Source organism: Nesoenas mayeri (genome assembly GCF_963082525.1).
Source record: "Nesoenas mayeri genome assembly, chromosome: 26".
Taxonomy (NCBI): Eukaryota; Metazoa; Chordata; class Aves; order Columbiformes; family Columbidae; genus Nesoenas; species Nesoenas mayeri.
The window spans coordinates 4,237,914-4,375,555 of record NC_137552.1 but is presented as its reverse complement, the minus strand read 5'-3'; the positions used below and the strand labels follow the sequence as shown (position 1 = coordinate 4,375,555).

General features: G+C 56.3%; 9 protein-coding genes across 11 annotated transcripts in view; 5 read left to right on the top strand and 4 right to left on the bottom strand.

The window, feature by feature from the left end:
- STARD3 (StAR related lipid transfer domain containing 3) overlaps positions 1-13,775 on the bottom strand; it is a 19,517-nt gene extending 5,742 nt beyond the window's left edge. Inside the window, exons 1-10 of the mRNA XM_080359670.1 lie at positions 13,701-13,775; positions 7,600-7,882; positions 4,874-4,951; positions 4,565-4,642; positions 4,418-4,471; positions 4,197-4,314; positions 2,995-3,093; positions 2,405-2,460; positions 2,022-2,114; positions 602-664 (exon numbers count right to left, since the gene is read on the bottom strand). Of these exons, the coding sequence (XP_080215796.1) occupies positions 602-664; positions 2,022-2,114; positions 2,405-2,460; positions 2,995-3,093; positions 4,197-4,314; positions 4,418-4,471; positions 4,565-4,642; positions 4,874-4,951; positions 7,600-7,815 (855 nt within the window). The 5' untranslated portion in view covers positions 7,816-7,882; positions 13,701-13,775. The remainder of the gene's footprint in view (positions 1-601; positions 665-2,021; positions 2,115-2,404; positions 2,461-2,994; positions 3,094-4,196; positions 4,315-4,417; positions 4,472-4,564; positions 4,643-4,873; positions 4,952-7,599; positions 7,883-13,700) is intronic.
- Positions 13,776-14,428: 653 nt separating this feature from the next.
- On the bottom strand, positions 14,429-19,067 carry PPP1R1B (protein phosphatase 1 regulatory inhibitor subunit 1B; the record flags this gene model as incomplete). The annotated part of the gene is made up of 8 exons (XM_080359626.1): positions 14,429-14,517; positions 14,600-14,749; positions 15,230-15,298; positions 16,213-16,341; positions 16,513-16,588; positions 17,036-17,058; positions 17,563-17,623; positions 18,987-19,067. The coding sequence occupies 8 exons, from the start codon at positions 19,065-19,067 to the stop codon at positions 14,429-14,431; spliced, it is 678 nt and encodes a 225-aa protein (XP_080215752.1).
- Positions 19,068-31,623: 12,556 nt separating this feature from the next.
- NEUROD2 (neuronal differentiation 2) lies at positions 31,624-32,697 on the top strand (the record flags this gene model as incomplete). Its single annotated transcript, XM_080359787.1, has 1 exon — positions 31,624-32,697. The coding sequence occupies one exon, from the start codon at positions 31,624-31,626 to the stop codon at positions 32,695-32,697; it is 1,074 nt and encodes a 357-aa protein (XP_080215913.1).
- Positions 32,698-48,337: 15,640 nt separating this feature from the next.
- On the bottom strand, positions 48,338-70,379 carry CDK12 (cyclin dependent kinase 12; the record flags this gene model as incomplete). 2 transcript variants are annotated; one of them, XM_080359931.1, is made up of 14 exons in its annotated part: positions 48,338-49,931; positions 52,213-52,662; positions 54,499-54,713; positions 55,486-55,617; positions 56,164-56,280; positions 56,752-56,829; positions 58,113-58,214; positions 58,731-58,787; positions 59,400-59,589; positions 59,972-60,142; positions 60,339-60,478; positions 60,993-61,169; positions 64,328-65,212; positions 69,328-70,379. In XM_080359931.1, the coding sequence occupies 14 exons, from the start codon at positions 70,377-70,379 to the stop codon at positions 49,234-49,236; spliced, it is 4,464 nt and encodes a 1,487-aa protein (XP_080216057.1). In that variant the 3' UTR covers positions 48,338-49,233. The 2 variants fall into 2 exon arrangements, with proteins under 2 accessions (XP_080216057.1, XP_080216058.1); XM_080359932.1 differs by lacking the exon at positions 48,338-49,931 and adding an exon at positions 50,973-51,402.
- Positions 70,380-71,480: 1,101 nt separating this feature from the next.
- On the top strand, positions 71,481-85,260 carry MED1 (mediator complex subunit 1). Of its 2 annotated transcripts, XR_013923331.1 has the most exons (18): positions 71,481-71,645; positions 72,625-72,731; positions 73,424-73,502; positions 73,938-73,992; positions 74,114-74,246; positions 74,904-74,932; positions 75,302-75,373; positions 75,639-75,713; positions 76,270-76,343; positions 76,718-76,807; positions 77,490-77,601; positions 77,906-78,030; positions 78,246-78,364; positions 78,975-79,176; positions 79,366-79,461; positions 79,567-79,672; positions 80,471-84,897; positions 85,069-85,090. XR_013923331.1 is itself a non-coding variant. In XM_080359601.1 (17 exons), exons 1-17 carry the CDS (start codon positions 71,618-71,620, stop codon positions 83,715-83,717), a joined length of 4,749 nt encoding a protein of 1,582 aa, XP_080215727.1. In that variant the 5' UTR covers positions 71,481-71,617; the 3' UTR covers positions 83,718-85,260. The 2 variants fall into 2 exon arrangements, 1 of the variants encoding a protein (XP_080215727.1); XM_080359601.1 differs by having other exon boundaries at positions 80,471-85,260.
- A 627-nt stretch (positions 85,261-85,887) lies between these two features.
- FBXL20 (F-box and leucine rich repeat protein 20) lies at positions 85,888-115,880 on the top strand. The gene is made up of 15 exons (XM_080359896.1): positions 85,888-86,041; positions 97,877-97,938; positions 103,042-103,096; positions 103,380-103,454; positions 103,935-104,029; positions 104,418-104,486; positions 104,650-104,745; positions 105,868-105,994; positions 107,195-107,269; positions 108,721-108,851; positions 109,629-109,689; positions 110,157-110,201; positions 111,198-111,254; positions 111,963-112,175; positions 112,534-115,880. The coding sequence occupies exons 1-15, from the start codon at positions 86,000-86,002 to the stop codon at positions 112,639-112,641; spliced, it is 1,311 nt and encodes a 436-aa protein (XP_080216022.1). The 5' UTR covers positions 85,888-85,999; the 3' UTR covers positions 112,642-115,880.
- A 1,201-nt stretch (positions 115,881-117,081) lies between these two features.
- On the top strand, positions 117,082-119,857 carry STAC2 (SH3 and cysteine rich domain 2; the record flags this gene model as incomplete). Its single annotated transcript, XM_080359736.1, has 10 exons — positions 117,082-117,156; positions 117,419-117,605; positions 117,697-117,794; positions 118,159-118,240; positions 118,322-118,419; positions 118,498-118,567; positions 118,657-118,709; positions 119,199-119,296; positions 119,388-119,649; positions 119,762-119,857. The coding sequence occupies 10 exons, from the start codon at positions 117,082-117,084 to the stop codon at positions 119,855-119,857; spliced, it is 1,119 nt and encodes a 372-aa protein (XP_080215862.1).
- A 1,411-nt stretch (positions 119,858-121,268) lies between these two features.
- Positions 121,269-124,066, bottom strand: RPL19 (ribosomal protein L19). The gene is made up of 6 exons (XM_080359625.1): positions 124,019-124,066; positions 123,615-123,721; positions 123,106-123,228; positions 122,756-122,876; positions 122,468-122,578; positions 121,269-121,458 (listed from the first exon to the last, which is right to left on the bottom strand). The coding sequence occupies exons 1-6, from the start codon at positions 124,021-124,023 to the stop codon at positions 121,335-121,337; spliced, it is 591 nt and encodes a 196-aa protein (XP_080215751.1). The 5' UTR covers positions 124,024-124,066; the 3' UTR covers positions 121,269-121,334.
- A 2,442-nt stretch (positions 124,067-126,508) lies between these two features.
- Positions 126,509-136,259, top strand: CACNB1 (calcium voltage-gated channel auxiliary subunit beta 1; the record flags this gene model as incomplete). The annotated part of the gene is made up of 13 exons (XM_080359786.1): positions 126,509-126,595; positions 127,762-127,848; positions 129,287-129,406; positions 130,450-130,572; positions 130,667-130,803; positions 130,898-130,974; positions 131,205-131,353; positions 132,489-132,569; positions 132,660-132,718; positions 133,539-133,648; positions 134,366-134,517; positions 134,600-134,695; positions 135,969-136,259. The coding sequence occupies 13 exons, from the start codon at positions 126,509-126,511 to the stop codon at positions 136,257-136,259; spliced, it is 1,569 nt and encodes a 522-aa protein (XP_080215912.1).
- Positions 136,260-137,642: the final 1,383 nt, after the last annotated feature.

Genomic DNA, 137,642 nt, shown 5'->3' with positions numbered 1-137,642 from the left:
CCATGGGACGGGGGATCTTTGGAGGCAAACGGTTAACGCAATAAAGTGGGACCATCCAGTTTTTCTTCCTCGCGAATACAGAGCCGCTCCATCGGCAGCTCCTGCCAACGAGGCAACATATGCACTGGAACAAAGAAAAGCCACCGCAGCACCGACGCTTCATTAAAGCGTGGTTTACAGCCAAGCCGCTCCGGCGAGAGGGCAAGGCTCTTCCGAGCAGCTCTGCTCCATGCCAGGCAGCAGCAGACGCACACTCAGCCCTGGTCTTGCTGGCAATTAGTTGCAATTAGCCTCCTTGGTCAGATTAGTCCTAGACGCTGGGGTTGGAAACGAGTCTTGCAATCACCTGCTCCCATTTCCACCAGCAGAGACCAGGGCCCAGTGTTATTTGCTGGGGAGTTTGTCTGCCGGCCAAGGGGTTTTCCTGGAGAGATTCCCCGGAGCGTGCAAGTGCGGTTCATCTGTCTCAAGCACAGAGAGTGTGTTTTGCAGCCTGACCTGTCCTGCCGGGGCCAGGAGGGAGGGGGAAGGCTGAGCCGCAGCTCTGAGCGGTGCAGTCGCCTTTTGCCTGTGCCGCACAGTGATCTGGGAAGCTTCTTACCTTTAAAATAAAGGTCTTGCCGTGGAAAGGTATTTCGAAAGTGTAAACAACGTCACCAAAGTCCTGCGGGAGAAATAAGAAAGTCGTGTTTACATTAGGGAAATAAACGGTTTCCATCTGGGGGTGACGTTTGCAAAACGCTGACCCGTGTTGTTCTGAAGGACCCTCAACTGTCCCCTGTCCCCTCTGCCCCGGGACAGCAGGCGGTGACCCCGGCGCAGCAATGGCACCGAGCACATTTCAGATGCACGTGCACAAATTTCCATCAACAAAACAATACCCGGAGAGGCAGCGGTGATGAGACAGAAAAAGAAACTGCCCCGTGCCAGCCTGTAAACTCCCGTCAAGGTCAAATTCCCTTTGTAACAAGGGGCAGGAGAGAGGAGTTGCTTTGCCAATGCTGCTGTTGTTACCTCCATCCCAGAAGAGACTCCCCGAGGGGATTTGGGATGGACAGACGATAACCTTTCATCGTTAGCCCTGTGTTAAACTCTGATGAGTCTATTTAAATCCATCCCCCCCCCCACTTTGGATAAAGAAAACAATCTGCCCAGCTAGTTTGGCATCAGACAATGGATCACTTGACGGGGGAATTTGAAAGACCAGATGAGGCTGCAGTTTGCAGGGCTCTCACCCCAATCGTGTTGTGAGCCCACGAGCAGAAAGCGAGGCTGGTTTTAGGGGGCAGAGACACTGCCCCATTCTCACCACCCCACTGGAGAGAGAAAGGAACTGTAGGTACCCCCAAAAACTCTGCTGTAGCTCAAGGAACAAACCAGCACGGTGAGGAACGTGGCGGGACGTCGTTTTGCTCTGTGCATCCTCTGGGCTGCCCCCAAGCAAGAGCCATGACGTGCAAAGCCCTTTGGCAAAGCCACAGCGGAAAGATATGTCCCAAATTGACACTCCAGCACCCACAAAGTCCCTGTCCTGAGGGAGGGGGGGACACAAACAGCTTTGGGGCTGGCAGGAGGAGTCTGTTCCTGCTCCCAAAGCTGGCCAGAAAGGCCAGACTCAGCTTGGCTTGGTCTCCCAGCACCTCAAAGGCGTTTTATGAGGGGAAAAAGAGCAGAAGCTGCAGCGACAGGACAGGGCTGGGGTGTCCCCGCTGTCCCAGCACCAACAGCTCGGCATCCCAACGCCTGCCAAAGGTGAGCTGCGCACCCCGCCGTCCAGAGGGACGAGCGACGGGCTCTCTCCTGTCAAACAGGAAGGCAATTAAACGTCTAATTAAATAAGAGGGGATTTTACATTTAACTGAACTGGAATAGATTCCTAATTCAATCAGGTCGTTGTAACGCTTGTTAATTTTTCATAGCGCAAGGAGGTTTCAAAGGCCTCGTTTGTCCGCGCGGTTCTCGCCGAGCCGCTGGCGCTTTCTGCCAGCAGGTGGGGCGGGGAGGGGGAGACGGACACTTGCATTGTTTTTCTCGAACTTCCAGTTCTCCTCCTGGGCGAGGATTTGGTCCACAACCTCCATCGCATCTTTGCCTTGTCGGATATATTCCTTCTCCTAGGAGAGAGGGGAACGTTTCATTAGCTGGGGTTGCAGAAAGGCTGAAGCACGTGCGCAAGGCTCGCCGCCCCCTCCCAGGGCTGGCAGAGGGAAACAGGAGATTTCCCATCACCGCACCACAGAAATCTCTTAATTTGGGTCACAGAGGCCTCATTTTAGAGCTCGAAGTCACGCTTCCCGCCCTGGCTTGTATCCACACACCAGCTGCGTCCACCAGCGAGTCTCCCGCCTGAACGTCAGGGTTTCCAGCAGGCAAAGGGCTCTGAGATGCACAACGTTCAGTTTACCTGAGCTGTCAGCGCCTTCCTCCCCGCGCCTTCCTCATCCGACTCATTGTCCGAGCCTGGGGGGAAGCAGACAATTAACACCCGGCTGACAAACACCACTTGTACGTAGAATAGAACTATGGAATGGATTGGGTGGGAAAGGACCTTCAAAGCTCATCCAGTCCAACCCCCTGTCGTGAGCAGGGACGTAGAATCACAGAATCGTTTTGGTTGGAAAAGCCCCTCAAGATCATGGAGTCCAAGCATAACCCACCCCGACACTGCCCCATGTCCTGAGAACCTCATGTCCGTCTGTCCAACCCTCCAGGGCTGGTGACTCCAGCACTGTCCTGGGCAGCCTGTTCCAATGCCCCACAGCCCTTTGGGGAAGAAATTGTTCCTAAATCCACCCTCAACCTCCCCTGGCGCAACTTGAGGCCGTTTCCTCTGCTCCTGGCGCTTGTTCCTGAGGAGCAGAGCCCGACCCCCCTGGCTCCAAGCTCCTCTCAGGCAGTTGCAGAACTCGCAAGGAGGCGATTAGGGAGCTGAGCAGCCCCATGAGAAGCGCCGGGAGGGGAACACACGTGGGAAGCAAGGGGAGGACATCCTACCTGCGAAGGATTCCGGCGGGGAGTAGAACTGCCCCTCGGAAAGGGCTCCGGGGTAGAGCAGGGGCCCGCGAGAGGCCGCAGCCTGGGCCGCCAGGTACCCTGCGAACCAAAGCACCGGCTTTGCCACACGCAACATGCAGCCCTTCGACCCCGCGGGGTCCCAGGGCCCCCACCCAACCGCCCTCCCGGCCGCTTTCCCCCAGATACAGCTGTTTTCTTCCCACCGGTACCAGCCAGCCCACAAGCTTTTCAGCTCCTGTTGCCTCATCTTTTGTTTGAGACGTTTTATCTGCATGGAGATCAATGGGTTCTTTTGCCTGTCAAATCCAAAGGCGATTAAGCATCTAATTAAATAAGAGCTTCCCCTGGAAGCAATTTGGAACCTGAGCCTAATCCAATAGAGGCATTAAACACTTGATCATTTTTTATCTTAAAGCCTCCTTGCAAGACTTAAACATCCTCTGGTGTTTTCCAGTCAGTCAGAGCATTTCTGATTGAGCCTCGCTTGACAAATACTTCATTTACGTGCCATTTCCCAGTCTTATTTCACCAGTTAAGCCTGCGAGAACAACAAACCCCTTTAGGAAGGGGTGGCTGTGCCAGCCCGGGCTGAGCACCCGCTCCCTAGAAGGACCCTTGGAAGTTACAGGTGCCCGGCACTGCGGGGTAATTTGTAATAAAACATTAGGTCAGGCTCAATCTCCACTTAGTCTTGAACTCAGAGACCAAGGGTTGTACGATTTCACAGGCTGTAACTCACACTGCGCCCCTCTAACGTGTCTGGGAGCGCAGCGATCCCTCTTGGAAAGGTCTCCAGCCCTATCCGAAGACAGATATCCCGAGACAGAGAGTCCAACAGGCCGCCTGGCACCTGTCCCACTGTTTCAAAACATTTTCTCCGCTGCAGAGGTGAGTTTTGTTTCCAACACGTTTGGCTTTGGGATCCAGACATTGGGGAATTTGGCACTTTTGTTTTTTCTCTCCGCTCAATTAAAAGATGCTTTTTATAATCTGGTATTTTCTTCCCCTAAAGGGACTTATATACCATCGCAGCATTGAGTCAGGCACTTCACACTGCAGCCAGCCTGGAGATCACTTCTCCATAAATGTCATCTCTGTCAAGGTGCTGCCAAAGCAGCAGAAACCCCAGGCCCGGAGGTTTTATTCTGCCAACTCCTCCCAGAGAGGAGCAAAATACTTACAGCGTTCCTCTTCTGCTTCCTGAGTGAGGACTTTAAAATCCAGGAACCAAGTCTCCAGCCAAGCGATGACAAAGGAGACGATAGGGAGTAAATAACCGAAAGCCCCTTTGGTCAGAAGCTGAGTGGAAAAAAGAAGAAACAACAGGGAATTTACACAAGTGGGACAAGAGCAGCGTCAAGTAGTCGCAAAGTGATTCCCCTGCGAGCTTGAGGAAACCAACCTCGGAGAGGATGACCTTCACGATCAGGAAGGCACTGGATACCAATGTAGTGACCTGAAAAAGTAAATTTACAGACCTCAGATCCCCACGAACTCCAGGCGGAGAGAGAAAACTAAACACAGGAAAGCAAAGAAATGACCTTCTTACCGCGATGACCCACCAGTGGCGCAACCTGACGACGGCATAGGCCAGCAGCAGCACAAAAAACCGAAAGAAAGCCAAGACCTTGAAAAACAACAGCAACAAACAGGCATTGACGCTCGTCACTGCCCTTGTCCCTCTGCCAGGTGCTGGGAGCACATAGACACAGGCAACCGAGGACTTTGTCACCTAAACCAACGGGCTCAAGGCTGCGAACTGCCTGATTTTGCTGAGAGGTGAAGCTGCGGGGAGACCCCAGCACCCTCCCCTGGGCTCAAAGGTGTTTCCTCACCTGCAGCACGCTGAGATACTCACAAATATGTCAAAGAAAGAGGTCCGAAAGCGGTACTCGATGATTTCATTCCTCAGGTTCTTCTGAATGCCGTCCTTGGTCTGCAAGGAGACAGGAGAGCAGAAAGCGCTTGAGTGCAACGGGAAGAAACTAATGGGAGGAGGAACATGGTTGAGCGGGGGCTACCGGGGGGGTCAGGTTGTGCATCAGGCACATAAACACCCGCTGAACGCACGGCATGGCCTCGTCAGCCAACGCGAGACCTCGGGAGGGTAAAACATCCCATTTCACCCTTGGTTTCACACCAAGGAGCACAAGTTGGGCAGCCAGAGCTGGAGCAGAACATTCAAAACTTCTACTCGGGGGTTTTCTAACAGCAAAAAGTGGTTCCTTTGGCTCAGCACATCCAGTAGCACCAACGGCAACTCTCACAGCCTAAAGCCCTTGGTCGGACGTCACCTTCACCTGTGGCTTCAGGTGACAACCATCAGCTCTATGGGAGGGGACACGGAGCAAACGAAAAGCAACGGGAAACCGCTTCTCCTTGGAAATGCGCCAGAGCTGGACAATCAAAACATTCCCCTGCAAGGGCTCTCAGGGGTCGCTCGGCAACCTGGAGGGATTTAAGGTGTAATCACCCTCATTGCGCAAAGCACTGAGGGGTCCCCTCTCCTCTCCCCACAACGGCTGCGGGAATCCTGATGGACGAAGCCAAGCAGCGGGTTGAAACGCACCGGGAAAGGGGCAGAGGGAGGAGAGGAGGACAAGGGACAATGATTTCCTCGCAGTCTGTATTTGTTAAGAGGCCAAACTGCTTTCTGCGATATCACACAGGAAAAAGCTCGTGGAAGAGCCACCTCACCTCACCCCCCAGATAACCCGGGACCCGCCAGCCCCGGTACTTCTGACACCATAAATCTTCGTTCTCCAGAGCCTGGAATGGTTGTTTATGAGGAAGGGGCTGGCTCAGGTAACTGGAACAAATGCTTCACCTTTAGGCGATTGGTTTGAACGCGGCCCAGCTGGCCGGGGCGCGGGGACAGGCTGACAGCTGTTTGATGATCTGTGAGGAACAAGTCAGTGGATCTCAGGCCAGGTCTTGGCAGCCCGGTGTCCTGGCAGCCTCTGGTCGGCACGGCCAAGGGCAGAAGAGGCAGCCGCTGGGAAATGGTCCCTCTAGGTCAGGACTGGGGCTTAATATTCAGGGAGAGGGGGAAGCAAAGTTCTGCACTATCGCTTTAGCTGATTTGTGGCTACAGGACTCGCTGAGCTGCCACCAAAAGCCTCCTCCCTGCACTGTGAGATGTTGCGGGAGGTGAAGACGCAAGAAAAGGCTTTGTATTCCGATTTCTGTGAGTTTTTTCAGTATAAATACAAGCCAATGCCAGGGAGAAGAACCATCCGAGGCATCTCTCCATCTCCGAGAGCAGCAAGCTCGCAGGATTACAGTTTGCAGGCAACAGACATTTAACAAGGGCCAATTTGCTCGGCTTATCTCGCAGCGAAGGAAACCGTTTGATAAAAAAAGCATTAGTCATGATATAAAATCGCTGCTCTTCATAACCAGGCAAATAAGCTACCCTAATAGCTTTAAATATGCAGCATCTCAGCTCAGGGCCCAAATATCAGCAGTTAGTCACTCATTAATGGCTACCTGCACGACCTACGCTCACAATCACCCTGGTGACCGCGCTGGCAGATATTAATTCCCCAGGGCTCGATTGGTTTTGATTTGTAGACAGCAGCTCTCAAAACAACCCAGGAAACAGGGACAAGAGCAAGGGCTGGGGTCCAAGACACCATTGGCATGGTGGGAATGCTGCCCAAGAGATGCTTCGTGCAAATTTTGGGGGCACTGGGGTCTCTTCAGGATCCCAATATCGCGTGGGCAGAGCCAGGGAGCTGCTGGCTGGGGCAATCTGTTAAGTGCAGACACCCAGGAGATAAACGGGGCAGAGATAAGAGCTGCTAAGTGAGGCGCAGGATCCAGTGCTGATAAATAAAGGCCAGACACCGGCGCTGGGCTCTATCTGTTCATCTCGCTTCTCCGCGGAGGTCGTTCCGTGCGAGGACGTGCGGTTCCTGGAACCCACCGCCCGCACGGCTGAGAACAGCCGGGTGCAGTTCAGGAAATATCAACCAAAATACAGCTCAGGGAGTAAATCTGACCTGATGGGGCTGAGGTAAATAAACTGGATTTCCCTGGTCGTGGCCGCAGTCGACACAGGAGCAAACGCAGGGGCCTGTGGAGGGGACTGAAACCCTCGCAGTGCCCCAAGCAGCACCTCCGGCCTTCGGGAGCTGAGATTAGTTGCTGAGATCAAAGCTCAAAGCGCCTTTTATTGCTGCCCAACAGCCAGACAGGCCAGAGGAGGGTCTGCACACCCCACCTCGCTCCTCGGACGCTCTTGGCTTTGCTCGAAGTGAGGGGAGCACGAGGGAAACGTGGCCAAGTGCTCGACCTGGCAATTCCACGGCCGCAGATCTCATTACACCGCGGCAGAGAGCACGAGATGTGATAGTGTTAACGACCCGGGACCGCCACAACAGAGCCCAGTTCCAGGAAACGCGCTGGACTTTAGTTTATGCTTAAGTGCGCAGGGGTTTCTCAGCCGGCACAAATCGCTGGGAAGAACAAACAAAGACTTGGCCCAAGACTTCTGCAACAGAGCAATTAACAGGGAGGGAACTGAATAAAGCACAACTTAAAAGGGCAAAGACTCCATGGATTTGCTTCCCCACAACTTACATTCAATTCGATGATCCACAACAAAGAGATGAAGAGCAGGTCGAAGGTGACAAAGAGGCAGAAGGTTCTCCTCACGTCCGAGATGGCTTTTTTCTTCTCGGGAGAGAAGTAGCAGTACGGGGAGAAGCCCTGGCTGTGGGACAGGGAGGTGCTGATGGAGGCGATGGCCGGGAGGCTTCGATCGAGGTCCTGCTGCAGATCTGTGGGTTTGTGCATCCTCGGCCCAAGAGACTTGGGTCCTATAGCAACCGGGGCAACATCGGCCACGTCAGAGCGTCGTCACCTGCGGAGAGACACCGAGGGGACACTCAGGCTTCCAGATACCCCTTTGCCTCCCCGCTCTAAGGACCGATATTCCTGTTTTTAGAGCACAAGTGTGATGGGAGCGGCTGAGGGACCTGGGGGGTTCAGCTGGAGAACAGGAGCTGAGGGGAGACCTTCTGATCTCTGAACTGCCTGAAAGGAGCTTGGAGCCAGGGGGGTCGGGCTCTGCTCCCCAGGAACAAGCGCCAGGAGCAGAGGAAACGGCCTCAAGTTGCGCCAGGGGAGGGTGAGGTTGGATGTGGGAACAATTTCTTCCCCAAAGGGCTGTGGGGCATTGGAACAGGCTGCCCAGGGCAGTGCTGGAGTCACCATCCCTGGAGAGTTGGACAGACGGACATGAGGTTCTCAGGACATGAGGCAGTGCCAGGGCTGGGTTATGGTTGGACTCAATGATTTTGAGGGGCTTTTCTAACCAAAATGATTCCCTAGTTCTATTATCAAACCAGATCCTGTCTGCTTTACACAGTTCCTGAGGGAAAAAGCCAAGACCAGCTTTTTGGGCTCTGTCTCTACCGCAAAGACACCCCAGGCTGCCCCATCTCACCCGGCACCGCGCAGGCAGGGACCCCCCGTCCACCCAGCTCAGCGCAGGCATGGAGGAATCGGCTGCGAAAGGCTCAGAGGGTCCCTGGAGCCACCAGCAAGTGTCACCAGGACCCGGGGGCAGCCGCCCACAACGGGCTCATGGCACCACGAGCCAAACCAGCGGCTGCGGCCAGAGCGGCAGATGGCAAATCCCGCGGAGACATCGCGGCAGCAGGAAAAGGGGCCTCGGGGGGGTTTCCATGGAGGCTTATGATCCAAAAGGGAACAGTTCCCGGGATCCCAGAGCCACCCCAGGCTGCACCATCCTCCTCCATGGGGAGGGATGCGAAGCTCCCAGGGGGTTTGCAAACGGTAAATCTTAAAACCTCAGGAGCCGGTGATTCCGTTGGATCCCACCCCACACGGCTGAGGAATCGGGAGCGGGACGGAGGGTTTTACACCTGACTCAGGCCAAGCAGAGCAGCAGGAATTGGGCGGGGGACAGAGCTGCGGGCACACAACCCCGTGCCAGCGAGGTGTCGAGGTCCGGAGGCTGTTTTCACGCAGCCCGTGCCAACCATTGTATGGAAATGTTTCCTTTCCGTCAGCCCGGCACAAGGAAGCCACGACGCTAACGGAGCGTGCGACTGAGCACACGCTGGGGACAAACAAGGAGCGACGACGCCAAAACAGGTCAGGCTGGGGATCTGTCAGTCCCCAGCTCTGCGTCACCCACGGCAAAGACATAGCTACCGACGCCTTCTCCGCAATAGATCCCTGCCTGAGGACATTTTGCCTTCAAAAACACAGATTATTTGCTGCCTTAACTACTGTCCCAGCAGTTCTGCATCATCCAGGACACAAGTGAGGTTTGTGTGTCTGCAGCAGATCAGACCCGTAACAACTAGGAGGCTGCAGCCGTGGAATGTCTGATCCTGAGGGGCTTTTCCACCCAAAATGATACTCTGATTCTACAAAAAGAGCCCTGAGATTGTACCCAGACCTGCGGGAAGGGGCAGGCAAAGCTGCCAAGTCCCACCGGACACTGGAGTGACCGCACAACCTGATTTTTGGGGCATTTCTGGGTCCCTGCACCAGCAATTTCTACATCCCAACCCCCCGGGGAAGGGAACAAAGCTGGAGTCCTGTCACATCCTCATCAGTCTCTCTCGGAGGCGCTTCGGAAGGAGCTGGAACACTTGTCACTTCGGATCAGCCGCAGCCAGCGCGGCCCTGGGCTGCTGCGAAAAGTTGGAGACATCTGTGAGCGCTGAATAAAACATCGGGCGGCGCGGGGGCCGCCGGAGATGTCCCCCTCCCGCCCGCAAACACCGCTTTGCACTTAGGCAGCTCCCCGCAACTTTCACAGCGCTTTAAGATCACCCGGAGAGACTCGACAGCCCCGATTCCACAACTGCGGCTGCTCTGCGGCACAGGGGACACAGCACAGCGCCTGGGGACATGAACCCTTGTGCAGCTTAAACCCACTTGTCACTAAAACCCAGCCTTCCTGGTCAGGTCTAACACCACTTTAGAAACACGCCCGGCCCAAACCAACCAGCAATAAGCAGCTTTTGGGGTAAAAATAGGAGAAAAGGGCTTTGCCTTCAGAGCACCATGGGCCAGAGGAGGGTTTGGGAGGAATATTTGATGCCTCTGCCCGACTGGAGCAAGTTCTGAGCAGAAAGAGCAGGGGCTGGATGGCAGCGTGTAGAAATGTGATGGGTTTTTTTCTTTCTGGGTGACAGATAAATTATTGAGCGCCCTGGTGTTGTATTATGCATTCAGACATCCTCCGCAGCGCGCACCGATTTCGCTGCCAAACCCGGAGCCACTTCGGGGGCTCTGGAGCTGCTTTTGGGGGACCTGAAGCCACTTTTGGGGGCTCTGGAGCAGCGCAGCTCCCACACGACAGCCTGGAAGCGCGAGGGACACCCTGGGTGACAGTAGCACAGTCCAAAAGGGCCACTCTCAGGGCTTTTCTGCTTAAAAAAAGAGGCTCTCAAGGCTTTAAGGAAAGATTTGGGATTTTTTCGGCTGGTGACACCTCCTGTTTTGAGGACGAAGCAGGAGGTGAGAGGGGCTGTGGGGACAAGAGGTGATGCCACCATTGTGGGTAGAAAACACAGAGAAGCAGCCAGTGACATCCAGAGACAACACCGAGTGCTGGGTCTGACGGCAAAACACGGCGTCCCAGTCCAGCCCAGTGGGAAACTGGAGGCCAAACTGGAGCTAGGGCTTGTGCTGAGACACAGCCCGTCCCTAGGAACGGCCAGGGCTACCCTGGCGTGTCACCCCTCCCTGCTGTCACCCCCTCCACAGTGTCACCCCTTTCCACTCTCAGCGTTCAGCCTCAAATCACACGCTCCTCATTAGCGCACGTTTGCATGTTAATGACCTGTCTTACAGCGAGAAGCTTTTCCATCTCGTGACACCGCTTCTCCTTCCCTCCCGCGCCCCCGACTTCCTATTAATGTGTCTTCTCAGCTCACATGACGACTTCAACAGCTCAATTCTCGTGTCACCTCCGCTGAGAGTTACAGCGTTTGCACCGAACGCTGCACCGGGAGAGAAAACGCCTGGAGGGGGAGCGGGACAGGCCGTTTAGAGCCACCAACTGCGGGTGTTTCATAGAATCATGGGGTGGTTGTGGTTGCGGGGACCCCTGTAGATCCCCAGCCCTGCTCACGCAGGGTCACAGAGCAGATCACACAGGATCCCAGGGGTTTGAATGTCTCAGAGAAGGAGACTCCACACCCGCTCTGGGCAGCCTGGGCCAGGCTCTGGCACCGCAAAGGACACAAGTTTCTCCTCGTGTTCAGATGGAGCCTCCTGTGTTTCAGTCTGTGCCCGTTGCCCCTCACCCTGGCGCTGGGCACCATGAACAGAGTCTGGTCCATCCTCTGACACCCACCCTGACATATTGATCCCATTGATCAGATCCCTCTCAGCTTCTCTTCTCCAGCTCAACAGCCCCAGCTCTCTCAGTCTCCTCATCACAAAGATGCTCCAGACCCCTCAGCATCTTTGTGTCCCTCCCTGGATTCTCTCCAATAATTCCTTGTCCTTCTTAAACTGGGGAGCCCAGAACTGGACCCAGAACTGCAGCTGGGGCAGAGCAAAGGGAGGGGATTCACCTCATGACGCCACCGGCCCCAAGGACACATTGGTGGCTCATGGTCACCCTGTTGTCCCCTGGGTCCTTCTCCGCAGAGCTGCTTTTGAGCAGCTCAACCCCGAGCTGTCCCAGGACACGGGGCTGCTCCTGCCCAGAACAGGACCCTGCTCGAATTCACCAGGTTCTTCTCTGCCGAGAACAAACACGAACAGTGTCTGAGCTTCCTAGCGGGAAAAAGCACCTTTAAGACAGAAATCACCAGCATTAAAGTAAATTAGACACTAAACTTCACTCCGAAAAAACACATGAAGTGACTCAATATTTTCAGCAAACCACCAGACAGGTCCTGTCACATTCACAGCCGGGACCTTGGGGGGGCCCATGTAGTTCCCTCCCCCGCTCCGGGAGCTACTTTGGGACCCCCAGCAGCGTCTGGTGTCCTTGTACTGTGACCAAAGTCTCAGCCACGTCTCGGCCCAGCTGTCACTGGGTTTTGTGACACGTTGTGGAGCGGTGAGAGGTTTTGTGCTGCTGTTATCAGGGCAAGGGGGGGTCTCCAAGGGCAGTGACACCCCTCGGAGCACCCACCGTCCCAAAGGGAGGGGGACAGAGCTCGGGGGCTTTGTGGAGCCCCCGGTGCTGATGCAGCGGGGATGTGTCTGCGATCACAGCACATCCAACCCCAGTGTGAACCCCCACACGCCCTCAGCCCCCCAGGGCCGTGGAAAGGGGTTTGGTGAGCACCGGGATCACCGCGAGATGTTCCGGACGGAGCTGCTCAGGGCGGCGTTTGCCAAGGGACTGACACAAAAGCAGCACTGGGAACCCAAACTACCCCTCTGACCCCCAGGGAGCCCCTCAACAAGCTTTTCAACCCCCCAACAAGCTTCTCAACCCCACCAAAAGCCCCTGGACAAGCCTCTCAACCCCTCCACAGGCCCCTCTGCTCCTTGAAGAGCCCCTCATCAAGCCTTTCTGTCCCTCAACAAGCCTCTCAACCCCCACAAAAGCCCCTCAACAAGTCCTTCAGCCCCTCAAAAAGCTTCTCAACCCCCCAAAAGCCCCTCAACAAGTCCCTCTGCCCCCTGCACAGCCCCTCATCAAGCCATTCTGTCCCTCAACAAGCCTCTCAACCCCCACAAAAGCCCCTCAACAAGCCCCTCTGCCCCCTGCACAGCCCCTCATCAAGCCATTCTGTCCCTCAACAAGCCTCTCAACCCCAACAAAAGCCCCTCACCAAGCCCCTTTGCCCCCCAACAAACCCCTCAACAAGCCCTTCAGCCCCTCAAAAAGCTTCTCAAGCCCCCAAAAGCCCCTCCACAAGCCCCTCTGCCCATTGAACAGCTGTTAATCAAGCCCTTCTGTCCCTCAACAAGCCTCTCAACCCCCACAAAAGCCCCTCAACAAGCCCCTGTGCTCCCCAACAAACCCTTCAGCCCCTCAAAAAGCTTCTCAGCCCCCCAAAAGCCCCTCAACAAACCCCTTTGCCCCTCAACAAACCCCTCAACAAGCCCTTCAGCCCCCCAAAAAGCTTCTCAAGCCCCCAAAAGCCCCTCAACAAGCCCCTTTGCCCCCCAACAAACCCTTCAGCCCCTCAAAAGGCTTCTCAAGCCCCCAAAAGCCCCTCAACAAGCCCCTTTGCCTCCTGCACAGCCCCTCATCAAGCCATTCTGCTCCTCAAGGAGCCTCTCAACTCCCCAAAACCCCCTCGACAAGCCCCTTTACCCCCCGACAAACCCCTCAAAAAGCTTCTCCACCCCCCACAAGCCCCTTCGCTCCCCAAAAGCTCCTCCGCCCCCTGGGCAGCCCCTCAACACGCCCCTCAGACCCCCAACAACCCCCTAAACGGCCTCTCGACCCCCCCGGCCCTGCCCCGGGGCTCATATTCATAACGACCCCCCGGAATCGCAGGGCCGAGGTTTCCACCCGGCGGTCCCGGGAGCTCCGCACGTCCCGCTCTCCGCAGCCCGGGCCCGGCGCTGCCGCGGAATCGGCAACACGACGGAGCGCCAGGCCGCGGGGACTCGGGCCGCCAGTCAGGCCTGAACCGGGGGGTTCAGAGCCGTCAGCAGCGCCCGGGACCGCCCGCCCTGGCCTGGCCTGGCCTGGCCTGGCCTGTGCCCGCCCGCGGTACCTGCGCGCCCGGTGCCGTTGCCGGTGCCAGTCCCCGCCGGAAGCGCACCCCGAATTCCGGCCCCGCCACCGCCTCCGACCCGGAAATGAACCTGAGGCTGCGCCTGCGCAAACCAGCTCCGGCGGTGGGCGGGCCCAAGGCGGGGCGGTGGGAGGGCGAGACCATTCCCCACTGCGGGGGGGGGGGGCAGTGCGGGGAGGGAGACACCAATCCCCGCGGCGGGGGGGGCTGGCCCCATAGCTCCCCTCTCATGTGCCCCCCCATCCACTGCGCCCTAAACGCGGGGCTCAGCCCCCCAAGCAGGCTCCAGTCTCTCTGTACAGCCGTTTATTGCGGGGAGGGGGGGCTCTGCTCGATGGGCGGGGGGCAGGAGCTTTGGGGGAGCCCAGACCCCCCAACCCCCCGGGGGGTCCCATCCCCGGCTCCTGCCCCGGCAACCGGGGCGGCGGCCCCTTCCGGGGGGGCCCCGGGGACGGGACCCCCGACACCGAAGCGGGGGGGCCATGGCCAGGCTGGGGTCTGGTCTGCATGGCCACGGTCAAGGTCAAGGTCACGGTCATGGTCAAGGTCACGGTCAAGGTGACGATCATGGCACGCCATGGCCATGGTCACTGTGGTGGCACACGAAGCGCAGGCAGGGCAGGCAGCGGCGGGGAGGCACAGGCGAAGCTGCTGCGGACAGGGGCCGCCGGTGGTGGCCGCTGGTGGCCGGTGGTGGCCACTGTTGGCTAACTGGTGCCCAGCGGGAAGGTGGGCGAGTGGCGCTCGGTGCCGATGGGGCGCGAGGGCACCTCCGCGAAGCCGACGTGTCGCCGCTCTGGGGACGGACAGATGGACACGGCGCGGTCAGGCGCAGGACCCGGCGGGGGTGGGGGGTGCAGGGGTGACCCCCCACGTACCCCCGGTGCCGTCGTCCTCCTGCTCCCGTCCCGGCTCCTCCTCGTCACCCTCCGGTCCCTCGGGGTCCTCGGGGATCTCGGACACTGTCAGCGACTTCAGGGCGTCCCCGCGCTCCTCCATGCCGCCCGCAAAGGAGACCTTCTGCCCGCCTGCGGGCAACCAGACCAGTGGCCCTGGTGGCCCCCGGGGTCCCCCAGCTCTGGGGTGACAACCCTTGGGGACTTCCAGCTCCCAGGGGGACCCCAGCTCCAGGATGATGGCCCCTGGGGACCCCGAACTCTGGGGTGACCCCCAGCTCCTGGGGGACTCCCAGCTCTGGGTTGATGGCCCCTGGTGGCCCCCAGCTCTGAGAGGACCCCCAGTTCTGGGGTGACAGCCCTTGGAGTCCCCCAGCTCCCAGGGGAACCCCCAGCTCTGGAGCAACAGCTCCAAGGGACCCCCAACTCTGGACCGATCCCCAGCTCCCAGGGGACCCCCAGATACAGTGTGACAGCCCCAAGGACCCCACTGCCTGCACCCCAACCCAGCCAGGGTGGGGGGGACAGGTTCCCTGAGCCCCAGCACCCCAACAGCAGGCAGGTGGGCAGCCCTGTCCCCACATTGTCCCCGCGCTGTCCCCATGCCGTTACCTTTCCGTTTGTGCGCCTTGGGGCCAGCGGGGAAGTAGCTCCGCTCGGCTCTGACCTGGCTCCCCGGGGCTGCTCGGGCGGTGGGTGATGAGCGGGGGACAGGGGACGACACGCGCGGCACCGCGGCACCGGCGGCCGGCACGTCAGCCCCGCGGCCGGGGGTCCGGCTGGCGTCACCGCAGCCCCGGCGGGGGACGGAGACGCTGCCCAGCATGGGGACGTGGTGGCCCCCATGGGCTGAGCGGGGCCAGGCAGCACTGGCAGCAGCCAGGCTGTGTCCCCCCACGCACCCACCATGTCCCCAAGGGCTACAGGGGGTGGTGGCATCTGCCTTTGCACCCCTGGGCTCCAGCAGCCCCATCCCCATGTCCCCCAGGCTCTGGCAATCCTGTCCCACATCCCCCAGGCTGCAGCAGCCCCGTCCCCTTCTCCCAGTGTCCCCCGGACTCCAGCAATGCTGTCCGCATGTCCCCTGGGCTCCAGTAGTCCCCTCCCTCCATTCCTGCACCCTCTGCACTCCGGCATCCCTGTCACCATGTCCCCTGGGTTATGGTAGCTCTGTCCCCATGTCCCCTGGGCTCCAACAGTTCCCTCCCTGCATTCCTGCACCCCCTGCACTCCGACATCCCTGTCCCCCCATCCCCATGTCCCCTGGGTTGTGGTAGCCCTGTCCCCATATCCCCCAGGCTCCAGTACTCCTGTCCCTCTGACCCCAGGCTCCATCAATTCTGTCCCCATGTCCCCCGGGCTCCAGCACTCCTGTCCCTATGACCCCAGGCTCCATCAATCCTGCCCCCATATCCCCCAGGCTCCAGCACTCCTGTCCCCATGTCCCCTGGGCTCCAGTAGTCCCCTCTCCACATCTCTGCACCCCAGCATCCCTAGCCCCCCATCCCCATGTGCAGCCTGTAGCAGCCTGTCCCCATGTCCCCGTGCCCCCCCAGGCTCCAGCACCCCCGTCCCCCGTCCCCTGTCCCCCTCACCAGACTCGAGGACGCTGTCGGGGTCGCAGGCACGGGACAGCTCGTGGTCCCCGTCATCGGCCTCCCCGTCGGAGCTGTCACCCCCGGCCAGGCCGCTCTCCAGGTGGGACTGCACGATGCGCTGCACCGCTGGGGGGGCACCAGCGTCAACCCTGCTCCGGGCACTGGGAGCACTGGGAGCACTGGGGTTTCCTCACAGAGCCACATGGCACTGGGAGGCACAGGAGGGACAGTGTACCCAGGTGCCCCCAGCCCGCCCCGCACGGCCCCTGTGCCTCAGTTTCCCCACTCAGCCGGTACCTTTGAGCGAGGGTGGCGTGTAGGCACACGGGTTGGTCCTCTTTGGTTTGAGCAGGCAGCCCTCGCCGGAGGCACGCTGCGGGAGGGACCGGCGTTGGGGACAGTGTCCCGGTGTCCCCACACCGCGCTGGGGTCACCACGGCCCCCAGAGAGCCTGGTACTCCATGGGGAGCTGTGATGGGGTCTCATGGTGGCAGCCCCAGGATGAGGTGGGGGTCAAAGCTGAGCCCTCCCTGAGGATGAGGACCCCAGTTTTGGGGACCCTGGTGTCCCTGTGACGGTCACGAGGCGGTTTGCACCGCGGCCAAGCCCATGGCTCCGCCGGCGCTGTGTGCCCGTGCCGGCAGCTGATAAGCAACAGGGACAGGACGGGACGGGGCGAAGGGCACTGGGCTGGGCCCCCGTAACCCCCCCAGAACCCGGGGAACCGCTGGACGGAGAAGCAGGGACACCTGGGGGGAGTGGGGAAGTGGGGACACCCTGGGGGGAGTGGGGACACCCGGGAGTCCCGGCGCCCACTCACCTGGTAGGGCAGGTTCTCGTCCTCTGGTTCGGCAGCGCCGGGGAGAGATGGGTGAGGGGCACGGGGGACACTGTCACCCAACGGGGACCAGCAGGTCCCTGCCCACCCCCAGACCCCCACGCCAGGGACTTGCCCTGTCCCCCAGGGACCTGCCACTGTCTCCTGTCCCCACACCGTGTTCCGTCCCTGCCACCCCATCCTTTACATGGCACCCTGTCCCCTCCCTGCCACCACGTCCCATCCCTGCCACCCCATCCCTTATGTGGCACCCTGTCCCCTCCCTGCCACCATGTCCCATCCCTGCCACCCCATCCTTTATGTGGCACCCTGTCCCCTCCCTGCCACAGTGTCCCCTCCCTGCCACCACATCCCATCTCTACCATGGTGTCCCATCCCTGCCACCCAATCCTATCAGTGACACCATGTCCCATCCCATCCACCACCTCCCGTCACTGGACCAGATGTCCCCTGCCACCGCGTCCATCCCTGCCCCTTGTCCCCATCCTTGGGGTCCCTGTCCCGCTCACCTGGGGATGAGTGTTCGGAGAGCTGGAAGAGCATGGCTGGCGTGGGCCTCCGCCGGCGGATCTGGGGCACGGCAGGGTGTCACCACCCAGCTGGGGACACCTGGGGGTCTCCTGTACCCCTGCCCTGCGCCCCAGGACCGAGACCCCACACGCATGCCATGGGTGCGGGCAGGGAGTGTGTGGGGCCGCGCACAGCGGGGAGAAGGGGACAGGGACACCCAGTTGTGACCCACACAGGGTCCCCGGGGTGGGGGGTCCCTGCTGAAGCCACAGAGGGGCCATGGCCCCGTCCCAGTGTCCCCATGGTGTCCCTGGTTACTCCCGGTCCCATAAGAGCCCCAGCTCCCACCCAGACCCTCCATGGGGGCTCTGGGTCCGGTGTGTGCTGGGGATGTCCCCTGGGGCTGGGGACGTCCCCTGGGGTTGGGGATGTTCCCTCAGGCTGGGCACAACCAGCTGGGGGTGGCTGCACTGTCCCCCAGCATGTCCTGTCCCCTCCGTCCCATCTCTTCCCTCCTGTCCCATCCCTGTCCCCTCCATCCCTGTCCCCATCCTGTCCCTTCCATCCCATCCCTTCTCTTCCCTCCTGTCCCATTGCTGTCCCCTCCGTCCCATCCCTTCCCTCCTGTCCCATTGCTGTCCCCTCCGTCCCATCCCTTCCCTTCCCTCCTGTCCCATTGCTGTCCCCTCCGTTCCATCCTTTCCCTTCCCTCCTGTCCCATTGCTGTCCCCTCCGTCCCATCCCTTCCCTCCTGTCCCATTGCTGTCCCCTCCGTCCCATCCCTTCCCTTCCCTCCTGTCCCATTGCTGTCCCCTCCGTCCCATCCTTTCCCTTCCCTCCTGTCCCATTGCTGTCCCCTCTGTCCCATCCCTTCCCTCCTGTCCCATTGCTGTCCCCTCCATCCCATCCTTTCCCTTCCCTCCTGTCCCATTGCTGTCCCCTCCGTCCCATCCTTTCCCTTCCCTCCTGTCCCATTGCTGTCCCCTCTGTCCCATCCCTTCCCTTCCCTCCTGTCCCATTGCTGTCCCCTCTGTCCCATCCCTTCCCTTCCCTCCTGTCCCATTGCTGTCCCCTCCATCCTATCCTTTCCCTTCCCTCCTGTCCCATCCCCGTCCCCATCCCTGTCCCCCTGCAAAACTCTCCCTCTGCGCGGGACAGTGGCTCACATAGGCACCTTGGAGCTCTCCTGTCCTGTCCCCATCCAGTCCTGTCCCCTCTGTCCCTCCTGTCCCATCCCATGTCCCCACTGTCCCCACCAATCCCCCTTGTCCTGCTCTCCGGGTCCCATCCCACCCCTCCTGTCCTGGTCACATCGGGGGGGTCCCTCGTCCCCCCGAGGTCACCGGCAGCGCTGGCCAGCGCTGCCGGTGACCTCGGGGGGGACGAGGGACCCCCCCGATGTGACCCCAATGTCCCCCCTCACCATCTCAACGGCACGGGGGTCCAGCTGGCTGGGGGGCGCCGGCACCGAGAACTGGATCTTCTTGCGGTCCTTGGGGTCCATGGCCTTGACCTTGTGTCACCACCGCTGGCCGGGGTCGGGGACAGGGGGGAACGGAGGGTTCTCTGCCACCGGTGCCGAGCAGAGAGTTCGGTGGCACCCGGGGCTGGGTACGGCGAGGACTGAGAGCGGCGGGAGGTGGGGAAGGCAGAGCCGGTGAGGAGGAGGAGGAGGAGGAGGAAGGAGAAGGGAGGGAGGACACGTCTCCTACCAGGCGCTGAATTATTCATCTCCCCCGGGCAGGGGGGCTGAGGCCTCGGTAATGAGCCCTTGGGGAGCCCCTGAGGGGGTTCAGCCAACTCGCGGGAGGGGGGCCCTTAACCCCTTCCCTGCCCGGGGAGGGGGTGGCACCTTGTCACTATGGCCAGATGGGACGGGACAGGGGTGGGTGTCACCACGTGAGTCCCCATCCTTGTGCCTCAGTTTCCCCACAGAGCCGCAGGCGGGCAGGGGACAGAGACAGGGGACAAGGGATGGGCCACTCTTGCCCTTGGAGGGGCATCAGGGAACCCCCTCCCAGCTGCTCCATGCCCCACGGACACCTCGCTGCCACTCCATGGGACAGGTACGCTGCTCCCTTGGGGTGCAATCCATGGGGCAATGTGACCAGGGGACACCCATGGGGACACGGGACGCCTCAAATGTCCCATTGCCTGCGTGCTGGGGGTCCTGCACCACCACCAGCCACAGCGCTGGGGACAGCCAGGGGGTCCTGTGCATGGGGACAGCGGGGTCACCGGTAGCCAGAGCGGTGGCACCTGTCCCTTCATGGGGTGTCCTGGCCAGGGGACAGGACCACGTCGGTGACATTGACGCTGAGGAAGCTGCTGCTGAGGAGGAAGGAGGAAGGGGGAGCTGGGACCTGGCTCCGGCCCCCGGATCTGCCGGTGCTCCAACGGCTGCGGGTGGCCGCGGGCCAGCAGCCACCGCTCCAGCAAAATATTTACCCGGGTGGCACGGTGCCACGGCCCAGCCTCCCGCCCGGCCCCGCGCCGCAAAGCACGGCAAAGCCCGGCTCGGCGCGGCAAAGCTCGGCTCTGCAAGGCGAAGCACAGCAAAGCCTGGCTCAGCGCAGTAAAGCATTGCAAAGTTCAGCTCTGCAAGGCGAAGCACAGCAAAGCCCGGCTCTGCACGGCCCTGCAGCACAGCACCACCGCGTGCTCCTGTCCCAGCTGGGGACAGCCCAGGGAAGGGCTCCGTGTCACCATGGAGGGGACGGTGAGGCCGAGCTGGAGTGTACAGGACAAAGCGTCCCTTGGTCACCCCATGCCGGGGGTCACCATGCCAGGCTCTGAGCATCATCCCCGTCCCCATCCCGGTGTGGGACCAGAGTCGTTATGGCAACAGGTTCCCGGGCTCCTTCCCGCTGCCGTTGCCGTTCCTGCCGCCCGCGAAGGCGTCGTGCGAGGGGGTGGCCGGGTCCCCTCCCCGCGCTGCGGCAGCGCCAGCACCCGCAGCCCCCCGGGACCGGCACGCGCCGCCCACACTCGCACCCACGCAGCTCACGGGCAGCACCCGCAGCTCAGCGCAGGGGTTTCCGCACCCAGCACCATGCTGGGGAGGGGACAGGGTGCCCAAGCCCCCTCCGTGCCATGCGGCTCTGGGGACGTGTGCCACGCACAGTCCCGCTCCTCACCAGGGCAGCCCCTGTGGGCACCCAGGCTGCTCCACGGCAGAGCCACGGGCGCTCGCGCCATGCTGTGCCGTGCCGTGCCATACTGCACCCATCCCTGTGCCGTGTGGCGGGGGCTGCAGCTCCGCGCAGCACTGAATCCTCCTGCAGAGGAAATAAAAATAGCAGCGGGTTCGGGGAAGCGGCGCTTGCCACCTCGCCCCCGGCCAGCGGGCACCGGCAGGGAGCCAGAGCCTTCGGGAGATGGCACAGCAACGTTGGGGACACTGGGCCGGGCATGGAGGGGACGCTGTGTCAGAGGGACAGGGCGCTATGGGGTGGATGGGGCAGCACGAGGGGATGGGGACGGGACATTGCGGGGATGGGGAATTGCTGGGGTAGGGGGTAGTGGGGATGGGGCACTGCGAGGACAGGGCATCGTGGGGACAGGGCGCTGTGAGGGTGGAGCACTGTGGTGACAGGGTAGGCTGGGGACGGAGCATCGTGGCACTGGGGTAAACTGGGGATGGAGTATCGTGGGGACAGAGCACTGCAAGGCTGGAGCATGGTGGGGACACCAGGGCACCGGGGACAGGGTACCATGGGGACAGGGCATCGTGGGGACACGAGGACACGGGGCCGCCGATCGCCGGGTCCTAAAGGTGAGCGCCGGGTGGGCGGGGCCTGGGCGAGGGAGTGGGCGGGACCAATTGGTGGGCGGGGCTCGGGCGCGGGGAGGAATCAGTGGGTGCCAGGGCCCCCCCGTGTCCCTCACCCCGGTGTCCCCCTCCGGACGCCTGGGTCCCCTGCCCGACCCTGCGGGAGCGGTTGCCCACGGGTCCCCTTTTGAGGTCCCCCCCCGCTTCTGGGATCCCCCCCAAGACTGTGCACCTCGAGACCCCCCCAGCACCCCAGGACCCACCGCGGGTGCCGCCCCCGGGCTCGGGGCCCCCCCGGAGCTGCAGCGGGGGCCGGTGCTCCCCCGGGCGCAGAGGAGGCGCCGGGAGCGGGAACACGCGTGGGAGCAGCCGTGGGAGCAGGAGGGGGCGGCGGGCGGGGGAGGGAGCGGGGGCCTTAACCCCTTCCCTGCTGGGACCCCCCCCAGCGACAAGCCTGGAGAGCTGCAGGGGGAAGGTGGGGGCAGCCCCCTCCCCAAATGGGGCTGCATGGGGGGCCGGGACCTGGCCACCCCCACGGTGGCACCTCACGGTCCCGCTGCCAGTGGCACTGCCCGGAATGGCCGGGAAGCACCTGGAGGGGTCTAGCACCCCCCTGTGTGCAATGGGGAAACGGAGGCACTAAGCAGCGCTGGCAGGACTGGGGGGCTGCAACCCCAGGTCACCACCATGACAGGGGGTGGCACAGTGTGGGGGTCCAACCCCAGCGTGACGGGGTGGGGGGCCTGCAACCGTGTGTCCTGGGAAAGACAGGGGGGCTCTGACCTCAATGTGAGGAAGGGACATGTCCCCACATCCCCAGTGGGACAGGGTCACCGGTGTCCCGAGCAGGGTGGGCAGGGGGCTGTGTCCTCATGTCATTGCCCCTGGTGCCATTGCCAGCCCAGCTGTCCCCACGGGCGCTGCGGCACGCTGCCGGCAGATGCCACCGCCGGCACGGCTGCCGTGGCACTGCCCGGTGCTGGCACGGCTATGTGGCGAGCGCAGGCCTGGGCACGGGCTCAAAGGCTTTGGCACGGGGTGGCCGCGGTGGAGCCACGGCTGGAGCCGTCCTGGTGGCAGCCGCCAGCCCACGCCAAACCCCACACCCGCACCCCGGGGTGCTCCTGGCGGGGCTGGGGGCTGCCACTGGGGCTGGGGACACTCGGGGGTCCTGCGACAACACCCCCGGGGTGGGGACCCCAGCTGGTGGGGGATGCGCTGGCATGGGGGGGTCTGTGCATGTGGAGCCCAGTGCTGGGGTCTGAACGGTTAAAACCTATGGGGGGGCTGCAAGCTCGGAGGTTTTGGGGGATGTGGTGGTGAAACCCAGAGAGGAGAAACACCCCGAGGGGGACCTGAGAAGCAGCCGTGCCTCAGTTTACCCACCTGTAGCACGGGCTCTCCATAGCCCGAGCCCCCAGCCGCCACCTTCCCCAAGGAGATGTGACAGCAGGGGACACAAAAGCCCATCCCGATGTCCCGCAGTGAATGGGGGGCTGCCAGCCCGCTCCCCAAACCCCATCCCCATTGATGTCCCCCTCCCGGGGGGGGGCCCTGGCTGGTGCACCGGCCGCCAGCACAGCCCAGTTTGCTGCCGCCATTCCCAGAAGAAAGAATAAAGTTAAAACATCTGTTAATTTATAAACCAATTTAACCATGACTGGTTAATAAATAGCTACCAGCTGCCAACCCCCACCCTCCGCCCAGGCGAGGGCGCGCGGGGAGCCGGGGACGTGCACACAGCCGGGCTTGCCCGTCGTCCCCATGGCCACCCCAGTGTCATTGTCACTGCTCCCAGTAGGGGGGTCCCCAGGGGTCGCCCAGAGGGTCGGGGTTTGCTGGGGAGGGGCTGGTGTCCACGGGGAGGGTGACACGATCACGGCACCCGGAGCGGGGGGGTCCCGGCAAAGGGACTGTCACCTGCAAATCTATAAGGGAGGGACACGAGGGCGAGCGTGGCCTGGCTGGGGATGGTGCCCAGGTGGGGGGGTCGTTTGTGTGGGGTGGAATGGGGACATGGGGACATGTGTGTGCATATATGTGCATGTGTGTGCGCAGGAGTGTGTGCATGTTTGTGTATGTGTGTCTGTGTGCACCAAGGATGTGCATGTATGTACACGTGTGTGCACAAGAGTACGTGTGTGTGTGCACGCACAGGAAGATACGTGTGCACATGCATGTATGTGCAAGGTATGTGCATGCATGTGCGTGCATGTCTATTTGTGTGTGCACCGAGGATGTGCACGTATGTACATGTGTCAGGGAAGTGCATGTGTGTGCACAGGAGTGCATGCACACGCGTGTCTGTGCCAGGAATGTGCACACGTGTGTGTGCACAGGAGTGTGTGTGTAAGCATGCATGTATATGCCAAGCATGTATACGTGTGTGCATCCATGTGTGCATGTATGTGTGTGCAGAGGACTGCATGCATGTTTATGTGCATGTGTGCACCGAGGATGTGCATGTATGTTCATGTGTGTGCCAGGGAAATGCATGTGTGTGCACAGGAGTGTGTGCATTTGTGTGTGTGCATACACGCACACGCACTTTGCACACTCTTGTGCGTGTGCACGTGTGTGCACAGACCTCACTTGTGTCCATCCCACCCCAGCAGAGCTGGGCACCAAGCAGGGACTCTCCCTGGGGAGCTGCTGTCCCCACGGGCCAGGGGACAGCGTCACATCCCTTGTCCTGTGCCAGACCCAATGTGGAGCATCCTCGGTGCATCAGACCTGGGCTGGATGTAGGCAGAGAAGGGCCCGGCCCCAGCACTGTGGTGGCCACGGCAAGGGGAGCAGGTGTGGGGTCCCCACTCCTGCCCCTAAGCCCCCCTTGTCCCCCCCTGTGGGGCCAGAGGGCACAGCAGGGTCACGGCGCCCGGGGACACGAGCCCCCTCCCGGCCGCGCGCACCCCGACACGTGTCGCAATAGTAATGTAATTTGTCCGTTAACAATGGGCAGCTTGAGGTTTATATTTAATTACAACATTTGCACCAACCTGAACTCACCCTTATTCATCAATAATGCATGCGTTTGTGTTTATCGCTGCTTAATTAATCTGTGCTTACGACAATTAAAGGCTTGCAAAATCCCCAAAGGTGGCGGCGGGGAGCGGCTGCGCGGTGCCGGCGTGGTCGCGGTGCCGGCGTGGTCGCGGTGCTGCCGTGGTCGCGGGGTTGCTGTGGTGGTTGGTGGCAGCAGGAGCGCCTGCAAAGTGGGGTGACCCCCCAGGTACCCACATCCTTGGGGGTGTCCCCATGCCAGGAGGGGCTGGACACCCCCCGGCTGAAGGGAGAGCGCCCAAGCACAAGGGGCTGCGGTGGGGAGCATCATGTACCCCCTTCCCCTTGGGGACCCCGCTTCCTGCCTCAGTTTCCCCACAAGGAGACAACCAAAGCTACCGCAGCCACAGAGCCACCCTGTGACCCCCGGGGACCAGCCCTGCACCCCAAACCACCCACATCCCTTCTCCCAGTCCCTTTCTTTCTCCATTTTCCCTTTCCCCTCCCTATTCTCCATCCCCTCGCCCCCTCCCACCCACCATGGCCGGGGGTGCCGTTGCCCCCCGAGCCGGATGGTGCGGCCAGGCCGTGCCACACCAGCTCTGTGCCTTTAAGCGCGGCTCAGCGTGGCTGTCCCGGATCAGCCGGAGCGCCTATTAAAATTTTATGCGAAGTGTAAATGGGCCAGGTCTCCAGCTTCCCGCTCCCTCCGAATGATTTATTACTCGCAAATACCACAGAACTAATTAGTATAGTAATTAATTAATACGAATTTGCATATTTGCATGTGCAATTAGTGCAGTGGAGTGATTACTCTGAAAATGAGAAGTTGGGCTTGTCAGATGGTGGCGTGAACTGGAGTGGAAAAGCCTCGTGCAAATGAACCTGGGCGGCGGCGGCACGCGGCGGCACGCGGTGACACCGGCCCCACGCCGGGAGGGCACGAGGCCCCACGGGTGGGGTGTTTGGGGGTGTCGGTCCTGGGGACCCCCCGCAATCCCTTGGCCTGGCCCTGGGCCCCCGCCATGGGGACCGCTCCATCCCTCGGCCATCTCCATGGCGACTCATCGTGCCAGGCGCGTCGCCATGGCAACGGGCCGGGCCACGCAGCCTCGCCATGGCGACTGTCGTCATCGGCGCCCTGTCACCATGGAGACTCCCCCCCCAACACCCAAATCCACTCCCTGACGGGCCCCCACCCAACCCGGATGTTGGGATTTGGGTGCTGCTCCCCAGGCTGGGGGTCCCCAAAGTCACGCAGGATACAGGTCCCCAGTGTCCCCAAGGGATGGGAGGTCCCAGAGCACCCCGGGGTGGTCCCCCTGGGACAGTGATGGCAGCACCAGGCTGGATCAGCCCCCAGGGGCTGGGGGCCGGGGACCCCCCCCAGGGCCGGGGTCTGGCACCCCCAGCCCTAAATCCAGACCTTTGCCAGTGTCACCCCGGTCCCCCCAAACCCGTGCCCCTGTGCCCACCCTCCCCACCAAGGCCAGACATCCCTCAGTACATTTTTTGATGGGCTACCTGCCACCTCCCCCTTGGTTTGGGGACACCAGTGCAGAGGGATGCAGGCGAGCGGGGCAGGGGGCAATGGAGAGGGACAGGGCTGTGGGCAGCCCCCATCACCCCCACACGCCGTGTCCCCCACCATCGTGCCCCACTCGCTCTCTGAAACGGGCCCAAGCAGCCGCCATCTGCCACGGGGGGGCCAGTGCCAGCGGCGCTCAGCCACACCATCCCCATGATGGTGATGTCGCTGGCCCCCCTGTGCCCTCCCCACCAGCCAGGGCACATCTGTCTGCTCCTGGGGCTTTGTGACGTCACAGTCCGGTGGTGGTGATGTCATAGCCCATTGTGACCTCACCCAGGGTGGCTTTATCACCCCACCGGCAGCCACTGGTGGCACAATGGCAGCTCTGTCTGGTCACCGGTCCAAGGCTGGAGTCCCCCTGTCCCAGGCCCCCAGTGTCCCCAAAGAGCATTTGACCCCAGCAGGGACAAACCCAGTGACTGCTAGGCGATGAAGGATCAATTTGGGGGGACAAGTCCCCTAGGGCCACCTGTCCCCCTGCCCCAGGACCCCCCAACCACACAAGCAGCAGCAGGTCCAGCATTTTCGCACTGGACAACTCCCAGGGTGTTGTTTGCCTAATTAACACCATGTGTCCTAAAACAGGCTGACGAGCCCCTGGCCCACGAGCAGCAGTCGGTGGTTGGGGTGGGGACAGGCCAGGGGGGGACAGGCCATGGGTCCGGCTGCCCCAGGGGACACCAGCCAGGGTGGGTGAAGCAGCAGCCCCGCGGTGACGGTGACGGGGACTTTGCATGGCACCAGCATCACAGCCCCAGGGCCCGCACAGCATCTCCCCATCCTCCTCTAGCAAAAGAAGCGGGGGTTTGCTACAAGCCTCCCCAATCCCATCTAAGTCAGGACCGCCCATTTCCTCCCTTTGTGCCTCAGTTTCCCTCCACCATCAGCTTCCTCCTCCCCAACCCACCTATGAGCCCATGGTCGCCACCTCCGGGACCTTTAGGGACATGGAGACAGGCAGGGCACTCACACCCCCATTTCCCAGAGACCCCCAGCCCGCCGATGGGTCCCTGCTCACCCAGTGATGCGTCCCACGAGGGAGCTGCTCCGGGGAGCAGCCTGAGGCCACTTTGTCCCCAAAGGCAGCAGGGATGGGGACAGGGACGAGCTCGGCTCCCGCTCCCTCTGCTCTCCTCCCCTCGGCTGCCATTCCCCGGCGGTGGCTCCGCCGCGCATTACCGCATCCATCTCTCCCAGAAATATTGCAGCGCGGAGCCGGCTCCATCTGGCAGCGCGGCCCCTGCCTCCCCCCGCCACAGCGCACGGGGAGACGCCGGAGCCGGCTCCTCCGCCCGGGCCCTGGACAGCTCGGTGCCACTGAAGGGGGACGGGGACCGTGCTGGCGAGGGGGACAGCTCAGGTGTCCCCAGGCCCATGCTGTGGGGACGCAACGTGGCCTCGCCACAGCAGCCGGCTGCGGTGCCGCACACCGGCCCCACGCTGGGGATGCGGCAGCCGGCTGAGCCCCGGCAAACTCACCGCATACAGGGCCCCCGGGAGCCATCCTGGGCCCAGCTGGCTCCCAGCCGTGCCCTGGCACTGCCCGGCACCCGGCGCCCACCCCTGGGTCTGCCGGTGCCAACCCACTTCTGTCCCCCCACCAAGTCCCTCTGGATGCCATGCATCCCCTGGTACCCACCTCTGGGCAGGGTCCCCATCCCCGTCCATCGCCTTCCTGCCGGAAGGAGGGGAAGGGACAATGAGGAGGAATTTAGGAGGAGAAAAGAGCTTCCTTCAGCAGCCAAACACCCCGCTGTGACCCCCCGGGGGACCCGGCTTGGGATGGCTGGGGACCGGAGGTGACCGTGCCAGGAAGGCTGGTCACTGCACACAAGGACCAGCAAGCAGGACAGGGACCACAGCCCCGTGTCACCAAGCTCAGCCCCCCTAGAGCACCAGCACCCACCCCTGCCCCTGCTCCCCCAGGTTCTGGTGTCACCCCCACCTCACCTCTTCCTGCTGCTCCCCCAGGGAAGGGGATGGGGCTGCCCCTGCCCTGCTCTGCCCTGTGCCATCACCGGCTGCAGTGGAGGGGACAACACAGGGGTGGCACTGGGACCCCCCCTCCTGCGCACAGCACGGGCCGTGTCCCGGCACAGGCCAGCCGGGGGCCCTCGCCCCCCCCAGCCCCGGCACAGTGCAGCGGTTTGGGTTTTCATCTCCCTGCTCCCCTTTCATCTCCTCTCCCCGTTTCATGTCTCCACTTTCTTCTCCCTCCAAGCGCTCTGCATGTTGATGAGCCTCACGCCGGCGCCCACCCTTACCGCTCACCGGCTGCTAATTAGGCGGTAACGGATGCACCGGGCCAGGGGCCTGTGGCTTCCCCCCCGTCCCTGTCCTTGTCCCCGTAGAGGCCAGCCCAGCCGTTCACACGGTAGCACCTCCGCAGCCTCGGGCAGCCCTGGTGCCATCGTGGGTCCCCATGGGCTGTGAGTCCCATGTTGGGAACCGGGACATCACCAGCTTCGCTGTCCCAGCACTGAGGTGCGGCCAGGCTGGAGAGGGGCTGTGTCACCTACCTGGGGTCCCCAGTCCCATGAGCTGAGGGCAGCGGAGTGAGGACTTACCCAGCACTGGTGGCAATGGGCAGCGTCGGTGCGCAGCGGGTACCAGGTGAGGATGGCTCCCAGGGCACGGTGATGCCCGCCCGGCACCCACCTGCAAAATAAAGATGGCAACAACAGAGGGAGCTGAGCGGTGTCGCGGGGAAGGGCTGCGACAGGCTGCGAGGCTGCCGGGGATCAGTGCCCCGGCACGGCACCGGCACGGCTGCGGTGGGCACTGCCTCCCGTGGGCCAGCTCCAGCCCAGGTGCCATCTGCTCGATCACAGCCGTGAGTGACAATCAGAGGGTTCGGCAACGTGCAGGGGGGACACTCGCAGCCGGTGGCAGCCCCTCTGTCACGTGCCGTCCCCGACACCTGCACCAGGGGAGTGGGCACCGCCACCATCGCTGGCACAGCCCCGGTGGCCGGGCACGGCCAGCCCTTTGTCTGCGTGTGGGCACAGCCCTGACCGCCACCGCCACTGTGTCCCTGCCGTGACCAGCCACGGCCGTGCCGCCGTTGCCAGCACGTGCTGGTGTATGGCACCCTGTGCCCGCTGCCCCTTCCCCTGCCCATGCCCCTCAAGCCAGGCAGGTCCCGGCCACCCCGGACTCGCAGGGACAGAGGGGATCCGTGACACAGGGACAACCCAGCACAGAGCGAGGGCCTGTGGCTCAGCCACATTGGCCCAAGGTGATGGGATCTGGCTCCCAGGGACAGAACACGCCTGTTCCAGGCTCCCCAGCCCTGCTGCTGCACACCCCGTCTGCAGGAACAAGGGAAATGGCAGCAGTGATTTCTGGCTGCGTGTGTGCTATAGTGGGGACGGAGCTGCAGGCTGGGGGTGACGGGGCACTACGGTGCCAGGCGTGGGGCCGCGGCGGACGAGGAGGTGCCTGGCAGACAAAGGCCCCATCGTCTGCACTACGGCACGGCTGGGCCTCCACCATCGGCACCGCAGGACCCGCATCCGCGGGAGCTTGGACCCTGTGTGCATTGGGGAGGGTGTGTATGTGCGTGTGCATGCGTGTACAAGCCTGAGCATGTGTATTTGTGTGTGCGTGTAGGTGTGTACCGAAGGCTGGCTGTGTCCGTGTGTGCCGGGCTGTGCCGCCGGGTTGCAAAGACAGGCTGGCACAGCTGTGCAGCCAGGGGGGTGCTGGCATGGCAGGGGCCATGGGGTGTTGGGCAGTTGGATGACCCACATGCCACCCGAATGGGGACCCACGGCCCTGCAGCCACCAGCCCTGCCTGTGCCCACACCTGCAGCCCCCTGCACACACCCATGTGGCCGAATTGGGCATCACTGCCACCACCACCACCGCCACCACCACCACCTCCCCTGGGCCCTGCCCACAGCCCCCAGCCCGCGCCAGGCCCTTGGCACCGCGGCCATCGCTCTTCGCCTGGTGGCTGAGGGTGGGGACGGACCTGGGCGAGCCGCTGTGGTATTTTGCGGCGAGCCGCAGATGCCAGCTCCCAGCAAGAGTCCCCACGGCGTCTCCTCCCTTGCCCTGCCGCCCGCCGGCTGCCCCTGGCACGCTCGGCCTGGCCGGGATGGCCGGTCTCCCTCGCCGCCCTGCCGCTGGCTCCATTGTTCAGCCCGGCCCCGCCATCGCCTGCATCTCGCCCGGGTCCCATTTTGCGGCGTGTAGGCAGAGCTGTAGATTTGGAAGAGGGTTTTTTTTTTGTTGTTTTTTGTTGTGTTGTTTTTTTTTTTTTTGAGTACAGAGTGACAGATGGCGAGTCCTCCTTCCCCAGAGAGACAAATCTCCCTGAATGCAAGCGCATGTCAATCATTAGCTCTCATGTGATAGCTCTCGCGCATGACGTGCCAACCATATGGCACTGGCAGCAGAGCTGGTACCCCCTTTGCTGGGTAGAGATGCCACTCTCGCCTCCTTTTGGATAGAGGACTGCAGGAGGCTGGAGCACCTCAAGGAGCCGCGTCCCGGTCCCAGAAGATGCTGGGAACAATGAAATAAAAATTCCTCCGGTCCGCCCGAAGGTGAGTTATGTAAGAAGTGGAGGGCTGGGAGGGCAGTGGAGGAAACTTGAATGGAGAAAAGGCAACTTCCATGTTGATTTTGTTTCTCCGCCACGTCTCGCCCTTTTTTCCCCCGTCTTTCGTTCTCCCCCGGCCCTCGGTTCTCCCGCTCCCCATCGGCCCCACAGATGGGTTTTTCCCCATCCCCCCCGGAGAAGCCCCAAGGGGCTTGTTGGGGCTTCGTTCCCCCCGGCCCCCCCCCGCTGCTGGGCGCGCCCGGGGCGGCGCGGTCCCGGCGGGACGGAGCGGGCAGCGGCGGCCGAGCGGCATCAACGAAATCGGCGCGGAGCCGCCTCGCTGCCGCCCCCGGGGGTCCCGACCTGGCGGAGCCGCCTCCCCGCTCCCCCGCGGCGCCCTCGGCCCCCGCCCCGGGCGGTGCCCCCCGCCCCAGCCCCAGCGCGCTGCCCGGCCCCGGGGACGACCCTGGCAGCGCCGCCGGCGGCGACCCGCGCGGTCCCCCGGGGGGGGCCCCGGTCGCGGCCACCCCCGCCGCCCCCCGCCACCCCCCGCCGCACCACCGTTTGATGCCGCCGCATTTTATGGGCCGCGCTCCGGTGGCCGGGCTAAGCCCCGGGGTGGGGGGCTCCGGGCAGGGATGACCGGGCCAGAGGGGGTACGGGGGGGTGCGACGGCCGCACCTCGGTGCTCCGGCCCCGGGACGGCGGTGGCGGAGCCGCGACCGGAGCCGCTCCGCGCCTGCGGCGGGGAAAAGTTGGAATCGTCAAAGAGGGGCCGGAGGCACCGGACACGGCCCGTGGGGCACCGGGAGGGGGTGACCGGCCGGGCCGGGGACGGGGGGGAGGGGGGAGCCGGAGCGGCGGGTGCAGGAGCGGGGGCGCGGGGCGCGGGCGGCGGCCGCGGGGAGCTCGGGGGGGGCGGCCGGGAGCTGCGGGGGGGGATCGTCGCCGCGCCCCGAGGGAGCCCCGGTGCCCCCGGGGTCGGGCGGCCGGGGCGGGCGGCGGCAGCGGGCGGCCCCGCGCCCAATTCGTTTTCGCCGGCCCCGGCGCCGCGGAGCCGCTCCCGGGGAGCGCGGAGGGGGGGAGCAGGGGGGGCGGCGGGGCCGCCGGTAACGCCTGGCTCTTTGCCCCCCGCTGCAGCCACCATGTTGACGCGACTTTTCAGCGAGCCCAGCCTGGTCCCCGAAGTACCGAAATTCGCCGGTTGGGCCGAGGAGTGCGAGGAGGATGCCCGCAGCGAGAAGGAGGAGCGGGCGGGGAAGGGCTGCGCCCTCCCCGAGGAGCCGCCCGAGGGTTCGCTGGGGGAGAGCAAGGAGGAAGGGGAGTTAGGCGGGGACGAGGAGGAGGAGGAGGAGGAGGAGGAAGGCTTGGAGGAGGCGGAGGGCGAACGGCCCAAGAAACGCGGCCCCAAGAAGCGCAAGATGACCAAGGCGCGGCTGGAGCGCTCCAAGCTGCGGCGGCAGAAGGCGAACGCCCGGGAGCGCAACCGCATGCACGACCTGAACGCGGCCCTGGACAACCTGCGGAAGGTGGTTCCCTGCTACTCTAAAACCCAAAAGCTCTCGAAAATCGAGACCCTCCGCTTGGCCAAGAACTACATCTGGGCTCTCTCCGAGATCCTGCGCTCGGGCAAGCGGCCCGACCTGGTTTCCTACGTGCAGACTCTGTGCAAGGGGCTGTCGCAACCCACCACCAACCTGGTGGCCGGCTGCCTGCAGCTCAATTCTCGCAATTTCCTCACGGAGCAGGGTCAGGAAGGCGGCCGTTTCCACGGCCCCAACGCCTCCTTCGCCGTGCACCCCTACCCTTACCCCTGCTCGCGGCTGGCCGCGGCGCAGTGCCCGCCCGCCGCCGGCCCCGGTGCCCACGGGCTGAGGACACACAGCTACTGCGCCTCCGCCTACGAGAGCCTCTACGGGAACGCGTCCCCCGATTACAACAGCTCGGAGTACGACGGTGGGCTCAGCCCCCCCCTCTGCATCAACGGCAACTTCTCCCTCAAGCAGGACTCTTCTTCCCCCGACCACGACAAAAGCTATCACTACTCTATGCACTACTCGGCGCTGCCCGGTTCCCGGCCCGCCGGCCACAACCTGGTCTTCGGTTCGGCGGGGATGCGCGGGGGGGTCCACTCCGAGAACATCTTCCCCTACGACATGCACCTCCCGCACGAACGGGGCCCCATGTACGAGGAGCTCAACGCCTTCTTCCACAACTGAACCCCCCCCCACCCCGCCCCACAACCCCACCGAGCGCGCCCCTCCCCGCCCGGCCGCCCCGTCCCCGAGGCGTGGGGGACACGCGAACACCCGCGGACCGGCCCCCGGGGCTCCGCCGTGGGCTTTGGTGCAATATGGGGACCCGGCCCCGGCGGCGGGTCCCCGCGCCCCGTGGGGACAAAGTGCTTTTTTGGGAGGATTTCCCCTTTTCCTTAAGTTATTATTATTATTACTGAGTATTTATTTAGTTAAATTATTATTGTTGATATTATTAGTAGTATTTCTATATTAATTTATTTTTTATTGATGATTATTATTTCCCCCGAAGTGGGGGGCGCCCAGCGGCGGCAGCGCCTGGCAGAGCCGCCCCCGAAGCCCGGCCCGCTGGGTCGAGCCGCGGCGTTTCCTTTTTAATTCGTTTTAATTTAATTTTATTTATATGTAATTTTTTTCCCTTCCATTGCCCCCCATTTTGGGCTGTTTCTCCCCTCCACCGCCGTGACTCCCACACTCCCCACACCCCCCCCCGGCATTGGACACCCGCTGCCCCGGCCCGTGGGAGCGAGAGGAACCTGCGCTGCGGCGCGGAGCGAAACTTTCCGAAGCAATAAAGAGGCGAAGGGAGGAACCCACATTTCTATCTATGCAAGCAGGCCCGGCCCGGCGGACGCTCAGAGATGCACTTTGCTTTGGGGGGGCCCTGGCCCCGCTCCCGGCCCTGGGAGCTCCTCTCGCAGCGCGTGTGTCAGGACGTTTTTTACCTGTTTTAAAAAAAACTTGAAACGGAAAAAGAAAAAAAAAAAAAAAAAGGAAAAAATAACCCAAAAATGAGGAAAAAAAAAATGATTAAGAATAACCCCCAGTCCCGCGGAGCCGCCCCGGTTCTCCCCAGCTATGCAAGCGGGGCTCCGGGGGGGCTGGTGGGCCCGGGCCCGGCCCGTGTGTCTTCGTCCCGGTTTGCCGCATTCCGTCGGTCGGGAGGCGCCGTGAAGCCGAGATAATGCGCTTTTCTTTAATTCCTTTTTCTTCTTCTTTCTTTCTTTTTTTTTTTTTTGTTGTTTTCGGAACCCGCCCGCACCACCTTCGAGAAACCAGCATTTTTAGAGACCAGGGAGGAGGAGCAGAATTTCTGAGAGTTGTTTTCAAAACGAAAAAAAAAAAATAAAACAAACAAAAAAAAGTTTTGCAAAAAAAAAAGAAAAAAATAACCGGGAAAAACAAAAAAAAAATAGAAAAAAAAGGAAAAAAATGAAAAAAAAAAATCACAAACCGTTGTAGCAAAGGGGACCCGCCTGTCCGACACCAGAAGTGCTTTCGTGTTTCTGTTCCGTTTCATTTCGATTAATAAATATTTATGGCCAACGATATGCAAGAGCCCCCCCACGCCGGGAGCCGCTCCCCGCTGTCACGCTCCCCGCCGCGGACACTGTTTGGCGGAGCGCGGGGCCGGGGGGTCCGGCGATACTGCATGCATCGTCCCGCCCCCCCCCGGGGCGCCCCCGGACGCTCGCAGCCCGGTCCCCGCCGGGGCGGCCCCGCCAGGACTCCGTCGGCCGTGACGAGCCGCCGCCGGTGCGATTCGCGGCGAACCTGTAATTACCGAGCGTCCTTCGACGGCGATTAATAAATATTCAATGTTGACTCCGCCGACTTCGCCGCTTTCCTTCCGCCCCGGGGGTACCAGGGGGGCACCGGCCCGACCCCCAGCCGCGGTGCCTCTCAGCGGTGCCGGTGCCTCCGCTGCTCCCGCCGTCCGAGTGCGCGGCCCGCGGTGCGGCGGCGCTGATATAACGCGGCTCTGCCCCACGGGTGTCCCCCCCGGGACCGGGGAGGCGGTGTCCCCCCACCTCGCCAATAAAGGCACCGGGATCCGGAGCGGCCGCCCGGCTCGGTCCCGGCCCCGCCGCTACGGGTGAAGTGCGGCGGTGACACCGCTCCGGTCCCCCGGGACGCTGGTGCCCGGAGCTGGCACCGGGCCGCGGTGCCGGTGGCCAAGGCCGGATTTTCGGTGCCGGCCCCGGTACCCGGTCGGCTCCCGGCGCGGTGCCCGGTCCGGGTGCCCGGTGCGGAGCTGTCCGCCACGGCGGTGCTGAAACGGCGCCCGGGCCCCGTCACCTCCCCAGCAAAACGGGCGTCTGTCTATTTACCGTCCCCTCCACCGGGGCTCGTCGTCACCCGACGGCTCCGGGCAGGGTCCGGGACAGGACTCCCGGTAACGCGGTGCCGCTCCCCACGTCCACGGCGGTCGCGGGGGCCAGATCCCCTCGGGAAGCACCGGGACGGCAGGGACGGATCCCCCGGGTTCCTCTCCGGTGAGATCGCGAGTACCCGCGCCCCACAGCCCCGCGGCTTTTGAGGAAAATCTGGGCAGGTTTGGAGTCGGCCCGGGACGCGCGCCCAGCCCGGCCGGGCCCGGGGCCGGGGCCGTCGGGGCTGGAAACGGGGAACGACTCCCGAGAGGCCCTGACGGCCGGGGGAAGGGAACAGCGGGGAGATGGGACCGGCGAGCCCCGAAGCCCCCTTGGCCGGGCCCCGGCGCTCGCCGCTCGCCGTAGAGCAGCGGAGCCTCTTCCGACGGCTCTGGCTCGAACATCCTCCCGGGAAGGGCCTCGTTCCTCCGGGTAAAAACCCCAGGTGGGCCCAGCGGGGGCGATACGCGGCCCTTCGACCTACGCCCGCAACCGGCGGCACCGGGGCCGCTGCCCGGAGACGCGGCCGCGAAAGGCGGATGCCTCGGCGGAGGGGAGGGGGATGCAGGCGGCCGGGGGGCTACGGGGGGGCTGCCGACATCTGCTCCCGGGAAGGGCCCGGGGCCGGCTGTGGCGGAGGGTGTCGCTCCCGATGTCGGGACCGCGATTTAAGCTCAATTCCCGGGATTTTTGTTTCCCAGGAACCCGCCCGGCCCCGCCGAAGCGAGGGGATGCGGAAACCCGCCCGGCTGCTCCGGCACCGACTGGCTCCGCAATGCGGCCCCGTACTCGGTGCACGGTCCCGGTGCAAAGCTCCGGTGGAAGATTTTCGTGTATGGTCCCGGTGCACGGCTTCGTTGCAAAGCTCCGGTGCACGGTACCGTGCAGAGCTCCGGTGCACGGCCACGGTGTACGGCTCCGGTGCAAAGCTCCGGAGCATGGCCCTGTGCATAGCTGGGGTGCAAGACCTCGGTAGAAGGCACCGGTGGCAAGCTTCGGTGTCCGGCCCCGGTGCCCGGTCCCGGTGCTCGGTGGGCCCGCACCGCAGCCCCGGTGCTGAGCGGCGGCGGCCGGCACCTCCCGAGGAGGAAGGCGGGAGGTCGGGAGCTACCGCCGCTCCCTGTCGGGATCTGCGAGGGTTTTGCGTGATCGTGGGGTCAAAATCACCTTGGGGCGGGGGGGTGTTACCGGGGACCCCTCACTGCTCGGCCGGGGGGACCGGAGCGGGGCCAGCACCGGGGGGACCCAGCGGCCGCAGCTCGCTGGGGCTCAACCCCCTATTTCAAGGCAGAATGAGATGGGGGGGCGGGTTCTTCGCCTCCACCCCCAGCCCCGCCGCTCCCGGTGCCCCCGGCCGGCCCGGCCCGGCCCCTCTCCCGGCCCGGCGGAGCGCGGCGGGGGCGCGGGGCGAGCGCCAGCTCCGGGTCGCCGCTGCCACCGGCGAGTGCCAGCCGAGGGGGGGGGAGGAGGAGTCATTGCTTCAGTTTAAATTTCATGGCATCTGTTCATTATTATACAGTGCGGATTTTTATATGGACAGCTAAATTAAAGACAGATTTCTGCCAAAATTGCAGATACCATAAAAACCGGAGGCTCCCGGCGCTGGGCGCTCGCCGCGCTCTGGAAGCGGCCCCGGTGCCACCGCCGGCCCGGGCGGACCCGCTCCAGGGGTCGGGGGGTGCCCGGGGATTCGGGATGGGGGCTGAGAAGGGGGGGCTGCCCCCGGTTTTCTGTCATGGGGGGGTCGGGACGGCGCCCGGGGCGAGGGGGGGGAGTGTCTGTTGTCCCCGGAGCCGCGGCCGGGGCGGGTCGGGTTGGCAGCGGTTCCCGCCGCACCGGGGGCTGCCGAGCCGCCCCCTCCCCCGCCCGGGCTGCCAGGCTCCATCGCAGAGGAGTTAAAACAAGGACATCTGTGCCTGGAATCGCTGTGAAGCTCCAAACCTGCCAACGCCTGCTGGCACCGGCCGCCAGCAAATGCTGGTACTCCGGAATGCGGCACCGCCTGCAGCCCGGCCCGGGGCCCCCTGCCCCCCCCCCCCGCCGCAGGGCACGGCCCGGCCCGGCCCCGGGGGCTGCGCAACGAGGGGGAGCTCGGCCCGGTTGGGCAGGGGGGGCGGTTGCTCCCGCCGGGCACACGCGTGGGTGGGTGCACAAAGCCACACATGTCCCTGTCGTGTCCTCGCCAACCCCAGTACAGGGGGTACCGAACTCCCCTCGGGATCTCCCCCGCCCATTTGCCCCCTGCCCTGAACCCTGTCCCACATCCCCAGCCATGGCACAGAGTGTGGGCAATGGTGGGAGTGAGGAAACGTCCCCGTGACCCAGTGGGGAGGTTTATGGATGGGCTGGGACGGAGCAGGTGGTCCCCAAGGGACCGATCACTCGGGGCTGGGGCACCTGGGCAGCCAGGGCTCTGCTGAGTGGTCCGGACAGGGCAGGTCGGGGTCTGTGACCCCAAGCCCTGCAGAGAGATGGAAACATCCCCCTCCAGTCCCGCTCAGGCCCCAGGGGAGAAAAGGAGCAAAACCCCAGCGAGGGCAGTGGGGGAGGCCAGACAGAGCAGATGCAGGGCCAGCCCTGGCCAGGAGTGCCAGAGAGCAGGTGGTGCCCACCTGAGCACTTTCCTTTTTCCTTTCCTTTCCTTTCCTTCCTTTCCTTTCCTTTCCTTTCCTTTCCTTTCCTTTCCTTTCCTTTCCTTTCCTTTCCTTTCCTTTCCTGTCCTGTCCTGTCCTGTCCTGTCCTGTCCTGTCCTCCCCTGTCCTTTCCTCCCCTGTCCTTTCCTTTCCTTTCCTTTCCTTTCCTTTCCTTTCCTTTCCTTTCCTTTCCTTTCCTTTCCTTTCCTTTCCTTTCCTTTCCTTCCCTTCCCTTCCCTTCCCTTCCCTTCCCTTCCCTTCCCTTCCCTTCCCTTCCCAACCCTCCCCATCCCTTCCCCATCCCTTCCCCATCCCTTCCCTTCCCATCCCTTCCCCATCCCTTCCCCATCCCTTCCCTTCCCTCCCCATCCCAAGCTCCATTCCTATTCCCACAGCCCCTCCAGAGCCCCCACCTGGGGGTACCACCCTGTCGCATCCCCTTCCAATTACCCCCAGACCCGCACCCCGCCTGGGCTCCCATCTCCCCCCTCTCCATGGCAGGCGGTGGCTCATTTCATATGGGAAATGTCCATTTTGTTGCCACTTAAAAGCTGATTTACGGCGGCTGCATCCCAGCCCTGCCTTGGCCTGCATTCATCCCATAATCTGCCCATTTCTCTTGGCAGCTCCGGCTCGGCCGGGCTCGCTGGAGGTCTGTGCCGCGTGGCAGGAGCACTGAGCCCCCACCACAGCCCCCAGGCCCTGGTTCTGCCCACCCCCTCTGGACCCCTGGTCCTCGTGGTGCTCTCATAGCTGGATCACATCTGCTTCCAGCAGATCCTGATGTCCATAAGACGGCAGCACCGGGCGATGCCTCTGGCTGTGGGACAGAGAGGACCCAATGTCACCAAAACACCTGCCCAGGGCTGCGGGGGACACGGGCAGGGGATGGGGACAGAGTGCAGGTGGCTTCGCATCACCCTGGCATCACCAGGATCCCCCTTCATCCATCCCAGGATTGGGTCGCTCCATCCATCCGCCCAATGGGACAGACAGACATCGTGCCTGGACAGACCCCATTAGTGCGTGGGGTGCGGTGACAGTACCAGGGTCTGTGTTGCGGTCCCTGTCCCACATCTACGGGCGGTGAGCAGCGTCCCAGCCTGCCCGGTGCTCCTGCACACCTCTAATTAAATTTTACCCAACTATAAATCTTTTGGTTTTGTTAAATGTAATTGAAAAAACACACCTTTGGAATCATCACATTAACCCGGCATCCGCTTTATTAGAGTAATTAAAGCCTTTCTCAAGTTCGTGCTGGGCGGATGGGCCGGATTGCGCCGTAATCCCGGCAAAGCAAACAAGTTCAGAGCAAAACTAATTACATTTAGAGCAGCTGTGATAATAATCCTAATTCAACCCCATTTGGTGCCTAAAATCCGGCGATCCGGCAGCGAAAGCTGGGGCGGGGGGGTGGCTGTGGCTCAGCTCTGCCCTCCAGCTTGTCCCCTGGGGGGGGTCAAACCCACCCTCCCCATCCCTCTGCGTGACCCCGTCACCCTTTACCGGGCACCGCCGGGGGTCGTGTCTTTGCCCCGGTGCCCTGGGGGGGTGGCACAGTGCCCAGCCCCCCCCTCAGCGCAGCCTCTCCGGGGACAGGGGGGACCGTGCGGCCGCAGCTGGCGCGTGCAGCCGTAATGGCCACGGCTGGGCTGGCACGGCGGCCCCGCGCCTGCGGGCACCGCGCGGGCAGGAGCAGCTTGTGCGCCGTTTGTCCTTGACGGGGTCCCCGAGCGGCCGGCGCTGCCCCCCCCTCGGCACAAAGACCCCGCAGCCGAGACCTCCGAGCTCATCACACGTGTGATGCCAGATCTGCGCCAACACCGGGGGGTCAGCGCCGGGCAGGAACGGCATCCTTCATTGGCATCTCCTCTTGGTGCTGGGGATGGTGGGCATGGCACCGGCACCAGCACCAGCGCCAGCAGCACCATGGACGCAGCACGGCCAGGATGCGGGAGGTTAATGCATCCTCACGTTTACCTTGGGGAACGTTTGCTACAAATGTACATTGGAGCTTTTTTTATTTCCTCCTTTTTTTTTTTTTCCTTCTTTTTATTAAAGTTGCCAAAAATTTGTGTTAGCTAATGGCTTCTTAATTCTGCCTAAAATGAGAGAAGGAAAATGATGCCATTCATCTTGTATTGGTTTGAAATCACGTCTGACAACTAATCGATCATACTGTGGGACATTAACTCCTTTGGATGGGGGCCCAAGCCGGCTCCGCGCTCCCGCGCTGGATTCATTTAACTACTTTACTGCTGGTATTTTGGCACGTGGCTCGTGGGCTGGTTCCTCTCCGGTTGGTGCCGCTGAATTATTTGCCTTTTTCCGGATACAGCTGGCACCGCACGCAGCATCGCCTCCCCCTGCCCCTTCATCCGCTGGTGCCCTTCACCTGACCTTCGCCCCCGTCTCCTATGGATCCCCCCTCCTCATTTTGGGCATCTCTAGGGGATTTTTTCCAGCTGGGGTTGAGCACCTGGGAACAAAGGGAAGGTCGTGGGGGACACGATGGGGGTGGCTTTGTCCTGTGGCTCCCCACAGGTGAAAGCTGGTGACCCAACCGCTGTCACCGCGATGCGCCGGGAGCCCAGTGACCCCCCAGGGCTGTGTGTCCCCCGCGAACCACCACCCCCTGCAAGGTAGGGCCCGATCCTGTTCCCTTCTCCATTGTTATAGCACGGGGGGGGACATCGCGGTGGAAAAGGACCCGGAGGGACCGAGGGGACCCGAGGGGACCCCCGGGGGTTGCAGCCCGGGCAGACGGGTTTATATACCCACGGTGGGAGGGGCTACGGGAGGGAAAAGCTGCGATTGGTCAGCAGCACAAGCCTTGTCAGGGGATTGGCTGGAGGCATGAATCCTGGGTGGGGATTGGCTGAGATCTGTCCCCATCCCTGGGACCGGGGGGGTCCCTGGTGGCCGCTCGGGATGGGTCACCTGCTGCTGGGGACGCGGGTGTCCCAGGGGACCCACCCTCATCGTCCCTGTCCCCAGGGTGTCCCCACAAGGGTCCCCAGTGGCACCGGGGTCAGTGGGTGACACAGAGGGGCTGCAGAGGGGCCTGACCCCCCCAGAGCTGACCACACGGGGACAGAGTCCCTGCTCCCCGTGGGTGGGGCCAGGATGGGTGTGGCACCATGGCTGGGACCAATCAGGGTGTGACGCGTGGGTGGAGCCAAGCAGGGTGTGGCACATGTGGGTGGAGCCGGTGGGAGGGGACAGCGGGCTGTCTGGGTGGGGCTGGATCCCATCATCCCCATCATCCCCATCATCCCCATCATCCCCTTCATCTCCTTCATCCTCATCATCCCATTCATCTTCATCATCCCCTTCACCTCCATCTTCCCCATCATCCTCATCACCCCCTTCATCCCCATCATCCTCATCACCTCCCTTCATCCCCTTTGTCTCCATCATCCTCATCACCTCCCTTCATCCCCATCACCTCCTTCATCCCCATCATCACCTTCATCCCCATCCTCACCTTCATCCCTTTCATCCCCATCATCCTTCTCACCCCCTTCATCTCCATCACCTCCCATCACCCTCTTCATCCCCATCACCCCCTTCATCTTCATCATCCTCATCACCCCCTTCAACCCCATCACCCCCTTCACCCCCATCATCCTCATCATCCCCTTCATCTCCTTCATCTCCATCACCTCCCATCACCCCCTTCATCCCCAATCACCCCCTTCATCTCCTTCATCTCCATCACCTCCCATCACCCCCTTCATCCCCATCGCCCCTTTCATCCCCATCACCCCCTTCATCCCCATCACCCCCTTCATCTCCATCATCCCCATCACCCCCTTCATCTCCATCACCCCCTTCATCTCCATCATCACCTTCATCCCTATCATCCCCATCACCCCCTTCATCTCCTTCATCTCCATCACCTCCCATCACTCCCTTCATCCCCATCACCCCTTTCATCCCCATCACCCCCTTCATCCCCATCACCCCCTTCATCTCCATCATCACCTTCATCCCTATCATCCCCATCACCCCCTTCATCCCCGTCACCCCCTTCATCCCCATCATCCCCATCACCCCCTTCACCCCCATCATCCCCATCACCCCCTTTACCCCCTTCATCCCCATCACCTCTTTCATCCCCATCACCCTCTTCATCCCTATCACCCCCTTCATCCCCATCACGCCTTTCACCCCCTTCATCCCCATCACCCCCTTCATCTCCATCATCCCCTTCATCTCCATCATCACCTTCATCCCTATCATCCGCTTCATCCCCATCACCCCCTTCATCTCCATCATCACCTTCACCCCTATCATCCCCTTCATCCCCATCACCCCCTTCATCCCCACCATCCCCACCCTCCCCTCCGCACACATCCCAATGAAGACGCAGACCCCGAGCGTATGGCAGGAATCAGCGCCTGTCGCCGGCGCCTTCATCTGTTTTCCTAAGCCGCCCACGAGCAGCGGCGTTCACCAAATTAGGCCGACAGCTGCTACGGGTCCTTCTCCCCCTTCCCGTACCCGCACCGCGACGCCTGCCGCAGATGCCGAGGGCCGGGAGCGGCGGTACCGCCGCTCCCGGCCCTCGGCATCTGCGGCAGGCGTCGCGGTGCCCGCCTCGCACCTCCCGCCGCTCGGTGCCGGCACTGGCACGCGGGCACCGGCACACGAGGACCGCGAGCATCACCCACCCCGCGGGATCAGGCGCCGGGGCACACGCGTGTGCATCCTCCCCTTTATATATCTCTTTTCTTTTTGGATAGCAGTAGAATGCAATATGCAAATGAGATGGTTATTACCGCAATGTTCGTCAAGCTGAGCTGAGAAGACATTAATAGCCTGATGAATATGCATGTGAATTTGTTAATTAAGTTAATTATTCTGCTGAAAATGCATTCGTCTTCCAAGGACATTTTCCCAATGATTTTTACATGCTTCAGTCATTAGTCATGCTATATTTTATCAGGGAAATGAGTTTGCTTAAGTTGTTACAAAAAAGGGCGAGAAAGAAAGAAAGGAAAAGGAAAAGGGGAGGAAAACAAATGGAAAAGGAGAAGAAAAGGGAAAACAAAGCGTAGGGCTGGGCCATAGGGAGAAACTTTGGGGAAGAGCCTGAGTGGGGCTGCAGGTGGGTGCAGGTGGGTGCAGGTGGGTGCGGGCACCCCCGTCCCCCCCCTTTATCCCCCCCCTCTGATGACGAACTTTTTTTTTCCGGTGCCAAATTTCCAACACATTAATTAATTGTTGTAGCCAATTAACTGTAGTTGTGCAAATGAGTTTAGCACTAATTACCATGCAGTGCCTGTAATCACATAAAAAACTTGCTGAGAGGTGGAGGCAGTGGGGGGAGCGGGGGCTCTGCTGGGGCGAGGGGGACGGGATCCGGCCGTGCCGCGCTTGGCCAGGGCGGGGATGTCACCCTCGTGGTGACACCGGTGTCCCCAGGAGCCCAGCGGGAGGGACTGGCAATGGTGGGGGTCACAACCGGCTGGTTCCCGCTCTCAGTGGTGACACCCCCACGCCGCGCTGTGCCATGGGGGACACAGCGGGGGACAAGTGGCAGCAGGCGGGCGACAGGGTGAGCCCCCCTCCAAGCACCCAGCAGAGCCACCTCAGCACCCAACACACCCCCAGCCTTGGCCCCTCTGCCACCAAACCGCACCCCAGGACAAAGTGGTGACCCCCCAACCAGGGGGCTGCGGTGGCACCTCCCGGCGAGGGGCAGCCGGGGCCGCGGTTTCTCCGGTAGCCAGGCCGGGCAGCAGGTGGGCACCGGGGGGGGCTGGCGCCCTGCCCGGGGGGGATTAGCCGTGCCATGGATACAGACTCCCCAGGGGCTGCGGTGCTGCCGGGCTGGGGCCCCGGCTGGCACGGTGTGGCACGGATCGGCATGGCACAGCACAGCACGGCTTGGCATGGCACAGAATGGTGTAATATGGCACAGCATGGTTCTGCATGGCTCGGCACAGCACAACGCCGCACCCCCAGACCCCAGCACCCCCAGACCTCAGCACCCCCGGTTCCCCTGGCTCGGGAGACACAGAGTTAACGCGGGACCCGGCGCGCTATAAATTTTGCATGGTGCGGGGTCGGGGTGGGGGGAGCTGGGCGGGAGCCAGGGGCTGTCTCTGGGTAACAATAAACACCCGGGCAGGAGCAGCTGGTGCTCCGACTCTCTCTGCATCACAATGCCGGAATCACGCTAATAAACCCAACCCGGCCGGGCCGGGGCCGGGGCGGCCATGGGGTGATGGTCCGGCCGTGGTGATGGTCCAGCCATGGTGACATTCCAGCCATGGTGACAGTCCCACCATGGCGAGGGTCCATCCCTAGGACCCGGCATCCCACAGCCGGGTCGGCATCTGCTCCCGGCGGAGCATCCCGGCATGCCAGAACAAAAGGTTCCGACACGTCTGGTCATCGCCGCTGTCACCTGTCACCACGTGGCAAAGGGCCGGGGTCTGGTGATGCCCCGTTTCCCCACAAAACGCCAAAGCCAGCACGTGGCAGCCACTCCCCAGGTGTGATGTGTCACCAGCCATGTGCCACCAGCTGTCCCCATCGCCCTGACACAGCGGTGCCATCATCACCGGTGGCCCAAGCACCAGGGAGCACCGTGGCACAGCTGGGTTGGGAGCCCTGCTGGGACCTTCCCGTCCCCCTACACGTGCCCAGTGGCTTCGAGGGGCACAGGAGGTGGCCGTGGCCGTGGTGGCCATGGTTCCGGTGGCTGCGGTGGCCGCGGGTCCGGTGGCGGTGCCGTCCCTGCAGGCGGCAGCTCGCATTCCAGCGCAGGAGGCAGCTGTGCCGTCACCCCGGCGCGGCCCCCCCAGCGCCACTAAATATTAATGTCTGCCCTACATTGCGCCGCAGCACCTGCCACGGGCGAGCCCCTCCGGCCCCTCGCAGGGCTGGGCAGCTGCCCCGGCACCGCCGCCTGGTCCGGCCCCCCCGGGGCTGCGCCAGAAGGTGTGTGTGTGTGTGGGGGGGGACGTGCCTGAACCAGATGTGTCCCCCCCTCCCTGCGCTGGGCGGAACAAAGCGAGGGGGGACACGTTGCGGTGCGCGGGAGGCGCGGGCAGAGCGGCTGCTGCGTGGGACGGCGCTGGGGGCTGCACTGGGGGTCCGGGACCCACCGTGTCCCCACCCTGACCTGGAGGGGTCCCGACAAGACGAACCAGGAGTAGATTTGGAGCGGGGTTTGCCAGTGACCCCCCCCCCCAAATCACACGTGTGACGCGCCAGGAGGCACCGGCGGGGGCGGCCGCGGCACCTTGAGCCCCAGCCAAAAGTCCAGAGCCGAAAAGTAGGGGGTGATTGATGGCGGCGTTTGGCGGGTAAGAGCACCCGGCGGCCCAATCCTCCCGCCGGCCCCAAGTCCTCCCCTGCCCCTATTCAGAGATCGTGTTGTCTCATGTTGGTCCCGGCGGCATCATTAATTAAAAATACATCCAATTAAATGGCAGGTGAAAACGTGCAGGCGCAGGCACGGCCCCCCCCGCCTCGGCTCAGCTGTGCCGGTGGGGAGGGCGATGCGGTTGGGGTGCGGTGCCAAACCCCGTTGTCCCCGTCATCACCTGGGTGTCCTGTCCCCACACAGGTGCCTGCCAGTGTCCCCGGGGGCTGCGGTGCAATGGGGTGGCGGGGTCACAGCGGCAGGGACCACACTGGTGGTGACACAAGGAACGTCTCCAAAACTCAACGTAGGGACATGGGGACACGGGTTGGAGCTGCAGTGTCCCCGGGAGGTGGCACCGAGGGGTACGGGGGGGCTGGGGAAACCCCCGGGCTGCGGCGGCTTCGCTTTGGCGCTAATTGGAGATGTTAATCTCGGGCGCGTTTTCCGCTCGGGGTGCTGGCAGGAGGCACCAGCTGTGCCGCGCCGCCCGCGCCGCCTTTTTAATCAAGCTGCCGGTGCGGGGGGCGGGTGGCCCCGTGTGACACAGGGACCGCGTGACACAGGGACCGCGGCACCCCGCTCTGTGTCCCCAGGAATGGGGAACGGGGCCCTTCCGATGAACCCCCCGCCCACGCACGCTCAGCAAACCCATCCATCCCGTGTCACCGCGCGGCGGGGTGACACCACCCAAAATGCCACCGGTGTCCTCGGAACACGTCCCCGTCCCACGGAATGGAAAGCTCCAGATGGCGTGGGATAGAGAACATCCTGCAGCCCCAAAATCCAACGCAAACGCCCCAAAATCCAACCCCAACACCCTGTCCATCCTCCATCGCCGCCGACACCCCCATGTTGGTTTGGGTGGTTTTATCTCCCATTTGGGTCCTTTTCAACCCTTTTGTTATTTCTTCCCCCCCCTCCAAGTGTCATGGAAAAGGTGTTAACGGCTTTTTGGAAGGAAACGTCTAAATTACAAGAGGAAAAAACCCTTTCGCGCTGACAGCCGGAGCAGCTGGAAGGACAAATATAGCCGAGGAGGAGGAGGATGGGGACGCGGTGGGTGGCGGTGGCCGTGCCGAGAGTGACACCTGGTGACTGGAGCCCCAGGGTCACACGTGAACACACACCTGGGGACACGCGTGAGCGCGAACACGCGTGGGTCCTGCCGCGGTTCATCCCAATAGGGGGACGGTGGAGATTTACGGCGTGGGCTCCGCCGGGGTTGGCGCAGCGATGCCCCCCCACGCCGCCATTTGGCACGGCAGCTGCTGCCGGGGGAGTTCACGGCGAAGGAGAAAATAGTAAGCAAAAAATACATTAAAATGTAAAATTAAAAGCAAGTCGCGATTAAAAATAAATTGAAAATTTGAAACAAAAATAAAGTTGAAATTCAAAATTAAATCGTTAGGAAAGAAAATGAAATTGAATTGAAAACTAGGTGAATAAAGCACCCTGCTTGGGACGGGATGAGGCGGGGGCCACATGGGGATGGTCACTGTCACCAAGGGGAGTTGTAGGCATATGGTGGGATGCGATGGAGACTGGGGTGGGTGTTGTGTCACCTCGGGGTCCCTCCTGTCACCTGGGGGTCCCTCATGCGGTGCCGGGCGATGCTGCGGAGCCGCCGGTGGCGCAGGGACCGCAAAGCCGGACGGTGCCCCCCGCCACCCGCTATAACGGGGGAGCGGGGCCGGTTCGGCTGCCACGGGTTCGCTCCCGATTGCGCCGGAGGAGGAAAACGCCGAGGCCGCCGCCGCCCCCCCCGCCATCTGCACAGGGATGTATTTTAAGACGTGTCAGCGCTGCTAAACCAGGCGAGAGGAGAGCGAGGAAGACGGGGATGGAACGAGAGAGGGCGGCTGTGCCGATGGGTGGGGGGACCCCCTGGTGCATGGGGACACCCCGGAGCGGGAACCGCAGCCCCCACCCTGGGTCACTAAAACAACCGAGCGAGGGGGTGGCCACAATGAATCTGTCCCCCAGGGTCCCCTCCAGAGCCCATGGGGACAATCTCTGCCATTAGAGATTCATTTAGGGGCTGCAGGGCGAGGGGCTGGTGATGCCAAACCCGGCGTTGGTGTCCGAGCTCATTTACCGGCACCGGGGAGGGCAGGACGAGGGGAAATAAAAGGCTATTTAAAGGAAAACGCAGTTACCGTGTTAATTGGTAAAGGCGACGGCGAGCGGCGCAAGAACTCAGCGCAACGGAGGAAAAGGCCATACCATAACAGGAAATAGTTTAATTTTCCAATCTCCGCTTTTTTTTTCCATTTTTATAAACTGAAAAGAAACAAATTTAATATATTACAAAATATCTGTACAGAGACAAAGGTACAACCCAAAGGAAACAACAAAAAAAAGGCACGTTCAGCCTGAAAAGGGAACCGGGGGGAGTTCACGGTGGGGCCGAGCGGCCACTTCTCTGCTGGGTAACGGGCGACGGCGCCGTCGGCACCGAACCCCAAAACTGGGGGGGAAGAAGGGTGAGCCGCAACCTGAACCACAATTTAAATCCCTTAACACCATCAGGTTTCCCCCTTTGTGTTCTTTGTATAGAAACTCTTTGAAAAATCAAATTTAAAGGAAAAAAGAGGCGGTGGGGGAAGCCCCGTGTGTTCCCTTTGAGATTGAAGCTCTTGCTGGGACCAGTTAAGGTGGAGATGGAGCAACTGGTCGCTGCCCAAAGCTCCCTGGGGGGCACCGGGATGGGAGGGGGAGATGGTGACAATGGGGACCCCGCAGGTGCCGCCCCAGAGCACAGACAGAAGTTCAGGCCGTCTGTCCTGTGCGTGAGGGGGGACAGACGGACAGGAGCCCCCCCAACGAGGTCCTCAGCACCAAAATAAATGGGTGATGGAGAAACAGCCCCGGGCGGGGAAGCAAAGGTATCGAAATCACACCCTGGGGAGGCAATGGGTTCATTTACTGCACTCGGTGTCCTACTGAACTTTAACGCACATCAGGCATGAATTGGTGATAATTTAAAAATCAAACCAAACCCAACAAATTGACACTTGGAATTTGCAAACGGTGTCGCCCCTCGGTGCTGATTCAATGCACTATATATATATATATATATATATATATATATATATATATATATATATATATATATATATATATATATATATGTATTTCTTCTCTCTCCCCTCGTTCCCCCGCGGCAGAGCTGCGGGTCCGGCTGTGTAAGGCAGGTTTCCCCAGCTAGAGAAGCAGCACCTATCCGGGTGCGTATTTATTCTTGTGGGTTTATTTTCCTTTACATTTATCTCTCTGTATAAAAAGAAATCAAAGCCTGTTAGTAACAAGAAGGTCTCTGGGCCCCCCGACTCCCACCCGTTTAACACTCCACAACAGTCGTCTCTAAAATTAAAAGAACCGTCTGTTTTCCATAGGAAAGTCCTACTCAGAACAACAACAGAAAAGCTCATAAATATGTACCTTTGCTTTATTCATCTCTTTTTAAGCCTCATCGAAACGGACAACATCGCAATGTTCTGCGGGAGGAGGAAATGAAGCCTAAATACTTCCTTGACAACAACAAAAATATATATATGCTTATAGAAATGATACATTAACACCTGGTGACGCCTCCGAGGGGACAGCGGGGACAAAGATGCTCCTACCTGGTGGCACTTCCCCACCAAAAATTGGGTTTGTTTTCCCAAATAAAAGATGATTCCAAATAAAAGATGATTCTCACTGCAAAGTTCTGGGGAACCCAGAGACCCTCCAGAAAAGCCAATTTGATGAGTTTTTCACCAAAAGGGACCCGGAGCTGCCAGGGCAGGACAGAAACAGCAGCCAAGGCTGATGCTTTATGGAAAGAAGCGATTTTGGGTAAATCGAGTCCACCCTGGGGCTCAGAGCCAGGACGCCCCATCCAGACATCAACATATCCCCATATTGTATTGAATTTTTGAAAGGGGATTGAGGGAAAAACAACTAAACAACAAATTGCTTTGGGAAGAGACTCTCCCCAGCCCTCCCTGAACACCCAGAAGCACAGCGCCCACCTTGTGAAATATATATATATATATGTATTCTTGCTTGGGTTCGTTTCATTCCTTAAGCAATTTCCCCCCTCCCGGCTCAGGGCAGAAATCCCCCCACCGGTAGCGGTGGGTTTATTCTATTTCTCTTTAATTTGTCGCTAACCAAGCGCAAGAGGTTTAAACCCAGCGAGACGCCCCAAGTGGGGTAAATCCCGGTGCGCTCGCCGGGAGCAGAGCGAGGAATGACAAGGGGGGGCTTTGCAGCGGCTGAAATGCAGATGAGACCTCGCTCTGGCCAAAAAGAATAAAGTCACATCGCTAAAGCGGGGAGCGGCTCAATAGGGGACCCCCCTGCCCCGTCCCCCCCGCGGGGGCACCCGGCCGGGCCCTCGGAACGTCTTCCCATATGAAGAAGCCGCCTGGGTGGGGGCGCCCCAGTTGTGCCCAGTCCCTGCCCTGCTGGAACCGGCGCCTCCCGCTCCCAGTTCACCGTAAGTCTGAATTTTGGCCTCCGGATGCACCAGCGCGTTGTTGTTGTTGTTGCTGCTGCTGCCGCTCCCCTCGGTTTTCGGGAAGGATTGGCCGAGCGAGTGGACGGGGACTCTGGCGAAGCGCAGGTCCTGGTCCCCTGGAAACTGGACTGATCCCGTGCCCTGGTAACTGCTGGTCTCGCCGAGGTGGCTCACGGAGCCCAAGAAGGTCCTGCCCTTCCCCAGAGCTTGGCCAGAGGGTTCGAGCAGCGTCTGACCCAAATTCAGCTCCTCGGCGGCGAATCCCCCCTCGGAGCCCTCGGCGCTGTAAGTCCTGGAGGGGCGGGAGCGGCCGTAGTCCGAGGGTCGGGAGGAGGTTTGATGCTCCTGGGCGAGCGGATCCGTTTCTTGCTGAGAAAAGAGCTGGAGCAAGGCGGCGGTGACGGCCGGGGGCAGCTCCGGCGCCGCGCTGGACACGTCGCCTTCGGACAGCGGAGCAGGCGGCGGAGGTCCCGGGGGCTCAGGGGGTCTCTTCTCTGGTGGGACAATGCGAGGAGGACACGCTGTGGAAGGGTTACTTCTTTTAAAGACCGTCTTAAAACATCCCGCGAGCAGATAGCAATGCATTTATATGAAAAACAGCGACAAAACCCACAGGAAAACAGCCTGCCCAGTCCGCTCTCTAGGATGCGCTGGAGAGGTTTAAAAGTGAGATCAATGCATGTTAGTTAATGTTTTCCCCCGTGGCCCAGCTGTCCCAACACAGCGCAGAGGGAGTTCCTGCTCCGGGATCAAAGGGGGACGCTGAGCGGGAGACAGATGTGGAGCCACATGTGTCCCCAAAAATGTCTCCCCATGCCCACTGCTCCGTACCCGGCTCCGCATGGATGGATCGCTTTGGAAAAACCCCAAACGCGCCCCAAAACGCACCCGACTGCGGCCACAACACCAAAGGGAGCGGGTGACACCCCCTCGTGTCCCCTCCGCTTCTTAACCACAGCCAGCCCTGCTCCGTGACCTTTTGACAAGTGAATTCCCAGTGTACAGCCCAAAACAACCTCAATCCATGAATATTTTGCACACAATGCACACCGTCCTGAAGCATAAGAAAAAGATCATTTTGTCCCCCCTCCCTTTCCCCCAAATCTCCCCAAAAATCAGACCTGAAGTGACCAAGTTCCGCTTCAGAAGGAGCCCTCCTAGCCAGAATGGAGCCTCAACACCCCCCCATGCTCCTGCTCATGGGTATTTTTGGTTTGGGGGCAGCAGGAGGGACAAAGCAGCCTGGTTATGCAGTGGGAAGGGTGAGGGCAGAGCTCTGTGTGTCCCCCCCACAGCTGGAGGTGACAATGACAGCGCTGGAGGTGACAACGGGGAGGCCGCAGGTTCCCGAGGGACCCAAACCTGCTCCCACTGCCTCACGTGCCGATTGCACCCACAAAACCCGTCCTGACACCTGCAGAGCAACACACCTGAGCTGCCTCCTCCTCACCCAGCACGGGACCGGCTACGCTGTCATTAAAGTCATTACTGGCGCTGACGAACACCTCGTCGGAATCAGATCCTCAAATCATGTGCAAAACTGGTTATTAAAAAGGTCAAACTTTATTGTGAAAACCAGTAGTCTTCCAGGACCACCCCTCCACCCGTATCAGTCAGTCCAACTTGAAAACTAGATTGTATTTAAATCCAGGAAAAAAAAACAATCTTCAGGTAATCTTTAAAGCCAAGCTGATTTGGGGACAGCATATATCATTTAAAATAAACAGAGAACAATGTTAATTAATTGAATCTGCTCTACAATAACCTAGTTATCTTCCAGTACTAGGGCAAAAATAAAAATAAAATAAAAATAAAATAAAAGCACGATCACAAGTGGCTCGTGGTGGGCGGGTGTGTTGAAGGCACGAGAACACGGCACGTTCAGCTACATTGCAGAGGAGTTGGGTATCGGGCCAAAAGAGGCTCCCCGGAGAGTCTGAGACAAACTCAGGAGGCGCTTCTAGAATTTGGTGAGGTCGTCACAGGCTGTCGCTAATAAATTCAAAGAAAAGAAAAGAAATCAACAGAAACAAAAGAGCTGGAGACATTTACACTCACCTTTGCAGAGGAAATCCACGAGTTCCCGGGTGCAACAGGGTCTGTGAAACGCCTGACTCGCTCTACAAGAACCAACTTCCAAACTCGCTGAATTTCAGGACCCATAAAAGTCAACCCTACGTATGACCAGGCACAGGGAAGCCCGGTGCATGGGATTATTTCATGTACACAACTGCCACCGTCCCTCCCTTCAGCGCTCTCCAGTATTTCAGGTCTCACTATGTTGAAAATCATCCCTGCGCTTTTTTGTTTGAAAGGGCAGGAAAAAGAGTTGGGACAAATGATAAGATGGGAAAATCTGCAGAGATCCAATGATCCAATGTAAAAAAAAAAACCCCTGAATGTGTGAACTGATTGCTGGGGGTACTAGGGAAGAACTGACCCTTCAAGCTTCCATTTGTTGTGAAAAAAATAAACCCTTTAATCTTCACTGACATATTCACGGTGGATCACTAATTTTAGATGTTTTGGAGATGTGAAGCGGAGCAGTATTTTTGTGTTTCGGCTTTTTGCCGTTGTTAAAACCTCCTGAGCAGCCCAGCACTTACCGCAGGGAGCGTGTCAGTGTCTTTCTCAGCCTTGAAATCTGAGATTTGACCACAGTCCAGCACCTTCCTCCCCCCCCTCCACAACATTTCAACGTGTCTGGGTCCCTCCTGGCCGCAGCGACACTAGAGCCATTCACACGGAATAATTTAATCGCTCCAACAAATGCGTGGCTGCACAAAGGTCGTGTTTATTTACCTGCGCTTTCCTCCGGGTGCACCGTCGGGGTTTTCCTCGGCCCCCGCTGCTCGCTGCTCTTCTCCCCGTTGCTTTCGTCCAGCGTCAGGACGGGTTCTTGGCTCTTCATCAGCTGGCTCAGCAGAACGGCCAGCACGTTCTGCATGTCTCCCTGAGCGCCGGCCGAGTCTGGAGTCGCCTGCTCCTCCGGTAGCTGCGCCTCGGCGGGCGGCTCTTCTATGGCTTCCTCCGCGGGGGCCGCCGGCGGAGCCTCGTGCTGCTGCGCGGTGGCTTCGGTCAGCGCGGTGATGGACTGGTTGAGAGCCTCCAGCTGCTGCTGCATCTCGGGGTTAGAGTGCACGTTCAGCAGCTGGGCCATCTGCGTGACGCTCAGATCGGTCTGGCTCTGCAGCAAGTTCAGTAAAACAGCCAGTTCGCTCTGATTTAGCTGCTGGGTGATTTCTCCAAGGCCTGGAGAAAAGACAAGAAAAAGCATCGCAGGAAGGTTAGACAAAGCTGCGTCGCATTGGTTTGTTATTGTGACACTGTACATACCAATGAACGCTTTTTCTCCATGTCCCCGGCTCGGGGAAGGCACGGAGGCTCCAGAAGGAGGATTCCAGGATAGTTTGCTCAGATTTCCACGGTCAGCTTGCCCTCTCCAGCCTGCGATGGGCTGAGCGGCACTGCAGCAGCACCCCGTGGCACCGCGCACACACTGCACGCGCTGCACCGCTAACTGAGCAAAGCTGCTCGCTGCCCCTCAAACCCACCACAACTGAACACACGTCAAATCAGCTCAGGAGAGGTTGAGGTTGGATGTGGGGAACAATTTCTTCCCCAAAGGGCTGCGGGGCATTGGAACAGGCTGCCCAGGGCAGTGCTGGAGTCACCAGCCCTGGAGGGTTGGACAGACGGACATGAGGTTCTCAGGACATGGGGCAGTGCCAGGGGTGGGGGAACGGTTGGATTTGATCTTGGAGGTCTCTTCCAACCAAAATGATCCCATGGTAAACCTCCCCGTTCCTCCATTAGCGAACCAAGGGCATCCCAAGAATCAGACCAGTGGCCAAGGACCCCACCAGTTACAGCAGCAAGTCCAAGGACGTTGTGATGAGGGTGGGAACGCTCAGCCCCCATCCCAGCAACCCGAGCAATGAGTCTGCCAGCAGCTCAGCCCCTCCCACGGTCTCTGCATCGCTCCACGGATCAAAATCACTGCACTGGAATGCAGGTTTCCCGGGATGGAGCTGAGCTGCTGTTTGGGACGAGGGCAGGGTGTGTTCCGCTGACGCAGCAGAAGAAATTGGGTCAAGCAGAAGGCAATTCCTCGCTCAAAGTTGGGCTGGGATCACAGAGGACTCTGTCCTGACCTGCAAGTATCCAGGTTAGTCTATAATACAGCCCTTAGCGGCATCGCCTCCCTCTGCACTGCGCTGGAGCAGAGCCTCCCGAGGGACAAGGGACAAGAGTGTCCCTGCACGCTGACACTCACTCTGCAAGTCAAACTTCTTGGGAAGAAGGGTGCAAAGGTTTGGTTATAGAAGCTTACAACTAAGCTCCTCTTGCTGGTAGGCAACTAAGGACGTGACGCTTGCTTTTCTCAGCTGTTTGTTAATCCCACCACCACCTTTTGTCCACCTGCCATGTTTCATTGAACACATGGATTGTGCATTCCCCAGAGCAAGAACTGTCTTCCCCGTTACTTGTCAGCACAACACGTGACACAAAGGAAGCTTTAGCCCCTATCTGGGTTTTTACAAGGCTTTGTATCCAAAATACCTCCCGCTCCAACTATTTTCTAGACACCAGAGAGCTGGTCACAGTTTTGGAAGCAGCGCTCAAGTCCTGGTCCTGCAGGTCTTTATGACCAAGTGACCTTTTCTGCAATGTGCTACACACTTTTGCCCACCAGTCACTAGTCTGTTACATCCCATGACTACTCTTCATATAATTTGATCGACAAGATGAAATTTCAGCTCATGTGCATACCCTTTACACAGCTATACCTTCCAGCTACCTTCTGCTACTTTGCTGGTCTAAGTGACTCAATGATTCCTTTCATTATTCTCTGTGAAATCGTGCTTCAGAACCAATAATGTGACTCGCAGAACAAATTCACAGTCAGGTCACCAGCGAGTGACTTCTGAGGACGCTCTGTAGTCAGAAAAATAAAAACCAGGATAGGAAGATTCTGGAATGCTCTTTCTGTAGAAATAGAGCTGAAAGAACCAGACACAACTCGCACCCAGAGCAGGGAGATGAGAGATCAGGAGGAGCCTTTCCCAGGGCAGAGCAGACACTGACCTACTGCATCTCCAGCGCCAGGCTCCGCTTTGAGCTGGGCAGGCTGTGGGGGCACAGGACTGCTGTTGTTTTTGACAGTGTCTGTGCTCGTAACAGAGGTAGTTTCTTTCCGAGAAACTTTTGATAACGGTGGCTCCTCCACTGCGATCCCGCTTTGCCGCTGCCGCCGGCGTTTCTTGCTCCACAGCTCGTGGCAATCCTGCCAGTGCGGGAGGCTGGAAGAGAACACTTCACAGGTAAGAAACACAGCAAGAAAACTCATTTATTCCTCAAAAAACCCCACAGAAAGCACCATAAGGGAAGCACGTATGTTCCTCTGACTGCAACCGTACTATTAAACTAGGAAGGGGCAAGCCCTAGAACTGGAAAAGGCAGCGCAATCATATGAATCACTTATTTTGCCCCGGGATCTCGGCCCTAAACGGACTGGGTCAGCTGCAATGCAGACAAGCCCCAGCGACCGCAAGCCTGTCAAGCTTTGAGAGCCTGGTGGCTCGAAGAAAGCAGCTGCCTTCAGTAGTTATCTGAAGGAAACAGGATCCTCAAAACCTACTGCTGTACTTGCACACAAAGGAACCAGGGCAGAGTTTTGTAACCTGCTCGATTGGAGAGGGAGAAAAGAGCTGCAGCGTGACATTGCTGATGGTCGCTCTTCTAGTCAATTAACAAGCAGTGTAAATGAGGCCTGGCCAGTCCTCCCTGCACAGAGAGTTATTACTCTCACATATCTTTCCAGAGTTTTAGAGCACCTTACAAACATTAAACCAAGCTTTATAAAACCAGTCTGTTATTGGGTAGTAGAAAACAGCATAGGGAGAGCTATTTGCTCAGCCATATGGCAAAACGCAAGGGCAAGGTTGAGAAAATAACCCAGAAATAATAACCTAATTCTGACTGAAAAGAAAAATCCCACGGCCAAGCCAGTGGCTCCTTCCCAAAGCTCATTAGCAGAGCTCGCTGTGGCGGGGGATGCCGGTTAGAACTTACTCTGGAGGTGCCATTTTGCTGAGGTCAACGTCCCTAAGGAAGTCGCTCTGCAGCGCCTGCTCCGCCGTGCAGCGCTTGCCGGGGTCCAGCGTCAGCATGTGGTCCAGCAGGTCGAGGGCAGATGAAGGAATGCTGCAAAGAGTCAAAAACAGCGCTGAGCGACGGAGCTGTTCTGAATGGGGGGAGAAATCCACTTTCCAAAAGACATCTCAGGCCTGAGAGAAACCCACGCTGTCAGAATTGATTACTGAGTGATGTGGAGGCTCAAAGACATCAGAACCAGTATCAGCTGTGATACTTTCAGTTTGATTTTTGCCATTTACAAAGAGCACTTCTGCTACAAATCCCACAGGATTATCACACAATGACACTCTCCGTGCAGAGAGCGCGTCTCTGGGTCAGACAACCTGGTGCCACGAGAATGTCGCTCTGCCAAGCGTGCTTTCCAGCTGCAGAGGACATAGACACACGTGTGTCAAGTGTGCAGAGGCAGAGCGCCCCCCTAAAAGGCACCATTGGCAGATCAGACATTGAAAAAGGGAACAGTGACCCCACTCCAGCCTTCCCCAGGTGGGAGAAGCGCTGTTTGGTCCTGCTGGGTAAACTGGAGCCAAAGGATGGCAGATGAATTGCATGACGCAACACAAAGGCCATAACCCCCCACATGACGAAACTCACAAGGAGAACTCCTCACGCAGGCGCCTTCGGTATTGCTTCTTCGGTTTCATAGTGTTGAAATAGGGCAACTTGATGACGTCCGGCCACACCGCTGGACAGGGGCTCCCGCAGAGCCGGCTGAGGACAGGAAAGCAGAGGATGATCAGGAGAAGCATGGCCAGAAGAGTCACCAACCCCAGTGAAAACACTTCCCTTCAAAGCAACTTACTGTAGCAATAACCTAGGTCTGGGCACACTACAACAAAGATCAGATAACCCCCAGGTTAAAAAAGAAGGAAAAATGCTTCACCTTGAGTTTGTAAACCATCCAATATGATTAATTTTCAGCGTGAGACATAATTTAGGTTCATGATTTTTGCACTCAGCTAACAACAATGTTTACTTGAGGGCGCATACATTACCAGCCACAGATTTGGTAGTAGGTATGGACACCTACCCACCTAACTATTCGCATTTGCAGTTCCAGTCATTCACTGGTCCTGCTTTGCAGGCAGATTAGAGAAAGAGGGCTCTCCTAACACACAGGCTGTGTGCACGAGCAGCTTCTGCAGCACCTCTTCTCATAGGCATGCATGTGCAATGCTTTACCTGATTAATTCAAGCTGAGCCAGTTCCAGATTGGCTTGAAAAATAGGCTTCTTTGTAAACAGTTCCCCGAGGATACAGCTGGAAAGAGGAAAAGCAAGAGGTCACGACAGCAAACCCTTGGGACAACTGTTTGAACACCGCAGCGTTTCTGTTCAGAAGCAGCTTTGCCTGAGGAGAGTTATTTGCATCAGGGCTTGTAGTTGAGAACTGACAAACTAACCTATGTGTACAGAGTCACCAATCCTACGCAGCTGGGAAATAACGTTCACTAGTCGGCTGGTTAACGTGTCACAGGCTTCACGCTTTAACTCTTTGCAGGGAAAGGAGGACGTGGCAATAGTATGACAATAAATAAAAGGCAGCCAGGCTTCTCATTTTCCTCACATTCAGCTCATTTATCTTTTCAGCTTTACTGGGATATCTGCTGGCCCAAATTATCCTGTGGGTTACTGCTTGTTATAGCCAGGACATCGCCTTGTACGCACACCCAACATTTGTACAGCTGGAAGGGAATGGACGACTCTGACTCATTCAGGCCTTAACATCTCCCCAAAGTGCTCTGACAGGAATGGCAATCGGTGCCAAAAATAACTGTGGGGTGATATAGGCACCTGTCTGCTGAACTGGGCTCCTCACTTGGAACAGGACGCTGAACAGCAACTGGACTCAACAGCCAGAGCTTCCAGAAGTAATTAGCAGGGTCTGACTCGTCAAAACCTTTGGTGCTTGCATACTAAGCTCTGCTGAAAGTTTACCTGTGAACATCACAATGGGAAACATGTGTTTTGGGAAATCTGCTCCCATTTCTGAACGCTGAATCCTTGAGATTCTCTTCTGGATCGCTTGGAAAAGCTCCCAACTTTGTGGCTGAACTGCCCAGACTCCTGTTCACAGGGCTCCCTACACTAACAAACCTGAAATCTCTGCTTTAAAATGTTTCCTAGATTCAGCTGAAAAAATTAGGTGACAAGGACAGCAATCTGAAGAGGTTACAGACCAGCTCTCTATCAGGTCATTAAAACCATGACCAGCACTAAGCTTGTCACCCCTTCTGATTTCAGTCATACATTGTTATCGAAGGTTGGTTGGTTTAGTTTTTAAACAGTCAGAATACTTTTTATGCTCTCATATGTCAATACAAAAAAGTAAGTCTAATTCTAGGAGTTTTTTTACAGTATAGTTTCAGGTGGGTGACACATACCCATTTCCTCCAAGCACAGAATTTGGAAGCATTCCACTCCGCCTCGCTGCAACAGACGCAGCTTCAGAAACGAGCACAAACCCAAGGCCACCTTCCAGCACAACTATTGTGTTCACGTGCTGATGTTCACAGCCCAAAGGGGTCAAAAAGAGACGCTTACCCACAGCTCCACACATCTATGGCCGGCGTGTAACGCTCCTCGCCTAGCAGCAACTCTGGAGGTCGATACCATAATGTAATGACTTTATTTGTGTATGGACGGCTGCAACGCAAAACACAAATATAAACTGAGGACAAGGACCACAAAACCCTTTAGGCACTGTAATCTTGACTTCCAAACTGCAGTTAGTCACATAAGTAGAAGCAGCGGGCTTTGGAGCGCCTGGACTCCCACAGCATCTGCCTGATGTAAATAAAGCTGCTGAGATACCACAGATACTACAAGTCTGCTTGTGTGCACAAGCCAGTAGGTTGTAGGTAGCAAGACCAAAAGATCCTGACCTACAAATGACAGCAGCAAGCTGCAATGACCAACTAGTGACTGATCTCAGCGCAAAACGTGGCCCGTGGCACACAGAGGTGCTTCAGTTCCTTATTAGTTGGTTTGTCTAATTAAGAGCTAGTAATACCAGCCATGAGTATATTTTTCCTACAGCTGGAGCTGCCTTATATCACTTACACTGGAAATCATTTCTCAGGCAATGCCAAGACTTCCAAGAGAAGGGACTACGTGGATATTAAGCAGCAAGCAGCTCACCCCCCACCCTGCGTGCCTCACCTCTCCTCTGAGCTGTAGAGTCGGGCGAGTCCAAAATCTGCAAGCTTGATTTGCCCACTGAAAGACAAAAAACAGTCCTTGTTTTTAATCCCAGCTAGAATCACACCCCGCGAGCACTAGGAGGTGAGGAAACGCTATCAAAACAATGTTTGCAGTAATTACTTTTGGATATGCCGGTCTTAATCTTTTGAACCCTATTTAACGCTTCTAAGAAACAAACAAAAAGGCAATAACTCAGTCTTGTCTCTACCACAAACCCTTCCCAACAGGCCAATGTCCCAGAGAAAATGTTTAGATAGGTATCCAGACACGTGGATGCAATTATGCGCAGTATTATTCACACAGACTCAATGTTTCTTGTGGGTATCCAGCTGAAGATTTGAGAATTAACAGCAAATGAATAATTGTTATGTATTCTGTGATGAACTACGTTACTGCTGAACATTGCTGTCTAGAGAAGAGTGTTCATGGAGAACCGCTGCCTCCTACCTTAACCCTCAACGGTTTCTCTGCACACAAGCACCTCCAATAAACAGTATTTTTGCCAAAATACCATGGAGACCAAGTGTACACAGAGGCCCATTTACTTCAAGTCAACAAGAAAGTTCAGTGTGAGAGGCTGCAAAAGGCTGAGCAGACGCAGAGATGCTGCTCCCAAGAGCAAGTTACCTGTTGTTCAATAAGATGTTGGAGCATTTAATGTCTCGATGAAGGAAATTCTTCTTGTGACAATAATCCAGACCCTCCATTAACTGTTTCATGAAAGACTTGATATGGTCCTCTGAGAAATGTACCAAGCCGGATTCTAGCAGCCCCATTAGGTCATGGTCCATGTACTCAAACACAAGGTAAAAGGCACCTGGTGTAATAAAGACAAGAGTGATTTAAGACAAGAGAGTAAGGAGAAGAAAGAATTAAAGCAGATTCAAGTGTTGAAACTTCTTTTTTATGCTTTTTTCCCTAAATCTGTTATTTTCTGACTCCACAGGAACAAATGCAGCGCATTCTTTTAAGCCTGTGTCCACCTCTCCCCAGCAGCACGACAACTGCTCCTAACTGGAATCTCTCCTTTGATTCAAGGCCAAATCCAGCTGCCAAACTTGAACTGTGCATCAGGGAGGAACGCCAGAAAGGAAAATCTACACTAGAGTTTAGATTTTTGGTTTTACATTAAAGGATAAACAAATGGAGTTGCATCACCTCTTTGGCTAATGGAAACCACACCCTGCAGCAAACGCTACCTTTGTCCTTCTTGAAATCCAGTGCATCTTGTTTGTCCGTGACAATTTCCTTCATGTTAACGACACTGCGGTGGATCAGTTGCCGAAGGATTTTGATCTCCCGGATGGCTGTGATGGGGAAACCTTCCTTCTCGTTGTCCAGTCGCACCTTCTTGAGAGCTACCAATTCACCTGCCAGAAGAAGGCAGCGTCAAAGCCTCTGCATAAATCACTGCTAACGGCTCCACAGGTTTCCAGGGGTAAGCTGAAAGTAGCTATTTGCAGCCAACACCCACCAAGAAACAGCAGAGCCAGCTTTAATTGCCACTCAACTCATCTCTGTTAGGCTGCTCTGTTGGGAGTTATCGGGATCTGAAGCCACCCTCACCTGTATCCTTGTCCTTGGCTTTGTACACCTGCCCGTACGTCCCTTCTCCGATAATCCCGATAATATCAAACTTGTCCACGCAACGCTTCCCCCAGTCGCTTTCCGTCTGTCTCCTTTCCCCATAGCGAGGACAACAGATTCTGGAAGAGGGAAGGGACTGTTGGACACCCGAACGCCACTCCTCACCCACCACCCTGTAAACAAGCGCCCCTTCCACCCTGCTAAGCTGTGCCCTAAAAACTCTGTTCATTCTCAAATGGATGAGGCAAGTGGCCTTCAACTGTGCGTGGTCCAAATACGAAACAACCCACAGGAAACAGTTAATATACCGTAACGAAAAAAAAACAGAAATAGGATCTTGTTTTCTCCATATTTCACTTCCTTCAATAAAGACGAGCCTGGGGACAAGAGAATTTAAATACAACTGAACCAAGTCTGGCTAAAGATTTATAGGTGTATGTTAAGTGATGTCCCCATCCAATAAATGGTGGGGGGGCTGCTGGAAAAGCAGCTGATAGATTTAATTCCCAAAATGACTGCGCTTTCAACAGCACCGTCCCCATGATATAGAGACTAAGACTTAAAGCTTTGGAAACCTAAACCGACCTCTGTGTGAAGAAACAGAAAAGCCAATAGAAAAGAAGGCAGCCTTACTTTGGTCTCTTTTTGAAGGGTTGCTGAGGTGGTGTGGCTGCCTTTGGTTCCGGGGAGTCGGGAGGAGACGGGTCCCCCCCAGGGAGCTCTGGGGGGAGCGGGAGGTCCGTGAGTAAGTGTCGTGGTCTCTGCTCTCTGTCTTTCTTCACAGGTTTTGGAGGAAGAATCTCTTTTGGACTAAACTCCGAAAAGTTAATACAACACAGAAGTCAGACTTCACAGGCAAAGTGACAAACAAACAAACAGTGACTTGATGTAGGACATTGAGAATGTAAAGTTAGGAACCCATGGGCCAAAATTAGCACAGCCAAGTAAATAACAAAGCAGCCTTAAATTTTGTAATAATACAACAGGAGAGAAAAGTGTTAGAGTTGAACACGCTGTCTTCAAATAAACACTCAGCTCTCTGCAATGAGAACTTGCTACATTTGCCCAAATCAGTAGTTGGAGAGTTTCCTGTTCAGGTTATCAGCCGCTTTCCACCCCTTACTTCCTCTATATGGTCCATTTATCATAAAGAAATTAAATTCATGACTTGTTAAGGGCCACCAGGAATACGAACCCAGAATTAAATCTCTCTACATAAGTAACTATAACATCCCAAAGACTGAGATGTAGCACTAACTTGTGAAAATTACTGAGAAACCAAAAGCTGACTTTTTTTCCATGTCAAATCACCAATGGCATCCACAGTGGTTTAAACTGGCAAGAGTCTCATAAGCAGAGCCTATTTTCTCACACACGCAGCAGGGAGAACCCCGAGGTCTGAACAGTCACGTATTCTCCACTTCACCAGGAAAAGAAACCCATGAAGAGCTCCAACCAACCTTCCGCGGTTCATTTTTAGGGCAGCAGCAGCAGCTTTGCTGTTTGTCAGCGTCACCGGGGCTGACACTTCAAAGTGAACTCTGCATAAATGAACTGATGGAAGTAGGTCATTTTCCCAATTTTTTTATTAGATGCTGCCTAATCTGCATGAAACTCTCTGCTGAAATATAGTTAAGAAAGGAGGAAGATGAAGGAGGGTATTATTGTGGCACCAAGCTCTGTTGCTTTCTGTAAAAGATGGGGGAACAAGCTTTTCCCACTGCTAAGAAGTCACCTAATCGCAGGTCACGCCAGCCTAGACCTCCAGAGGAAAGTGCTAACAGTAAATATGCCAGAAATACTAGAAATCAGAGAGCTGCATGGGCTAAATTTCACCCCCTTTAACTGAAAATCCTTAGTGCACAGAATAACACCCAGCCAGGTCATTTCCCCAAGGCAGAATCCACATTAAGCTGCCGATGAGGTTCTTCTAAGCGGGATCTAGACAGCCAGGCCTGCACCCACACATAGGAGGTAAGAGACTGGGTTTCAATGGAGCAGATTAACGAGGTTTTGCTTTTTTACAGCTTTCCTACAAGTATTGGAAACACCAGCATCCAGTTCTTACAGATGGAACAAACAGCAATCAAAAAAGCAGTTGTTGATCTACCACTGTTTAATCCACTTCTAATTGGCAATTAATTTGCTCCTGATAGGATTTAAATATCTAATAGTAAATGCTAAGCTTGGGCCCTTTGACCCTGCCAAAAAGATTCAGCCTTTTTTCAGACCCACAAAAGCCACCTCCTCTGGACAGGTGTGTGTTCAACCAGCCGTCCCGGAGGTCCCTTCTCTCCCTTTCACCAAGTAGTTTCCCTGTTCTTGCTGACACACGGTTATTGGGGCTTAGTTACCTACAGCCGCTCAGTTAATCCATTTGCACATCACCACTAGCGCTACGAGGTGGTTACGGTAACTTCAGTCACCCCTAGAACATTGGGGTATTTCACCAGGCGTTTCTTTCAGAGCGAGAAAGCCAAAGACCTCTCAGACCTGCCCAAGTATCAAAATTAAGTAGCGCCAACACTAACAGCCTAACAAAGACTCCTAGAAACTTCCCCTCCACTAAACCAGCGGGAATGCGATCAGTCAGGTCTGCGTTTTCAATGATATTAGCCCTGGGAACAGCTGACCAGACGCTCCCAGGAACCTACAGGAGCTGTGCGACTTCTGAGCGCAACATTGGACATGTGCAGAGTTTGTACCACTTGCTCCTGACCATCAGTGCCATGTGCAGTTGCCACTAGACCCAGCAGAACAACGTGGGACTTCCCATCCATTCATTGGGAAAAAGTCACCGTAAATCCAGGTCCTAAGCTTAGCAACCAGCTGTGTTATCACCCACACTTTATGGTGATGGCAGAGATAAAACGCACTTCTACAACACTAAGCCATACCTGGGTGGTACAGAAAGAGCTCTAGGTGTGAGCACCTAAAAAATAACATAGTGTTTGCAGCACAATTTGTGTGTTTGGAAATAAAGGAACACACAGCAGAATCTTGCTTAGAGCGGCATTTGAGTTGGGAAAGGTCTGCAAACTGTTAAAGGCTGCTGCTCATCACGGATACATCCAAACTAAATAGATATTTGCTGAACATTACACAGCTTGGGAAGGGCAACATGAACATGCACAAGCCTAATTTTGTGTTGATCACAGCGACGTTACCCTAATGTACATCAATACCTGGATAAACCATGAAATCAATTAAATATATCAGAATACGTAACATACTGTGATCACTTAAAGCACAGGGTAATTATATCAAGTCATAACTGCTGTGCACCAGACTATTCATTAAAAAACATGCTTTACTAACCAATGGGGTACCCAGTACATCTTTAGCCATGGTTGGAAAGACACAGAAGTTGTTATGGAACTACAGGTTAAGCAGATTAAGCAGGAAAAATACCCTACTTCTTCAGCAATAAGGATTGTATTAATTATTCGGTAATTAAGGCAACACTTAAGCTAAACCAATGCCATTTCATACATGTGGGCATGGCCCGCATGTTTGATGAATTAGGAACAGAAATAGCTCTGGTCTGTGTCCTTGTGTTGGAACTGTTAAACTCTTTCCTGTTACTTAAGTACAGGTTATAGAGGAATTAAACAAGTAATTTCAAACTAGGCCTGTGCACGGGCTGCAGAGGGGCGCACGATTACAGATCCATGTTTCATTGCTCTAATAAATATAAACCAAGAGCCACGTGAAACCTGCACTAACCAGCGTTAAGCCAGCAGCCAAACTTCTCTCTGTCACCGAGATAAGATGGACCTACCTGCACAGGTCAAAACTCTCCACATAAACCTGACAGGGCCAAACCCGGGTATGGCCGTGCAATAACACATTTATACCAGCGGCACAGTCTCCAGGGCACTCTAACAACTGTCAAACTAACCAAAAGGATCTGTTTATTTCAACGTTTTGCTTTCAACCGCAATCAGGGTGCTCTGGTGTGACCTTACCTATCCAAGTCATCTTCCCCAACTAAAATAGGGGGGAGCGGAAGCGGAGGCAACGTTGACGTTTTCAGGTGCGGGATAGCAGCCGTCACAGACGCTTGTGTTTTTGTAGCGACTTGGACAGAGGACTGAGAGTTCACCTGAGAGGATAAAGTAGACGTCCTTGGGTGGGAAGAGGGTGGCAAAGACGTTGGGGCTGAAGTAGGGACCTGAACGGGGGGCAGCTGGGACGGCGGCAAAGGTGGGACAGCGGGTGACGGAGGCAAAGGCGGCAGCGGCGGAGTCGGAGGCGGCGGCGTGGTTGTCGGCAGAGGCGGAGGAGGTGATTTTATTGAGGGTAGCGGGGGTGGAATCTCCTTCTCTGCCGTGTCCGGCTCTTTTGGAGACAGGAGGTCCTCTGCCACCGCCGCAGGCTTCAAGTCTTTTGTTCCCGGCTGTTTGGATTCTCTAACTGGAACAGGATGTTTCCTCTCAGAGTTCTCCTCTGCCTTGGGTTTTGTTGTCTCTGCAGGGGCTTTAGTCTCTGCATTCGTATACAGTAAATTAACTAATTCCGTATCTGAAGAAGATTTTTCAGATTTAACAGTTTTGATGACCTTTTTAGGTTCCGTTCCAGGCTCCTTGAGGTCAGCTAAGCTGTTCTCCTTTCGGGACAGGAAAACGGGTGAGCCCTTTGCCTCCTTTCCATCCACCTTGGCTGCAGCTGCCGCCGCCGCCGCTCGTTCCTTTTTCTTCCTGCTGAGCTCGGCGCCCAGGCTGGAGTTGAGCGGCAGCCTCGTGGGGGATATACTGGAATGGCGACTGCGCGAGCCAGACCTCTGCTTTTTACTGTGAGATGATGAGTGTCTTGAATAGGCAGGACTTCGGCTCCGGGACTTCACAGATTTCCTGCGGAGAGAGCGGGGAGGAGATAAATGAAACGAAGCATCTCTCAGCCTCTGAGCTACTCACCAACATCAACAGCTCCCTTTGAAAGTAAGTCGAGTCTATTATTCGCCAACTAAGCTTAGAGAGTCCGTAACACCTGCCAGGAGAGGCTAAAGCTACTGAAACAAGTCTTATTGACTAAAGCAGCAGGTCACCAGCCGGCCTCCCAATGTCAGCACCGCCGCCACAACCGCGCTGTTAAAACAGAAGTGAAAGATCAAGATGGGAAAAGCCCCAAGGTAAAGACGAGATCACACGTACACGCACCAAACAGGAGACTTCAGTGAGGAGGACAAGCTGGCAGTTTACGGATCTTTCACGGTAATTATGTACAACTTTAAAGGAAACAGCAGATAAAATATGAGTGCCCTCACGGGAACGCCGCCTCAGGAAACAGCTCACTTCAAGCTCATTCTTCCCCCTGGTTCTTTCACTATCATCAGAACTCCAATTTGCATATTGTGATTCAGGAGAAGGAAAAAGAAAGAAAAAAACAAGAGTTTTAATCCTGTTTGAGGTATGTCCAGAGGGTCTCAGTCTTCATCTGCAATAAATGGGCTCTAAATTGGGTATCTACACAGAAATAAAATAAACCACTGAAAGCCAGTGTTGTGATCCAAGCAACAAGCAAGGCAGGAAACACCTCACACCATCAGGGAACACATCGTAACCACGAGCTCACCGGAGACTGATGTGCAAACAACATAGAAAATAACCTGGAACTGGAAACTGGTACTTCCAGTGTACACGTCAAAACAACCGAGAAGATCAAACTGTTCCCTGCACTTCAGGGGGAACCAGGATTTTGCTCAGTTCACTGTACACGTGGTGGATGCTGATGGGTTCGTACATACAACCCCAAACCTCGTGCTAACAGTGGTCAGAGAACACCAAGGCTGTAGGCAGCCCTTACCTTTAGACTTGCAAAATAAATATACAACTAGAAGGAGAAGAACATTGTGTCATCTGAAGCCACTCAACTATCTTCCTCTTCCAACACACTGTTCCTAATGAATCCTGTAGCACGCAGCTTATTGCGGCCACAAATAGTTTTGGAGTTGGCATTCCCCATTACAATTCTTTCAGGAGAGATTGTTTAAGATACTCAGACTCCTGCTCCCTGTCTCCCATAATTATCCCCCACCAGTTATTCCAATTCAACTGAATTCTCAACAAGAGCGCTCGGCGGATCCGATATAAAGCAAACTTCTCCCAAAGTGCAATTTTACCTTATTTTTCATAGTGCTACATTAGAAACGCAGCCACCAAAGACACGCACAGACACAAACAAGGCAAAGGTAACGCTGGAGGAAGGAGTTTCACATCTAAATACTTCCATATTATCTGCTACACAAACTCCTAGAACATCTTCAGACATTAAAACGTTTTACCTGCTCTAAGGCACAACAGAATAAAGTGCAAAGCAGTATCTGGGAAGCATGACCGTGCGTCCCACACTAATTGCTCAGAGTTTCTTATTTATGAATGCCTGACGAACTTTTGCCGTGGTGAGGATCCACACAACAGCAGCCGTGACTCCAGCATGTGCTGCACTTGGTACAGAGCACAACCCACCTCCTGCAAACCAAAGGACTCAGGAATTCCTGCTTCTAGTTTCAGCTGCAACAGTTGCTACAAGGAATGGCAAAACACGTGTTATGCTCCTTGCTGACCAAATCATCCTCATTTCCTCCCAAACTGAAAGCGAGTTGTCTTGTACAGCCGTTTGAAACGCAAACATTCTGTATTTTCGCTAATCAGTACGGCGCATTGATTCACTTTCCTAGCGCCGTATTTGGGACGTGGAGATTAAAGAAAACACAGAATGCATTAAAAATAAAACCCATGTTGCCAGTCAGTGAGGATAATTCAGTGTCCCAGAAAAGCCTGCGTTACCTCTGCTGGAGGATTTAAGGCACCGCCTGAGTGTGCCAGTTAAAGATGACTATTCTCTCCCAAGCTCTTCCTGCCACTCTGCAGGAGCCCAGTGCAGAAACCACGCAGTCGCTCCCCACTTCTCAGGTGCAGAATCAGCTGCCTCTGTTTCCAGCTTCATCTGCAGCAAACGCACCGCAGCTGATCTGGTGAGGCTGTGGGGAAACCCAGCCCACCTGTCCCATAGGTGAGTCCCAAAACCACCATCACCTGCAGCTTCCAGAGCGGCCGTTTGACTGAACTCACACCGGACGGGCTGTGATCTCAGCAAACCAAAACCAACAGATGAATTACAACTTAATTTGCCTAATATACGGAAAACACATTAAATCCCCTCTGGCCCTTTACTAGAATGACTTCAGGCAGATGTTTTCTGGAGGCGTAATCCGTGGGTTTTGTTCTGCTTTAAAAGAATATCTCACAGTAATTATCTGCCCAGAAAAGAGAGAAGAGCAGTAGGTTAACAACTGAAGTCAGAGATTCAAAAGAAAAAGTCGGTACAAGCTGAGCGTAAACAGTCAGTAACCTTTGGAATCTATTTTGGTTTGGGGTCCAGCATTTTGTCAGCAAGCCAAAGATGCCCTGAAAAAGTTTCTTACACGGGTACGTAAGTTCAGGGAAGCAGCGCAAAGTGATTCAAAGTTGCTCCCATAATTAACATCAGGAAAATACAACTGCTTGGTTTCTCAAGTCAGAAGCAATGGGCCATTTACACAAAGAGTAAACTTCAGGTTCCCTGGGAAGTGGAGAAACCTGGGGGGAAAAATGCCTCTATTTACCACCTCTGGTTTCCACGTGGGTTCTCCCTGGTTAGGGCTGAGCACGGACATTTAACAGGTGCCATAACACACAGTTATATCACAAAGTATACATACACTTTCTGCTACTATATCCTTACTCAAAAGTATTAGCCAATAACATGTATTACAGGGCAAGGAGGATTGAGGGAAGGGAGAAAGACATCAAGGACTCTTCCTCAGAGCCTCGCAGGTATACACAGAGAAAACAGGGCAGAGGAGAAACAGCCTGAAGGGAATTTCACTGTGCAAAATCTCAGCAGGGTAGATTTTACATAACAGCTTCCAGGGTGCTAAAACCACGACACCTCTCCCAGCAAGGACAGCAGCATTCATTACTTCAGGACCACTATGGAAGACACGATTCCTAAAGTTAAGAGAAGAGCTCCCATAACAAAAGCTGAATTCCAGAAATACTTTGGGAACTGCTGAGCACACCACACAGCGTTTCTATAGCCATTACATTCCAGGTCACATCTTAATTGCCATGGAGCTGCAACCAAAGCTTCACAGCACCCATGGTGACAACTGGAAACTCACTTAACATATGCTGAAGCTAGAAAAGAAGCTACATTAGGTTATGCATTTGTGCATGTAACAGGATGAGTAATGAACTAAAACACAGAATTAGCACTAACTTCAAATAGTTTCCTCCTGTAGCAAGGTTACTGACTAAATTAAAAAAAAAGAGAAAATTACAGTTAAGCCAAAATACAGCTGGTTCCTACTTGTCTTTCCAGAATGTCCCAGTTTCAGAACGGAAGCAAGAAACTCTGGTACTAAGAAAAGAAAGTTTAGGCTGGAAAGATGCAGTTTACCTGTGGTCACCTCTAGTCCAAGGAGAGAGAGGAGAACAGGTCAGTTCAGAAAGAGCAAAATACACCCAACACAAGGCACCCTCCTGAAAAGCACGATTGAGTTCACACACACAATAAACAGACACAGACTTCCAGAAATAGGTGAAAACATTCTCCCTGGCTGAACTTTTCCCCAGGGAAGCACGTGAGATCCCGCAGCAGGAGCTGGACGGCCCCGTCTCCCTTCAGAGCACAGCCCTCCCCAGCAGCCCCGGCCACCTCCAGAGGTGGGTGTAATTTAATCCCAGGAGCTGGTTCAGCCCGAGGCCTCTCTGCTAAGAGCCAACATGGACGCTGCGAACCGCCAGCCAGGGAGGTGTTTTCCAAAGCGTCCAGCACCATTTTAAAAGGGAAGCACCACAAATTTGACCCAAGCCATTCCACGTGTATCACTCTGCAGCCAAGCGAGGCCACCAAGATGAGGAAAGGGTTTAACCCCTGCCTTGAGACACCCCATCCACCCCCAGTCAACAAAGAGAGCACCCACCTGGCGATGGGGCTCCGGCTCACAGAGCGTTTCGCAGCGAAAGGGCTGCTGGAGCGCCGGCGGCTGTAAGGGCTGGGCGACCTCCCGCTGTACGACCCGCTGCCTCGCTCGTAGCTGGAGGAGCGTCTCCTGTTGTAGGGGCTGATGGACCTTTGGCGCCGGCTGTACGGGCTGGGCGAGCGCGTGTTGGACTGGTAGGCCGCCGGCTCCTTGTAGGGTGGGCTGATGGACGGGCGGCGCGAGGAGCCGCCGGGGCTCTTCCTATAGGGATCGTAATTACTGGAGGTGTGAGAGCGAGGAGGGCTGAGATCGTACTCCTGGATGTAGGAGGCTCCTGAGGGGCTGTCATCCAACTTAGGGCTGTCAGACCATTTTCTGTGGGGACTCCTGGATTTCCGCTTTGGGCTGTCAATCGTTTTGTAACTTTTTGGAGCGTCCCTTTTCCTATGGCTTTTACTGCGCTCTTTGTGGCTGGACTTGAGCTCTCGATCCTTCCTGGATTTCTCCTTGTGCGCCTTGGCCGACCGGGACTCCTTGTTGCTGCTCTTCGAAGACAGTGACTTGGGGTGCTCCTCACTTTCAAGGAGTCTCTTGGAGGATCCCGATATCCTCTCCTTGGTGGACCCGGACCTGCTAGATGCCTCCAGGCTCTTTTCTAACTTCCTCTCCTTTTCCGCCTGTTTGCTTTTCATCAGTTCCCGAATGCGCTTGTGTTGGTGGTGCCGGTGCTTCTGCATCCTCTCGCTCCTGTCCGCTTTCCTCTCCTCATTCTCCCTCCTGTCCAGCTTGAGGGCCACATCATCCGAGAAGGTATCCGAATCCGAACTGATATCGTCGTACTCCACCAGCGGCTTGATCACCGCGCCCAAAGGTGCCGCCGTCTCCTGGGCTGCCAACGGCGACTCCTTGGAGTGCCTGGACTTGTGGCGCTTGTGCCGGGAGCCCGGTCGGTGCCTCTCCTTGCTGTTGGAGCTCCCGCTGCCAGGCGCGTGCTGCGAGGACCCCCCGCCGCCCCCGTCCTTCTTGCCCCCATGTCTCTCCGGGTTTGGCATTCCTCCTCCACTGTGCTCGAGAAAGGGGAGGTGGGGGGGAAAATAATTCCTCCAAAACCCCCCCTCCCCAAACTTCAAACTTCCTCAGCGCCCGCTCCTCGCACCATTCACCCCGGCCTGAGCCCTCCCTGAGCTAGCACCCCCTCCTACATGGGGAACGGGGCACGGAGCGCGCCGGGGAGGGCGGAAGGAGCGGGGGAAGAACCGGAGAGGGAAGGGGGAAGGGCACCGGCCTCACCGCCTCATCCGAGGGGCCCAGGCCCGGAGGGCAGCGCCGCCGCGGAGGCGCCCCGGGAAGGCGGGGCCTGGGCCCGCGATCGCTCCCCAGCACCTGAGCGCCGGGCCCCGCGCGGGTCCCTCAGCCAGCAGCCCCAGCGGCCGCCCCCCGGCCCGGCCCGGCCCCGCCGCCCCCCGCTCACTTCCCAAAGCGAAACGGCTCCGCGTCCAACGGGGGGGACCGGGGGGGGGGGGGGGGGGGAGAGCACTCGCCAAATCTCGCGAGACCCGCTCTCTTCTCGCGAGAGCCGCCGCCACCGCCCTCTGCCCCAGCGGCCGCCCCGCCGATCCCGCGAGACCTCCGGTTGCGGGGCGGATGCGCGCGCGTTCTCTCTCCTCTTCTCGCGAGAGCCGGGGCCGCCTCCGCGCGCGCGCGCGCGCGCGCCGCCCGATGACGCGCTCGCCCGGCTTCTCAGTGAAACTTTATTGGGGCGCCAGGCGGGGACAGCGCCGGTCCCGGCCCCCCAACGCCCCGCAACAAAGCTCTATGGAGGCGGACAGGCGCCCCTCAGCGCCGCCAAGCTGATCCCGGTGTTGCCGGCCCCGTGGTCCCGCCGCTCTCCTCCCAGCCGAGCTTCAAGGGCTGTCCGCTGGTCGCCGTCTCGGCCCGGGCGGGCGGAGTCGAGCGGAGCGGCGCTCCCCGCAGCGCTGGCCTTGAGGTGCCGCCGGTGACCGCTCGGCTGCTCCGCGGCTGAAGGAGCCTGAGGGGGGCGGGGCCTGCGGGGGGCGGAGGCTGCGGCGCTCGCCCCGCCCACCCTCTGCGCGCGCGCGTGCCCGTCCTCTCGCGAGAGGCGCCGAGTCTCGCGAGAGGGCGGGAGCCGCGGCCGGAGCGATGGCGGCGGCCGCTGCCGTGTGAGGCCGGAGCGAGCGGCCCGGCCGCGGCTCGTCCCCTCCCCACTCCCGGCCCGACGCGACGCCGGTGCTGCGGCCCCCGCCGCGGGCCGCCCGTCCACGGCCGCGGCATGAAGGCGGCGCCGGGCAGCGCCGAGGGTGAGTGCCGGAAGAGGGGCGCGGCGGGGGCTGCCGCTTCCCGCCAGCTCTGTGAGGAGACGGGCGGCCCCGGCGGCTCCCGGGCACCGGGCGGCTCCGTGTCGGGTTGAGGAGTCTCTGAAAAGCGGCAGCGGGGCTGCGGGCCGGGAGGGTGGGGGTCCCGCGGGCGGTGGCTCCGCGCCGGGCGGGCTGGGGCTCCGCGTGGTCGTGCTGCTGCGGGCTGGTTCCGTTTGCGGATGAAAATAAAGGCGGACATTCTCGTGAGGCTCGAACTTTGCAAAGATCTGGCAGAACTGTCCTTGTCACTGGGCTTAATGGGATCTTATCATAAAATCACAGAACAATTGGGTTGGAGGGACCTTCCCAGCTCCCCCAGTGCCCCTCCTGCCATGACAGGGACATCGTCACCAGCTCAGGGTGCTCAGAGCCCCGTCCAGCCTGGCCTGGGGTGTCTCAGGGATGGTTCAGCCACCACCTCTCTGGCCAACCTGGGACAGGCTCTCACCACCCTCAGGGACAACAATTCCTTCCATATATCGATGTGCATGAATCTCTGGAGGGCGGGAGTAAAGCGGAGGGAGCCCCGTTCATTCCAGGTGTGACCCAGGAGCCATGAGCGTAAACTAAAGGGCAGGAGGCTCCGCTTGATCTGTGATATGTACGTGCATCAATAATGAAAACAAACCTTGACATTTTGCAGGTGAAGGTTTACAGGGCTGCACGCTGTGGCAGTTAAAATGTCATAGTCATCTGTTTGCCTTGGACCCACTTATGCGAGTGGGAGGGTTTATTTTGGCAGTGATGTCCGCTGTGATTTTTTGAGAAATGAAGTGTAGAATAAGCTGTTTCTTAGGAAAAAAAAAAAAGACAATTATAGCGTTCCTGAAACCTGCGTTGTCTTTGTGAATGTGTCTGACTAGATAGAAAGGGGAAAATGAACCATGTCGTTCTTTCTTCTGAATATTCCCCTGATTTACAGAAACAGAAAAGCTGAACAAGATGAGTACCCTCTTAGAAAGACTTCACGCAAAGTACAACCAAAACAGGCCGTGGACAGAAACCATGAAGTTAGTCCGTCAAGTCATGGTGAGAGTTGTTGGGATTTGAGTAGGGGGGTTTCTGAAGTCTCTTTACTATCATTTTGCTGTCGGTTTGTTTGTTCTGCCTTCGCCTTCTCTAATTACAACCTTCCCATCTGCAGCCTAATTGACACGGGGCAGCTCACAGCTCCGTGCCAGGAAAAGGATCAAATGTGTGGTTTGAGAAGCCCAAACCATTCTGCCACTCTCTGTCTCAGGATGTCGTGTTTTATAAAGTAATTTGCTCCCTGTTCAGTGATATTCAAAACTCAGTGTTGGCTTAGCCAAATGTGGGTTTGAATTGGTCTCTGGATGGGGTGAGGAAGAGGAGACAGAGGAGAGCAACATCAAAGGCTTCTGTGTATATTGTGGTGTTAAAAGTTTGTCTCTCTTGTTATTGTGTTGTCTCTTGTATAACTCTTAGCTCCTGCCTATTAAAAAGTTGCTATAGTCTGTTCTTCCAGATGAGCAAGTTGCTTAAAAGAAATTAAGTCAATTCCATGCCTGCCTTTGTTACCTGCTTCCAAAATGGATTCTGTTCTCCTGCAGGAATCACAATGAGGATGTAGTTTTGGAATGAAATCTGATCTTTTAATTACCTAGATAAACCTCACTTGACTGATCAAAAGTTGCAATAACTCCCTCTTACTGAGTGATCCACAAAAAGGATGTTTTTCTTCTTTTTTCTTTCCGACTAAGGAAAAGCGAGTTGTGATGAACTCTGGGGGGCACCAACATCTGGTGAGCTGCTTGGAGACTTTGCAGAAGGCCTTAAAAGGTTCGTATGTTCTGCACTTGCATTTTACAAACTGCTTAACGCTGGTACGCGATGGAAATACTGCAACTCCTGAAAGCAACCAAGGTTGTTACCAGGTCATTTTGCTGCGTTCCTAGCCCACATGTGCTCACGTTTGCATAGGACACTTATCTCGGTGCCAGTCAAAATTGCCTGTGTTAGTTTTACGGTATATTCAATTCCCCATGCGAAATAAAGCCCATTCTCTCTTTGCAGTTCTGAGAACATTTGGTTTTCTCTATGCAGATTGTTCTGCCTGTACTTTGAGTACAGATAATGTAGGTAGTTGCACATGTGAAGGTGTCAGCATATACGGGAGAGAGTAACTAGTTGAGATTGGTTTTAATGCTGATGTCTTATTGCCGGGGAAATGTGGAATCGTTTCACTGAGCCTTGTTTTTCGCTCTTTCCATCTAGTATCTTCTCTGCCCGCCATGACAGATCGCTTGGAATCCATAGCCAGACAAAACGGGTAGGTCTTCTTTATTTTATGGCTTTTCCTGTTTATCCGTGCACATCGTAGTCTCGCTGCTGGTTTGACTGGGTGTTTTGTGTGCACCTCATAGCAATTTTCATTTTGTTTTGTATGTAAGCCTTGGATCTCACCTTAGTGCCAACGGCACTGAATGTTACATCACCTCTGACATGTTCTACGTGGAAGTCCAGTTAGATCCCACCGGGCTGCTGTGCGACGTGAAGGTGGCTCATCACGGAGAAAACCCTGTGGTACGTACGGCTGACAAACGGGGGGGTGACACCTTGATGAGTTTGGAACCGCTTGTTCTAATGGAAAGTAAAATCCTCCGTGGAGCAACGTGTTGTGGGTGAATAACTGATGTAGGGTGCGTGTGTAAGGACCATTTGACTGATCTTTCCTTTTCTCTGAGTGGTTTTATAACTGACAACATTATTTGAGAAAGAATATTATTTCTAGAGGAAGCATAGGGAAATTAATCTTCAAAAACTTAGATCTGTGCATGGAGAGTAGTAAAATGTGGAATGCAGAAAGAAAATTGCTCATGGCACATGTATGAGATTTAAACTTGCTATTTACACTGGCCCAGCCACTTTTCTGGAAACAGACCATTTTTAATGTCTCTATATAAGATCATAGGTTTTCAACCTAAGCCTTCATAGTTTATAAAGTTTATTTCAAATCAGTCGTTTAAGAGAAATTAGTATTGCTTGAATTTGACCCGGGTCGGAGAGCGATGAGCAGAAGTAGGACCATAGCAGTGTGTAGCTGTGGGCATTGTGTTGCCTCTCAAGAAAAGCTGATGCTCAGAAATTTTACTCTCTTACTATTTTACATTTGCTGTGCTGCACAAAGACTGAAATATCTGCACTCAACATTGATATCATTGTATTTTCTTTCCTTTTCAGAGTTGTCCGGAATTGGTGCAACACCTGAGGTGAGCAGCAAGAGCTGTTTGTTGCACTTTCTGACAGGCTTTTCTTTGCAGTATTGACCCAATGTTATTTTATGTCTGGAAACTCCAAATACTTCGTAACTGTTCCTTTCCCACAAAGTCTCTCTGCTTCTCCAGGGGATTTTCTGGCTTTGGTTCAGGTATTTCTGGTTCTGGCTCCTGGAAGCCACAGCACAACATTCATCAGAATCAGTGAAGCCAGATCATTTAAAGAACACATTTTGTAGCTTTCATATAGCAAAAGTCTTTTCTTCATCGACTTAGTATTTGTATTAATATAACTTTTTAAACCAAAACCTTATTTGTTATAAATTTTAGTACATCTTAACTTTTTCTCCCTCTTGTTTTCAGAGAGAAAAATTTTGATGAATTTTCTAAGCATCTAAGGGGACTTGTGAACCTCTATAAGTTACCAGGAGACAAGTAAGTCTTAAATACATATATAAAATTAAAGAAATCTAGAAGCCTTTAGTTCTGTGCTTCAATTTTCATTGCGTGGCTTGTGTGTGCACACAGCGGGTGGGGAGGATTTCATGGGAATTGGGGATGCATAGTGAAAAGCTGTAATTTCTAAATGCTCAGGGTGTTGGCGAGCGCTGCAGCTTGTCAGCCACCAGGCGTTGGCTTTCATTGAACAGTTCCTTTCAATCTTTCTTATTTTGTTTTGTTTTGTGGTTTTTTTTCCCAGCAAACTTAAAACTAAAATGTATTTAGCTCTGCAGTCCTTGGAGCTGGACCTCTCGAAAATGGCCGGGATGTATTGGTAAGGACTTCTACATGGCGGTTGGTTTTTGTTGGTGGTTTGTTTTTACGTACTAATTCTGCATCGTGTTGGCTGATTCTGATCATGCCAAGTATTGTGTATCTAGGAAATGTCACATCGTCTGACATTATAGCTGAGAAGTACAATGCTGAGGCTATAGAAGACCTGTGCTAACAGGAGGATTATATATATATATATATATATATGTATGTATACATTGCTTGGAGCTTTCTGAGCAATTCCTTTTTAACCACAGAATTCAATCGAAAGAAAGTCAGGAAGGTAAAGAGTTGATAACTAGATGGATTTGTGGTAACGTGTTTTACAGTGAGAAATCAAGACATGTTTGACCATCTTTCCCTGCTGTAGATTCGGTGGATAAACCACCCGTACTGTAAAGTAGCTTTTGTTTTGTCTGTAGCTGTGAAGTTTAAGATCGTTCCTTCTGTGTGACCAAGAAGTGTGTATATTGAGCTAAAACCTGCCATCCGCCCGTGAATTTTGGCGTCGGGTTTGGCTCTACCTCATTACAGACCTGTGATTGCCTCTTTTGCAGGCAAGCCACCAACGCAAACCCCCTTGACAAGATCCTTCATGGCAGTGTTGGCTATCTCACCCCCAGGAGCGGAGGTATCTTTGATTAACACTTAAAAAATTAACATTGCTTTGTTCAGGGTCCCCTTTATGGATAGTAGCTTCACATAAGCTGATGACAGTAATGGAAAATGCAAATCAAATCAAAGAAGGAGAAGGCGGTTGGGTATTTGCAAGTCGCACGTGATCCAGAAAGCCAACTTATCTTTACAAAGCCACAGACGGTAATTTTTGGTGGTTGGCCACATCTGTGTCTCTAACAGCAGAGGAGGACTCATTGCTGGTGCAGTAGCAGCTCTGCCCAGCGTGTGCTGCTCTGGGTGGACATTGTGAGGTTACAGGGATTAAGCATGATGGGGTTGGTTCACTTGGATCGTCAGGACACTTGTTCAAAAGCTTCTCTCCCCCAGGTCTCCTGATGAATCTCAAGTATTACGTCTCGCCCTATGATTTATTTGAAGATGGCACTGGAGCCCCTGTTATTTTGCATGAGAATAATGGTAGGTCGGCTTTAGGAGCTAGTGGGGTCTGCTGCTGGAAGGAGAGAAGGAACTGGGATTCCAACAGTTTTCTCCCCTCTGCTGTCACCTGTAACGCAAGAAAATCATAAATGGATTTACAGAGGACAGGGGTTTGATGAGCTCATGTGTAAATTGTGGCTCAGCCGACCGTCTCGAACCTGGTGGCTATTATGTGTTTGAACTGGGCTGCTACCCCAGTGACACTCTGCAGACTGAGCCCTTTTCCTTGGGGTGAATTTAATCATTAATGTGAGATTTATTCTGTTGTGGGGATACTTGTATCTCTGCCATCTTACTGGAAGATTATTTCTATGCATGTGCGTGGACATCTGTCTCGTGCTAAAATGACAGAACCAAGCACCAGTTAAACTTGAGGCTGATCTTGGAAAAGAAGCAGGTGAAGATGTCCAAATTGTTTTGTTTTGTAAAGAGCATGCTAGAAACTTGCAGATGTATTTAGAATATATTTTAAGAATTATGCAGTTGGTCTACTTTGCAAGAGAAAAATAGAGCATTAGATAGCATCACTAGTTCGAACGCTGAAAGCTCTTCCTTGTGGAAGAAATAAGATACTTTCACTTAGCGATATTTAATTCATAAAACTTGCATTGGTTTTTTGTCAGCTTACGTTGTCGGGGTTTTTTCATGCCTCCTCTTGCAGTGCCTCGATCTTTGGGTATGAACGTCTCAGTAACAGTGGAGGGCACCATGGCTATGTACAAACTTCCCATCGCTCCGCTGATTATGGGCTCGCATCCAGTTGACAGCAAAGGGTAAGTGCAAGACGCACCTGCCAGGCCCTTGGCAGCTGCCTCGATTACATCCAAATTCAGCGTTCTGTGGGGAGATGACTGCATGATGTCCTAGCATTATATAAAGCACTTACGTTGCTGTCTTTAATACAAGAAAAATGTATTTGAGGCACATGCCATGCTCTTGAGGAGTGTCTGAGTTTTTAAGACGGTATAAAAGCTGCTTTTATTTGAGCAAACAGTAGATGGGGTGTCTGGTGCTCATAGCAGAAGCCAGAATCATGTCCTGTGTCTAATAAGATCTTTCATTAACTCAATATTTCAGAACTCCGTCCTTCTCATCGATCACCAGTGCCAACAGCGTGGACTTACCAGCTTGTTTCTTCCTGAAATTCCCTCGTCCCATTCCGGTGTCTCGAGCTTTCATTCAGAAGCTTCAGGGCTGCACAGGTGGGTTGCACATCTGTCAGACAGATTCTCCCTTGGTTTTTATTCATGAACTGCTGCTGATTTTTTAAGGTCAGCCAGAAAAGTTGCTCAAGGTTTTGTCGAATTTCCGGTAAAACCTGGAGAAGTTTCTTCTACTAGATAGTAAAACTGTCTCTAACCCACCATCTCTTTCTGGCTCGCAGGTGTAATTATTCTGTGCCATCTTGTTCCTGCAGGTATTCCCTTGTTCGACACACCACCAACGTTTGTGCCCTTGTATGAGCTAATCACCCAGTTTGAATTATCCAAGGAGGCGGATCCTCTGCCTTTAAACCACAACATGCGCTTCTACGCAGTAAGTATGTTGTTACAACTGGGTCGTTACCCCTGTAGATGAGCAGTTTGGGGTTCTTCATCTGTTTCAGGTGACTTTCTAGTAGGATAAAGGAAATGGGTACAGTTTATTCATAGGCAAAACCTACGCTATCCAAGCATTAGAGTTCAGATACAGACATGATCACAGTAATTGGGAAAATTGGGTAATGTAAAATCCCTTGCTGTGGGAATGACAGCAGAGGTACGGGGCTGAGCCCTCCCAGGTTCTGTCCCTTCCTCTTGCTCACACTGTAACGTGGCTGAACAAACCGCGTCCCTTGGGAGAAATCGGCGTTCTTAAATTTGTCAATGGCAGATCTATTAACTGCCTTTTCCTTGGAGGGGATGCTCTACCGTACGGAGCAGTTTTAGTGGGGACAGTGCAAACCATTTGGCATTACTGCTTCTGAGGAGCTGAAATCATGTTTTGCTTGTTCAGATTGGAAGGAAAGCGTCTTCGTTGTTTGTCACGTTTAGCCAGAAAGGTGGTTTGGTGTCATGTGGGTCTGGGGCCAGCTCTCTCCTTCCTCGATGTCTGTTATTGCCTTGTACCCAGCAGTGGTTGGAATAAAGCAGAAATTGTTTGTCAGGCTCTTCCAGGACAGCAGCACTGTTACTTTCTGAACAAAGATGCTCCTCTCCCAGATGGAAGAAGCCTTCAAGGAACCCTGATTAGTAAAATCGCCTTCCAGCACCCTGGACGCGTTCCTCTCATCCTCAATTTGATCCGGCATCAGGTGGCGTACAACACGCTGATCGGCAGCTGTGTCAAGCGAACAGTTTTAAAAGAAGGTGGGTACCGCGTCAAGTGGAACATGACGTGTGGATGACAAGAAGCACTGCATAATATAATAATAATAAGAAATGAGGCCTGTGCTGCTTTCCTTTTTTTTTTTTGGTAAAAGTTTTTACTTCTATATGGGGTTATTAAGCTGGTTCACCTCCTGTGTTCCCTAATTGAGCAGTTCTCTTGTCTTTCAGATTCCCCTGGGATCCTGCAGTTTGAAGTTTGTCCTCTCTCTGACTCGTGTTTCAGTGTGTCCTTCCAGCATCCTGTGAACGACTCCCTTGTGTGCGGTAAGTGGACTTGGGAAGAGCACGAGTGTGTTTCTGGGGAGACAGACAGGGTTTTCTTCCACCGTAACCAGGATTCTGATCTCTTCCAAATGCCTTTTCTTGTAGTGGTAATGGACGTGCAGGACTCTACCCACGTGAACTGTAAGCTGTACAAAGGGCTGTCCGATGCTCTTATCTGTACAGATGATTTCATTGCCAAAGTTGTTCAAAGGTAAGCTGGATTTTTTTGTGCTGCCGTGCACTCCAGATAATACAGATGATCTATCTCGTGTTTATCCTGGTGTTTTCAGAGCTGTTCTGTCTGTGGGTGAACTTTGTGGTTGTCTGGAAGAGAAGAAAGCTGGGAGCCCTATAGAAAATTCCATTCCAGATGTTGAACCATAGCTACTTATTTTTGGGTGCATGTCCGAGGTGTCTGTGCCTTCCCCGGTAGCTGGTTGTGAAATGTGGCAGAGCTCCCCTGCAGTTTGTCATTTACAGAGGCCTTTTATCAAGGTTCCTCCATCCCAGCCACCATTCAGAACACGGCAGAGTGTTAACAGGACACAGCACAGGCTTTTTGAGTGAGAATTGCTGGTTTTTTTTCTTTCAGGACATTACAGGCTGTAGAATGTGGCATTATCATTGTTTTTTACAGGGTTGCAGGGAATGAGGTTTGCCAAGCTTAGACAAAGGGGTTTTCTGGCAGAATCAGAGTAACAACCCAGTTGCATCCAGTGCTTTAACTACGAGATGACAACCTGCCAATTATTAGTTATTAGAGTGAAATGATTGATGAATTCTCCCTTTACCATTGCAAGGCAATGTGTAAAGGCTCAGTTGCCTCCTGGCTAGATAAGCATGATAAGTGTAAATAGAACAGAACAGCAGGGAATTTGCGGTGCCTGGACCTGTTGCTCTCTTGTGCTTAGGAGCCTTACTGCTTGCTTTACGTCTGGTAAGGTTGTTTAAAACGTCTTCAGTGATCATCACAAAATGCACGCTAAACCCTCGGTTTTGTGTCCTGCAGGTGCATGTCCATCCCGGTCACCATGAGAGCAATTCGTAGAAAAGCAGAAACGATCCAAGCAGACACACCAGCCTTGTCCCTCATTGCAGAGACAGTCGAGGACATGGTGAAGAAAAACCTTCCCCCCGCCAGCAGCCCCGGGTATGGCATGACCACGGGCAGCAACCCCATGAGCGGTACCACTACCCCGACAAACACTTTTCCTGGGGGGCCCATCACCACTTTGTTTAACATGAGCATAAGCATGAAAGAAAGGCACGACTCGATGGGTCACGGGGAGGACTTCAGCAAGGTGTCACAGAACCCGATCCTCACTAGTTTGTTGCAGATCACGGGGAACGTGGGTTCGACCATTGGTTCGAGTCCCACCCCTCCCCATCACACGCCACCACCTGTGTCCTCACCGGCGAGCAACACCAAGAACCACCCCATGCTCATGAACCTGCTGAAAGAGAATCCCCCTCAGGATTTCTCCACTCTGTATGGGAGCAGCCCCCTCGAAAGGCAGAACTCTTCCTCTGGCTCCCCCAGAATGGAAATGGGCCCTGGGGGCAATAAGCAAAAGAAAAAAAAATCCCGTATGCCGGCCGACAAGCCCAAGCATCAGACTGAGGATGATTTCCAGAGGGAGCTCTTTTCGATGGATGTTGACTCCCAGAATCCCATTTTTGACGTCAACATTACTGCAGACGCCCTGGACACCCCTCACATTACCCCAGCGCCCAGCCAGTGCAGCACTCCTCCCACCACCTACCCGCAGCCGATACCTCACTCGCAGCCCAGTATTCAGAGGATGGTTCGACTCTCCAGTTCGGACAGCATCGGGGCCGACGTGACCGATATCCTTTCGGATATAGCAGAGGAGGCTTCCAAGCTCCCCGCCACTACCGAGGACTGTCCGCCCATCGGTACTCCCGTAAGAGACTCTTCTAGTTCAGGACATTCACAAAGTGCCCTCTTTGACCCCGATGTTTTTCAGACGAACAATAGTGAGAACCCCTACACAGACCCAGCAGACCTGATAGCGGACGCTGCTGTGAGCCCCAACAGCGACTCTTCAAACCATTTTTTTCCCGATGGAGTAGATTTCAACCCTGACTTGCTGAACAGCCAGAGTCAAAGTGGCTTTGGGGAGGAGTATTTTGATGAGAGCAGCCAGAGCGGAGACACTGATGATTTCAAGGGCTATGCATCCCAGGCTCTAACTACTTTGGGGGTGCAAGTCTTGGGGGCTGATGGGGGGGAAAATAAGTTTAAGGGGAGCAATCAATCCGATACGGTAGATTTTAGTATTATTGCAGCTGCAAGCAAACCTCTGGGGTCCTCTGACATCATGGAGCATCACAGTGGAGGTCAGAGCCCTTTACTGAACGCAGGGGATTTAGGAAAAGAAAAGTCTCAGAAACGGGTAAAGGAGGGGAATGGTTCTGGGGGTAACATGGCAGGTCCCGGGATAGACGGGAAGCCGGGGAAGCGCAGCCGGACGCCATCCAGCGATGGTAAAAGTAAAGAGAAACTTCCAAAGCGGAAAAAGCAGGAGACAGATGGGAAATCCCCGTCTCACAGTTCATCAAACAGGCCTTTCACGCCACCAGCAAGCACAGGTGGGTCCAAATCTCCCGGGAGTTCGGGCAGATCTCAGACTCCTCCTGGTGTAGCTACTCCTCCTATTCCAAAAATAACCATTCAGATCCCAAAAGGAACAGTGACTGTCGGCAAACCGTCTTCGCATGGCCAGTATACGAGCAGCGGCTCTGTCACCTCCTCCGGCAGCAAAAGCCATCATAGCCATTCTTCCTCCTCCTCCTCCTCTTCCTCCTCTTCAACCTCAGGCAAAATGAAAAGCAGCAAATCGGAAGGGTCGTCTGGCTCAAAGATGAGCAGCAGCCTCTACTCAGGCCAAGGCGGCTCAAGTTCGGGTCAGTCCAAGAGCTCGGCTCAGTCGGTGGGCAAGTCCGGATCCTCCCCCATCACCAAACACGGCCTCAGTGGCTCCGGAAGCGCCAAGATGAAACCTCAAGGAAAGCCATCATCGCTTATGAACCCTTCCATGAGTAAACCAAACATCTCTCCGTCTCATTCCAGACCCTCGGGAGGTTCTGACAAGCTTGCTTCTCCCATGAAACCTGTCCCCAATACTCCCCCGTCATCTAAAGCGAAGTCACCGATCAGTTCGGGTTCCGGAGGCTCCCATATGTCTGGGACCGGATCGAGTTCGAGTATGAAATCATCTTCAGGAATGGGATCTTCTGGCTCCATGTCACAGAAACCACCTCCTTCCTCGAATTCTTCAACGGCGTCTTCATCTTCCTTTTCATCCAGCGGGTCTTCCATGTCTTCATCTCAGAACCAGCATGGAAGTTCCAAAGGCAAGTCTCCGAGCAGAAACAAGAAGCCATCTCTGACTGCGGTCATAGACAAACTGAAACACGGGGTTGTCACTAGCGGGCCTGGTGGAGATGACCCCATGGATGGACAAATGGGGCCAAGTTCCAATTCCTCAAGCCATACGATGTCCTCCAAACACAACATGTCCGGAGGTGATTTCCAGGGCAAACGTGAGAAGAGTGACAAAGAGAAATCGAAAGTCTCCGTTTCTGGAGGATCTGGTGACTCTTCCAAGAAGACTTCAGATTCCAAGAACGTCGGGAGCACTGGAGTGGCCAAAATTATCATCAGCAAACACGATGGTGGTTCCCCCAGCATTAAAGCCAAAGTAACCTTGCAGAAACCCGGGGAGGGAGGTGGGGATGGCCTGCGGCCTCAGATGGCTTCTTCCAAAAGCTACGGGTCCCCCCTCATCAGCGGATCCACCCCCAAACACGAGCGCTGCTCTCCCAGCCACAGCAAATCGCCGGCGTACACCCCCCAAAACATCGACAGCGAGAGCGAGTCGGGCTCCTCCATCGCCGAGAAATCCTACCAGAACAGCCCCAGCTCCGACGACGGCATCAGGCCCTTGCCTGAATACAGCTCGGAAAAACACAAGAAGCACAAAAAAGAGAAGAAAAAAGTGAAAGACAAAGACCGGGACAGAGATCGGGATCGAGATAAAGACAGAGACAAGAAGAAATCTCACGGCATGAAGCCAGAGAGCTGGTCCAAGTCCCCGATTTCGGCCGAGCAACCCCTGTCCATGACGAGCAGCGCCATCCTGGCGGCCGAGCGACCGACCCGGCCCAGCCCCGAGTTTTTAATTGGGGAAGAAGATGACGATCTCATGGACGTTGCTCTAATTGGCAATTAGTTTTCATAGTATCTCGAAAAGACGAGCTCGTACGCAGGACCTACGGGTTCCGGAGGTTGAAAGGAAGGAGCTGTTCGCTGCAAACCTGCCACGCGGATTTTTACGGGGTGCGTTTGAAGAGAAAATAGTGTTTCCAAGGTTCTCCAAAGTCTGAACAGATGGTGCAAGCGCCAGCAGCTGGTTCAGCAAGCCAGTTCCCAACTGCGGCCTTTGTCCTGTGGACACTTGCACTCATTCTTAATTAAGGAGTATTAATGGCCCCATTAGAGTTAATGGGTGTAAAGCGAAGTGTGGGGGCAGCCCCCAGACTGCTGCACACAGAAACCAAGGTTATTCTGGGAACGTCCGAGTTCCTCTGCCCCTCTCCCCACTCATAAGTTGCTTTTGGTTTTAGGAAGTTTTAAACTCATTATTTTAGGGTGTGTTTTAGGGTTGGGTTTTATTCTTTTTAAAAAGGGTGGTTGGAAGAAAAAAATAAGATATATATTTATTTTGGCGGCGTTTCTTCTTTCAATGCCTGGTTCAACTTCATCTTCCTCTGATACGAGTGGGTGCTGTATCCTGCAGAGATCGGCGTCCTATTCCAGGTCACCCCGAGGAAATATCCCCGTCTTGTGTTTGACTTTGGCTTCATTTGAGCTATTTATTTCTCTCCATATCCAAACGCCTCGTGCTGCTTCTTTCCTCTGTTTTCACTGTACCCCACGAAGCTCAAAGGGACTCGGAGAGTTTGGGGAGAGCCCATGGATTTGGGAAGCTCTCCACCCACTGTGGTTTTGGTGAAGTTGGTGACATTCCGGCACATCTTGGAGCAGAAACAACCGTCCCAACAAAGCAAGTGGAATCCAGAGCTGGGGATTCCACAGGATGGTTCGCTGGACGTGGAATTAATGGGATTCATGTGGAAATCGGGAGGAAATACCATTCGGCTGCGTAATTAACACAAAAAAAAAGCAATTTAAAGGAAAAGAGCTGCGCACGTTTCCTTCTCCGCTCGCCCAAGACCAAAGTTCATTATTAATTTATCTGCGGTAAGCGGTGTCACCATCACAAATCGAGGGAACAAAGGCTTCTCCTGACCCCGGGGACACCCCTTTTCAACGCTTTTCTCCCCATTTTTGTGCCCTGTCACCTTCCACCCCGTATGATATAAATCACGAGCGACTGGCCGGCGCCAGAGGTGAGGTACGCGCCAGCACGGACGTTTCGATGTGTGAACGCTTGGTTTCGGACAAATGTTTTATTTTTGAAACTATTTTTGCTTATTCTCAACGATTATTTGACATCTTTCAGTATTGGAAAGATTAAAAAGAAGCATAAACAAAATAAAAGCCAAACCTTTTAATCTCAGGTGGCGAAGTGGACACGGAGATTAAAAGAAAATGGTTCTTCATGGTGGTGATGTAAATACCTGCCTGGAAATTGGCGGTTTTTGTAAATGGCCCCCGCCCCCCCCCCCCCCCCGCCCTTCTGGGGCAGTTTCACCTTTTTTGTGAAATATTGCGAAGAACGTGTTTATTTACATGCAAATAAATCTCTTTGGTACAAACGGGTCTCGCGTCTCTGGAAATGGCGCGGGGAGAATCCGCCGCCACGCTTGATTTTCCCGCGGGAATGACATCACCGTGGCGTCACGCCAGCGCGGCTCGTGATTGGCTGAGCTCTGCGGCATCCCGGAAGGGGGCGGAGGGGCGGGGGACACCCCCCCCCCCCGAGACCCCCGATCCCTGCGGCGGCACCGGGAGGGGGGGGCGCGGATATCGGGGGGAGGAACCTCGCGGATCTCCCGCCGGTTGGGGGGGGGGGGTGTCGCGGGAAGGGGGCGGTGCCCCCCGCAGCCCCCCCACCCCGGGAGGACCCCGGCGGCGCGATGGGGACGGCGGCCTGCGGGGTAGGTGGGAGCGGTGGGGGCGGCGGGGCGCGCGTTGTCCCCCCCCTCCCCAAATCCCCTCTCTCCGTTTTCCCGTTCCCGGGGCGCCCCCCCCCTTCCGCGTCTCCCCGTTTCTCACCCCCCCCCCCCGCCTCGCGCCGCCGCCGCGCGCCGCGCCCGGCGCTGGCCAATGAGAGCGCGCGTTGCTGGCAGGTGCGGAGTGTTTTTGTTTTGGGTTGAAGTTGAGGCCGGAGCGGCCGCGGCGGGCGGAGGCCGCGCAGCCCCGGAGCCCCTCCCGCCTTCCTCACACCCCCCCCCGCCTTCCTCACACCCCCTCCCGCCTTCCTCACACCCCCCTCCCCTCCTTCCTCACACCCCCCGCCCCTCCTCGTCCTCCCCGTCCGGCCCCGCCATGCGGAGGGAGATGAACGGGGTCACTAAGAGCCGCTTTGAGGTGAGGCCCCGGGGCTGAGGAGATGGGGGGGGCCGCGCCGCAGTGTGTGTGTGTGTGTCTGGATTTAGGGCCCCCCCCTCACGGAACAACGGGGCAGTGCGGAGCGGGGGGGGCCGCTTTACCACAGGCCTGGTGCGGGGGGTGCGCAGGGCGGGGGCTCCGGCCTGTGACCCGCGTTTGGGGCGGGGGGTGGTGTGAAATTGTGCACCCCCCCCCCACCCTATTTGGGGGCTGTGTGGCTTCCCCCGGCGGATCTAAACTCCCGGGGTGGGGGGGGCGGGGGGGCAGAGCTGCTGCCAACGTGTTGCTGCGGGTGTGAGGAGCGGGGGGGGGGGGTGGGAAACAGCGCTTGGAAAACAAGACTGGGGGGGGGGGGGGGCGGCCTTGGCACGGCTGATTTTTGGGCAGTAACCGGGCAAAATGTGATGACGAGGAGGTGGGGAAGGAGCGGAGGGTAAACAATAAGATCTATTCAAAGGATGTGGCACAAAGCAGGCGCCGGAGCCAGGGCCAGCCCGGCGTTGTTGTCACAGCTGGCCGGGGGGGGTCACAGGCAGGAGGGTTCGCTGCTCATCCCTGCAGAGCATGGAAATACCTGCCCGGTCTGTCTCTGCGCCGCTTGGCTCCTGTTCCGTCCGAGGACATGGGAGGAAAAGTGTCCAGAATGGTAAATACGTGGCCGTGTCCCCCGCTTCGTGGAGAGGGGAAAATCCTGGTTAATGGTAAACTGGAGAGTGGCTGATTCCACAGCGAGCGGCGTTGGGCTCCATGGGAAACTGGCCCTGGGCTGGGGAAAGGTGCGGAAAATAACCCTATTGTAACATCGCACGTGAAATTTTCTATATCAAACCCACATCAGCTGTCAAGAAGCAGCAGCGTGTCTCTTTAGGACGCGTTCAGGGTAAATAGCGTCGTACCACCCGTGTTTCTGTAGCATTCCGAGCTAAACCTGCGAGCTCAGAATGGGGAGGCTGCATGCGGAACGTGCTTTATCCGGGACTATTGTTTTTACTGTTCTAGTCTGTTCTTGGCTGCACAGATATCTTTTTAATGACTGCAGAGTGGCTGGTTACAGAGCAAAGGATAAAACCACACGCTGGTAGCAGTCTGCTGCGGGGAAATGCCTTCTCATATGGCAACAGCCTTTGTCTTGAAATACTAGAATTCATTCCAGCATCGAGAGCTCTTTTCCTGAAGGTTGTACCCAAACAAGACGAACCCAATTCATTGTGGAGGAGAGTTTGGTTTGGTTTGGGTGGGTTTTTTGCTGGAATCGTGTGTCACGTTCTTCCTATAGTAAAAAACGGGCAAGCTGAGAATAAGCAAAATGCTCAAAGAGTGTTTGAGGTCTAGATTAATTATTTTTTAGTCTGTATTTGTACGGGAAGAGTTGGTGCATTATAGAGAGGCTGCAAGAAGTACCTTTAAACGTTAGTGCGTTTCTTGGATGTATTTTGATTAGTAAATCCAGGGCATGGTTTTATTAGCTCTAGCATTGATTATCTCTGACCCACTCACCTATATATCCTGGAAGGAACGAGTTTCAAACTCTTTTGCTTTAAATACGTGGTTTTCTAGTGAAGGTGTTTTGGTCTGAAAAGCTTCAGAAACGTGAGTGTGTTCACACTAATGAGCAGATTTCTTTTTCAGAGGGCAAGTGTGGGTAGAAATTCAGCCGTGCTTTCTAGAAAACAGTTTGTCATCTTTCTGCTTTAAAAGTAAAAGCTCCGTTCCCTTTTGGTGTAGTAGTTCATATTTAATGTGACATAAGGACAATTATGCAAAAATGTGTTGAAACTGGAAGCTGCTTATTGCGAGTTGTTGAATATCGTAAGATGAACGATGGCGGCGGGGGGCGAAGGCTGGTGATCAGTTCTCCGCTGTGTTACCCCCGAATCAGACAGTTCCTTGGAGCCTTGGAGTGTCTGGAGTCTTATCTTGGGGGGGGAAAAATAGCTCAATGCAGAGTTGTGACTAATGTATATTGTGTCTGGTTCAGGCTTTAAATAACAGGTTGAATTATTGAGGGGGAGTTCAGACTTAGTTTATTGTCTTTTGTTAAGCCACAGGTTCCTGAACTATTGTTGTCGGGTAATTTTAAAATCCAATCTAGATTAGATTTAATAATCATATCTTCTTACTGTAGTACTAAAATATGGTCATGGATTATGGGCTAAGGTTCTTAAACCTGACTTGGGTATGGGTTTCTGGTGCGGATGTGTCGCCAGGAAGAACGAGGCTCCGAAATGAAAGAATGAACTCTGGCATGCCCGGCACAAGGAGCAGGTTCTAAATAAGTCCCTTTATAGGAGGTGTGGCCACCACAGAGAAAATAACCACTTACTGCAGCAAAGCAAACAAAAAGGGAAAACATTACCCAGATTGACGCCTAATTTTCTGTGGTGTTGGTTTAATATGGAACATGCCCTGACAGGTCACAATCCTGGCTTATATTTGAGGTTTCTCTGCTTCCCGTCGGACCTGAGACGTGATGCCTGGTGAAATACAACTAAATAGCAGCGAAGAGGAGGGGACGTCACCTCCTGATGCTTTTGACTGATACCCTGCTCGCTGGGAGCTTCTTTCTCCTTCCAGAGGTGCCGGTTCTCATCGCTTCATTAATGTCTTTCATCCGCACGCTCCTGGCCTGGGATGTCACCTGGACACGGAGCATCTTGGGCTCCTGTTTGCAAACTCATCAGCAAAAAATAAACATATTGGATGGCAGAGTGCTCCCCAGAGCTTTCTGCTTTCCCAGGGATGCGGTCAGTGCTTGTGCAGCCGCACACATGGAGCTGAGAGATGATCCGGCACAAAACGACCTGCGTTTTATATCAACAGCGGCTTCTCTGGTATTAGACCAACCATAGGATGAGTCGCGGATGTCCTCGGCGTGACCAGACCTCAGGTTTTTAAGTTTCCCCCGTGCAGGGATCTCTTACGCTGCGGTGTCTTGTGTTCCATCGAGCCGCGTTGCCAGGCTTAAATAATTATAGTTGCTTTTTTTCCAGACTCTGAGCAATACGGGTAGACTCCTCTACATCCTTAAACAAAAACACCACCACAAAAAAAGCACCAGCCTGCCCAGCTTCCTCAGGGAGTCTTCAAAACCTCCAATTAGTGGGAGTTGATTCTGACTGTAAAGTGTTTCTTTATGGGGCAGTTTGTCCTGTTAAAAAAGGACACCAGGGATGCGTCTGAGGAGTGAGTGTGTGTATGAGCCTTGTGAGCACCTTCAGCAGGAAAAACGCATCAGTCCGGTGCGTTTCACAGCGTTTCTCTCGTCCTGCGGTTCGGGATCCTCGAGGAGGGAATTCAGACTCTTCCGATCCGTGCAAGTGGCCTCTGTAGTTCCAGGGTCCTGCTTGAGTTTAGATCTTCTGTGAACTGAGAGCAAAATGAGAAACTTTAAATGCTTCAAAATTGAGTTACCTTCTAATATTTAATCCTCTCTGTGTTCAGAAAGCTGAATTGAATAATCTCGATTGCCATCATCCCATTTTTGAATCTGCCAGCTTCCTGGCTCTTAAATACTGTTTCATATTTCAGGGTCACTTGGCTTTACAATGGCAGAGCTGATCTTTTTGGGATGTTCTTGGTTCCCTTTGGGCTTCTCTGGTGCTTCTTTCCATCCTTCTGCTTTGTGACTTCAGAGATGCTGAGGGGTCTGGAGCATCTTTGTGATGAGGAGACTGAGAGCTGGGGCTGTTGAGCTGGAGAAGAGAAGCTGAGAGGGATCTGATCAATGGATCAATATCTCAGGGTGGGTGTCAGAGGATGGACCAGACTCTGTTCAGTGGTGCCCAATGCCAGGGTGAGGGGCAACGGGCACAGACTGAAACACAGGAGGCTCCATCTGAACACAAGGAGAAACTTCTTCCCTTTGCGGTGCCAGAGCCTGGCCCAGGCTGCCCAGAGCGGGTGTGGAGTCTCCTTCTGTGAGACATTCAAACCCCTGGGATCCTGTGTGATCTGCTCTGTGACCCTGCGTGAGCAGGGCTGGGGATCCACAGGGGTCCCTTAACACCAGCCACCCTGATTCTGTGATTCCCATGGTGCAATTCCCGGTGTTCCCCAGGATCAGGGACTGTGTCCATGTCACATCGCAGCTTGCAGAACAGGAAAGGGAGTCAGAGCCCGTGCACACGGGGATGGCTCATTGTAGATACCATTATTAACTGGGGCCTGGGATAGATCGGGTAATTACTGTTTTCACAGCTGGATTACCTCACTGCGCGTTTCATCTGACTCACACCATTATGAAAGTCAACCTGATGGCTGTTTTAACCTTATTGATATGGTGTGAAACAGCTGTGGAGGGGCCTTTGTGTGGCTGCTGGTTGTGTTTGCCATCGCTTTTCCTTTCCAATCAACCATCTGTTTACTTGTGGCAAACTCACCCCAGTGCCCTTCACACCTCACCTCAGGTAGGGTTCTTTTTTGAGACACCATCATTTGACTTTATTTCTGAGTATATACACCAATAATATTATCATAATTTCTTTGGTAATAGCTGAATACAAACCCAATAGTGAAATAAATGTCTTACCACTCATGTGGGACTGTAGGCTTGGGAGAGGGGCAGAACTAGAAGCAATTCGTTTATTGAAGAAGCTAATTTGAGTTGTGATGAGCGTGGGTACGTACTTGGAGAGCTAGAGGAGCCTCACTTTTGGCCTGGAAATATTGAAGCGTGTCTCAGGGATGGTTTTTCTTAATAATTTTTTAAAAAAATCCATTCAAAGAGTATTTGTAGTGAACCACTACTCCGCTAAAATGTGCTTGTAAAAAGGCTAAAGAGAAAGAACTGTGATAGTGGGTGTTTTATAGCACAATCCGTGGCCCTGTGAAGCCAGGAAGCCTTTGCCTTATTTACAGTCTCCTCCTTCGCTGGTCTATGATGTTGTTTTTATGGGCAACGGTGTATTATTTAAAACCTTGAAGGGGCTGTGTGAGAAAGCAGCATCGCTTTAAATCACATATCTGTACGAGGTCATAAAATAGCCAGATGACCACTCGTAGGATGCTGAGGTTTTTGACGGAGCTAAAAAAAGTAGACGCCCAAAACCATATGGTATTTTTGCTTCTCGCTGCTTGTCCCGTCTATTTAGCGTATAAAACCAACCAACTCCGACCTCTGCGGTTCTCGGATACGTGAGCTGACGTTTCGGAGAGGGTTCTTCATTCAGTGCCAGATACAACTGATAAAGACAAAGCCAATTAACCACGAGGTTCTGCCTCCCCAATATGTCACCGGCTGCTCCGGGTCCTGCCCCATAGGACTGTTGGGTGTCACTGCTCAGATCCGCGTCCCACGCAGCGCCTGGGCCACAACCGGCAATAGAAAAACCAACACAAGGAGCTTGGAGGTGTAGCCATGGGATGCTTTGTGGAAAACTGTCTCGGAGCCAAGAAAGGGATCGGAGAACAAACCAGATGGACACAAAGCATATGAACGTGCCCTTTTGGCATCTGACACCAGTTTCTAGTTTTCTAAAAAAGAAAAAATAGGGTCCAACACATGGTCCTCCCAGTTGAAATGCTGTTTCTTAAATCAGAAGTAGTTTTCTAGCATCTCGCGTTTGACTTGGAGCTTTTCGTTTCTGAATGGAACAATGAGACCTTGTGTGTTTGCACGTTAATCACCTGGTGAATTTTGGCCGCGCGCGGTCACGTGCAGCGGGCAGCTCTTTAGCGTGGGGTGGATTTATACAGGGCTGCACCCATTTGTTGTTCAGCCTCATGTTTCTAGCATCGCTGATTCAAAACAAGCTCCAAAATGTCAGGCTCTTTATTGAACTTGTTGCCGAACGCAGAGTCAGGCTGCTCAGACAGCTCAGCCATCCCCCTGATGTTTCTTGCCAGCAGAAATTCAAGCTGTCCCAAAGCAGCAAGCAGATGAAGAAGTGATCTGATGGTGTACGTCGACTAAATTGCCCATCGAGCTATTTTTAGGAATATTAAGCCTATATCAAGCCTTTTCGTCCAGGGTCCACTTTGTCTCGGGTTTTGTGCTGCTTAGTCCTGGTTTTGCTGAGCGGAGCCCTGGGTGGCAGGAGGGGACCGGCCGCTTCGCCTTCCCGCATCCGCAGCCCCGAGCGCATCCCTGCGGAGCTCATCCCGGCAGCACCTGTATTCCACAGCCGTTTTCCTTGGAGACCTAACACAGATTCAACTGGATGCGTTTATTTTGTTGTTGTTTTCTTCTTTTAAACAAGTCACCACTTAACTAAACGCTGGAAGGAGAATTCGCTGGGTCGGAGCTGCAAACAGCTTCGTGCTTTGTGTCCGAGGAGCCTTGTGTTTCACTGCGACTGATCTCTGCGCTGTCATTTTCTCGTTGCCACCAGGAAGGCAGCTCATCCTGCTTAAACCCTGCCTGCCTTCAACCCCGGCCTAGGGAAGGAGCACTTCACAACAGACACTCGGTGCGTGGCGTTCATTTTTCGGTTATTTCAGCCCTGTAACACTGGTAGTATTTATTTTTTCCCAAAATGAGCAGAACTAGAGGCAAGGCAGCGTATATTGACAGAGTTTCTAAGAAGTCGCTTCAAAGCTTCTCTGAGCTTTTCCAAAGGAAACGCAGAATTAATTCCACTTTGTTTTGCGCTCGGCTTATTTTGCTGGGTTGGAGTTGTGAGCTGGGTTTGGTGTGTGTCTCCTCTTGTTTCAATGACTCCGTGCTGGGCTTGTTCATCTCCATATGCACCAGAGCAGATAAAAGTGGGATAAATCCTACCAGCGATGGGAGATTTTGGGATGTGAGCCAGCACCTCAGAGCACCTCACAGCTCTGGATTTAAACCTATCGAGTGATTTTTTGCACAGATGTTCCATTTCTTTCACCTCAGAATAGCAAAATACTCATTTATAGCTCTGAAGTTCATCTCCAAAGCGTCTTGATGCTACAGATCGGCTGGGGTGGTAAACAGAGAAAATACACCAGCTGCAGATGTAATCCTGAATTCACGATGGCAACTGTTGATCTCCCGCCTTTCCAAGCTTAAAACCGGTTTCCAGGTGCATTAGTTACTCTCTAATAACTGCAGTCTGGTTCGTGTCTTGGTTTCATTGCTGAGTTTCCTGTGGTTGGGCGTGTTGTGGAGGGTCTGGATGGGACAGGGAGCTCCAGGTCTCAACTGCAGCCAAACCCGTGTTCTCAGCACGTGGTTATTGCCTTTTCCTTTGGTGTCTGTACGGCTGTTGTAAGAGGTTTGTCTTGCCCCGTTTCTGTTACACAAGTAAACGAGTTGCGGTATTTTACAATTATAATATTCACTAGTATTTCCTAGCTTTTCAGAGGGTGCGCCTTTAAATTCCGTACCACTTATTTGGCGTGAGGTTTGCTTTATATCGAGACGCGAAACACTTCACTTGTTGCATTTGTACTTTCAGGAATGTTCCATTTCCATTTCCAGCTGCCCACCCGCATGGATCTTGCTGCTGTTTGGTTGTATTTTGTACTGAAAATGGATGTCCGGCCTCTTTCTGTGCACCAGCCTCGCCACGTCCTGCGTTCCGCTCCGTCCTGCTAGCGCTTCTTGGGCTGCTCTGGATCTTTGGTCTGTGTTCTCAAAGGCCAAGCCAGACCCACCGTTACTTTCCGCTTGAGAGTGTGACGGTGGCTCTGGTTATAACACCCGATTCAAGTGCCTTTACTCGCCCCATAGCCACTAATTCCTCAAAGCTCCCAATAAGCTTCACCCCTTTTGCTCCGTTGAGCTTTGAATTTTCTGCTTTAGGAGAAAAGTTGGAGTTCAAAGTCCACATCTAGGCTAACGCCGGGTGCTCGCTTGTTTGCTTTGGCACTGATGCTCCTCAAGTTAAGCCTGGTGTGATGCTGATATATTTTTCAGACCAGCCATCCCCCCTCCCGGTGCCTCCATTGAAAACCAGCGGGTTCTGTCTTAGAGATGCGCCTCCGTTACAGAGCACGCGTGTTAATTGCACATCAACCCTGGCCTTTTGCTGCTTCTTGTCTCAAGTGGAAAAAATCCCGTGTAACAAAACGTTGGGAAAACTGAGAGTGTTTTTCAGCTCTCGGACAGGCGAGAGGGTCGGGTCTGTCTTTATGTCTAAACTGCGCTTTATTGGGTCAAATCCCTGCCGCTGTTCTAGTGGGAAAGTCTTTTTGGTGTGTCAACTGTTGTTCTCTTAAAAACGCAGCCGGTAACTTAAGAAGTGTTTACAGAAAGTAGTTTTGAGCATTTAGGGTAACGTAAAATAAATGTGCTTTGTGTTCTGTACGTTAATATCCCTAATTACTTCCAGTAAACTCGAAATGTTGAAATAATTCATTTAGAAGCTTCTCAAGTGTATTTTTCCATACACAAAAAAGTGAAAAACAAGCCTTTTGTTCCTGTTCCTCATCAGAACACCCCTCCAGCCCTTCCCCGCCAATAAACCCCAAACCATTGCCAGATGTGACATTTCCAGGAGCGTGTTGCCCCTTCCCTACCAGCCCGGGGTGTTTTTCCAGCTCTGTGTAAGCCGGGAAGGACGACTTTGTGCCACGGTGTGCTTGGGGATGCGCTTGGGAAATGGGGAATATAACTGTCCTGGCAGCACAGATGGACATTGCGCAGAAACCATTGAATAAACACCCTTCTAGACAAGATTTTAGGGACACGGTTTGGGGCTGGAGTTGGGTTGTGCTTGGGCTCCGTGATCCTGAGAGTCTCTTCCAACCAAAAGGATTCTGTGTTTCTCACTGGAGAAGCTTTTACTTGCTGCTGTGGAATAAGTCAACCAACCTGATATTTAAACCTCCGCATTAATCCAGCAACTTCTTGCTTAGATGGGAACTTCCAAGATATAACGAAACACATGGTGAGGGTGGGTTTCCCGAGGGAGCTGGAGGTGTTTGCCGTACAGTCCATGTGGATCGGTCCAGCGTGTGGACACCTCATTTATGTGCTAAATAGCACCTGTATGTGTTCACCCTGGGCAGGATGGGTGTTGCGACCCCAAGGACAGTGCCAGGAGGAGTCCCCGTGCTCGTGTGGCTTTCGCAGCCTGTCCCTGACAACGCAAGACTGGCTGGGAGGCTGGATGAGTGCCTGCAGTCACACAATACTCTACATTTTAACTCGAATAACGCGTCCCTGCGAGGAGTTGCTTCACTTAGAGCGCTTGCATCAACTGTTGTTCACGTCCCTCTTTGCATGCGTGATGAGCACCGTCCGTCCGTGGGCGTTTCTTGCGCGGGGACACTCGTAATTATACGCTGTCATCGTTGCACATTCAGCTGCAAAGCGCTGTCACCTCCAGCCCGTGTTGATGCCACACGGGTGACCCAGTTTGGATGGCTGTGCCCTGTAATGAGCGGCTGACACCCCCTGCGCCTGAACAGCGACCGCCGGCAGCGCCTCGCTGGAAATGAATCGCTTTATTAGCCCTGCACGGAGCGCTCCTGCTGCAGGACTCTGGCTGCAGGTGAATTGAGCCAGTTTGCACCACTTTTAATATTCTGAAAGGTGAGGGAAGGGTTATTAACACAAAAGGACAATGACATGTGTGCTAAGTGGCTGCAAGAAGGGTGTGTTTTGGTCACTTTTGTTCAGCGCGGGGGGAATTCCAGCACCCAGGCTCTCCCACAGCCCAGCACCTTTCAATCCAGGGACTTGTTTAGGAAGACCAAAAGCCCTAAACGTTCCTGTAGTGTTGTACTTGTCGAAGGGCGGCTTCTACAGAAAAACAGTTTGAGGCTTTGATTTACAAGCTTTTTCTTGTGAGCAGCTCCCTGTGTTTTGCACAGAGCTGTGTGAACATCCTTGATGTGCAGGCTCACCTCCCAACAGTGCGTTCTCACAGTAAAACCTGAATTCAGACAAAGCCTCCTTGCCAATACAGATGAGACCAAACAGGCTGGTGGCTGCTCCCGAAGTCTCTATTTCAATCCTTCCTGCCCCTTGCCAGTTCTCTTCCAGTCCAGTCCAGTCCTCCTGCTGGCTGGTTTGCTCCTTTAATTTCTCTCACCTTTATTTTTGTGAAGGGGCTGCTTTGGATGTAAAATCCTGGCCTGGACAACAATCGGAAAGGGATAGACCCGCCTGTTTATTATTGTAACTGGAGGAAGACAAATCACAGTCTTCTTTCCCATGAATAATTCCTCAGTGTTTCTCATTCATTAGAGCTTTCTTCAGCATTTCCTTAATTTTCCAGTGGTCTAATTAGATGCTCCATTCCCGGCACACACACGTGTTGGCTCCTTTCGCAGCCTCGGCAGCGTCTGTCCGACTGGCCGCGGCAATCGCGGTTCCACCAGGGTGGCATTGTCACAACACAGCCCTTGACCTGGGGACATGGAACAGGCTCCCCGGGACTCGTGTCTGCTGGGGAAATGGCAAAACCTCCACTTGAATGACCTGCTGCCCGTCTCGTGGACCATTTAGGACTCGCCAAGTTGCGATATCTCCTGGTGGGAAGTGCTAAAAGCGTCTGTGGGGGGCGAACAACACTCTTCTGCTGGGTGACATTTTGGGACAGGGCGCTGGAGGGTTCAGGTCCTGCTTCAGCATCGTGCTTCGGTATCTTGAGATCATCAAAAAGCAAACCATAATTTGGAAACACAGCTTTTGAGTGTTGGTTTAGCGTTCTTTGGTAGCAACGGCGTTATTCTGTCGGCAGTTTGTTATCACTGACCGGAGCATATTAAAGAAACAACGTTAGCTTTCCATGTTAGGCTCCGATGGTTCCTTTGGTAGGGATGGGGTTGGATTGATGCTCAGGTACAGGATATTTGGTGCCTGGAGAAGCTCTTTGCTGCCGGTGGGGCCCTGTGTACAGCTTGATAAGCCACTAAGATCTTACTTTCCTTTTTTAACTCTTAATCTGATCCTCTGCCACTTAGGTGACCCAGCTGGTGCTGGCTTTATTTGCTTTGCATACATACGACTGAATCGATTCCGAGCACTTAATCAACTGATTAGAATCAGCTTTTTCAGACTGTAATTTCAGCAGCAGTTTTGACCAGGTATGTAGCTCAGGAAGATCAGCTCTTAGTGGCTCCAGCAGTTCAAGAGAAACTTTATTAATGAAATTAAAGCTCATTCTCATTCCCTGCTTTGCATCCTTCTGCACGGCAGCCTGAGCTCACCTGTCGCCCTCGTGATTCCTCCCGCGGGCAGAACTCTGTGCAGGTTGGTTGGTTTTTCACCATGGCAGGACAACACGAAGTCTCTTAAATACAGGTAGATAAGCACATGGCGTCTGTTTTTCTTAGGACTCCTTAGAAAAGAGAAGCTTCTCTCACTCTTCACAACTAGTGGGGTTGTTTTAGCTGGTCCAAAATTGAAGGTTTATAAGTATAACACTTTGCATGGGCTACAACAAACAGCTCTGGCTCCGTTGCCGTGGAAGAACACGGAATTCTCCCGGAATCATCTCTCCTGCTGCAGCACCACAGATCACGTCTCCCTTTATTCCCAAAAGCTCCTTAGGGATGATCTCAAACAATTTGCTGCAGTTTTAAAGTGTCTGTGCTTTGTTTTACCCTCCCAGAACCGTGACACAGACGGAAGCCGCAGTGATGCTGCAGGTGGTACCTTCCTATAGTCTGTGCCAGCCCCCAACACCCCCTAATTACCATTTAATAGATAAATAAACCATCTCAGTTTATATTTAAACTATATTGGATGTAATACTCTATCGAACTATGGTCCAATTCAGGAGCTTGAAAGCTTGAACACAAAGTTTATCTTTTGAGAATTTATTGGGCCAGATGTCTCTCTCGAAACGGCCTCGTTAACCAGCGGCTTCTTCCCTAGAGTGAAGTAGGTTTTGATTCCCTAATGCAAATATACGACTAAAATGTTTGAATTGCTTTTGTTTCCAGATGTTCTCAAACAATGACGAAGCTGTGATCAACAAAAAACTTCCGAAAGAGCTGCTGCTCCGGTAAGTTTTCCTTCGGTCTGGGAACCTGGAGACCAGTGTGTGCAGCCAGGGGCTGATTTTGCTGGTGTGCTCACAAATTACAAGCTGGGATTGAGTCACTTGTAAAGCCACAGACAAACAGAAGCAGATCAAAGGTTTGTGCTAAAGATTATTAGGTTTTCAAGTGTTAAATTGATTTGCTGGTCACTTGTTTTGTGGATGGAAGAATTGTAGGACTAAACAAGTCCTTAAAGAAAGTGAAGGGTAAGTATAGGCTAACGTATAGAATAGGATTCTGTGTGTCTCTAAACGTCCAATTTAAACACAAAGTTCCTCTGCTGCTGTGACACTCAAGCAGATTTGATTGTTCCTCATCGGTAAGAGACAGATGCTCAGCACCAGGTCCTGTTGGCAAAGATCAAACAGCTCACAAGTTGTGGATCTTGGTGGACGATGCACCTTGTGAAGTTCGTGATCCCCGCGCAGAGCAGTGGCACGTGTGTGATTGTACCTCACTTGTCATCGTTGGATGTCTGGAAGTCGCGTTATCGGTGCTTTGAGCTGAGATACCAGGCTGGGAACGGTGAACGCAGCTGCGGGTGGATCTTTGAATTATTAACGCAAACAAAATTCTTACGCTGCAAGGAACTGTGTAGTACTGTCAATGCTCGGTGCAAGAAAAAGCCTGGGGAGAGGAGCTCTGACACCCAAAAGTGTTTCTAGCTCAGTTGTGGGATAAAATGAAGAGAAAAAGAAGCCTGACTTTCTTTTCTTTCAACTGCACTGTCTCCTCTATTCTCTGTAACGGCACCTCCAGTCTGATTCAGATGCAGAACCATGATTTGCCCTTATGTGAAGGGGACCAGACGCAGGCTGGGGCCAGGCTGTGAAGACCATCAACACGAGGCAAGGAGCTCGTCTGGCATAAGGAAGGCAGGGATTTAATTGAGGTTTTGCACGGAGCTCAGGGTATGTGGTCACTGGGACCTCGATCAGAGCACGGCTGAGATTTCCGGTGGATCGTAGTGACACCAACAATCCCATCTTGGGCTGTAGGAGGTACCTGGCGGTGCGAGACATCTCCAGACTGTTGGAGAAGGTTTTGTGGTGAGTAGGAGGGAAGATCCTGCACCAAGCAGGGAGGTTCGTCAGGACAGTGCACGGTGTGGCTGGGTTCTAGCAGCACTGTGGGGAAATGCTTTGTGTCTTGATATCCCTAATCATCCTAACCCGCTGTAGAGCAGAGCAAACGCTCAGGAAACCTAGGAAGAAATCAGCAGATAGAGTTTATAAATGTTAAAGTTCATAAGTAATGGTTTTGAGAGTTGGAATTCACTGTTAGCATACTGTGAAAATTAATTAGCGTGGAATGACAGTGCGGCCTTTGAAAGAGAAACTTGGATGCATTTATCTGCAGGAATCCCCCGTAAATGAGTGTCACTGTCTTCAGGACAAAGACTTATGTGTTGAAGCAGCGCTGCTGTGTAATGTCTTGTTCTCCGGTTTGCTCGTTCTGCAGATGGCATCGGTGTCTCGTGTGTGTGGTTGCAAAGCGGGAAGCTGTACTCGAGCAAAATAAGGAGGAGGAGGGTGTACAAGGGGTGAACAGCAGCCTCGGGCGCACCCCAAGTTACAGAAACATGCGACCCCAGCTGCACTTTTGTCTGGGGGATGAGCTGGAGGTGTAAAGTGCTCAGGAATCTCTCCTGTAAATGTGCCTTTGATTCAGCTGTCACGTCGTGTTCTGTCCCACCGTGTTGCTGGTGGCAGCGACGTTTGTCCCGCGTTTCCCTGAGCACGGGTAGAGACATCAGCTACCGGCTCACAAATCCTTGTGCTGAAACCGCTGTACCTGCTCCGGCTTTGTCCTCTGCCAGCTGAGTTTCTAGGAGCTTACCCCTTTATACGTGATTATACCTTTACACGGTTTAAAACGAGCCAAAGCAGCAAAAAGCAGAGTTGCATTCGCCACCCTCATTCCTGCGCTGATGCAGCTTTGGGAGAGTGACTGAGCGGTGGCTTCGCGGTTCTTCCCTCTGAATGGCATCACATCTCGTTCCCCGGCGCTGCCGCTACCAACACTGCGGTGAAACGGCGTGTTCGCCAGTCGCTGTTTTGTCCGCACACCAAACCCCAAGCCTGGACTTGCCGTGGCAGCGCTGGTCTCCGCCGCTTTCCCAAAGAAGGTTTTACCCTCGGCGTGACGTGGGGCTCTCAAACAGCTTACGCTCGGCGGGGCGAAGGGGACGGCGTTCGTCTGTCCTTATCGGTTCACAGGCAGGTCAGGCAGTTTTCAGTTCTCCCCTGGCGTAAGCAGCTTTTACTCCGTGCCGCCTCCCGTTCTCAGCACGTCCCGTCACTGGCACCAGCTTCGCCGTCTGACCTTCAAGCCCCACGTTGATTTATTCCTCGGGAGCTCGAGTTCTGCTCAGGACACAAGCACCGGAGCATATGGGGACCGGTGAGTCGGCAGCAAAGTTGTCGTTTCCTTCTGGCCCAACCCATCAGGATAAAGTGAGGACGGAGCGAAACATAACATGAACGGTGGGCCGCTGGTAATTTTAGAAGGCTGACGGTCTAAGCTCGCTCACCTCAGAGCCCGCAGCATTAGAGTCTTGTCCCTAATCTAATTAGAGCGGCAGTGGGAAAGTGAGCGGTCCTGGGAAACCCTGAGTGGATTAAGAGGTTGAAACCTGGAAAATGCTCCAGCCGCAGCGTGTTTTAGCTGAATCGTCTGGTGCTGGTCCGTTCCAAGTCCTGAACACAGGGAGCTGCTTTGCAGCAAAACAGTTTCATCTGCCGCAATACCAGAGCTGGTTTAATTCCTGTTTGGATTCCTCTGCCTTCACCTGTGGTCACTCTTTGATGATAAAGTTATTTCTGTGGATTATTTCCTTACTGTCAACTCTGATGTATTTCCTTGTGGTCAAGTCCTGTTTTAATTTGAGCCAGAGGATATGAGCGTGAACGTGGATTATTTCAAGCGAACCTATAGGTTCCCTTTGCTTTATTTCATCCTGTGCAGATTGCGGAAAAGAGATCCAGGATTTGTGACTCACCTGTTACTCCTGTTGTAAAACTACTCAGTCATTGCTTAGTGGGACAGGAAACACTAAGAAATGCTGGGGAGCCGAGCCCGAGTGTCCAAGCTGAACACCCAGGGAGCTCTGGGCAAAGCGCGGGTGTAACAGGGAGGTTTCGCTGCCTTGACGTCCCTTTTGCTGCGTGGGCAGGCGGGGAAGGGAGGAGCAGGAAATAGGAAAGAATTTGGCCAAGACCTAATAGCCCTGGTAGAGGGATGGGGTGGTTATTAATAGCTTGGGATTTCCACGGAGAAAGCGATTTTAATGAAAACATGGAAAGCTTGTGTACTTATTGACCAAGCCGTCGTTCCCATGGAGTGGGATTTGTTGATTGTTTTGCTCCCGTGATGGGAATCTAGGGCAAAAGGGAGAATTTCCCCCAGCTTCTCTCATTTCCCCAGGCTTTCCTTGTATTGTTGTACGTCGACATTGTGCTAAATAAATCCTCAGTGCTCGCATACATGCACAAATAAATGACACTTAATTCGAGGGGAAGACTTGTCTATAAGCAGGTGAAAGCGAGCGTGGAGCTGCTGCTGAAATCCAGAGGTGGGTTCCCAATACATTGTTATAGTAATGTGTGTATTAGCTCTTTTCCACACCTTTTCCACACCACTTAACTCCCAGCATGTCACTAAATTTTGTCTCGAGATGAGTATGGAACAGATGAGAAGTATTTTGAACCAGGCTCCTTGGATCCATGAGTGTCTTTGGAAATACAAGAGGGCATGTAGCTGTTTGTTCTGCTATATCCTGACTTCACCAAGTGTTTGTTAAGCTACGTGACACCTGCAAGTGTCTGTGTTTTCATGAATAATCTGCATTTATCCTCTGTCAGGAACATCCTTTTCGCATCTTCACCAACACTGATGTTTCTAAAGTGCTTTTTATATACCTGCTAGTGAAGAAAACATGGTCATGCGAATCTTTAACACTTCTGACCACATCTGCCTTCACCTTCTGGTGGTCTTCAAGTCTAAAATACTAAAACGCTTGTGCAAGTGTTTTCTTGTAGTCAAGCATTTGTATTCTCTTTGCAAAAACATTCCGCCCTATGGTTTTGTAGTTGCTATCAAAGAGAATGAGACCTCGGTATCTACTGCCCGCTTGATCTTCTCTGTTTTGTGGCATATGATTGTTTGAATGACTTATAAACCATAAAATAACCATTTTGGTGCAGATTTGGGAGCTTTAAATGGGCCTCGTGCTCCCTGCGCTCACACATGGGGGTCTGTGCACCCAAGAGAGACAAGTGGATGTCCTAACCCAGGATGGCATCGCAAAGTATTACTGGTTAATTCCTTTAGCCCAGTAAATAGGACAGAACAGCGAGGTGTTGGCCCGAACGCTCGGGTGTGCCCTGGCAGCGGAACGACGGACAGCAGCGGAATGACGGACGGCAGCGGAACGACAGACAGCAGCAGAACGACGGACGGCAGCGGAGTGACCGCATCGGCTTGATCCGAAATGCCTCTTTCCAAGCCCTGCACTGACCCAACCGAACGGATCGTCTGGCTGTGCGATGCTGTGGAGCAAAATATTCCTCCTCTCTCCGTGTTAACAGCGCCTCCAGTTCAGTAGAACACCAAAATCAGGCTGTGGCGTCACTTTGGTCTGTTTGCTGTTCGTTATTTCACTGCCGGCTCTCGGGGAGCCCTCGCTAAAGGGGGTGGTTTAGTTGGGCTGAGGCGCTTGCAAACCAGGAGCCAAAACAGCCCGCCGTGGCTGTTTGTCCTGCCGTTGGACATCAGTCTGTTAACCAAACCATATGTGACACCCGTAACCTCCTGTTTTGATCAATAATCGTTCAGTTTACCGCCAGTCAACACTACAAGGTGCAAGGTGAATGTTTCCCAGTGGCTCGGTATCTGTTTTGCTCTCATTCAGTAACTGCTTGGTCTGCGCTTCTTTTCACAGCTCAGCTTTCAACCGAATTACAAAGAAGTTCTGCTGCATCCAGTCCTTTTTCCCCCTTTGTTTTCCACATTCTCGTTGTTTTTAATGTCAGTGACCAATACCGTGTCTCTTCTTTCCGTTGCAGAATTTTCTCTTTCCTGGATGTGGTGACCCTGTGTCGTTGTGCCCAAGTTTCCAGGGTAAGAACCTTCGTCCTCGCTGCTGGAATTTGTCACTGGGTTGGCTTTGGGTGACATTCCCTCACTCCAGCCTTCCCTGGAACACCAAACCACGAGGGTTTGTACCAGCGAGCTTTGTGCCACTCCGCTATTGTTATTTAGTGTCCCATATTAACGCTGCAACACCAGAAACTTCCGATGGCAGCAGCGAAGGGGAACTCAAAGCTCGAATGCCATTTTACCCTTGTTTTCTTTTGGTTGTTTTCATCTTAACACCACATTTACGTTTTCTCCCCCAATAAAGGCGTGGAATGTTCTGGCCCTGGATGGCAGTAACTGGCAGCGAATTGACCTGTTTGATTTCCAGAGGGATATTGAGGTATAATTAAGTGACATACAAACCCATTTTTCCTGTTAAAATGTAATTACAGCCTAGAATGGATTAACACTCCCAGCGTTACCCTTTTTGCCTTCCCTGGAGATAGAAATCATTCATTTCAGTTCTTCTCGGGGAGTCTTTATAAAAGGCTCGGCAATCCATTCAGCTTTTAAAAATTGACAGATTTATATATCTATATCACGGTTTAAAGGTAGTAATAGAAGGAAAGTGGTTTTATGTGTGTTCTGGAGACAGAAATGAGTAAAGTGGTATGTTCTCGTGGAAAACCACTCCCTTTGTAGAGCAGAATTTGAGCTGCTTTTCCTTTCACTCAAATAAAGATCAACATAGCGCACACTTAGACTATTAATTGCATCAATCAGGATAAGAGACAAAAAAACCCCAACCCCTCCAGTTTAAGTTAAACTTTTGAATGCTGCGCCGTCACTTTGGGGCTGTTTAACGTGGCTGTTTCTGCAGGGCCGCGTCGTGGAGAACATTTCCAAGCGCTGCGGGGGTTTCCTGCGGAAGCTGAGCCTGCGCGGCTGCCTGGGAGTGGGAGACAACGCCTTGAGGTAGCGCAGCGGCTCCTTCCTGCTCTAAACCTGGCTTAAAGAACCATCCCGTTCCTCCAGCGACACTGGAACTGCGATCTGTAGCCTGTCGGTCTAACTTAAACCGCTGAGAACAGTAACATAGGAGCCTTTTTAATTTACTAGTACCTATTTTTCTCAATTCTTATTAAAATAATGCCAGCTGCTACTCCAGGCTAAGCAGTAATGGGTGCTGAACTGCAAACTTTTGCCCTCAGGCTGCGAAATCCCAAGGCAACACACGTTATTTATTTTCTTTATTTACTTCTTTATTTTGAGATTATTTAGTAACGTACCTGCTGCGTTCTGCTTCAAACAAATGCTATAAAACACCTGTAAAATACAGCGTTTTCCCTTTTCTTTAACGCAGGACGTTTGCACAGAACTGCAGGAATATCGAAGTGTTGAACCTAAATGGCTGTACCAAGATCACAGACGCGTGAGTCCCGTTCTCATCTGCTTGCCCTGTCGTCCCCTTCACTGCACGCACCGCGTTCTATTTGCCGTCTCCTTTGGAAGGGACGGCCGGGCTTGTGCGTGCGGTGGATAATCCGATGCAAAATGTTTATAACCTTTAACGTTTCGTGTCTCTTCTCTCGCAGGACGTGTACCAGCCTCAGTAAGTTCTGCTCGAAACTCCGGCACCTCGATCTGGCTTCCTGCACCTCCATAACCAACCTGTCGCTGAAGGCGCTGAGGTAGGAGTCAAAACCCAGTGAGGTTCGATTCCCCGCAGCATGAGCCGCCCTTGACCTTGTTTCTATCAGTCCTGATGCTTATTAGCAGTAGAAGAAGAATTATATTCTATTAAAGCCTTGGAGGAGGGATTTTGGGAAGAGAAAATTCTTAGTCCATCTTTTTAAACCGCTCATTTACTAACAGTCAGTTTTGTTGTAAAAGTACCATCGCACGCTTAGCGATTGTTCCGTAGCTGGAAGGTGAACACCAGCATGTGACCGTTTGTCTTTTTAAACTGCTTAGGAGACATAGAACTGCTTAAATCCGCTAAATGGAATTGCCAAGTAATCTAGAAAAGGAAGGGACAGACAGACATTGGTGGGAAGATGTTGGGACAGAGAAAAGGAGGCAAAAAATTCACTGAAGGTAACAATAGAGGTTGAGCTATTTAAAAAAAACCCAAACTACAAGTAATATGCCGGTGGAATAAAAGAACACAGAGGGAAGCTGTATCATGGGAAAAATACTGGAGGGTGAATCTGCACACCAGAAGAAAACACAGATTTGAAAGAGCAAATTGATGATTAAATTATTTTAGTAGCTGCATTCAAATACTTTGAGCCGGTTTTTTCCCTTCCCTCGAGGGTCTTCATCCTTGTCTCTGATTCCACACGGTCGGATTAGTGCTGCAGCTACCTTCAATACACGATAGCATGTGGGATGTATACTATCTCTCAATTATAAATTACGCTTGAGTGTTACTCCATTTGCAAATGCAAAGTTACACCGGGAGAGTTAGAAGCAGCGTGGCAGGAATCAACCCTATTTTGGGTTTTGTTGAGGTCGGTTTGGTTGTATTCAGATCTCGAGAGCCCGTGGTGTCCATCCATGGCTGGGAGGTGTCCAAAATGGGATACATTTATTGTCTTTTACCCCACTAATACCCGATTTTAGAGCTCCTGATGCTGCCTCTGGAGAGCTCTTCATTTCTGGAGAGGATGTTTGACGAGTGTTCCCCAGGGGGGTGCGGGTTGAACATCTGCGCTCGCGTGGGTCCCACAAACGGGCATTTCCCAGATCGTGCCTTGAAGCAGCAGCATTTCTTGCCAAAACAAACACGTGCTTTTCCTTTCCATCCGAAGCGAGGGGTGTCCACTGCTGGAACAGCTGAACATCTCCTGGTGCGACCAAGTGACCAAGGACGGCGTCCAGGCCCTGGTGCGGGGCTGCGGGGGACTGCGGGCGCTGTTCCTGAAGGGCTGCACGCAGGTACGGCTCGTGGAGATCGCAGCAGCTGCCGCCTTCCTGCTGCCACCGAAACCGCGGCGCTCAAGCAGTGTAGATTTTTCTCTTTCCAGAAACATTACGTTACTGAAATTACTCTGCCCGTTGGAGATTAACCGCTCTGATTGAAATTCTTTAATAGCTTTGAGCTCAGTACGAATAGCGGCACAGCGAACGAATTGCGTATCTAGCTGTAGAATCATTCTTCTTTTCCCCCCGTGGAGAACACGTTGAGCAAACTTCTTTAAAGAGGAGATAACTTTACTATTCATGGGCGGCCCCATCCAGTTCTGAAGGCTCAGAGGAGTTTAGGAAGCGTGGCAGCGCTTTCATTTGCTCTGGCTATAGAATTTCTGTGTCGCTTGGTCAAAGGGAATCGGTGGATGTGAAAAGCCACCTCTGCAGTCAGTCAGGAACACGGTGCTGCTCCCTCACGTCTATCATGCGGGTCCTGAGCTATGCCGGAGGATTTGAAGCGGCTGCAGAGGTCGTGCTAACACTGGCGTGCACGGGCAAGCGCAGCCCTAAGCGCCATAGTCAGTAGGTTTCTTCTAAATTTATATACAGTTGGATTTTTGGTGTGTGAGATGAGCATACACGGCTGTAAAAACAACTCGGTCAAAGCTATAATCTCAACCTATTTTGAGAATTCAGGTCACGCAAACAGCTTGAGTTTCTAGGAATTTATGGAGTTGTGAGTAATATTGATGGCAATACATCCCTGTCATCAATGACTTGCCATCTGTTCTTATAGATTTATGAATAACAGGCTTTTTCAGCATCAGAAAGCAACCTGGATATGCTTACGCTCCTCACATTGAAATAAGACTCTTTTTTTTGAGTTCTAGTATCACAGTATAAAGATGGTTTTACTTACAGGTCCTCACTAGTGAAGCATTTCCTTAATTCCTCTAAATAGCTTCTGATTTCACTACCCGCTCTGTGAATTGCGCGTGTTTGATCAGATCAGCTTTGCTCTAACTCAGTGTTGTGGGTCTTTGAACTCTGTTCCTGATAGTCAAGAAGCGGCACGTAGTTATTGCTGTGAATGTTGAATCTGCGGTGCATTGCCCTCCCCCACCATAGGTATCCACACCACACGTGCTTTATTGTTCTCAGAGCTTTATTTTGGAGATTCCTTAAAGTATTAACAGGTCACTTCGGTCTCTAAACTTTTCTTTCCAGCTTGAGGACGAAGCTCTGAAATACATCGGTGCACATTGTCCCGAACTGGTGACTTTAAACCTCCAAACATGCTTAGTAAGTAAAACTCCCTCTGATTTCCCAGCTCAGCCGTCGCGGTGCGTTTAGAACCAGCTCTAAGCAGAGCCGTGCGCTCCGTCCCACAAGCATCATCCATGCGGGCCGGCCCGGCCTCGGTTTACGAGGCTTTTAAAAAGAGTTGATGAAAAGCAGCTTTTTGGGAGCGTTGAATAAGCCCCCGTGGCAGCGTCGCAGTGGTCGCTGTGTCGGGATTGTTCGTCTCCCTGCCCACGGGGCTTCCAAACCCCTTTGCAGGACTAGCTGGAAAAATGCTTTCCATGTTTGTGTGGCGATGGAGCCGGGCGGTTCCTCTGGACTTTTTTACAACATTGAGCCAAATGCAGTTTCCCTGCACAGAAAGACTTTAAAGCAGTTATTCTGCAGTGCCAAAAATGTATATTTATGCCAAAAAATCAACTGGAATGGGCTCTTTGTACGTACCGTTGTGCAGTGAGGAACCGGACAGGCTCGTCCTTTGCTGTGGAATGGGGTGAGGACTTGGGGGACCTTTCCCACCCCAAGGAGCAGCTTTACCAGTTACTACACTGGCAGGAAACCGGTGTCCATCCCATAACAACTTCCAGACCTGCATCTGGGGTCTGGGGGAGAAGCAAACAGGCAGAAAGGAAAAGAAAACCGTTAATTATTAATAATAAAGTCCTTGATTGCCTTAACTGAAAATCCCACGTTCTGCTGAGTTTCTGTTTCATCTCACTTGCTGTTTGCTATTTTAAAAGCAACAGTCCAGTCCCTAAGTTGGTGCTTTTCAGTGGCACTTGAGTCTGGCCTCTGAAAATCCAGAGTGGAAGAATTAAGCAAGGCTTAACCTGGTCCCCCAGCAAGCGCAGCCTTTGCCACCTTTTGTCCCTTTTTCCCCTCACCCTGCATTGCTCTTAACCCCGTGTGGTTCCTCGGCACAGCCACGCTGAGTTTTGCCTGTGTAGGGAAACATCTGGAGCAGATGTGCGCACTGTTGCCCTCCCAGATGTGCGAGCAGAGCGGTGGGTCGACGGAGCTGCCGTGAATTTAGCGTGATGCCAGCTGTTAGCCCGGCTCTCACCCTGCGGGTTTGGGGCCTAAAACACACCGAATTCTATTTTTAAAAAGCCTTTTTGTGAGAACAACCTGCTGTGCTGATTTTTGGGTAACTTTTAGCTGCGTTCTGGTCTTGAGTTTAAGCCAAGAAGGTGTTTCCAAGCCAGGCTTGCACAGGAAGGCAGAACCGAGCCTGCGTGCGGAATCACTTTCCCAATGTTGACACGTCACTTCAACGTGGCTTTTCCTCTTCCAGCCGCTCCGCTGAAACATTTGACCGCGTTTTTGGGTTGAAAGAAGCGCAACTTGGCCTCTGGGTGCCCGGTTGGGAGTCTGAGAAGGAAAATATGCAGTGCCTTGCACCTCCGCCTCCGTCGTTATGGCTTGTGATGTTGTTATTGTTTTTCTTGTAGCAAATAACAGATGATGGTCTCATTACAATATGCAGAGGATGCCACAAGTTGCAATCCTTGTGTGCTTCAGGCTGCTCTAACATTACAGATGCCATCCTGAACGCGCTGGGCCAGAACTGCCCCCGCCTCAGGTGAGTCCTCCCCACAGAGCATCCTGCTCGTGTAGTCTTGTAATATTTGAGCCATTTTAGCTTCTGAAGCTCCTTCTGAGCTTTTTGCCGGGTTTTTGCTGTGGGATGGTGCCATTTGTACCCAAATTTCTGGTTTCTGACGACAAAACCGGCCGTCAAAGAGCTCTGTGTCGTGATGGCAGGAGAGTCACTCTCTTTTGACCCCATTGTGCTTCTGTTGTTCCATGAACAACAGCCGAGGTTCGGTCGCTTTTGTATTGAGAACTGACAACATGTTTAACCAACATTGTTTCCTCGTGGCATGTGATATTAACAGGGTTTTCATGATGATTTTGTAGCAGATGCCATTTACTCTGCCTGAAAGAGTGGCTTTCCAGCCACATCTCTGCACATGCTTACTTGTTCTTATTATTATTAAGACTTCTTTATTAGGACAGGTTTCTTCAGGAAGACTGTCATTCAGAAAATGGAAGAAGAGACAGTTTTATTATCCGACCCTTGCAACAGCCTGTGCTAAATGGCATAAAATACAGGGGGAAAAGAAAACACAGCTGTTTTCTGTGATAAGAAACAGAGTTACTGGTACAAAGGGCAGCACACAAGTGTGTGGAAACCAGTTGTGAAAGAGGAAGGTAAAACCTGCCTTTAGTTCCGAATGGTTTCCGTGTTTATGTTCAGCTGCAGCTGTACGGTATTAAACTCTGTAGGGTGAAATGCATAACGCACGCTTGGAAATTGACGCTTTTGTCATGGTTATTATCAATTCTTTCTGTGCAGAATATTAGAAGTCGCGAGGTGTTCCCAGCTGACAGATGTGGGTTTCACCACTCTAGCCAGGGTAAGTGTTGGTATCCCCTTGTTCATCCGGTGTCTTTGCTTTCTTTTTGTGACAGACACAAGCAGCAGCTTTCTCAGGTGTGGGTTTCTGGTGTGTTTTCCATGTTGGAGTGGAAGCTGACTTACAAAAATTACCTTCTGTGTAATCTCTGCCATTGTCCTGACCCGCACATCGAGGAGGATGTGAATCCAAACTATATTAGTCTGTGTTCTATACAACAGACCCTAAATTCAACCTCCTTTGCTCTCTATCAATAAAAAACTCCACCTTTAAACGAGCGGAATTGCCAGATTCCCTTTATCTGGTGGTGTCTGTAAAGCAGCAGCAAACTCGCTTTCACTCCTGCTGCTTCGTGGAGGCAAACCCTTCATTTTTGTTTTAATTTAGCCATTTATTGTAGCTCTGTTTATATTTGCTGCCTGAACTTTGCACTCAGTTTGTGCCTTTGGTCTTTTGTTTGCTAATAGAACTGCCACGAGCTTGAAAAGATGGACCTGGAGGAGTGTGTCCAGGTAGGAGCTGCCGCCTCCAGCTGGGGTTTTGGTTTGGTACAGTCACAAAAGCTGGTAAAAAGTCCAATTTAGAAACCAGAACTTGCTTTAGACTCCTGAGCAAGAAGATACGATATATTTGGATGAGAAAAAATACTAGTTTTGTAGTTCGATTTGGTTGTATTTCATAGTAAATAAGAAAGCTTGAATAGTAATAAGTGTGTCCTGGAGGTGAGTTGGGATCAAGATAAAGTCTCCTATGTGGCTCACACTGTTCTATGTGCTATATAACCCTGGCAATATAGCAATATATAGTTGAGTTTACTCAAGATGCCATGAAAAATCTCCAAGAATAGACTTGAAATGGATTCAGATGAAGAGAGAGGAGGGAAGAGGGTTTTGCTCCATGCCCTGGGAACAGCCTGACCCAGGATTCTGCCCTTCCCGCTGTTTCCAGGGCAGAAATTCAGGAGGCGACCAGAGGAAATTACAATAGTCTAGACGGGAAGTGATTTAAAGTCAACCCGAAAGAAAAGGAACAAATTGGGCCGTGTCCTTGGCCTGACTGTGAACAAAGGCAGCCCAGGTTCCCTGCGGAACGCTTCACATTGCAGAGCCATTGTGTTGAGGCTCTTTCTTCCTGAGGGATAAAGAGGGAACCGTTCGGCAATGCAGTGAGTTCGGAGGGGGATTTGGACACCTCTGGTCCTGTGAGACAAACGTTTAGGAGTCATTGTGGTTTGAACAAGTCTGCTTGGTCGCTTTTCTTAATTGTGAGTTGATTTAGTGAGAGCCACTTAAGGAAGTTCAAAAAAACACATAAATACCTGTATCTTAACAGTCCTTTAAGGGCATGAGCTGATTTCTATAAGGGACTGGAAGAACCTGCACATCTGGTCATGCAGGAGATGAGTTCCTGCAAAAAACTGCAGGTTTTCTTTCATGGAGAGGGGGCGAAAAGCCCTTGTGCAAAGCACCCAGCATAGAAAGGCTTTTTCTCTTTCCTTTTTCCTGCAGATAACAGACAGCACACTAATCCAGCTTTCCATACACTGTCCGCGGCTGCAGGTTCTGGTGAGTATTGGGAGTGAGACTTCCAGCATCTCTTCTCCAAACAAAGGGATTTTAAGCGCTGCCTGCGGGGATTTGTCTCTTTGACTTCATAGACACCTTGTGAAGGCTCGGAAGAGTTCAGCTAGAAACCTGGCCCCGAAGAACCTCTTGTCCCTCCCCTACCGCTCGCTTTAATCATACCCCAGGCTGCCTGAAAAGGAGTTTTAGGACATGGAATTCTCCCGGTAGCAGCACCTGCGCGTCCTGAGCAGAATTGGTGTAGAAACAGGCTGGGTGGATGAGGCAGCTCGCTGGCTCTGCAAAGCCAAGTTGATATCTCTGGGCATTCAGAGTCACTCTCCCCATATCCCTGTGTGCGCAGCTCCCTTGTTGTCACACGAAAATCCATCCCTGGGAGGTGCTGGGGATGCGACAGGCTGGTGCTGTCTCCTCGTTTGAGCTTTGCTTCCTCCTCAAGAACTTTTAAGGTACATCCCACCTCCAAAAAACCACACTGAGTAGGTGATATTACATTTCTGCTGGTTCTTAGACAGGGTCCTTCAGATTTTACAAAAGTGTAAGTTCTTGCCCTAAAAAATAAAGTGTGGCAAAGCAGCCCAAACCTATGGAACGTGGAGCGTCCTCTCCCCTGTCCCTGTGTCCCCTGGCAGCGTGTTGGCCACGGTTTGCCCATGGCGGGGGCTGCTAACTCGCTGTGTTTGGCCGCAGAGTTTGTCCCACTGCGAGCTGATCACGGACGACGGGATCCGGCACTTGGGCAACGGCGCCTGCGCCCACGACCGCTTGGAAGTGATCGAGCTGGACAACTGCCCCCTGATCACCGACGCCTCCCTGGAGCACCTGAAGAGCTGCCACAGCCTGGAGAGGATAGAACTGTACGACTGCCAGCAAATCACGCGCGCGGGGATCAAGAGACTCAGGGTAAAGAAAAAAGAGTTAGAAATTCAAATGCCACCGAGGCTGCGACTTGGACAGTCGAACCGGTGGGGAACGGGGAGGGCTGAGGTTTCACATTCTTCATCCTTGGGCCATCATCTGGGAAATTAAGGGCTGTCCTGCACTTGGATGGAGGAAAGAACATAATTTGTTCTTACTCCTTGTTACTATTTTCTGGTGACAGAAAGAACTTGCACATCCACATTCTGGGTTGAAATCGCGCTGACGAGCATAGAGTCCGACTAGTTTTTATGCGTTTGTAGTCTGAAGACCAGCCAGGCCTATTCCCCCCTCTCTGCCGCGACCCCTCCTCACTTTAACCCTATTTTTTTGTCTTTTCCAGACCCATTTACCCAACATCAAAGTCCACGCGTACTTCGCACCGGTGACCCCCCCTCCGTCGGTCGGGGGCAGCCGACAACGCTTCTGCAGATGCTGCATCATCCTATGACACTGGAAGTGATCGTCCTTCGCGAACTGAGTATTTAATTACACTTGTAGAATGACGGCGGACGCCCGTATCTTCGAGGAAAAGCGATACCAGTGTCATTTGCCAGGGCCAGCGGGCCGGGCCGCGCCGCCGGGCCCCATAGCCCCCCCATAACGTACATACACACCCCCCGCCCGGCCCAGCGCACCGGTGAACTCTGCAGCGCGGGACCTGGAGCCGGCTTGGCTTTTCTTTTCTGTTTCTGTAGGTGGATTGGTATAATTCTGAACCATTCCTACTGGGCATGCTCAGATGAAATCCTTGCGGTAAGGAGTTGGGGGGGGATTGCAAACCCAGATTGACTGTTGAGGTTGGAATACGAACTGAACCCTCCGGCACGGGGAGAGGGGCGAGGGAAGGAACGTGCTTTAACCCTGCATCTGTTGTCCAGAAGAAAAAAAATACTATGAAAATCCCACCAAGTTTTGTGTCCATTTGTCAGTGAGGGGATGGAGCAGCAGCTGTTGCCAGATGTGATTTCCTTGCGCTTCTCTGCGCTCCCCTTCATTCATCCCTGTGCTCCGTACCATCCAGCACCTCCCTGAGATCGTTGTGATCCAGCTTTGAAATCTGCGATGTCAGGATCTTATTGTTTCTAATTCAGTCGTTTTCCTGAGATTTACCAAACAAAGTTACAAATCGATAGTTTAAAAAGGACTAAAAAACCCCACACTTTTTACCAAGAGCTCGTAACGTGTTTTGGAGATGAGCTGCGCTACGTGCTCAGCTCTTGCCGCTCCTTGGCCTGTTTTTATCAGCGAGGGGGCGTCCGGATTTATTACACATTTCAGGTTTTATCCCAGCGACATAACTCTTGATATAGGGAAATAGTTACAGCCTGTGTTCGAGTGGCTCTAAGTTCCCTCCTCCTGTCCTTTCGTTCTGCCCCCAAGAAAAAGCAAAGTCGAGGCTTTTTGCTGAAGAAATCCTGGAAATCCTGTCCTATTGTTGCCCGTGGGGTTTCCATGACCTGCAGATCCACAGGTAAGTGTCTTGTCCCGGAGAGAAGGAACCGTCCATCGCCGCTCATTTCCAGGTGTTTCAGGCAAAATCACCCCATGTGCGAGGAGCACCCGCGGCCCCGTGATCTCCCGCTGCCTCGTGTGTGACGGGTGGGCAGACACGGGGGTTTAATGGGGCAGGAGCGGCTCCACCTCCCGCAGGTTTGTGCGGAACGGGAGGAATCGGGTGTTGTGACGGTTCCCCAACATGGAGCAGGAGGATGGTCCATCGCCCGCTGCCGAAACGTGGCGTCACCGTGGTGCCGGAGGATCCCACCACCGGGGAAGCAGCTGCTTTAGTGCCTGGGGGTTGTTTCTCCCCTGCGGGTTCATTTTGAGGACGGGCTGTTGCTTCCACTGCTCCCATCGCTCTTCGAGCTGTTGGGGAAGGGTCACTCGGTGCCACCCAAACCATCTCCCCATCGTCAACAGCTTAAATTCCCCCAACCCGTCTGTGCAGACACAGTCGGGGGGAACCCAGCGCCGCGGTTGGGAGGATCCTGCCAGCGCTGGTCCCGGCGGGTGCTTTGTAACCCCTTCTATTTGCTCAAATCCTCAGCAATGTGGGTTGTTCTCTCTCTTTGGTTCCGCCACTTCACTTGCAGAATTTCCTGTCTCCCGTTTTCAGGGTGGTTGAAGATAAAGGTGCATCTCAGGGTAACAGACCTATCCCCTTCCTCTCCTCTTCCTTCCTCTTCCTCTCCCCTTCCTTCCCCTTCCTCTCACCTTCCTCTCCCCTTCCTCAGTCATGGTGGCAGCATTAAGGCAGCTCCAACCACTTCAGTGTCCTTTATCCGCCAATTAAGCCAATTATCCATCTTCAAATGGACTCTCCTTTACATTTGTATTTATAAACTCCAATAAACATCATTTTCCAAGCTGCTTCTTTCTAGGAAAACACCTTTGTAGAGGGGAAATAAACCCTTTTGCAGGTGGTTTGACATGGGCTGCGATGGGGAGTTTGTTTTACAGGCGTGTGCCCGTTTCTGCAGGTGTAGTGTCCATCATTAAAGGAATATCTTTATCATGTCATTTTGGGGGTAAACGACGCAAAACGGGGGCTCCCACCTTCAATTTGAGGCTGTTTGCTGCATTTTGGCCATTTCCCCACCCTCACAAACCAGCGCAGAACCTGCCCCCCCAGGTACAGAAGGGGCTGGACCCTGTGTCACTGCCTCGAAAATCGATGGGTTTGCCATGAACTGGATCAGCTTTTGGACTCGAGGAGCAGAAACACGGGAAATAGCAGCTGAATGACCAAAAACGAGGCTTTTATGATCTTCCGACACCCAGCAGCACTTTTCACCCCAATTCCAGTATGGTTCCCAGCACAATGAGGATGAGGATGAGGATGAGGATGAGGATGAGGATGAGGATGGGGTGAGCGACTGTTCCCAGCACAATGAGGATGAGGATGAGGATGAGGATGGGGCAAGTGCCACGTGCTGTCACGGCGCTTATTTCAAACAAAAACTTGGACAAATCCCTATTTTCTAAGCATCATTGTCTTGTTTTATCGATTGTACCCCATTCATGGCTGGCCCATGATATCGCCATTCGGGGGGCGGACGGGAGGTCGATGTGACAAGGTTCTTTGTTCCAGTCTCCATGGGTTGCGCCCCAAAAATGAGGCTTGAAACACCTCATTTTCTGAAGAAGGGGTTTGTAGGTGAGGCCAGGGGGGATTTTGGGGTGGATTTTCGCATTTTGCTTTGTTTTCTGGCATCCAAAGGAGCCGCCGGGGTTCCCGTCCTCCCCGTGTCCGGCAACGGCACCGGGTGCTGAGGTCCCTGCGCTGCAGCTTGGGGACAAAGCATTAAGACAAGGGGGAAAAGCCACTTTCTGCGTTAATTGGGGACATCATTGCTGTCACCAGGGCTCCCATAGAGGGGGGACCCCGCAGCACGGCTGTCACCGCTGTCACCTCCTCTGTCCCCGCTGCAATGAGCCTTTTCCTCCACCCCTGAAGATGCCGCTGAAATCACCTCCATTTCCCCCAAAACGGGGGGTTTTCCCCCTCTATCCGAACCCCGAGGGCTCCGTGTCCCCCTGAGGAGGGTGTGGGGCTTTGTCCCCCAGGTTTGGGGGCAGGACTGAGCATTTTGGTATTTATAACACACTTTTAACACGGGTGGGCTCACAGTTCGGTCCCACGTACTTGCCACGTGGGCTGGAACCTTGTCACGCGCTCCCTTGGTTATATATACATGTAATAGAGCTATAAAATACTATTTTCATGATATTGTAATTTGTGCTTTCCTTGACACCGGGGGGGTATAATAATGCCATTAACTACAAGTAAATATATATATATATACATAAGTAGCTGATTGTCCCATGTGTGTGATGTGTGATCTCCATGGGGACAATGAGAACTGGCCGTGGAGGGGACACTCGGGACGAGATTCCGGCTGCTGTGGGGGGGTCGGGGGTGTTTCCTTCTCCCCATCCCACGCCCCCAGCCATAAATATATATATATACATATATATTTTATATATATATGTATATATAAGTAGCTGATTGTCCCATGTGTGTGATGTGCGATCTCCATGGGGACAGTGAGAATCGGCTGTGGAGGGGACACTCGGGACAGGGCTCGTGGGACACTCAGGACGAGACCCCGGCTGCTGTGGGGGGGTCGGGGGTGTTTCCTTCTCCCCACACCCCCAACCATGGGCCCATGTCCGTCCTTGTCCTGCTGTCCCCTCGTGTCTTTGCCAGCACCCTGATCCAGGGGACATCCCGCTGCCCCCTGCAGGGTGGGGGGGTCCACACCCCGTGTTTGTTGTCAATACACCCGTGTCCCCCCCCAGCAATGCCCTGTCCCCTTGTTCCAGCCCAGCCAAGGGCATCTGTCCCCCCTGGCCCCCCCCAGCCATTCCGGTCTGGGGCGCGGAGCCAAAGCCGCCCTGTGCCAGCTCTTTAATTCCTCCAGTTTGGCTCATTTTGGGGAGAAAAAGAGCGTTTGCTCTTCTAGGGCACTATAAACCCCCCCCGGGTGTTAATAGGGGGGGTCTGAGGTATTAAGGGGTGGGGGGGTACAAGGTGTTAATGTGGGTGCTGTTCCCCAGCTTTAGGTGTGGGGAGAAGAATGGAGAGTTAAAGGGGGGGTCTACGGGTGCTTCCCCACCCGGGTGCAAATGCGGGGGGGTCTATGGGTGCTGCCCCCCCCACCCCGGGATTTCGGACGGGGGGTCCCCCCAGCGCCCCCCTGGTACGCAGCGCCTGGTGATGGGGGGCAAGCCCCGCCCCCCCCCGGGGGGGGGGGTGTGGCAGCCAATGAGCAATCAAGGATTAGCATAAATCTCCTTCCCCCCCCGCGGGGCGGGCCCGGCGGCAGCTGCAGGTGTCGCTGTCGCCATCGGGTCGTGGCGCTGTCGCGACAGTAGCGGGGGACGCATGACGGAGCCGCCCGGGGACAACGAACCCGCGGGTCCCCCCGAGCCGCCCCCCGGGGCCGGGCACGGCAGCAAGGTACGGGGTGGGGGGGGACACCGGGGGTGGGGGGACCCTGCACCCCTGCACCCCGCTCCGGGGCTCCCAGCCGCTTTGGGTGTCGCTGTCCCAACCCGGGGGGGGGTTCATGGTTCATCCCCGGAGCTGCCCCAGCTCCGCCCCCCCGGGATCCCCAGGGTGGTGCAGCGGGGGGGCGGGGACACACCGGGGGTGTCGCTGTCACCCGGGGGTGTCCCCGTCACCCGGGGGTCCCTCCGTCACCCGTGGGTCCCTCCGGCAGATGCAGCGGCTCAAGCGCTCACTGTCCCTGCGGACGCTGCTGCGGAGCAAGAGCGTGGAGAACCTGTTCCCGCGGGGGGGCGCAGGGCCCCGGGACCCCCCGTCCCCCCCCCCGCGGCCACACGGCTTCCAGCACTACGTGTTCAAGAAGCACTGTCCGTGCGAGCTGTGCCGCCAGCTCATCGCGGGTGGGTGCTGGCCATGGGGGGGGGGGGTCCCTGGGATGTGGGGGGGGTGCAGCCCCATAACCGTGACCGTGTCCCCCCCCGCTGCCCGCAGGGAACTCGCGGCAGGGCCTGCGGTGCAAGGCGTGCAAGGCCGGGGTGCATCTCTGGTGCTCCGAGGGGATCTCGCACCAGCAATGTCCCGGCAAGACGGTACGTGCTACGGGGGGGGCACGGCCCCGGCAGCCCCCCCGGGACCCCCCGGCGCGGGCCCGGCCCTGGGGCTGCGCACACGCGTGTGCAAGAGCCCCCCCTGTGCACACGGGGGTCCCCAGCAGCTCCCCAGCTCTTCCCCCTCGACCCAGGATGCCCAGGGCTGCTGGGTGCTGCTTTTCCCCAAAACCCCCTTTTATTTCCCCAAAACCCCCTTTTTTTTCCCCAAAAACTTCTGGATTTTTTTCCCCAAAATCCCTGGCTTATTGGCTTTTTTTTTTTCCCCCAAAACCCCTACATCTTTTTCCCCAAAACCCCCGGTTGTTGGGGTTCTTTTCCCCAACCCCCCTGGTTTACCCCCCAGGCCACCGCTTTCCACCGCAATCTCAGCTCGCCGCTGCTGCTGCCGGAGCAGGGCGGCTCCGCGCACGGTGAGCCCCCCCCAGGTGAGCCCCCAGCCCTGGCTGCCCCCGTTGTGGGTGCAAGTTGGGGCCGGGGGGTCCCTAACACCCCCAGTCCCCCCCCAGCCCCCGCTGTGAGGGTGGACCCGGTGTACGAGGCGCTGCGGTTCGGCACGTCCCTGGCACACGGCAGCGGCGCCACGGAGCTGCCCCCCCGCATCCAGGTACCCTCGGAACCGGGGAGGGGTTGGGGGGACACTGCGGGGTGTGGGGACCCCCCCGGAGCCCTCCCTCTGCTCTAGGGTGACCAGGTGGCAGCCGGGGAGGACAGCGGGGACACCCCCAGCAATGCGGGGAGCCCGAGTGGCAGCGGTAAGGGGGTGGCATTGGGGGGGGGGGGGGGGCCTTATCTCGGGGGGGGTCAGGGCTGACTCTGTCCCCCTGTCCGTCTGTCCCGGCAGCTGTCACCCCAGCAGAGAGGGACAGTGTGGAGGAGACGAGCCCCGGGCAGCAGGTGGGGGTCTGGGGGGGGCAGGATGGGGGTGAATGTGGGGAGTGGGCACTTGGGTGATGCCCGGGGGCTGTGGGACAAAGGAATGGGGTGTTGGGGGCTGTGGATGCTGCCATGGGGCTGGGGGCCATGGGGCAGGGCTGGGGGCCCAGTCTGGGGCCATGGGGCTGGGGGTGTGGGTCCATTTTGGGGCCATGGGGCAGGGCTGGAGCTGTGGGTCCAGTTTGGGTCCATAGGGCTGGGGGTGTGGATCTGGTTTGGGGCCATGGGGCAGGGCTGGGGGTGTGGGTCCGGTCTGGGGCCATGGGACAGGGCTGTGGGTCCAGTCAGGGGCCATGGGGCTGGGGGTGTGGGTCCAGTTTGGGTCCATAGGGCTGAGGGTGTGGATCTGGTTTGGGGCCGTGGGGCAGGGCTGTGGGTCTGGTCTGGGGCTATGGGGCTGGGGGTGTGGGTCCGTTTTGGGGCCGTGGGGCAGGGCTCCTGTGTCCGCAGGCTGCCGGGGGGCCGGCGCGGTGGGACGGGGCCCCCATGTTCTCCTACGTGGCGCTCTACAAATTCGTGCCCCAGGAGCAGCAGGACCTGGCGCTGCAGTGAGTGTGGGAACGGGGGGCCAGACCCACACGGGGGGCAGCAGAGTCGGGGGCTCATCCCCACGCTGCCCCACATCTCCCTCCCCCCCAGGCCCGGGGACAGGGTGACACTGGTGGACGACTCCAACGAGGACTGGTGGAAGGTCAGGGGGGCCGCGGGGGTGCGGGGGCAGCGGCGCAGCCAGCGCGGGGGGCTCAGCGCGGTGGTGCCGCAGGGGAAGGTGGGCGACCGGCTCGGCTTCTTCCCGGCCAACTTCGTGCAGCGCGTCCGTCCCGGCGAGAGCGTCTGGCGGAGCTGCCGCGCCGTGCAGGGGGACAAGGAGAGGGGACACATCAGCCTCAGGGAGAACCAGGTGTGGGGACCCCGCTGGTGGTGGGTGGCACTTGGCTGCTCTGGGGTGCACCGAGTTGGGGCTGTTGTTGGCAGCGCCGTGTCCCCACTATCTGTCTGTCTGTCTGTTCTAGATCTGCGTCGGCGTGGGCAAGACACAGGGGCTCGTCCGGGTGACAAGTGGCAGGAAGAGGGGGCTGGTCCCCGCCGAGGTGCTGACCGAGATCTGAGGGGTGGCGTCCAGCCCCCCCGGTGTCCCTGTCCCCTTCCCGGTGCCACCAACCCACCCAGATCACCTCAGGAAGCCACGTTGGGGTGGAACTTGACCCCTAGAGCCTGTCCCCAGTGTCCCCATCGCTCGGGGTCCTGCCTGAGGCACCGGCCCTGCTGGTGTGGGGCAGGGGACACGGGGGTGACAGGGAACACGGGGGTGACACTGCGCACGGATGGGGCACCCACATGGCTGCTCACAAACCCTCACACGTGTGTATGTGTGTGCACCAGCACGGGTGTGCAAATCCCTGTGCACACCCCAGGGCACACACCTGTGCACTGACACGCGTGTGCCCCGCGCACACCTGTCCCTGTGCACTGACACACCTGTCCCTGTGCACCGACACACCTGTGCACACCTGTCCCCGTGCACCGACACACGTGTGCCGCGCCCGCTCAGCGCACCCAAGCAATAACCCGCCCGTGCTCAGGCAGCGCCCAGCCCCAAAATCCTCAATTAAATTAATTAACGGCTGCTGCCGCCGCGGTGTCGGGGCCACCAGGTTGTGTGTTTCTGAGGGGGTGCGGAAGGGCCCCCCCCTCCACGCTGTCAGGGTGTCTGTCCCCTTGTCTCGGCGCTGTCCCCGTGGGGTCCCACGTGCCACCCGTCGGGGACACCGGCGCTGTTGTGTGAGTCACGGTGCGCCCGGCGCGGTGAGTCACCAACGGTGGAGCCGCAGCGGGGACAAGGACAGAGCGGGCGTGGGGGGGGACACAGAGGTGTCCTGGCACAGGGAGGGGGCGGCAACACATGGGGACGGGGTGTGTGGGCACATACAGGACCCTGGGGACAAGCGTCCCCTCCAGCCCAGTGCCCAGGTGGTCCCAGCACCTGTGTGATGAGGTGGGAGGGGGCTCAGTTCTGTTTCCTGTGGGTGGGACCCCCCCCACACCTTATAAAGCCCCCGGCAGGGGAAGGGGGCTAAGGGGGCCTGTTGTCCCCTATCCCTGTGGCACAGGACAGTCCCCAGCGCAGGGACAGCAGCACGTGGGTTCTGTAAGTAGCTTCTTGGGGTGCACTGGGGGGGTTGGGGTGTCTGGAGGGACAAGACCTAGATCTGGGGGGGTTCGCACAGCCCTTGGCCACCTCCTATGTGGGCACAGCTACTTTTGGGGTGCTGGGGGTCCAGCCAGGCCCTTTCCTGGGGGGTTTGGATGGGCCTCGAGCCCCCCGAGTCCCAGGACTGACCCCTCCAGTGGAGGATCCCGAAGCTCCGGCTGATGATGTTGAGCAGGGATGTGACAACCCCAGGAGCTGCTGCCTGTGCCAGCAGGAGGGGTTTTGGGGTGATGGGGGAGCACCAGCTCTTCCCTCCCAGTTCCAGGAACCCACGAGAGCGCAAGCAAACACAAAACTGCACAGGGGGGTCCTGGAGGCGGTGTTTTATTGCCACTCGCGGGTGTAAAGCACTATGTACACGAGACAGACAGCGTTCACTTCTTGGCCTCCTCCTCCTTGGAGAGGGTCTTGATGATCTCCTCCTTCTTGGCCTGCAGCCGCTCCTCGCGCCGCTTCCGCGCCTCCTTGGTCTTGGACCGGCGAGCCTCCGCCTGGTCGCTGCAAGCGGAAAGAGGTTGTGAATGCGCAGGAATAGACTCAAACAGCCTCGAGAAAGGGGTTTATCACCAGTCCTGGTCTCCAGTGTGCGCACAGGTGGCCAAAAAGGCCACCAGCATCTGGCTTGTGGCAGCCACAGTGTGGCCAGCAGGCCCAGGGCAGTGACCGTCCCTGTGCTGGGTGCTGGGGGGGCCAAACTGCAAATCCTGGGCACAGTTTTGGGCCCCTCATGCCAAGAAAACCCTTGAGGTGCTGGAGCGAGTGGAGAGAAGGGAATGGAGCTGGTGAGGGGCTGGAGCACAAGTGTGATGGAGCGGCTGAGGGACCTGGGGGCTCAGCTGGAGAACAGGAGCTGAGGGGAGACCTTCTGATCTCTGAACTGCCTGAAAGGAGCTTGGAGCCAGGGGGGTCGGGCTCTGCTCCCCAGGAACAAGCGCCAGGAGCAGAGGAAACGGCCTCAAGTTGCGCCAGGGGAGGGTGAGGTTGGATGTGGGAACAATTTCTTCCCCAAAGGGCTGTGGGGCATTGGAACAGGCTGCCCAGGGCAGTGCTGGAGTCACCATCCCTGGAGGGTTGGACAGACGGACATGAGGTTCTCAGGACATGGGGCAGTGCTGGGGGTGGGGGAACGGTTGGACTCGATGTGCTTGAGGGGCTTTTCCAACCAAAATGATCCTGTCCCAGCTCAGGGCTGCCCGGCTCATGCTGGCTGGGGTCTCACTCATCCTCACCCCACACCAAGGTTCAAACACTGGCTTTTTTCACTAAGTGCTCAGGATTTTTAAACCCATCGGTCCGTATTAGCAAATCCACCCCTTCCCACCCGCGTGAGCGACTCGCGCCCGCCACCGCTTTCTCCGCTTCAAGCCAGCGCTACCCAGTTCTGCTTTGATTCCTCACCGGGGCTCCAGGTGGAGCTGCCAGTGACAGAAACCACTTGGAATCAGCTGCCTGCGGAGCAACTGAAAAGTAATAAAATCAAGGATGCAAACTGCAGGACAGGACTTACGCCAAGAGCTTCTTGCGCGCTTTGTCTGCCTTGAGCTTGTGGATGTGCTCCATCAGGATCCGCTTGTTCTTGAAGACGTTCCCCTTCACCTTCAGGTACAGGCTGTGATACCTGCAGAGGCAGAAAACGGACTGTAAATGCCGCTGCACCTCTCCGAGCAGGCACAGAACTGCCGGGGTTATGCGGGAGCAGCTCTCCGGTGCCTGGAGAGGGTTTATTTTCACCAAGGAACCAGCCGCAGGCAGCAGGAAAGGAGGATCTAAGCTGGACGTGGCACAGGACACTTACATATGGCGGTCGATCTTCTTGGACTCCCTGTATCTGCGGAGCAGGCGCCTCAGGATCCGCATCCTCCTCATCCAGGTGACCTTCTCGGGCATGCGAGCGTTGGCCGTACCCTTCCTCTTACCTAGAGGGGGGAAATGCGGTGGGAATGAGGCCGAGCTGCCAGCGGAACAACACGCTTTTGCTGAAGCGTTTAATCCTTCTCTTTACTTCAGGAAGAAAACTATTAATGTACAGATTGTGCGTTTTTAGCCCCTTCCACAAGACTTTTGGAGATAATTGCTCAATATAAGCTTGTAGGTGGACCGTGTAAAACATATTTCTGCCGTTCTCAGCGGGGAGGCAGCGCTTACCGATGCCCATGTGCCGGCCCTTGCGGCGGGCCAAGGTGTTCTTCCTGCAGCGGGCGCGGGAGTGAACGGTCACGGGTTTGCGGATGATCAGCCCATCTTTGATCAGCTTCCTGATCTGCTGGCCTGAAGGAAGAAACTCTGCGTTCAATGGACGTGCAACAAGAGGACACATGGGGCAAGCACAGACTCCAGTCAGGGCTGTATGAGGAGGATCCAATGCAAAGGACATGGCAGATGCTTCCAAATCTCCCTTGCGCTGCTGGAGTCGCCCCGTTCCCCTCCCATTTCTTCCTCACTTGTTATCTGTGGGCACCACGCACCAAACCCACCAAGAACCACCTTCTTGTCAGTGAACTGGGGACCTTTAGTAAACCTGCTGCTGGATTCCTTCCCATTTCAAGTGTCAGAATTTCACCCCAGCTGAAAAGCCTCTTCCCGCATCCTGACACGTCCCTTTTCCCCAGGGCCACACACGGGTGCGGGGCGTCTGTGGGCCGCGATTCACTCACGCGAGTTGGCGTTGGCGATCTCGTTGGTCTCGTTGGGGTCCAGCCAGACCTTCTTCTTGCCGCAGCGCAGCACGCTGGACGCCAGCCGCTTCTGGAGCCGCAGCATACTGAGGAGAACAGCGCCCGGCTCAGCCCCGCGGCACCGGGCGAGCAGCCGAGGGCCGCAGGGCCCCGCTCAGGCCGCGCTCCCCTCAGCGCGGCCCGGCCGCCATTCCTCCCCCTCCCCCGCGCGGCCCGGCCGCCACTCCCCACCCCACCCCCGGGCCTGAGGAGGCCGCAGCCGCCTCGCAGACCGCGGAGCCGCCCCGCAGCGCGGTTGGGACCCCCCCGCGGTTGCGGCCCCCCCGCCGGTCGCCCCCCCGATCCCCGTATGGCCCACGGAGGTGGCGGAGTGCCCCGCTCACCTCATGGCGGCGGCCGCGCTGAGCGGAAGAGACGGCGGCACCGGCCACGCCCACAGCCGGCGCCGCGGGGAGCGGCACGTACCACCCCGCGCCCTCCCCACTCCGTTCCCGCGGGCTCGGGGAGGGCCCGAAGCGCACGGATAAAAGAGCCGCGGTGGGGCTACGCGTGAGGAAGTGCAGGAGGGGCGTCGGGGTCCACTCGCGACGTGGGGAAAGAGACGCGTTTCCCTCCTCGCCCCCCCTCCCACTTTGCAGCAGGGTGGTACAGCCCGCGCCGGCGCGGTGGGGAGAGGCCGGGCGGGCTCCGCGCATGCGCGGTGCGGTGCGGGGGCCACGTGGGTGGGGGAGCTGGGGGTAACTGGGAGCACTGGGACGTTCAGTAGCTGCGGAGATTAAGTTCTTAGGACATGGATTAGTACCAGGGGTGCTTAACTGGTCTCCATGATCTTGAGGGTCTTCTCCAGCCAGACTGATTCTATAATTTTAAATGGCGTCTCCATTTTTCCCCGTGTTCGTCTGCAGCCGCTCCCTATTTCCCAATAAATCACCCCAAAGAGCGCTGTGGCTGCCCAGAGGTTGTGCAGGGAGCTCTGGGGTCTCAGATCCTGCTTCGTGTCCACATGTGGATTGAGTTCCACCACTTCTGCTGAAAATAAAGGGAGATAGTTGTATGTCCCTGTGCAACAAGCTCTTGATAAGGGCGGTAATGGGGCTGACACAGACACAAGCTGGGTGTATCTGAATTAGGATGTTTTGTGGGTCTCCCAGCCAGAAAGGGACAGAGTGACGCTTGAAATGGGCCCGTTGGCAACCAGTGGCCTTTGTGTTGGAGAAACAACCCCAAAAAGTGCTGGGGCCTCCCCAGCAACAGGTTGGTGAGGAGTCCCTGGTAAAGGGAAAGCTTGGAAATGGTTAATGTATAGATTGGAACCGCCCTAAAAACACCATGACCGAATCCCCGCTTTAAATCCAACTTGTCCACCAAAAACGATGCTTTTTAACCACTCGGATGTTAACTAAACACCCAAATTCGTAATGTTGCAGCGATTCTTTTCCCTCCTCCCTTTGAACAGCCAAAGCTTGGGGGTGAAACCCCAAAGTCCCCCCATTAAACCCCCAACAAGACACCGGCGGCTCCTTGTGAATCTGGCGGCCGCGGCACAGCCAACATATGGTGCGAGAAGAGGAGCCGCTGGCAACAGATTTCTGGTTCGTTTTGGGGGAAAAACACAGATAAACACAGGCTTTTGCTGTTTCAAAACCCACTCGGCGTTTTCGGAAAACAAACAGCAAAATCCAAAGGCACCAGAGAGCGGTTGGGTTTGAATTACCAGCCCGGGAGCGGCTCTGGGGTGTTTTGCTGCTGGAAATGGATGTTTAGTGAAGTTTTTGGCCCATCGTGTGGGCTGGGGGGGGGACAAGGGGGTGTGTGTGTCACCGAGACCTGTGGAAGCGTCACCTGTGTGTCCCCAAGTGTCACCTTGTCCCCTCTGTGCTTCCCTGGGGTGAAGAGACTGGTGGGACCCCAAAGCTTTCACCCCGGGTGGGGACGATGCTGCTGGTGCAACCTCCCCAAAATAAAGTCTAGAGGGACGCTCCAGCCCCCCCTGAGATTTTTGGGGGACCCACGACCCCCTGGGGTGACATTGGGTGTCTTGTCCCCGCCGTTTGGTGATGGTTAATGATGGTAATGAGGCGGCAGCTGTCCCAGCACATTGTCCCACAGCAGGAAAACACCCGTTCGGGATGGGGGGGGACACGGGGGCGCTGAAGGAATGTTGAAGTTTCCAACAGCCGGTGGCGGCTCCTGCGGTGCCGTTTGTGTGGGGTGAGCGTGGGGGGCTCAGCCCCATCCTGCCTCGGGATCAGCCCCTGTGGGTTCTCGGGGGGGGGAGGCAACAGGGACTTGGGGGGGTGTGGGTCACTCTGAGGCTGTGGAACCCAGCTGGGGGGTAAAAGGGGAAATTTGGGGTTCGGGGGGGGCTCTGGGTTCCCCAGCCTGTAGCACATCCCACTGCAAGCCCTGATTTTTGGGGGGGGGGGGGCACGGCTGCCTCTGTGTGTCCCCCGCAGCCACACAACAGCCTGGGGGCACTGTGCCCCCCCATTTATTTTTTTTGGAGGGGGAGTAGCTAAAGGCTGCGGTGGGTGCGCCCCCCCCCATTTAGATCTTCATCACCCCCCCCCCCCAGGGGAAGGAGCCGCTTTGGGGGTACCCAATGTGGGAAGCCGGGGGGGGGGGGCTGCATCCCCGCACCCCCATCCCTCTGGTTGGAGCGGCGGGGGCGGCCGCCACCATCCCTCGTGTCCCCCCCGCCACCATCCCTCCCCACTCCTCCTTCCTCCTCCTCCTCCTCCTCCTCTCGCTCCCGTCACCGCGGGGGCCAGGCCTTGGGCTCCATCGTCACCGTCATCATCTTGTCCCTCTCTCCGTGTGTCTCTGTGTGTGTGTGTGTGTCCCCCCCCCGCCCCGAAAACCCGCCGAGCTCCATGGTGCGGGAAGGCGACATGGCCCGAACCCCTTACAGCTCCACGCAGGACATCCAGATGGACGTCTTGGACAACGCCACCCTCCAGGTGACACCCCCGGGGGTTTGGGGACAAAGCCGTGGGGCGTGGGGGGGGGTTCATGGGGACCCTCGCGCAAAGCACGAGAGCCATCAATCCCCCCCCCCCCGCACCCCATAACGGGGATGATGCAGAACAGGGTGCCCCCCCATAACCAAGCTTGCCCCAAATCCTTCACCCCCCCCCCGCCTTCATGACACCAAGGGAAGGGGGTGTCCAGCCCACTGATTTGGAGAATTTGGGGGGCTCTGAGGCGCTTGCTGTGTCACCGCTCCCCCCCCCCCCCCCAAAAAAAAACACCCACCCCCGGGGTTTGCCCATGCTGGGGTGGGGAGGTGGGTGCTGGGGGGGTGTTGTGTGCATGGGGAAACTTTGAAGATTTGGGAAAACTCAGTCCCTCCCCCCGCCATGTCCCCTTCACCCGGCGGGGGCACAGGGAAGGGCTGTGTCCCTGGCTGGTCCCAAATAGGGGGTGCACCGTGGGCTCGTGGAGCACCTTGTCCCCACGGTCTGGCTGGGTGCTGACCCCCCCACGGCAGCCTGGGGGGCATCAGCCTTTTGGAGGGGGACACACACACATACATGCCCTGGGTGCAGCGTGGGGTGTCCCCCCCACCCCAGGGCCACCGTCCCCACCCCAGGGACCGTCACCGAGTCCCAGCCACATCCATCCCCCGCTGGGAGCCGTGGATGGGCTGGGGGGGCTTTAAGGGGGGGGCGATGGACCTAAAAATACCCGACGCTGCCCAGCGTGGGGACCCCCCACCCCCGGCTGGTGGCAGCTGGGCCCAGCTGTCCCCTGAGACAGTGAGGGGGGGACAGCCCCGCTTGTCCTGTCATGTCCCAGCCTCCCCCCACCCAGCACAATCTGTCACCCCCAAGGAGGAGCTGCAGGGGGGACAATGGGGCAGCCCCATAACCTCCGATTCATCCCAGCACGAGGCACTGGGAGAAGTGGGGGGGGTCCTGAGGGTGGGTGCTGGCTGGCGCTGGAGGGGGGTGTCCCCAATGGTGTCCCCTTCCCTGCCTCAGTTTCCCTTCTCTCACCCCTGGGTTTTCTTGCAGGGCGGGAGGACGGAGCACCCCTGGCTGTTGGGGCTGGGGGGGCACAGAGTTGCCCCCCAAATGATTCCAGTGCTCCCCTCTTACCTCCCCCTTTCTTTCCCCCCGCCCAGGGCAAGTACAGCAAACGCAAGAGCCGCTTCAAGCGCTCGGACGGCAGCACCTCGTCCGACACCACCTCCAACAGCTTCGTGCGGCAGGTGGGCGCTGGGGGGGCACAGCTGTCCTGGGGGGGGGTCCTGCCTGCCCATGGCACCCCTTGTGCCCCCCAATACTGAGCTGGGGGCCCAGGTTTGCACCCACACCTGGCCTGGGGGGAGCGCGGGCATTGCAGCGGCTGAGCGCCCCCCGTTCCCGCTCTGCCCTGCGCTGGGTGCTGGGGGGTATTAACTCCCCCGTATTGACATCATTTGGGGTCCTGTACCCCTCCTGGGGGTGCTGGGTCGGGGGGGGGGGACACCCGCCACCAATCCCGCCCTCCCCAGCCCCATCCACCCCTCAGTGCCGCAGGTTTGGCAGCGGCCCCTGTGCCCCGCCCCGGCCCCCACCCCCTGCCCGGCACTGGGCTAAATATACCCGGGGGCGGCCGCGAACGTCCCCGCGCTGAAACCTGACCCACGGGTGTCCCAGCCCGGCGCCCGTGCGACCCACTCGCCCCCGGCCCCGCCGCCATGGACATGCCCACCAAAGACCACCCGGCCGCCCCGGTGAGCGTCCCCCCCCGCCCGCAGCCCCCCAAACCCACGGTGTGCCCCCCAGCACCCTCCCACTCTCCCCCCCCCCGACCCTCCTGTCCTCAGATATGGGAGGAATTGGGGGTGGTCCCAGGAGCTGGTGGGACACTGGGGGTCTGTGGGTGTGTGGACCCCCCAGTGACCCCCCACAAAAGTCCCTCCATGGGGCTGGGGGGCTCAGGAAGGGTCAGCCCCCCAGCAGTGGCTGGAGGAGATGGAGCAGGTGGGCGCTGCCCTGTGGCTTTTGGGGAGGGGTCACTTGGGGGGCTGTGGCCCTCACCTCCCCAGGGTTTGGAAAGGAGGGGGCACAGTGAGGATGGGGGCTCTGGGGGGCTCTGGGGGGTTTTAGGGGCTTATAGAGGGGTGGTGGGGAGCAGCCCCCCACCAGGGGTGGTCGGTGACATTACTGTCCCCACCGGGCCTGGGGGGTGAGCAGGGGGTCCCTGACCTCCCCCCCACCGAGCTCTGGCCTTGTCCTGCGGTGACCCCGACTCACCCCATAGGACCCTTCCCCATTGCCGTGGGACCCCCATGGCGGGGACAGCGCTGTCCCCAGCGCTTTCTCCTGAGTGGGGGGCAGCGGGCAGGCGTGGGGGGGTCCTCGTCACCTTCCCGGCTGTACCGGGCGGCGCGGGGCCGGGCACAGGCGCCGGCGCGGTGTCACGTTCCGTGCCGGAGCGGTGGCAACAGCTGCGCCGGACCCGCCGTCACCCCGCAGGGTGTCCCGGGCAGGACCGGGGGGCAGCTTTGAGGGGGGGCTGTTTGTCCCCAGAGACCACGGTGATGGGCACCAGCCCTAGAGAGAAGGTGCTGGGGGATGTGGAGGTGGCTGTGGGGTCGGGTTTGGGGCTGGGTTCGCTGTTTTTGGGGGGGATGGTGCAGGTTAACCCCGCTCCCCCCCCAGGGCTCGGCGGAGTCGTACACCAGCCGCCCGTCGGACTCGGACGTGTCGCTGGAGGAGGATCGGGAGGCGCTGCGCAAGGAGGCCGAGCGCCAGGCCATGGCGCAGCTGGAGAAAGCCAAGGTGGGAGGGGGCGATGGAGCCCCCCGTGTACCCCCCAAGGACCCTCCGCACCCCACTATGGGTCCCAGGCACAGGAACCCCCCGCGCTGTCCCTGCTCGTGGTCCCCGTGACATCCCGTCCCCTCCACCCGGGTGGCACTGGGAATGGAGCGGTGGCTACTGGGTGGAACTGGGAGCCCGGACGCCTGGGTTCTCCGCCCATCGCGCCTTGGCTATGGCACTGGGATCATTAGCTAATGAGCCCCTCGTTATGCTCTTAATGAGGAGCTGTTTGGGGGGCACTGGAGGACTTGGGTGGCTGGAATGAATTTTTTAGCGAATTCCCTTATTTTTAGGAATTCTTTGGACTAGATGATCGTTTGCTCCTGGGGCAGCGTGGCCGCAGCATCCCCAGCGTCCCCATCATCCCCAGTGTCCCCAGTGTCCCCATCATCCCCAGTGTCCCCAGCGTCCCTAGCATCCCCAGTGTCCCCATCATCCCCAGCGTCCCCAGCGTCCCCATCATCTCCATCATCCCCAGCATCCCCAGCATCCCCAGTGTCCCCAGTGTCCCCAGCATCCCCAGTGTCCCCATCATCCCCAGTGTCCCCAGTGTCCCCATCATCCCCAGCGTCCCCAGCGTCCCCAGTGTCCCCATCATCCCCAGCGTCCCCATCATCCCCAGTGTCCCCAGTGTCCCCATCATCCCCAGTGTCCCCATCATCCCCAGCGTCCCCAGCGTCCCCATCATCCCCAGCATCCCCATCATCCCCAGCGTCCCCAGCATCCCCATCATCCCCAGTGTCCCCATCATCCCCAGTGTCCCCAGCGTCCCCATCATCCCCAGCATCCCCAGCGTCCCCAGCGTCCCCAGCGTCCCCAGCGTCCCCAACATCCCCAGCGTCCCCAGCGTCCCCAACATCCCCAGCGTCCCCATCATCCCCAGCGTCACCAGTGTCCCCAGCCAGTCACACCAGTGCTGCCCCAAGGGGACAGTGGGTCTCGTTACGGGGGGATCTCGGTGATGTGTGGGGGGTTGACGCCGCGCTCTCTCCTCTCGGCAGACAAAGCCCGTGGCGTTTGCTGTACGGACCAACGTCGGCTACAACCCATCGGCCGGCGACGACGTGCCGGTGCAGGGCATGGCCATCTGCTTCGAGCCCAAAGACTTCCTGCACATCAAGGAGGTGGGGGCCGGGGGGGGGGTCTCTCAGGGGGTCACAGCCCCAAGGGTGGGTTTTTGGGGGTTTCAGGCGTTTTTCGGCCCTTTCCCCCGTGCAGAAGTACAACAACGACTGGTGGATCGGGCGGCTGGTGAAGGAGGGCTGCGAGGTCGGCTTCATCCCCAGCCCCGTCAAGCTGGAGAACATGCGGCTGCTGCAGGAGCAGAAGATGAGGCAGAACCGCCTGAGCTCCAGGTGGGACTCACCCCTGACGCCTCCCCCGGATCCCCCTGGACCCCCCATCCCACCCTCACCCCCGTCCCCCCCTCTCTGTGCTTCTCCCGTCCAGCAAATCGGGGGACAACTCCAACTCCAGCCTGGGTGACGTGGTGACGGGGACGCGCCGGCCAACCCCCCCGGCCAGCGGTAAGAGCGGCCTGAGCTCCAGCCGGGGGGGCCTTTCCACCCCCCAGCCCCTCTGGGTGCAGGCAGGCGGGTACCCCCCAAACAGGGACCCCTTCTCCTCTGCTCTCCCCCTCCCATCCCCACCACCCTCCCGCTCTTCCCACGCCCCCCATCTCCATTTTTCCCTTCTTCCATCACCATGATCACTGTTCTTTCCTCCTGCGCGGCTCCGGCTGCCCCCCCGTCCCCAGGTGCCCTGGACATGCCTAGCTTTGCCTTTGACCCCGATGAGTTAGAGGAGGAGGAGGAGGCCATGGACACCCACCGCTCCCCTAAGAGTAGTGTGAGCAGTGTCACCACCCCCCCCGCCCACAACAAGCGCATCCCCTTCTTTAGGAAGGTAATGGCACCTCTTGCCCCCCACCCCTGACCCGGCTCGCCTGCTGCACCCTGCCTGCCCTAACACTGCCTGGGATGGCTGGCGGGGGCACCGCCGGGGGCATGGGGGGCTGCCTCCCCCCGTGGGTCATGGGGTGGACCCGTCCGTGGCTGTACCCCGGCGTGGTCCATGGGATGGGTCAGTCCGTGGCTGTACCCCCCACCATGATCTATGGGATGGATCAGTCCGTGGTTGTACCCCCTAATGATTTATGGGATGGATCAGTCCCTGGCTGTACCCCGCCATGTTCTGTGGGATGGATCAGTCCGTGGCTGTACCTCCCCCCCCCATAACCTATGGGATGGATCAGTCCGTGGCTGAACCTTCCCCCCCCCGTTGTCTATGGAATGGATCAGTCTGTGTCTGATCCTCCCCCCGTGGTCCATGGGATGGATCAGTCCGTGGCTGATCCTCCCCCCATGGTCCATGGGATGGATCAGTCCGTGGCTGTCTCCCCCCGTGGTCCATGGGATGGATCAGTCCGTGGCTGATCCTCCCCCCATGGTCCATGGGATGGATCAGTCCGTGCCCCCCCCGCCTGTGTCCCCCCGTGTGCGCATGGTGTGTGCCCGCACTGCCGCTCTCGTCACCCCCGCGACTGGGAATGGACCGTTCCTCCTCCCCCGCAAACTGAGCAGAACCTGGGGGGGTTCGGGCTCAACCACAGCCCAGCCCGGGGGGGTCACCAAAGGCTGGTGGAGGTGAGCCCCCCATCCCACCCTCTAAGTCCCCCAGAGCCCTCGCTCACACCCCAAATTTAACTAAGAGCAGAGCGATGCTTTGTGTGAAACACACTATGGGGCAGCCCCCATATGGGGGGACACTCATCCCCTGGGGGGGACACGCGCCCCCAGCCCAGCTCGGTGCCCCACCCGCGGGTAACACGCATGCCTTGTTTGTCTTCTCTCGCCCCCCCGGCCCCGTGCGGCCTCTCGGGACGTAGCGAAGCAGAAGCAGAAATCGGTGAGTAGCGTCAGGACCCCCCGGGAGGCCCGTGGGGAGGGACGGGGTGTCCCCCGCTTGCAGCCCCTCCAGTCCCCAGAGCTGTCCCCCGTGCGTGTCCCCGTCCCCGCCGACCCCCCGCTCTGTCCCGCAGGCGGAGCACGTGCCCCCGTACGACGTGGTGCCCTCCATGCGGCCCATCATCCTGGTGGGGCCATCACTGAAGGGCTACGAGGTGAGGAGTGGGGGGCACGGGGGGGGCAGGACCTTGTGGGGGGCAGCCGGGGGGACCCCAGCCCCCTGCTGTCCGTTTGTCCCTCCGCAGGTCACGGACATGATGCAGAAAGCCCTCTTCGACTTCTTGAAGCATCGCTTTGATGGCAGGTGAGACGCCAGGGGACCCCTGATCCCATAGGGGCACCCCTATCACCATGGAGCACCCCTAAAACTACAGAGGGAGCCTCTAAGCCCATGGGGGACCCCTAAACCCTTATGGGGCACCCCTAATATCATGGGGGTCCCCTAACGCCAGGGAAGACCCATAAGACCACGACGGGAGTCCCTAAACCCATGAGGGACCCCTAATCCCTTGTGGGGCACTCATAAAACCACAGGGGGAACCCCAAACCCCATGGGGGACAGTTAATCCCATGAGGGGACGCCTAATCTCATATGGGTCCCTTAACCCCATAGATGACCCCTAAAACCACAGGGGGAGTCTCTAAGCCCATGAGGGACCCTTAACCCCATGTGGGGCACCCCTAAAACCACAAAGGGAACCCCTAACCCTGTGGGGGAGCCCTCATCCCATGGGGGTCCCCTAACCCCATAGAGGACGCCTAAAACCACAGGGGGAGTCCCTAAGCCCATGGGGAGCCCCTAACCCCTTGTGGAGGACCCCTAAGACCACAGGGGGAACCCCTGACTCCTTGGTGGGACCCCTAAAACCACAAGGGGAACCCTAAACCCTGTGAGGGACCCCTAATCCCACGGGAGACCCTCAGTCCTGCCCTGTGGTTCTTGCCTTTTGGGGGGGGTCTCTCCCAGCCCCAACTTCAGGCAGCCCCGTGCAAAGGGTGGGAGGAAGGGGGTGCAAAGAGGGTCCCGTCCTGCCCCCCACAAGGAGGTGTGTGTGTGTTTTCTTTTGGGGGGGCTGCACCCGCTGTCGCTGCCCCCACCCGCTGGTGCCCTCTCGGTGCGGCAGGATCTCCATCACGCGGGTGACCGCCGACATCTCCCTGGCCAAGCGCTCCGTGCTGAACAACCCCAGCAAACACACCATCATCGAGCGCTCCAGCACGCGCTCCAGCCTGGGTAAGGGGGCGCAGCCCCCCCACAATGACCCCCACCCCCCCAAGCCTCCATCTGTATCAGCCCCGCAGCCTCTCGTCCCATTACCCGTCCCCCCCGGGTGCTCATCCTGCCTGTGCCGTGGGGCTCAGCGTGGGGTTCACCGCCACGGGGTGACTAACACGGGGGGACCTGGGGGTCTTGTGCCCCCCCTGGCTGGTTTGACTCAGTGTGTCTCCCCGTCCTCCCCTTTTATCTTCTCTCTGTTGTGTTTTTCTTTCCTTTTTCTCCTTTCCTTTGGGTTTCCTCCCCTCCGCGCTGCTTCCTTCCTCCCCTGCTCCTGATACAGATGTCTTGGGTATGTAGCTCGGACCCCCGGCAGCCCCCTCCCCAGCTGCGGGGGCAATGGGGGACATGTCCCCTCGTGTCCCCATCCTCCCTGCCAGGCTCTGGGCCACCCTGACAGAGTCTGGGGGTTGGGGACACCCTGGTCACACAGCCCCACTGATCCCCAGACCCCAAATGTGTGTGTTCCCTTTGTCACCCAGCTGGGATCCCACTGCCACCTCCCATCTACAGTGACCCCCCCGCCCAGTCCGTATGGGTGACGCTGGAGCGGTCAGATCCCAACACTAGACCGCTCTTGGTCCTGTCCCTGTCCTGTTGTCCCCACAGCCCCCACGTGCTCACCGTCCCCCCCGCGCTGTCCCCCTGACCCTCGCTGTCCCCCTGTCCCCGCAGCCGAGGTGCAGAGTGAGACTGAGCGCATCTTCGAGCTGGCGCGGACGCTGCAGCTCGTGGCCCTGGACGCCGACACCATCAACCACCCTGCCCAGCTGGCCAAGACGTCCCTGGCCCCCATCATCGTCTACATCAAAATCACCTCTCCCAAGGTGGGTGCAGCCCCATTGGGGGGGTCAGGGGTGGTGGGGCCGGGTCCCCGCGGCCACCCCAGGGTGTCACCTGCTGCCCCAGGTGCTGCAGCGGCTGGTGAAGTCCCGGGGCAAGTCGCAGGCGAAGCACCTCAACGTGCAGATGGTGGCATCCGACAAGCTGGCGCAGTGCCCGCCCGTGAGTGTGCCACGCCCTGCCACGCCCTGCCACGCCCTGCCACGCCCTGCCCCTCCCATTGGCCCCACCCCAGTCTATAGGCTCCACCCTTGGTTCAGAAGCCCCGCCCCATCCCTCTAGCCCCGCCCTTGTCTATAGGCTCCGCCCTACATCCAGAAGCTCCGCCCTGCCCCACTCTCCCCCACTGACCCCACCCTAATCTATAGGCTCCACCCTGGCCCATTGGCCCTGCCCCAGTCTATAGGCTCCACCCTGTATCCAGAGGACCCGCCCTGGCCCATTGACTCCGCCCCAGTCTATAGGCTCCACTCCAAGTTCAGAAGCCCCACCCTGCCCCATTAGCCCCGCCCTTGTCTATAGGCTCCACCCTACATCCAGAAGCCCCACCCTGCCCCACCCTTTCCCATTGACCCCACCCTAGTCTAAGCTCCACCCTGGCCCATTGACTCTGCCCCAGTCTATAAGCTCCACCCCAAGTTTAGAAACCCCGCCCTGTCCCATTAGCCCCACCCTTTTCTATAGGCTCCACCCACATCCAGAAGCCCCACCCTGCCCCACCCTCTCCCATTGACCCCACCCTAATCTATAGGCTCCGCCCTGCCCCATTAGCCCCGCCCTTGTCTATAGGCTCCACCCTGGCCCCGCCCTGGCCCATTTGCTCAGCCCCAGTCTATAAGCTCCACCCCAAGTTCAGAAGCCCTGCCCTATGCCATTAGCCCCGCCCTTGTCTATAGGGTCTGCCCTGGCCCTGCCCTGGCCCATTGACTCCGCCCCAGTCTATAGGCTCCACCCCAAGTACAGAAGCTCCGCCCTACCCCATTAGCCCCGCCCTTGTCTATAGGCTCCACCCTACATCCAGAAGCCCCACCCTCTCCCATTGACCCCACCCTAGTCTATAAGCTCCGCCCCAGTCTATAGGCCCCACCCTTGGTTCAGAAGCCCCGCCATGCCCCGCCCTGCCCTGCCCCACCCCGCCCTGCCTCACCCTGCCCTGCCCGCCCTGCCCCACCCTGCCCACCCCGCCCTGCCCCACCCTGCCCTGCCCCACCCTGCCCCACCCTGCCCACCCCGCCCTGCCCCACCCTGCCCCGCCCCGCCCCACCCTGCCCTGCCCCACCCTGCCCACCCCGCCCTGCCCCGCCCTGTCCCACCCTGCCCCACCCTGCCCTGCCCCACCCTGCCCCACCCTGCCCACCCCACCCTGCCCCACCCTGCCCCACCCTGCCCACCCCACCCTGCCCCGCCCTGCCCCACAGTCTCCTCCCACCTCCAGGAGATGTTCGACATCGTGCTGGACGAGAACCAGCTGGAGGAGGCGTGCGAGCACCTGGCCGAGTACCTGGAGGCCTATTGGAAGGCGACGCACCCCCCCAGCAGCAACCCCCCCAACCCGCTGCTCAATCGCACCATGGCCACGGCCGCCCTGGCCGCCAGCCCCGCACCCGTCTCCAACCTGCAGGTACAGGTGCTCACCTCCCTGCGCAGGAACCTGGGCCTCTGGGGGCGCGGGGGGGCCGACAACACCCCCAGCCCCCCCGGAACCCTGGAGGAGCACGCGCTGTGACGTGGCAGCGGGGACACCCCCGGGACTGGGGAACCGCAGCCCTATGGGAATGGGACCGTCCTTGGGATTGCCCCCCCAACCGGGGACCTGTGGCCCCTGCAGGGGTGCTGCAGCCCCCCAGGGGTGGGACTGTCCCTGGGATTGCCCCCCCCGGGGACCTGCTCCCCAATGTCCCTGTTTGGGGGCACCCTGGGGATCTGCTGCCTGCCTGGGGCGGGGGCCATCCCCGGAATTGGGGTCCCTCTGGGGTCCGGTGCCCCCCACCCCCCCAGGCCTGGAGCCCCCCTGGGGATTGCCCCCACCCCCCCCCCCCAGGACCCTCCCCAGGAACCCCCCCAGGACCCCCTGTGAATTTGGGGTTTCTCTGTGCCTCCCTGGGGGCTGCGGGGTGCAGGACCCCCCCCACGGCCTCTCCAGAGCTCGGGGGGGCTGTTGCAGAGCCCCACTCCACTATGGCCTTCACAATGCTGAGCCTGGGGGGTCCACAGCACCCCCGGGTGTCCACAGCCCCCCCGGGACAGGGGGCACGTCTGTCCTGTGTTGTCTGTCTTCCAGCGAGCAGGACGCCGGCACACCAGCCTCCCCCACCCCACAGCCCCGCCCCATGCTGCTCTTTCCCCCCACCCCCCCAACACCCCCACCCTGCCCCAGTGACCCCCCCGGTGCTGTTTGGTGACAAGCTGAGACCCATTGCTGTCATGTCACGCGTGAGCGGTGCCATAGGGGCAGGCCAGGCTGGGCAGGAGCGCATGTCGCCCCCCCCCCCCGCCATCCCCACAGCTAACCCACTCCCCCACTAACCCCCCACCCGTCTGTCTGTCCGTCTGTCCCTCCTTGCACGGTGTGGTTGCTTCTCCTAACCAGGGTCCGTACCCGGTGCCGGGGGAGCACGGCCGCCTCCGGCAGGGCCCGGCCGAAGGGGGGGGCCACGGGCAGGGCCCCCCCGTCCCGCCGGCCCCCCGCAGCCTGTCCCGCCAGGACACCTTCGACTCGGAGCCCCCGGGTGGCCGGGAGGACTCGTGCTGCATGGACATCGACATGGACCCCGGGGACGAGGAGCCGCGGCCCCCCCCAAACCACCAGCACCCCCCCCGGTGCCGAGGACGAGAGCCGGGGGCCGCGGGGACGAGCCAAAGGGCAGGAGCGCTATGGCCCCCCCGCCCCACCGGAGCCCCTGGAGCAGGGCGATGCGGGGGGCTGGGGCCAGGACGTTTACATCCGTTAGGGGGGGGGGGGTGCCCCCCAAGTGTTGGGTTTGGGGTGCGGGGAAGCCCCACCGGTTGCCTTTGTGCCCCCCACCCGCACCCCGAGCCTAAATGTGCTGTGGGGAGCCCCAGCTTTGCCCTGGGGGCTCCCCCTGCCCCACTCATTGCTGTGGGGGGG

Coding starts and splice junctions, on each gene's coding strand:
- FBXL20 (XM_080359896.1), top strand. CDS start 86,000: ATGCGGAGGGAGATGAACGGGGTCACTAAGAGCCGCTTTGAG. Junction 86,042..97,876: donor TCACTAAGAGCCGCTTTGAG/GTGAGGCCCCGG, acceptor TTTTGTTTCCAG/ATGTTCTCAAACAATGACGA. Junction 107,270..108,720: donor TAAACCTCCAAACATGCTTA/GTAAGTAAAACT, acceptor TTTTTCTTGTAG/CAAATAACAGATGATGGTCT.
- MED1 (XM_080359601.1), top strand. CDS start 71,618: ATGAAGGCGGCGCCGGGCAGCGCCGAGG. Junction 78,031..78,245: donor GAAGCTTCAGGGCTGCACAG/GTGGGTTGCACA, acceptor TTGTTCCTGCAG/GTATTCCCTTGTTCGACACA. Junction 79,462..79,566: donor GAACGACTCCCTTGTGTGCG/GTAAGTGGACTT, acceptor CTTTTCTTGTAG/TGGTAATGGACGTGCAGGAC.
- RPL19 (XM_080359625.1), bottom strand. Junction 122,877..123,105: donor GGGCCGGCACATGGGCATCG/GTAAGCGCTGCC, acceptor TCCCCCCTCTAG/GTAAGAGGAAGGGTACGGCC. Junction 122,579..122,755: donor AAGAAGATCGACCGCCATAT/GTAAGTGTCCTG, acceptor CTGCCTCTGCAG/GTATCACAGCCTGTACCTGA.